The 129431-nt window shown below is 42.6% G+C and overlaps 1 protein-coding gene across 4 annotated transcripts; it reads left to right on the top strand.

The window, feature by feature from the left end:
• The first annotated feature begins 45692 nt into the window (after positions 1–45692).
• On the top strand, positions 45693–109933 carry Rai2 (retinoic acid induced 2). 4 transcript variants are annotated; one of them, XM_038316576.1, is made up of 3 exons: positions 46005–46327; positions 96212–96410; positions 107971–109933. In XM_038316576.1, the coding sequence occupies exon 3, from the start codon at positions 107995–107997 to the stop codon at positions 109582–109584; it is 1590 nt and encodes a 529-aa protein (XP_038172504.1). In that variant the 5' UTR covers positions 46005–46327; positions 96212–96410; positions 107971–107994; the 3' UTR covers positions 109585–109933. The 4 variants fall into 4 exon arrangements, with proteins under 4 accessions (XP_038172507.1, XP_038172504.1, XP_038172502.1 ...); XM_038316579.1 differs by lacking the exons at positions 46005–46327; positions 96212–96410 and adding an exon at positions 45693–45743; XM_038316574.1 differs by lacking the exon at positions 96212–96410.
• The last annotated feature ends 19498 nt before the right edge of the window (positions 109934–129431 follow it).

Raw genomic sequence — 129431 nt, forward strand, 5'->3', positions numbered from 1 at the left:
AAGTTCTACTCTGCCTTCAGGGCCTCAAAAGCCCCACTTCCATGTAGCCACTGGAGCCTGATTCTGTTGCTAAGGAAGGCTTTGGTGTGTGTGGTGGGGTGGTTGATTGTCATTCTTGTTCACGTCTGCCTTTGTTTCTTTTCCTTTTGCTATGATAAAGTATTTTAACAAAAGCTACCTAGGGGAGGAAATGGTTTTATTTTGATTCACAGTTCAAATTACAGTTCATCATAGTGGGGAAGTTAAGGCATCAGGGGATTGAAGCAGCTAATCAGTCACGTTGCATCCATAATCCAAAAGCAGAGAGGGATGAAGGCATAGCAAGTCTCAGCTCACTTTGCCATTTTATACAATCTGAGATCTTCTGCCCAAGGAATGGCCCTGCCCACTTCCACTACCACGATCAAGACAGTCCTCTCCACAGGTGTGCCCATATGCCTAACTCCCAGGCAATTCCAGATTCTGTTGAGCTGACAATTACCACCAACACATCCAAAAGCAAAGTCAGAAGCCCAGAGTGAAAAGAACCATAGGAACTTTCTAGTTCCCTTCTCATTTGACTAATTTGAAAAAATGCAGTCTCTGAGAATGCCCAGGGGTTGCCCCTAGTTCTCTGCATACCTGTGGACCTGGAAAACACTGGACAAGCTGTCTCTGTCTTCCTCATGCTGGAAATATGACCTTTGCAAGTCTGTTCTGTGCCAGGCACCATGCTAGAGGTTGGAGACTCATCAGTGACAAGCCTGTTAAACAGCATGTAGAATGGGTGGGAATCAAGGATTCACATTTGAACTCGCTAAAGTTTGAAGGCTGCATCCAGACACATCAAAGTTCAAATCTTGGGTCTCCTGTTTGGCAACTGTATGACAAGTCACTTAATCTTCTTAAGTTTTAGTTTTATTTCTTTTGTCATATGTATACGGTCATTTTCTTGTGGCTTGTTGTAAGACTTTGTGAGGCAAATGCTAATTCACGGTCCAAGGTACCAAAGGTGTGCTGTCTTAGTTAGGGTTTCTATTGATGTGAAAAGACATGATGAGCATGGTAACTCTTATAAAGAAAGCATTTCACTGGGGCTGGCTTAGAGTTCAGAGGTTTAGTCCATCATTCGCATGGCAGGAAGCATGGCAGTGTGCAGGCAGACATGGTGCTGGAGAGGTAGCGGAGAGTTCTACATCTGGATCTTCAGGCAGTAGGAAGAGAGTGAGATACTAGACCTGGCTTAAGCATCAAAGCCCATGCTCCCCCAGTAACACACTTCCTCCAACAATGGCACACCTACTCCAATAAGGCCACATCCCCTAGTAGTGCCACTCCCTATGGGTCTATGTGAGCCATTTTTGCCCAGACTACCAGAGGTAAACATAGAACTATTTGCCATGGCTATAGTTTTCCTGGTATCTTGAGCCACTCTTTAGAGTATAGTATGTATGGGATGAAGGCTCCTGTCCTACTTTAGCAGCCTGGGAGCAGTTGGCATCTCCTATAAACCGCCTCAACAGCTTAAAGTGGCCAAGCTTCATTTTGCTTGAGCCTGGAATCCATCATCTTCCTTGACACCTGCAATATTCCCGGAGACCCTGGTCATACTAATCTAATATACAGTGCATCTTGGGAGCCTCCAGCCATATGCTTGTCCCATAATAACAGGCGGCCAAGATGAGGGCAGTATGCTATTTTATCAACTGCCTTTAATGTAGCCCTAGGAGCCCAGCCCTGCCCAATCGGGAAAACCGTGGCCTATGTTGAGCATGAACATAATGAGCTCTCTAGGAAGATGAGCAACACCAATATTTACCTTTTTCCAACACTGTAGGCAAGGCTGCTTGAGGAAGTGTGTCCTGTCTCATACAGGCAAGGTGGCTTGCCTATATGTCATCTGTGGACTTGGGGTTATAAGCGAACATTTGGTCTTAGATTTCTAGTGTCTGCTGCTCGAGAAGTACTCTTCAGCTACTTTAAAAAGAGATTTTTTGGCCCTACCAGTAGCCCTGGAGGACTGGGCCACAATTCTCTCTGCAGGAGAGACTGCCTTAAGAACCAAGCATCCGTAGTTGAGTCAGGACTAGGAACTTGTTACTCAACTGACTAATTCCATGGATGTGTAACTTTTGGTCACAGAGATCTTGTGCTTGGTTTGGCCCAGTCAACAGCTGCCAAGCTTGAGGGGGAAGCTGCAGTCAGTAGACTCAGCTATCTAGTATGTTTGCCGGTTGAGCTGTAGCTACAGTCTCTAATGTAAACATAGTATAGTCAGAAATAAATCACTGAAACTGCACTGACTGGGGAGGCTAGTGGCATCCAAATTGTCAAATCTTATGATTAGGTGTCAGTCCTCAGCCTACTTGACCCATGAGCAGTTAGGGACACAGACTGGCCACTCTCCTTCTCTGGAGATTTATGAGATTCCATCCTCCCCTGACTTCTTACTGTCCATAATGGTTAATCTTGGTTGCAAATTTTATTGGGTCTGGGATCATCTATGAGGTATATCTCTGGGAGAATCTGTGAGGTATTTCTTGGAATGATTAATTGAATGGTGAAGATTTTTCAAACTGAATTGGTAGTGCCTCCTGCTGAAATTACAGAATATAAAAAGGTCTAAGAGAAAAGCAGGGTTAATTTTGCCTGCCTGTCCTTGCTCCTTACTAATAAAAACATCCATCTTGTTGCAAGCTTCGTTGCTGCTATCCTTAGTTGTACTGCCCGCCTGTACTACGTGACAGTACAGCACTACTCCTGTATTGCGGTGCCTGTACTACTCCCGTATTGTGGCGCCTGCACTACAGGACCATTCACGAGCTGGGCAAGGGCCTGGAGATTTAAATACACAAAGACACACAGACAGAGACGCGGGTCATCCTTGAATTCCCCAAGAATGCCCCCTTTATTGTGTTCAGGGGAAACTTATATAGGGATCCTTAAAAGATAGCCAAACCCACCAGAAACCACTCCCCTGCCATCAGGAACTCCTGATGGTCTTGTGCTCAGAGCAGCTGCAAGCTTAACACATTGTTTACAAGAAATTCAGGATCTGGGGGTTCACAGCTCCCAACACTTAGTTGACATCAGAATCCAGCTTCTTCAGCTTTCCAACATGGACTGAAGGCTACCACCTCTTCTTGAATAGTCTAGGTCTTTGGTACCAGATTAGGACTGCTGAGGCATGCAGCCACATATAATGTATTCTTGGTGTCTGTAGTCTACAAAGAGCTCTTGCTGATCAAGCTCCTATTGTATTAAGCCAACCTAATAAATCCCTTTTTATAATATGTGCTTATTCTAACAGTTATATTCCTCTAGGGCACAGTGAATAATACATTATCCTTGTTGGTAAGTTCCAGCTTCCCAATGTCAAAGTTTTGGTATCTTGCCAGACTTGATTTTCTTATCTATCTTTCTCTCTAACTACCTAGGTGATTTAGACCCTTGACCTTGAGAGAGTCTAGTTCAGAGCTTTCCTTCTACACTTGTATGCCACCTTCCTACTGGAAATCTTCCTTTGGTGGTTCAATACATATCTCACACTCTTCCTTGCCATGGCAATACACCCTTCTAGTATTTCAAGTAAAAAACCTTGGGGACACTATTGGCTCTCTCTCGTTCAGACTGTACATCCTGTCCATTAAAAAACTCAGTGTTTGCACTAAAAAGGTCCTTCATGACTAAACAATCTATCCCTCTGTTTCTCACTTAACTCATTCTCTACTACTATCATTACTTGCTCCATTTGACACGATTCTTCTTCTCACTGAGGTTCTCTGAACATTCCAGGAGTGATTTCTGTCCTAGAGTTTTACTTTGGCTTTTCCCTCCGCTTCAAACATGCCTGCCCAGATATTCAATATGCCTTCCTTCATCTCGTCTTTCAGGCCCTCTGCTCAGATATCACTGAATCGGAGAGGCTTTTACTGACGATTCCTTATTGTCTTCTGGCTTTATCTTGATGATATTTCCTTATAGCTCATCTCACCACTTAATATATAAGAATTTTATCTGTTTGTTTTTTATTTGTCCTTACAAGAATGCAAATTTCTTTGTCTTTGTAGTGTGCAGATCAGTTCTTCGTACCAAGTAATTCATCCACAAATACTTATCTGTTTGTAACTTAAATCTTTTAAATTTTTGAGAGAGGATCTTGCTATAAATATTAGGTTGACCTAGAACTCATTAATGTAGCCTAGACTATCCTCAAAATTGTGGAGAGAATCCTGCCGCAGCCTTTCAAGTACCAGGACTGCAGGGGCGTACCACCATGCCTGTCTCAAATTCTGATTGGCACCAGAACCGGGGTACATGTGCCCTCTCCCAGGCTGTAAGGAATTCTTGGAGGTTACATTCTCACTTTTACCTTAAGGAGGTAGTTATTCCTACCTAGACAGAAATTGTAAAGATTGCTGAATAGGTGCATCTTAAAATTTCTTTGTATTTGTCAGGAAATTGGTGTTCTGACTCTGCTAGACATTACCTAAACGTTTGCATCTAAATCTGTTGTATCTAAACAAACAATCTTTTACCCCCACCCCCAAATACCTTAATAAAGTCTGTCAATGACTCAAGGCTCTTTATGTTCTTTTAACAATCAATTCAGGTCACACCCAATGAGCTTACAGAATTCTAATTACCACAACATACGCAGGCTTGGAAATAAACTCAGCACGCTTTTGATAGACATACAACTCAACTTGTGGTAACAGGACTATTCTGGCGGCTTACTCCTAGCAGTTGTGGTACTCTGTTGTTTAGATTAAACAACTTTGGCTACTCAGGCGTGTCAAGTAAGTGGATGCAGGTAAAGCAAAGATCTTCATGTTTTGCTTGTTACTCTTACTGCTTACTGTAACTATGACAATTATTTTCTGTGTGATTCTCTTTTGACAAAGGCTACATCATGCTCTTGTGTCTTCCCTGACCCCATACTCATGGGAAATCCTGCCTTTTCTCTCTCATAAATCCTTGCTGATACATCTGTCTACTCCCCTTTGTAAGAAAAATTTGCACTTCCAGTCAACTTCTGAAATAATATAAATGAAAACAGAAAACACATTTGGAGCGAAGCAACTATATGGAATTTTAAATTTTATCATCCAGCCCAGACACTTTTGACAGTAAAGGGGACATTATTAAAACTTAGTATGGTACAAGTGAAAACCTCAGGCTGCCTGCACTGGCAAACTAGGATATCTGATAATCCAGATATATAAAAATGCTCATGCTAGAAAGTTTCTTCAAGGATCACAGAGAACTTGAGGGGGAGTGTCAACATGATAAATTGTGTTTGGTGTATGTCATAAGAAGGAATGCAGTAAGTTTAAGAACGTTGTTTTGGCTGTGGCGCAATAGAATTCCAGAAGGACAGACTGCCTGGGATTATCGCACGAGAATATAACATCATCCCTTCTGGTACAATGCTGTCTCCTATCTGGAAAACTAACATCTGGTTCTGGTTCCAAACCACTGAATTCTGGTATGTACTTGGGCTGTGCCAGCCAGCGGGTGATGGATACCACTTTGGTTATGCTTGAAAATGCCATAGCCTGCAATTATATTGTGCATTGTGAAAATCCAAGATTGATGGAGGTGTACCTGGAGCAATAGGTTGGGTCTTCCCAGGCCAGGTGCAGATTATGCAAGTGAGCAAACTTTCAGATGATTTTAACTTCAGCCACCTGTGCCATCTGACGGTGCCTCAGCCAAAACCTGCCTAACCAAGCCAGAGTTCAACTCCTGACCCATAGAACTAGGAGAAACAACAAACGGTGGTTATTGTTTAAAGTCACCGAGTTTGTGGGTGAATTTCTGTGCATTTCTGAATAACTAGAACAGGTACCGGGTACTATCTCAACCCAGTGCCCAACCATCAGTAGATTTTCTCAGCTGGAGGCTGAAAGCAAAGATAAATAGTGAAGATAACAAGTTGGAGGAGACCTGCAAATGCAGACAGCTGAAAGTACTGAACATGAAATGAGAGGCCAACACGCCCAATTTAAAGGTTTACAGAGGAATGGATCATTGGAGAATTATGCCTTGGTTTCCAACACTCTACTTGAATGTGCCTGTGTTCTTATCTCCCTCACCCCTCTTTCTCAGTAGCTCTGCTGCTTTCTCCTCATTTCTTAAAGACTCTAAACTCCCGAGTCATGAGGCTTAGACCTTGGCTACTTTTCTCCTATAATAATTGACTACATAATTTGTTTTCTCGAAACCACTGCACATCGACATTTGGAGAACTACTGGGACTCTCAGACTCAATATGCCCAAAGCAAACTCTCAACTTTCTATGAATGTGTTTCTTTTGCAGTCTTTTTCAACTCGGGAGATTTTTAAAAATACACCACCAAGATGGAGCAGAATAAACTTTAGAGTCATATCTGATGCTTCATTTTACTTCACATGTTGGATTTGTTAGCAGTTTCTTAAGGTTTGGCCTTCACCACACACTCAAATCATCATTTCCCACCGCTTCCTCACTACTCCAAGCCACCAACTGGCTCCCATCTTGTAGAGAAGAGTGTTGGAGAAACATATAGAAGATAACAATTCTTAAAATAAAATAAGGGGTTTTTTTTGTTTTTCCATTAAATTGAACTTTTAAATAACATTGTAGATTCGCATGCAGTTAAGAAATAATAATTAGATACCCTATGTGCCTTGGATGCGGTTTTTCTTGACAATAATAGGTAAAACTATAGTACAATATCACAAAATGTTCCGATTGAGATGGCTATGATACAGAAATTTCCATCAACAGGATCCTTCCTATTTCTCTTCATATGGATACCTATGTCCTTTCACCTAATCCAGTAACCACAGGCATCCCCACTCAGTTCTCTAAGTTGCAAAACTGTTGTTTCAAAAATGTCATATAAGTGAGATCATGAAACCTTTAAGCTTTGGGGATTAGCTTTATTTTTCTCTCATCTCACAATTCCATGGAGATTTGTTGAAACTTTTGTGTATGCCTCAGTATTTTATTGCTGAATACCAGCATACCCTGTATAGGTGTTCCCCTGGGGTTGTACATATGGGGTGTTTTCAATGCTAGGTCATTTTGAGTAAAGTGACTACACATACCATACCCAGTTTTTTTTTTGGGGGGGGAATAAGTTTCCATTCCTCTGGGATGAGTTCCCCGGGCACAATTTCTGAACTGTATGATAGTTGCATGCTTCATTTTAAAATATAATTGTCAAAATATTTTCCAGAGTAGCTATGCTATTTTCTACTCCCATCAGTAGTGTGTGGTTGCTGTGCATCCTTGCAATCATTTACTAGTTTATTTTTTTGTTCCATCACCATTTTCCCCTTTCTTTGGTTTAGTTATTCTTCTAAGTACAGTAGTATTTTATTGTGATTTGAATTTACAGTTTCAGAGTGGGTCATGGTGTTGAACATCCTTGCACGTGATGACTTCCCATATGAATACTGCCTTTGGCATAATACCTATTTGTGTTGTTTACTCGTTTTATAATTGGATTTATTGGGCTATAAATATAAATATTTATATAAATATAAATATAAAATATAGAATTGTCAAGTCCTTTCTGTAACAGAGTCGAACCTTTTGTTGGACATGCAATTTGCAAGGGTTTTCTCTCAGGCTCCAGCTTGCCTCATGTTTCTCTTATGGAATTCTCACAGAACTTTTAGACTCAAATACTTGAATGTTTGATTCCCAATTGGTGTACTGTTTGGAAAGAATTACAAGTGTGGTAATTTTGGAGGAGGTGGGTCACTGAAGGTGGGCTTTGAGGTTTTATTGAAGGTCCATGTGAGGCTCTCTCTCTGTCTCTCTCTGTCTCTGTCTCTCTCTCTCTCTCTCTCTCTCTCTCTCTCTCTCTCTCTCTCTCTCTCTCTCTCTCTCTCTCTCTCTCTCTCTCTCTCTCCTTCCAACTTGCAGGTCAAGATGCAGTGTTTAGCTGCTGCTCCACTGCCTGCCTGCCTGCTGCCATGCTCCCCACCACCCCGAAGCAGCTGGCTTCTTGATGAAGATGGAGTGACTTCTTGGAGAGTTAAAAACCAATGACAATTAGGTGACAGCAGCCTGGAGGGCTAGGGAGAGCTTCTGCAGAAATAGTATATGCTTTGAATCAGAGTCCAATATATGGTTCAGTTTGTCCCATAGCCAGAATCCATGGCCCCAGGAGACAAGGGGTGAAAAGGGGAATAGTTCCACTCATGATCACCCCTAGTGACTCACTACAGAAATTTCTGCTTCTTGTTCAGACACGTTAAGTTCTATTGCCCTAGACAATTTTGTTCCACATGAGAGAGCACTCCTACAACAAACATTCCATTGAATTGGGAACTAAGACTTCTCCTTTTCCCTGGCTGCTTTGGGCTTCTAATGTCCTTAAGGCTAAGAAAATAGTAACAAAGTTAGGAGAAGTGATTGATTCAGATTATCAAGGAGAAATTGAGTTGTTTCTCCATAATGGAGGTAAGAAAGATTGTTGGGAGTGCAAGAAATCCTTTGCAGTGGTTCTTAACCTTCCTATATGTTAATACAGTTCCTCCTGTGGTGGTGACCCCAACCATAAAATCATTTTCATTGCTACTTCATAACTGTAATTTTGCTACTGTTATGAATCATAATGTAAATATCTGTGTTTTCCTTTGGTCTTCAGTGACACCCGTGAAAGGGTCCTTTGGTTCTCAAAGGGATCACAATCCACAGGTTGAGAATCACTGCTTTAGGATATCTCTTGGCATTACCATGTCCAGTGATTAAAATCAATGGGAAACTACTACAGCCTCATCCAGGCAGGATGGCAAAGGGCACAGATCCTTCAGAAATGAAGGAATGGCTCATTCTTTCAGGAATAGAGCTGATATCTGTTGAGGTGCTTGTGGGGGTAGAGGAAATACAGAATGGATAGCAAAAGAAGTCAGTTATAAATGCCCCCTGAGGTCATGTAACCAGTTGCAGAAACAAGAATTACAATTGACTTGAGTGTTTCTGTCCTGTTTTGTTAAGAACAAGAGTGTGTGTGTGTGTGTGTGTGTGTGTGTGTGTGTGTGCTTTCTTTCCTCTCTGTCTTTATGATGTTATGTAACATCAATTGAGATGATATCAGTGTTTATCATGCATAAGTTAGGATACACTAAAATAATGTCCCTCAAAGGACACTGATACTTATTCTAAAATATATAATGCATTTGTAATTGTGCATAAGTTAGTTGCATTTGTGATTATACATGTTAGGTGTAAATATGACTTGGTTATTTTCATTTGGAAATTAAACATGATATAAAGAGGCATAATTGTGTGTCAGGGTGACAAGGGGTGAACTTGTGTTATCTAGTCTTGGTTGTCAACTTGACTACATTTAGAAGCCCAAGCAGCAGGGCACACCTATGAGGGATTTTTCTTTTTCTTTATTGGATAATATGAGGTCCTGGGAGACTCACTCTAAATTCAGATCATTTGAGGCCAGAAGATCAATCGTAAATATGAGCCATTCCTTCAGGTGACAGTCCACATAAAAGAACATGGAAGAAGGAACCTTGAGTGCTTCTGTCCTATTTCATTAAGAACATGTGTACGAGCATATGTGTGTGTGTGTGTGTGTGTGTGTGTCTGTGTGTGTTTTCTTTCCTCTATGTCTTTATGATGTAAACAGGTTTCTGCCTGCTTGTTCTCACTCTCACAGGCAAATTCATCTATCTTGAGCCATTCCTTCCTTTCCTGCTGTTAGACTGTACTTCTTCAGGATTCCAATGTGGAAGAAAAACTGGCAGCTCTCTAGGACCTCAGTGGACTCCAGCACCAGACTGAGACTGCTGAGACATCCAGTCTTGTGAACTGGGCCATTGTTGAACTATTCCGACCACAACCTGTAAATCGCTCTGATATCTATCTATCTATCTATCTATCTATCTATCTATCCATCCATCCATATTATATATTAGCTATTTTTTTACCTTCTGTTCCTAAGAGAATCCTATCTAATACGAGGCCCAATTCATTAGTTTTACTTCTATGGTGTTAAGTCTAAGAAGGATCTTACTTAACTAGATCCTATAGACTTTATACCATACTTATGTTTTTTCTTAAATGTGCTAGCTACACTTTTACATTCTGCATACCTTTGTTACTTATTTCGAGTCAATTTATGTGTAATAAGTGAAGTATAAGTTAAGGTTCTTTAATTTTTTCTTTCTTATCAATATCAAATTGCATGCATATCAGTTGTTGAAAAAGACTCTGTCTCTTTGATTGTTTTGGCATGTGTTGGGAACCAGCTGGGCACTTGAGTGTGACTTTCCAGGTTCTATGATGTATCTGTCTCTCTAACAAACCACAGTGCGAAAACAACAGTACCTATTCCTGCAAATATTCACCTTAAGGTTATTCCTTTGTGATAGTTAATCTTGATTGTCAATTTGACAGGATCTAGAATCACCTAGTAGACAAATCTCTGAACATGTCCTCGAGGGAGCTTCTAGACTAAGTTAATTATAGGAAGACTCACTCTAAATGGACATGACGTCATTCAATGGGCTGGAGGCCTGGGTGGGATGGAAAGGAGAAAACTCTCTGAGTGCTGGAGTTCATCATTCTCTGTTTCTTAGGTGGAAGCAATGTGACCAGCTGACTTACACTCCTGTTGCCATTATTTCCCCACCATAATGGGTTGTATTCCCCTGAGTTGTGAGCTAAGAGAATTCTTCCCTCATTAAGTTGCTTCTTGTCAAGTATTTGATCACAGCAATGAAGAAAGTAATTTATATATCTTACTACTTTCCCCAAGTATATTAGCAAGCATAGTTCCTTGGTAGCATAATCTTGTCTATATCTCCAAAGATGTCCTTGGTGAGATTTTGATAGGAATATTAAGAGACCTGCTTTTCCATTTGCAGATAATCTTTTCTGTGCTGAGTCATTCAATCCAGGGGCATGGCATTTTTATTTATGTATATCTTGTTCCTTGTTTGATTGTTATTTGGTATTTTTTTCAACATATTTAGTCTTCCATATTTAGTGGCTGTAAATGGTATTGTATTTTAAATTTTTATTTTCATTCTAGTGTATAGTAGTATAATTGAGTTTTGTGTATAGTAGTAGATTGAGTTTTGTTTATTTATAGTGTCTCCTTCTTGGATTTATGTATTTGCTTAAAGTGCTTTGAAAAATTTGGGGGATTGGCCACATCTATAATTATGTAATTTGCTGATAGGGACAGTGCATGGCACAGTAAGCTTGAGGAGCTCAGAGTAGCTGGTTGTCTCCCTTTACCGTATGGGTCCTGGTTCTCAAACTCAGGTTAGCAGGCTCAACAGCAAGTACCTTTACCTTCTGAGCCATCCTGATAGCCCTAGAGTCGTTTTAATTCTCTAAACACTTGGAAATATTCACGAATGAAATGATTTAGCTATGAAAAAACTTTTGGGACTATATATATATATATGTGTGTGTGTGTGTGTGTGTGTGTGTGTGTGTGTGTGTGTGTGTTTGCATATGTATCGATATTAATTTTAAAAGGGAGATAATAAATTTGAGAGAGAAAGGAAGAGACACAGGAGAAGTTGGAGGCAGAGAAGGAGGAGTGGAAATGCTATAAATACAGTTCCCTGGTATGAAATTCTCTAACAATAAGGGGAAAAAACAAAAAATAAATATAATTATAAATGCACTTTTGTGGTTATAGAATTATTTAAGTAATCCATTTTCATTGAATAAAGTCATTGCAGTTTGCTCCTTTTGAGGACATACTCTATATCATCTTATAGTTGTTGGATTTAAGCATGGAGAATTTTCATGGTGTTGCTTTGTTATCCCTTTGATGTCTGAGGGTGTAATGCCCAATATTGGCAATTTGTGTTTTTATTCTTTTCTATTTGTTAGTCTTGCCAGAAGTTCGTCAATTTTGTTGATTTTTTAGTAAAAAAAAAAAAACCTTTTTGTTTTGTTGATTTCTCTGTTGTCTTTCAGTTGTCAATTGCATGGATTGCCTGTGTCTATTATTTCCTGCCTTCTGCTTACTGTGGATTTCTTTTGCAATTCTTTATCTAAGTTCTTGAAGCGGGTAGTTATGTAACTGAATTGAGAGCTTTCTCCTTTCAGTGTAAGTGTTTAGTGTGATAAATTTCTCTCGCAGTGTTAGCTGAATCTCACACATTTTAATATATATTTTTTTCATTTAAATTTAATTCAATGTCTTCAATATTTCTCAATCATCATCGACATGTTTTACTTAGAAGTATGCTGTCTAGCTTCCAACTGCGAGAAGAGCCCCCCACTATCTTACAAATATTGGTTTCCAGTTTTAATCCATTAGTATTATACAACATATTACATATTATTTCAGTTCTTTTAAGTGAGTTGAACTTTGTTTGATGGTCAAAATGCTGTCTATTTTGGCATATGGCACATACAGAGAACACATACTCTTCTCTTGTTGAATAGTGTACCTTATAAATGTCCATTGGGTCTTGTTTGTTTGTTGTTGGTATTGAGTTTATTGAATTCTTATATATTACTGCTTATTTTTGTCTAGATGACATATTAAGAGAGAAACACTGTAGTTTCAAAACAGTTGTAGGTTTGTCCATTTTGTCTTTCAGATTCATATTATTCAATTATATCAGATGATGTATGCACATTTAAGATTCATTTGTCTTCTTGGTGGATGGACTCTTCTTCACTATGGGAAATATCTCTGGTAATTTTCTTCAAAGTGATTTCTACTTTATGAAATATCAACTTAGCCACTTTGGCTTTATTTTAGTAATAGCTACTGTTTTCACAATATATCATTACTAACAGCCTGCCTATAGCATCATATTTGAAGGTATGTTCTTGTAAATACTGCATAGTACTGTCATGCTTTTAATTCAGTAATACAGCCTGTTATTTGGTATTCTTCACCAGTGATTATGGGTATGTTAAGGAATGAATATAGTATTTGATAAATTTTTTTCTGTCTCTACTCTATTTGAAATACTCCTGCTCTATTTGAATACTTTTAGATATGAATTATAATTTATTTGTAGTGTTTTGGAGAATATATCCTCATATAGTTTTTTCACGATTTCTCTAGTTAGTACATTATAGATACATAATTTATCAATTTACTATATCTTTGATCAGTTCAGCTGTGCCAAGAACTTTTATTTCCCTTCATGTATTCCTAGTTTCCTGTTTATAAATATGATTACATCAAATATTTTCTCAGCACTCATTTAGAAACACAGCAGGCAGTGTATCTTTTGTTTAAAAACAATTCAGACAACTAAGGAGAAGTAAAATGAATTGACTTGCTCTTTACTCTGTCATTCTTTGTTCTTTCGTTGTTTCCTTTCTGTTAAAGAACTTCCTTTAGGGTGTGGGATGGAAAGGCATGGTAAAGGACAAAGGATGGGGAAGGCTAACTAATACTAAACACTGCTGCAAAGGCCGTAACAAAATCTATTATAGATGCTTCCTAAAACGGAGTTACCCTATGACAGGGGGAGGGGGGGCAGTGCCTCCCCCAGACTCCAAAAGCTATCAAATAAGAAACTAAATGTCAGGTATAGGTTACAACTTTTTTGAATTGTTGACCAGTGGGGTTCTATAGACACTTTCAAACATTATGGGCTGTTGCCATTGCTCTTGACACCTCTCCAGAACTTGATGGTAAGACAGTTTTGCTACAGACACCACACACTTGAGTCATAGAACATAAAGAAGTCAAGCTGAAAGATTAATTCCCATGGAATAGCTTTACCAGGTTGTGAACTCTGTGAGCTACAATAGCTCTGGTATGCTAACCGACACAAAAGTGGCCAGACTGTTATGGGAGTAACCAGTCACTTTCCGATTGGAGTTAAGGCCTGCTCCACAAGAGGGAGCACATGCCTAGTTCCATTAACTGGGTCAAAAACCCATGGCTGGCTAGGTTGTAGCTACAGAGGAGAGCCTAATATGATAATTCTGCAAAATGGGTATAGTATTAAACTGCCCCCAGGTTCTTATCATGATATATACATTAGTGCACTGCTTCACCTCATCAGAGAAGCTTCTTTTTGCAGTACATGGTGACTGATACAAAGACCCACAGCTGGTCCTGTGCAGTGCTTATCTCCAAATGGGACATCTATGCCACAGTCCCTGCCACCAAGGCTTAAGGATCATTGTAGAAGATAGCATGGAAAGATTGTAAGACTCAGAGGTCATAGACACCTACGAGGAAATAGTGTTTGCTGGAAATGAGTCCTCACACACACGGACTCACAGTAGCTGTGACTGTATGCACAAAACCTGCACAAGATGGAGTCAGTCAAAATCCCAGCATGGATGGGGTAGGGGCTCACCCCTAACTGAGAATCTATTGATGATTGTGGGCTGCTGTCGGAGAGAGAATGTATTTTCTTCGGGGATGTGGGCTCTGAAAGGCTACCCATTCTCCTGGAGGGGATGGTTCTGCAGCCATACACATATTGGCAGCATGAAGTGGACTCAGTGGGTTTAAGAAAGAGCAGTTGGAGGACTAGGGAAGGAACTGGAGAGGACAGAATAGAGGGTGGGCTTGATAAAAAATACATTATAAATGCATGTATAAAATTATCAAACAAGAAAGCATTTCCTGGGGACTGGAGAGATGGCTCAGTGGTTAAGAGCATTGCCTGCTCTTCCAAAGGTCCTGAGTTCAATTCCCGCCAACCACATGGTGGCTCACAACCATCTGTAATGAGGTCTGGTGCCCTCTTCTGGCCTGCAGACATACACACAGACAGAATATATAATAAATAAATAAATATTTTTTTAAAAAAAGAAAGCATTTCCTTTAGCCATTCTTTCAGATAGAGATGCACTTTTCAGCTCCACTGTTCTTCCCTCTCCTTCCAAGATTTTCATGACCCAGATGCTGGATCTCTTTTTTAAAATGTAATTCAAACCATTTTTCTAGTTTATATTTTTTTCTGTTTTCCACACTGCTTAATCTTTTACTGTTCTTTTTTTCAACTACATTGGCTATATCCTCTTTCTTCTCAATTTTTGTATTTATACTCACTTATTAAGTGCATTCTTTGGATATTGGATTTTTAGATCTATAATTTCCATTTGTTTCTTCTTTACATCTCCTCTTGCGTAGACTTTGTGCTTTATTAACTTGCTTCAATTATATTTGTCTTTGCCCAGTGAGGCATTTTTATTAAAGCTGTTTTTAATCCTAACAAACTCTCCCGTCTCAAGTGTTGATTTTATTTAAAGCTTCAGTTTCAGCTAGCTTCTTCTGATATTACTTTGGAAGGGAAGTAGGAGGGATGGTCACTGTCCCTACAAGGTAAGCATAGGAATCCTGCGTTCCTGCTAAAACTATGCTGACATCTGAGGGAGGTTCCAATTGTCCTTGGAGACTCCATTTTCCCGGATGGAAAGTTTTAATACCATTTGGTGGTGAGAAAGCTTCCTGTGACATCACGCAAATAGATAGAGAAAATGCCTTAATTATCATCAGGTGATAGTGGAAGATTATTGCCATCCAGGGATAATGTTTTGATTATTCTCGTCCACCTCTTCTGACACCACTCTGGAAAGCTGAGAGACCTCATTATGACTATGCACACTGTAAGTCTAGTCTCCTCACCTAGCCTTGTCTGGTGGCATTTTAGTTTTTGGGTTTTTTTCATTTGTGGGGGTTTTTTTGAGGGAGGCAGGGAGGCCATGTTTCTCTTTCTGTGCTGTTTAGCTGGAACAGAGTAGTTATTTTTGAAATGTTCTGTCTTGTTAGGCAGTACAGCATCCTGCCTACTACTTTGGTTACAGAGAACAGTTTTTCAACTATTTTTTGTCTGTTCTTGTTGATGTTCCCATATGACAAGCGATGAGATTGTAACTAAGGTACTTAGTATGTACAAGGCCCTAGGCTCAATCCTTGGTACAACAATGATAATAAATAATGTAAATATAAATATAAATAAATGTGTAAAACTGAAGATTTGAGGGAGACCAGGTAGATGATGATGATAATTTCTACAAATCCTAGTAGAGAAGATAAATACGATGTGCTTAAGAGAGCTATAAGATCTCCTGAGTAAATTGGGAGCATGGGGACCATGGGAGAGGGTTGAAAGGGAGGGGAGAGGAAGAGAGGGAAGCAGAGAAAAATGTATAGATGAATAAAATCAACAACAAAGATTATTCCACAAAAGAGAGAGAGAGAGCTATAAGAAAGTTAAATTCACATGGACACTGTGCAAAGGATTTGACAGGACAGAAAGAGCAAGAAAGTTAAAAATCAGAACCAAGAAATTTTTTAGTTTATAACACAGAAGGGAATACATGAATAAGGGCGTATGTATGGAAGATGGCACAAAGCATTGAGTGGCTTAGTGGTCATAGATGATTTGGGGTGCTCTATAAAGGCCTGATGACAATATACTCTCAGATCCATAGTGACCAGAAAATGACTTCTGCTATGATGGGAGATAGCAGTGGTAACAGCATCTGCATCTTTTGGGCTCCTTCATCCCAGAAACATATCAAACCCTAATATAAATAACTTCAAATAAGAAGAATTTAATTTACAAGTTATCTAGGGAGAACACTGGCCCACCCATTCACTGACTCTACCTGTTATTTTGTCTAATAAAATTTTCAGAAAAGCAAGAATAATTCGTTTTTCATTAAGGCATTGTGAGTATATATTTTTTGGAATATTTGAACACAGAGGTTGTCACCTTAAAATAAATTCTGACTATAATAATTGTGAATGCACCACGTTCCTGTTAGATGTCACGTGCTATTCTATTTGACAAGTTTCATCCTTACAGTGACTGTAAGGTCCGCACTAATTATTGTGTTATCTCCGTTTTGTGCATGATAAACCTGGGGGTGTGGCAAAGAAATCAGAAATATGTTCAAAATTTCCATTGAATTAAAAGCTGGCAATAGCCACCTTGTCTGTTGCCACATTCATTACAATCACAAAGCGCGATGCCTTCCAGTTCTTTCCCCAATAATTACCGCAAACCAGCTCTTGCATTATTTCAGTTGCCAGGGTAAAAAGGAGCGGGTGTTAGTCTCAGTGCTTTCAGCCCTGCCAATTCGCTTGATCCATTACCCTTATTTTTCCTGCCTTAAAAATTAGGACAGTCATAGCAAGCCACCAACCCTCTAGCCACAGAGAACAAAGGCAATAAGAGAGTATTGCAAAATATTTTGGAAAAAAAACCCTAAACACGTAGTAAATTACTATTCTACTCAGAGAGAGCTGAGTAGTGGCTAACAGAAAAGCAGGAAGTGGGGGAAACCACAGAAGAAAAGAGGGGCTGCCTAGTGAGGTGGAAGTGAGAAGAACAAAGGCAGAGGGGGACTTAGAAATGCCAGAGGTTCCTTTTGAATCTGATCTACCTCCTGGTTGGCTCAAGACTCCTTTAAGCATGGCCCATGGGTTTACCTTAGTGTCTCATAGATGGTCAAATGAATGCTTCTTTGGATCATTTCCCAAGTCTTCACGCTTGTCTCTCATCTTCCTCCTTCATCTGCTTTACCAAAGATTCCCAACATAAGTTTGTGTGTGTGTGTGTGTGTGTGTGTGTGTGTGTGTGTGTGTGTGTTTATGCACATTTATTTTGCTTTGTGAAGATATATACCTGGGCAGCTATCTCAGGAGCAGAATCTCTGGACAGTGCTCAATCGTCTGTGCGTGACAGTGTGTGCACGTGTGTGTGTGTGTGTGTGTGTGTGTGTGTGTTCACAGCAGAATTCTTCTGCCTAGTGTAGATTTCATGCCACATTGATTGCATTTATCTGCACAGAGGGGGAAAAGGAGAAGAAATTCAATGTGATCTTATTATAAACCATTTTTAAACATTGAAAATTCCCCCTTAATGATGCACTTCCAGGGTGGAGCAAATTTGGATCCTTTTGGAGTAAAAACTATAAACAGAAAATTCCTCACTCCTGCATTGAAGGCCACCACGGATCAACTTACTGCCTGAAAATCTGCAGATTCTCCCATCCCATTGGCACAGACTCCGAGCAGACTTGAGGATTTCCATGCTGTCACTTTTAGGAAAGGTTGAATAATGGCAGTTCAAAGCCCAGACTCCATGTATTTGCATACGCTGTCTTTTTTCTTGGGAGGAATGCTGGCCATATTTCTCACCAAAATATAACCCCTCAAGAGGCACTTTTTTTTGCATCTCCACTTGGAAAGAATAGAATATATATAATGCAATTAGAATTTTTATATACTTATTATTATTATTATTATTACTACTACTACTACTGCAAATTTTCACCTCCTCCCCTCCTCCCATTTCCCTCCCCTCCCCCTATTCCCCTCCCTATCCCTCTCCAGTCCAAAGAACAGTCAGGGTTCCCTACCCTGTGGGAAGTCCAAGGTCCTCCCCCCTCCATCCAGGCAGGTCTAGGAAGGTGAGCATCCAAACAGACTAGGTTCCCACAAAGCCAGTACATGCAGTAGAATCAAAACCCAGTGCCATTGTCCTTGGCTTCTCAGTCAGCCCTCCTTATCAGCCGTGTTCAGAGAGTCCGGTTTGATCACACGCTCCATCAGTCCCAGTCCAGCTGGCCTTGGTGAGTTCCCATTAGATCAGCCCCACCTTCACAGCGGGTGGGCACACCCCTCGCGGTCCTGACTTCCTTGCTCGTGTTCTCTCTCCTTAGGGGAGATGGGGAGAGAAAAGTGAGAAGGGGAGGATGGGGAGAGCTTGGGGAAATGGTACCGTTGGAATGGAGGAAGAGTGGATATGGGAGCAGGGAAGTATATATCTTAATTAAGGGAGCCATTTTAGGGTTGGCAAGAGACTGGACTCTAGAGGGGTTCCCAGGTGTCCAAGGAGATGTCCCCAGCTTGTTCCTTGAGCAGCTGAGGAGAGGGCGCCTGAACTGGCCCTATACTATAGCCACTCTGATGAATATCTTGTAAACCACCATAGAACCTTCATCTGGCGATGGATGGAGATAGAGACAGAGACCCATATTAGAGCACTAGACTGAGCTCCCAAGGTCCAAATGAGGAGCAGAAGGAGAGAGAACATGAGCAAGGAAGTTAGAATTTTAAGTAACTTAAGTAAATTCGCAATCTCTTTCACATCCTTTTTTGTACTCATGGCTTCTCTGCCCCTTGTACAACACTACAGTATATATTGCTGTGTACAGCACTGTACTGTCCTCTTCCAACGACATGACCATTGTTAGTTTGAAATCAGAACGGCTGTGATTACCTTCATGAGAACCACAGAAGACTGACCGAGCCTGCTAGCATTGCCTCATGAAAAGAAGAAGAAGGCACACAAGACTCCCGAGGGACATGCGGTTGCTTCCTCTCTTCCTTTTCCCAGGATATATAAGCAGTGAATAATTGCTGGGGGTGGAGGGAGACGTCTTTCATAGGGTAGTTGCCAGTAAGCTGCCAGTGCAGTAAATAACCCCTCATTCATATATCTTTTAAGTAACTCCTATTGCACTCAATGGTTCACCAAGCTAAACTTGGTGGAATCGTGTCTTTTGTCTGTCGTTGTGCTCTGTGTCTGAGATGTATAGAAAGAGACTCCCCAGAAAAAGTGATAGTTGCTGACAGATCAGATAGTCCTAAAATCAAGTTTCAATTATGTGTTCTCACTACTCAAAGGCACTCAATGACTCCCATTTGTCCGTAGGATAAATTTCAAAATAGGAGCAGGGTGAAGCAGTGTCTTCTGGACACAACAGGACCCCTGCCCTCAGGAACTCATACAGCTGTGGTTTCAGTCACAAATCCACAGATGATCAAGCAGCCCATATTCTATCATGGGAGGGGAGAGGCTCGTGAGCTCCTACCACTGATTGAAACACTATTGAAAATTAATGACTTCTGGGGGAGGGGAAGCCAGCTGTCTTTAAAGGCTGGGATCCTGTTTGGTTGACCACAGTCCAGTGAACGGCCCCATCCCCATGAATATATGAGCAATGCAAACTGGATTCTCTGCGTTGTTAAATGAAAGAGGAGGTGGGGAAATGGACTTGGAAGGAGTTGCAGGAAATAGTGAACTGAATATGCTCAGAATACATTTACAAAACTAAGAATTAATAAAAAAATAATATGTTAGAAATCTTGCTAGAAAGCTACAATAAGCCACACAGTATAATAGTATCATTAGGAGTTATAGAATGGTGGGATAGAATGGAATCTGGAAATAAACTCTTATGTTTGCAGTAAAAAACTTCTTTACATTATCTCTTATGGAGTCTCTTGTGGAATATTATTTCAAGATGCGTTAATTTTTTTTTATGCTGTGGAACATTTAATGATGCAAAGATGTGTTGCATTCTTTTATGTTGCATTTGTTTAACTCTGTGAAGCTGTGTGACTTTGTCTAAAACACCTGAATGGTCTAATAAAGAGCTGAATGGCCAATAGCTAGGCAGGAAAGGGATCGGCATGGCTGCCAGGCAGAGAGAATAGGAGGAGGAGAAAAAGGGAAGATGGAGGAGTGAGAAAAGGAGAAGGGACACTAGGGGCCAGCCACCCAGCTACACTGCAAGCCACGGATTAAGAAGGAAAGAAAGGAAGAAGGGAAAAGTCCAGAGGCGAAAGGTACATGGATGGCATAATATAGAAAAGCTGGCTAGCAACAAGCCAAGCTAAGGCCAGGCATTCATAAGTATGAATAAGTCTCCGTGTGTGATTTATTTGGGAGCTGGGAGACAGGCACCCCAAAGATCAAAGACAAAAAAACAAAAACTAACCAACCAAAAAAAAAATACCCTCCAGTCTCTTCAGTTTAGAATTTTTGTAAACGTGTCTTTCTCTTTCTCATGCCTTATTCCTCTTCCTTTCTCGTCTCAACTCTTGAAAGACCTCTCCCTTCTGCATATGGAAAACTCGTCAGTGAAGATTTTCCCTGGTTTCCAGACCAGCAGCATGAGCTTGACGTGGGAACTGGTGAGGAAGGCAGCTAGCTGCCTGCTCTTCACCCCAGACCTGCTGACTCAGCACCTCTGGTGCAAGGATTCCACAGTCTAACAGAATGTCCCTCCAGCTTTGACAGTCCTTCTGATCAGGAACTGCACCCCTCCTGAGTGCTTTCTGGATCACCGGAGCTGTCTAAGTTCTTGCGAGACTTCCGTGTTTGCCTTTTTCACTTGGTAAGCATCAGAAGCAGCCTTCTTTACTTCCTTTGTCTCCCTGCTGTTCCTGCTCCTCCCTGTCTTTCTGACTCCACCACGGAGACTCTGTTAGCAACTACTGATTGGCTGTACTTAGGTGGCTGAGCAGACTTCACACACTTGGATAGCATCTTCTTAGCTTTTACACCTGCAAGGAAGACACAACCTTCCAAAATGTATCCTTTAGTTCCCCGGGCTGAAACAGGGTATCAGGCTGATGGCTTATGGTCATAAATCTTGCAGCACTTCTTAAAATTTAATTTTTTGGAAATACTGTGAATAATTGTTAAATACCACTAACTCATTAATTACCAATAACTAAGGCAGATCTTAGAAAAATCTTGACTTAGCCAACTTTGTCAGTCTAGTAGCGTAAGGCAAAGGGTCACTAAATGGTGAATGAGAGAGAGAAATTTGATTAACCAGTAACCTCTTGTGGCTTTCCACTCACATCTGCCTCATTGGATTGAGAAGTCATCTTTTTCCACAAGAAGAACATTCAGCGCAATCTCAGAGAGACAGGACGTTATCTCTGAACTCGGTAAAACAAGGGTCACTCTCACAGCCCTGAAATGGTAATGTTTCAGTATAATCTTACTGTATTTTCTCTCCTCCATGAATTAAGACATGAACCCCAAATTCTGACATTTCCATTTCTAAGTTCCATTTATAAGTGCTGTGGTACCCAGAGAGAAGTTAAGACACAATAGGTAGCGAACGTCTACTGAAAGCAGGGGGAAAACGTTCTTTGTATAACCCCTCTGGGAATAAATAAGGCTTCTATGTTTTAACTCTGTGACTTTAGTCTAGCCTGAAATGTTTCAACAAGATGTTTTCCTGTTCATAAACTATTCTGAGAAGAGTTAACAGCAAAGCTTTTCTTGATCTAGCATCTATTTAAAAGATTTTGACCATGAAACACCAATACAAATATATTTGGTTTTACATTACATTGATTTTCTATCATCATATTACATATTATACATATAGTATGTACATAATGAGGCTTATATAAAATATATTTTGAAAGGGTCAGATGTAGATAAAATGAGTAATATCGATATATTCATACTTTAAAGGATTTTCCAATCACTATGTCTTTCTACTCTCATTCTCTCCTTCCCCATCCCTCTTTTCCTCTCTCCTTCCCTCCTTTCTTCATTCCCTTCCTTCCTTCCTAACAGACAGCTATGTAACCCAGGCTAACCTTGAACTCATGGTCTTGTCAATGCCCCCAAGTGGTGAAGTTGCAAGAATGCATCACCATGCCATTCTCTGCTATCGTTTTCTGATAGCTCAAGGGAGGCTATGTTGTCACAGGAAGGGGCGTTGCACTGGCAGGACACCAGCAAAGCCCAAAATCTGCCCGAGGTTCCTCTGTGAGAAACAGCTTTTATGTTTCTCTCCAGGAAAGCTTTCTTTACATGGTAAAACGATTAAAGTGTCAACTGTATGTACTAGAGACACCTGAAGTTCTGGGGACCAAACACCCCAGGAATGACTCTCATTCCGCAAAGAAATAACCCAATGCCTTGGAACCTCAAAGGGACAAACCAGTATTCTGTCTGCCTGTGAGTTCTCAGAAGAATAGAGCCCTGGTTGCAGCAGAGAGTAACCCACTAGTCAACATACTCTGTGGGCTTTTGGGGACTGTAGGTCACTTTCCTGCCCTCAGAGGATATTCTCTGGAATTGTCTCATGAATATGCTTGCATACAAATCTTTATTTTGAGGTTTGCTTGAGAAAGAGTAAGATACTCGTTAATAGCTTTTTAAAAATCATCCCTGGTTATGTCTATGTCCTACCTATCTAGTTAGAATGTCATTATTTGGTGGAACGTGGGTGAGGCTGATTTCCTACTAGGGCGCAATTGCCAGTGCTCTCATACTTTTTCTGGTTTGATAAACTTACATAAGCAGCGGTGCCTTGATCTATAGTTTCCTCATGAGGATCCTATTTCAAGTTACATATCTATCTTTAGAGGGTTATTAGTTATAGCCATGTAACACAATCTGAAATGCTCCCTCACCTGGAATGCAAAATGGTAAAACTTTGAAATAAACTGACAGGTGCCATCACATAAGGGCTCTATTGTCAAGTCTTCCTACTGTGATACTTTCCTTCCTTCCTTGGGACACCTCAAAAGCCACATAGGACACATGGAATGGACTCTGATAGCAACCTAGATATTAAATAGCAGTAAAATTGAATCTGTTTATCTAACATTTGCTCCCTGCATTGCAGTTGACTGTTCCATTCACTTCGGAGGTTTCATCTTTGCATTTTGGAGGCCATTGCTCTTCAGAATCCAAGGCCTTATTGAAAGAGTCAAAACCAACCAAAGGACTGGGGTTAATAACAGCAACAAATATTGGCTTACAAGGTATCGCTTACCCTGGGGGCTGGGAAGAGGTTATAGTAGACTGAGCAGAAGTTCCATGGCTTAATGTTCACAACCTTTTGAGTTTACTAGTTCAATGTCTGAAGGAAGAAAGAGTATTTGGGTACATGGAGTATGGAAGTATAGAAAGTTGGAGGAACTGGAAATATTCTTTCCTGTTTCCATGGCATGATTTTGATCTTTTGTAGAGAACAGTAAGGAGAAATGACATGGAAGGGGCCATTTTATGACACACATACTCTAGTGAGACTAACACCCAGTAGTTTTGCTTTGGAGCTCAGGTAACAGAAAATACCACACAGTGGAGAAGAGAGACATTCTCTGGCTGAATGCCCAAAGCAGAAAGTCTCTCTGGGATTGCATCATCGACTATTTAGAGAGCATAGCAACGGGGTGAGCTTGGTGGAGAAACTGGAATTCTCCCCACCAGTCGCGGTCACAGTAGGCAGAGGCTCTTATTGCTCCTTGTCTCAGCAGATGACAGTGACCAGGAGAAGCCATTGTAGGGGAGAAGAAAACCTTGCTCGTGGTGGATGTGTAGGGCCTGAAGTTGCCATACTCCTTCCTAAGACCTCTGTGAAATTCTACCAGGGACATTGAGAAACACTTGTCTGGGAAAGGGGGGGGGGGCTATTTCTGAAAGTCAGTAATGTTAAGGAAGCAATTAGTATCATGAAGCCACGAAGTTTAGATTAATTCGAACTCATTTGTATCCTCAAAGAGACATTTGGGTGAGAATAATTTGGGCTTATTTACTAAGAAATAAGCAAATGATCATTTATATCAAGTCATTTCTTCACCTTGACTAGGCAGTACAAAGCTGGCTCCACCAAAGGTGTAAGAACAATGGTTTTTCTAGCCTGCTCCCAACAGGGAAGTTTTGGGTGAAGGCAAAGATTTCGAAGCTTCACTTGATAGTGTGATTTAGAACAAGTGAGGAGGGGAACTAATAATCATAGTGTCCCTCCTCAGCAGGTCTGTGGGGACAAACGTCTTGCTCTCCTGAGTAACAGAATATATGTGCTGAGTATGCAGTCTCAGGGAGTACATTGTATCGCATGGCGAGCATCTGCATATCACTTGAGTATTTGGTGAACACAACCTTTAGATTCTTCCAAGCAAAGCCAGAGTTTATGCTAACAAGCACTCTCTTGAATGTGTAATTTATAAATCTGATTGTCCCCATGCAAATCCTTGCTATCTCACCTCCTTCGACAGTCATGATCGACTGGCTCAGCTGTGAAGGGAGGCCTCAGATTTTCAAGACGTCATAACTCTCCTTATGAATGCTATGGGACATTTGAGCAGAAGCTAAGGCCTCCTGAAATGAGCTAAACCCCAGGCTGATGCGGGAGCTGCTGAAAGGCAGGCCCCTTCTGGCAAATTGCTGTGCATTTGTTTCAGGTGGGTATTTAATATATTCAAGGAATTTTTGCGTGGGAGACATGGCAGGCTGACATGTTTGAAGTATTCATAGATTTTTCCCGAGGATCCCTTGTAAGATGGTTTCCTGTCTTTTAATGTAACAATTGCCAGTTGTCAATATACATAGACTTTTTGCGTTGCACAGCTAAGCACATCGTATTTCTGCATAGGATGCTGTCTATACTGAGGCACATTTCTGAGTAATTTCCATGAAGGATTTGTTTTGGAATGGGTGAGAGAGATGCACGTTCGCTCGCTCATTTCAAGTTTCTTTGAAAACTATTTCTTCTTTGAAAAGGAATCTAAGTCCACCATAAATATTTCCCAGGGTCAAATTTTAGAAATATAACGAAAGACTCAGACACTTTTAATCAGAAAGTAGTCAGTTTTTATTTGAAGTCCTGTATATACTATTGGGAACAAGGGTTTAGCTTACATGGACAACGGGCAAATAAAACTTAGAGAAATATAATTTATTAGAAATTGTCAGGAATAAATTCTACAAGTAGGATCCTTCAAGGGGGATATAGCTGTTGCTAACAAACTTACTCAAATTCCAATAATAACTGAACAGTTTTTCTCTAAGAGTAAGCACTTCACTTGGTAATTAGCATCTCAAGATGAAGTCTTGAACATTCATTAAGTACTCTCCAAGCAGCATGACTAAGAGGCAATTAATAACAGACATTTAATACTAGTCAGATTTAGTAAACATTTGTTTCTCTTGAAACTTGTTGGTCATTTGCCAGATAGGCAAAAGGTTTACTTCATGGGTATAGTATATCTTCTAGAAAATATGCTTGGCGTTTGAAAGTGGCGCACTGGGAAACAGTATGCTGTTTCCACGGTCTTGGAATGTCAGAATCCTGAATTCTATAACCATCGTCCAGCCAGCCCAAGCAATTGCAGGCAAGCAGCCTAATATTTCAGATCCTCTGGGCCCTAATCCCACCATAAAAGAAATATAATAACCCAACTCAGTTTCTTAATACTATTCCACCCTTAGCTGAAGAGCTGTTTCTTGCCTTTGTTTTGCTTGCTTTCAATGAGAGACACCTAATATATATCTGACACCTTGAGATCATTTTAGATGCTTTTCCTTTTTTGCGTTTGATACCCAAACTATTTTAATGCCAATCCTATGATGATCATCATTTTCTTGAATTGTTCTATAGTTTTAAAATAAGTAAGTAATAATTGTACAGTTTTTGTCTGGAAAAGATGACTTAGGCTCCTTGAAGTGTCTCTCTAAATCCTGGACAACATAAGCGGCAACTACAGGAGAACTCTGCAGAGGGAGCAAGGCGAGGCTGGAATCTCACGACCCTAGGGATGACACCGCAGCCCTTATCTTTTTTCAGCTCTCCTCGGTGGAGAAGGCAGCTGGGAGTTGGCCTTTGCAGATCCATAGCCTGGCAACACAAGACAGCTGTGCTGGTTAGTTCTGGTTGCCGTCTTGATTGACTTAGCAAACACCTAGGGCATTAGCAAAGCACCCCATTTCGTGTGTCTGTGAAGTTGTTTCCAGAGAAAATTTAAGTGCTGCCCTGACTACAGGCAGCACCATGGCAAGGGCTAGGGTCTTGGATTGAATTAAAAAGGAAAAGCCAGCTTGAACACTGGCATTTTCCTTTCTCTGCTTTCTGATGTGCCAAGATTCAAGCACTTCTCCCGCAATGAAGAGCACACCAATTGATTGCCCAGTGCCAAATGGCTAACCTTGAAAACACACATACAAGTATTATATGGACTGAACAGATTATATTAAAAATATATGTTTATACATATATGCATGAAATAGCACTTACTAAAAAAAGAGCCATGAATGTGAAGAAAATTTGGGAGGAGTATATGGGATGGTTTAAAGAGAGGAAAGAAAAGGGAGAAATGTTGTAATTGTATTATAACCTCAAAAAATACTTGTTTTAATAAAAGAGAGAAACATTGGAGCAGATTCCCATAGTGATGACTTTCCTACTGTGATGGATTGCATCCCTTAAACCATGCACCAAAATCAATTCTTCCTCCTTTAAGTTGTTTTTGCCAAGTATTTGGTCACAGCAATGACAGAGTAACTAGCACAACAAGCCTAAGTACCCTCATTCCTCTGCCAAATCAAACTGTCCCTCTGGCAACGTCAAGTGAGCCTGTAGTGCTGGCAAGGAGGAAGGATCAGGGAGCCCCTATAAACAAGCAGCTAATGCAAATCCAGGACGTTCTTCTTCTGCCAAGGGACACTGGGTTGCCCGTTATTACCAACACTGTGCTATACATTAAGAGCTGTCTAGCCCGGAAAGTCTTCTTCAGCCCTATGGGTCAAAAACTTCTTTTCTCCACCTTGAATCATCTGGTGGCCTTGCCTGGGGAGCCCCCCTTTTTCCCCAAGGCAGAGAATCACCAGGGGCTGTTGAGTGCCTCAACATAACAAAGCAAATGACCCACATTACCAAGCATTGCAAAATCTCTGAGTATTAATTGATTATTGAGGGTACAGTTCACCAAATTCTGTCAGGATTTGAATGCCAAACCTAAACATGGTGAATACCTCTTAAAATAAAACAAACAATGACCACTATTTACTAGCATACAACAAAAGTGTCCAGAAACAAAGATTTTTTTATAACATCAAGATACAGAGAAATCATGACTTAAAATTAAAAAAAAAAACCTTGAGGGTTATTACATTACTACGAAAGGAAAATCAGTTGCTGAAATTACCTGACAGAAACTATAAAACAGTCATGGTTTTAAAATAAAGCTTTAAATAACAAGTGAATCCGTTTGAAATCAATGAAAAGTAGAAAAAATTTTCATAAATGGTACAATTTATAAGAATAACGAAAAGACATTCTTCAACTGAAAAATGCAACACCCAAACTTTTAATTTTGTTGGTTCAACTTAAGTAACTATGTCAGCATGTAGAATCAATGAACTTGAAGACAAATTAATAAAACTGAGTCAGTCTAAAAAGGCAGAAATAGATTGTAGAAAACAATGAACAGCTTCTTAGTGACCTGTGAAACACTAATAAAGGATCTAATATTCACAACAGCGGAGCTCCAGAAGAATAGAACAGAGAAGCTGAAAGAATTATTATGACTCCACATTTATCACAAAGAAGTACATAGATAACAGAAACAAAGCAAGCCTCAAACATAATAAATTCAAACGAATCTAAATCAACATACATCATAATTAAGCTCTGAAAATAAAAGGAAAAGATGCTTCTTGAAAGCAGGAAGATTCTTCAGGAATTAAATGGAAATCAATATATTTGCATATGAAGGAAAAAGAGAATTTATTGTTCTCAGACCTACATTTTAGACTGACTAAGGGAATTCTTCAAGATGAAAGCAAATAATGAAAGAAGGGATTTTAGGGCGACGGAAAGAACTGCAATAGAAAAACTATGGGCAATGCAATAAAACAGCCTCATAAATTTTAGAAATTGTATTTAATAATTAAAACAAAAGTTGCAGTATCACCTGTTATCAAAGTCAATGTGATTTTAAAGTCTAAAGGGATGAAGATAAAAGTAGGTGTTTTCCTCTTTATTTGAAGCGGGAAAATTTTATTGACAAGAAATTCTAATACAATATATACCTCTGTTGTAATAGCTAAAATTTATTTGCTATTTAAGAAAGCAAACTAAAGAGATACACATAGAAACACTATAAACAATTCAAACTGTATTAATTAAAAGTTCAAGTAGCTCATGTAAGACAAGGGAAGGAAAACAGAAGATTGAGAATTTGAAGACACTAATTAACAATAAAATAGCAGAATTAGTTCCCAAATATCAGAATTTATGTTAAGTATGAATGGGGGAAACTCACCAATAAAAAGACCAAGATTGCTACAATGAATCAAAAAAAAAAAAAGACTCAACCATGTCAACCATGTTGTTCACAAAAATGTCACCACAAATCCAGTGACATAAGTGAAAAGCAAAAGATGGAAACAGAGAAGCCAAACAAACATGATAGAAGGAATAGCAATATTAAAATGGAATTCAAAGCCGGGCGGTGGTGGCACACGCCTTTAATCCCAGCACTCGGGAGGCAGAGGCAGGCGGATCTCTGTGAGTTCGAGACCAGCCTGGTCTACAAGAGCTAGTTCCAGGACAGGCTCTAGAAACTACAGAGAAACCCTGTCTCGAAAAACCAAAAAAAAAAAAAAAATGGAATTCAAAGAAAGGAAAATTGCTAGAGACAGAGAATGAAATTGCATAATGCTAATGGCAAATATCCCAGGAATAAGTGTGTATCCACAAAAGACCCACAAAATTAATGAAGCGTAAACTAAGCTAGATGAAAGGAGAAATACATAAATTTACAGTTAAGTAAGGGATACAATTACTAAACAGAACACCAGAAAGGATGTAAGAGCTGAAAACCAGAGCCAACCAGTGAGACACAAGCAATGCACCCCATCCAGCAACAGCAAATATTCCTATTTTAATCCTCCATGTAATAGTTACTTAAATAGATAATCTTCAATCATACAGTCAATCTTAATAAATTCGAAAAGCCTTAAACTGTTCGTGTCCTCTGCTAATATTGGCGTGAAACTATAAGTCAGTAATTTTTAAAAATTTTTCAAAAGAAAAAAAACAAGACTTCTCGATAATCTATGTGGCTAGGAGAATGTCCTAAAGGAAAACTGTTTTTTGGTTTTCTGAGACAGGGTTTCTCTGTTTAAACAGTCCTGGGTGTCCTGGAACTTGCTTTGTAGACCAGGCTGGCCTCGAACTCACAGAGATCCGCCTGCCTCTGCCTCCCTAGTGCTGAGATTAAAGGCGTGCGCCACCACTGCCTGGCAGAAAAAAAAAAAACTTTTAAAAAAACCATATAGAAATGAATAAAAAGGAAATGCAAAATAATAAAACATGTGGGATGCAACTGGACAGGGAACTTACAGGCACCAAGAACTTACATGAAAAAAAAGAGGAACTGTTTTAAATCATAATCTGAAAACTAGAAAAGAATAAAACACAAGCCCAAAACAAGCAGAAAGAAGTAAATGATGAAAGACAAATAATCAATAAAATTGAAAGTCAGAAGAAATAGTAAGAATTAGTGAAATAAAAAATAGCTCATCAAAAAATGGATAAGGCTTTAGTGAGAAGAAAAGAAAGAAATCATCCATATCAAGAATGGTTGGGACAATGTCATGACAGGCCTCATAGAAATTGGAAAGATAATAAGGGAATACTACAGAGAATTTATATTAATATAAATACAAATTTTACTATATTATGCTATATGAATTGTATTATATATCTATTATGTAAATTATATTAATATAAATGTGAACCACACACGCACACACACACTCACACGGTCAAGAGTAACTACAAAGAGGAAGAGTAGCCTTTTCAATAACTAGTGTTCAAGCACTTGGACTTCCACAGTTAAAACTAAAATAAATCTAAGTCAAATCTTATTATGCTCCATGAAGATCACATTAAGAAAGTGAAAAAACAAGAGGCCAAGAAAACACTTGTAAAACCAGCAAAGGATTAATGGGTTAAAAGCTAGTGTATATAAGGAATTTTCAAATTTCAGCAACTAAAAAACAATAATTTAATTAAAAATGGGAGCCGTGAATATAAATTTCACTGAGAAAGACACAGTCAAGTAAGCACGTGAACAGGTGTTCCACATCATTGACCATTAGGGAGATAAAATTAAAAACACAACTGACTTTCACTACACACCAATTAGAATGCCTAAAATTAAAACAAACAAAATCTCTGATACCAACAGCGGCAAGTATGAGGAGAAATGGGATCCCTTGTCCATTTCTAGAAGTAATATAAAATGCTCCGGTCACTCTATAAAGCAATTCATCACAGCAAGCATCCAATTACCTTATGACTCAGCAATTGAACTTTTCAGAGTTTATCCTGGAGAAATACACTCCAGATGTAATCAAACATGAATAGAGAAAGAAACTATGGCATGTGTAGATCTTTGGAATACTATCCAGCAAAAAAAAAAAGGAATTATTGATAAACATAGCAACATGACAAATGTCCAGTGAATTATGCCAAAAAAAGCAATCTCCCAAGGTTACACACGGTGTGATCCCATGTATATAACACCATTTGAAATGACAACACACAAACACACTTAGATGAAAAACTGAAGAAATCTGAGTCAGATTGGTGAATTGTATCAGTGCTAATATTCTGGTTGTGATACCACACTATAATTTTGCTAGATGTTACCATTGAATGAAACTGGGAAAAAGGTACAGAGACCTCACCATGTTGTTTCTTACAGCTGCATCTATACATATGTCAAAATAAAACATTTTGTTAAAAAAAAAGGAACAGAGCCACGAAACATAACTGATAGCCCCAAAATAGAATCTATTAAATACCAACTTAGTATTAGTTAAGAAAGAATTCCGTATAAGAATGTAGAGACATTTGGACAACTGCTTGTGCAAAATGATACAATTAAAATCCTGAAGATGTTTTGATTTGCACTTCCCTAATTGCTAAGGATAATGAACATTTTGTGAGATATTCTTAGCCAGTTTTTTTCTTCTATTGAGAACTCTATGTCCCTGGCACATTTTTTGAATGGGTCTTGTGGGTTTTGTTTCTTTGTGGAAGGTTTTATTTATTTATTTTTGGCTCTTTGGGTTTTTTTAGTTCTTTATATATTCTGGATATTAGTCCTCTTCCAGATGTATAAATGGCAAAGATTCTTTCCCATTCTGTGGGCTTCCTCTTTCTTTTCTATACAGAAACTATTTACTTTCATAAAGTCCTACTTCTCAATAGTTTGCCTTAAGTCTTGGGCAAATAGAGTCCTATTCAGGAAGTCTCTTCCTATACCTACATAATATATAACACATTCAGTCTTTCAGGTTTCAGTTTTGGTCTTTGATCCATTTGGAGTTATTTTTTTGTGCAAGGTGAGAGAAACAGGTCCAATTCATTCTGAATGTGAATATATAGTTTTCCCAACATCATTTCTTAAGGATTCCTTCTTTACTCCAGAATATATTTTTGGCATCTTTGTCTAATAATAAGTGGCTGAGATTATGGGTACTTACATTTGGGTCTTTGACTTTGTTCCTTTGGTCTATGAGACTGTTTCTTGGCCAGTACCATACTGTTTTATGACTATGACTCTGTAATGTATCTTAAGGTCTGGAATGGTAAATTCCCACCCCCAGAATTGTTCTTTTGGCTCCAGGATCGCTTTGGTTACTTTGGGTCTTTTTTGATTCTATATGAATTTTAGGAACTTTTTTCTATTTCTGTGAAGAACAAGATTAATATTGTTTGACTGGGATTACATTAGATCTATAAATAGTGTTTGTAAGATGGTAATTTTCTCAGTATTAATTTTACCAATCCATAAGCATGGGATGTCTAAAATCCCACCTTATAGAACATACCAAAATTGTCCAAACAAATAGAAATGAAATTATTTAAGGTATATTAGGTTTTATCCAAATAGCAGAAGGGATTACAAAGCAGATGATGAGTGTACTAAATTTTATAAAAATAGATTTAAAAATTTTTTGTCCATTTAAAATAACAACCCAAACTCACATGACAAAAAGAAAATGGGTAGTTTATTCACTGCTCACATGACATTTACTTGTGTTAAATAAAGGGTATGTACATGCTAATAAGATGCAAACACTATGATTTTTTTGAAGACTGAGACAAGGAAAATAAACTGGCAATTCCATTAAATATGCAAGTAGCAAGCTCATAAACAAAGAAAAGCCCTGCCTCTTTAGTAGTCAGAGAAAGATATATTGATGCACTCATGATGCATGTGCTCTCAAGACCCCGTGTTTCAAAGGGTAAGTAGAATCTTCGTCTGAAAATCAGCTTGACAACATGTAAAACGTTTCTGAGTCTGTCCTCAAAACATTACAGCAGTGTATTTTTTCTGATGACTACCTTTCTTTGGGCAACGTTTATATACACAGAAATTAAAATATTCTTTATAATGGCAGAATTTATAAGTACTTCCTTTCAGTAGAAGGGGAAAAATAAGTAATGCTATTAAATTCACTTAAAAAAATCAAATATGGCACCTCCCTCGCTGATCACAGCCCCAACAGCCAGTCAGCGGGTTAGCCACCTCCATCAGTTAGCCACCTCTGCCACCACACAGAGATGCCTTGGAGAGCCCCACAGGCACAACTCCCATCTGCACCTACTAGAGGGAGAAAGGGAGTGGCTGCTCTCCAAGCTGAACAGCCCCACTCTCTAGCAGACACTTCCTGCACCCCTCCTCCCCACATCCCAGCCCCAGCAGCTGGCCAGCAGGCAAGTCTTCTGTGGCCAGGCCACTCTATCACCATCCCCAGCTGCTACAGAGGCCCCTGGAAGCATAGCCCCCACCTGCACCTATTGAAGCAAGAGAAGGTATAAGAGGACCCCAGAGGCACCACTTCCACCTGCAGCTGTTGGAAGAAGAGCCCCAAAAGCCAGTCAGCAGGCAAGACTACTGTGGCCAGACCACTCCTTCACCAGCCTCAGCAGCAACAGATGCCACTCAGAGGCACAGGCCCCTACTGCAACAATTGGAGGAAAAGCAGCCCCCTGAAGCACCAACACCACCTGCATCAATTGGATGAAGAATCAATAACCGTACCTATGATTACCCCAAACCCAGATGGGTAAATGGCAGTGTAAGAATACATTCAACAACATAAAGGTCAATATGGCACCACCAGAACCTAGTGGTTCTATAACAATGAGACCTGAACATCCCAATGCAGATGACACACAAAAAAATCACCTTAAAAATAAAATAAATTTATGAAGATTGATGTGGGAGAGTCTTCTGTTTGTGTTGATTTCATTCATTAATGAAGAAACTGCCTTGGCCCATTTAATAGGCCACCCCTTAGGTGGGTGGAGTAGACAGAACAGGAAGAAAGAAGTGAGGTAGATGCCTAGGGCAATCGCCATGCCTCTCCTCAGTGGGACAGTCGCCATGAAGCCAGCCACCAGGTCAGACATGCTGAATCTTTCCCGGTAAGACACCACTTCGTGGTGTTACACAGATTATTCGATATGGGTTAGTTAAGATGTGAGTAAGAGGCTGGAACTAATGGGCCAGGTAGTGTTTAAAAGAATATAGTTTGTGTGTTGTTATTTTGGGGCATAAGCTAGCCAAGTGGCCGGGAGCCAGGTGGGATGAAAAGCAGGCCTGCCCGCAACTCCTTACTACAGAAGATAATAGAGGTCCTTAAAGAGGAAACGATAAATTCCCTTAAAGAAATAGAGGGAAAGACAAGCAAAACATTAGAAGAAATCAATAAATCCCTTAAAGAAAGTCAAGAAAAAAAAAAAGAGGTGAAGGAAACAGTTCAAGACTTGAAAATTGGAATACAGCCAATAAAAAAAAAAACACAAACCAAAGGAATTATGGAAATGGAAAATCTGGGTAAATGAATAATAACTACAGATGTAAGCATAACCAACAGAATACAAGAGCTAGAAGACAGAACCTCAGGTGTTGAAGATACTATAGAGGAAATAGATTCATCAGTCAAAGGAAATTTCAAATACAACAAATTCTTAACACAGAACATCCAGGAAATCTGGGACACCATGAAAAGACCAAACCTGAGAAAAATAGGGATAGAAGGAGGAGAAGAACTCCACCTCAAAGGCACAGAAAATATATTCAACAAAATCATAGAGGAACATTTTCCCAAGCTAAAGAAGAACATCCCTATGAAGGTACAAGATACTTTCAGAACACCAAACAGACTGGATCAAAAGAAGTCTCTTTGTACATAATAATCAAAACACTAGACATACAGAATAAAGAAAGAATGTTAAGAGCTGCCAAAGAAAAAGGCCAGGTAACATATGAAAGCAGACCTATCAGAATTACACCTGACCTCTCAATGGAGACTCTGAAGACCAGAAGGTCCTAGACAGACGTTTTGCAGACACTCGAAAGAACAATACTCAACTTCATAGGGAAAAACAAAAAACTCAAGGTAGCCAAAACAATCCATTACAATAATGGAACCACTGGAGGCATCACCATTCCTGACTTTAAGCTATACTAAAGGAAATTATTCTTCATGAGACAAATTTTTTTAAAAAAAAGAAAGAAAAGAGCTATAGTAATAAAAAAAAAAAGCTTGGTATAGGCATAAAAACAAACAGGTTGACCAATGAAATCGAATCGAAGACCATGACATTAATCCACACACCCATAAACACCCGATTTTCGACAAAGAAGCCAAAATTGTACAAAGGAAAAAAGAAAGCATCTTCAACAAATGGTGGAAGCATAACTGGATATCAACATGTAGAAGGATGCAATAGATCCATATCTATCCCCATGCACAAAACTCAAGTTCACGTGGGTCAAAGTCCTCAACATGAAACCAGTTATATTGAACCTGATAGAAGAGAAAGCAGGAAGTAGCCTTGAATGTATTGGCATAGGAGATCACTTCCTAAATATAACACCAGTAGCACAGACACTGAGAGCAACAATCAATAAATGGAACTTCTTGGAACTAAGAAGCTTCCAAAAGGCAAAGGATATAGTCAATAAGACAAAATGACAGCCTACAGAATGGGAAAATATCTTTATCAACCCCACATCTGACAGAGGACTGATCTCAAAAATATGTAAAGAACTCAAGAAACTAGACATCAAAATACCAAATAATCCAATTTTAAAAATGGGGTATAGATCTAAACAGAGAACTCTCAACAGAAGAATCTCAAATGGCCAAAAGACATTTATGGAATTGCTCAACATCCTTAGCCATCAGGGAAATGCAAATCAAAATGACTCTGAGATATCATCTTATATCTGTCAGAATGGCCAAAATCAAAAACACTTATGACAGCTAATGCTGGAGAGGATGGGGAGTAAGGGGAACACTCCTCCATTGCTGGTGGGAGTGCTAACTTGTACAGCCACTTTGGAAATCAGTATGGTGGTTTCTTAGAAAATTAGGACTCAATCTACCTCAAGACCCAGCAATACCACTCTTTGGCATATACTCAAAGGATGCACACTCATACAACAAGGACATTTGCTCAACTATGTTCATAACAGCATTGTTCATAATAGTCAGAACCTGGAAACAACCTAGATGCCTCAATCGAAGACTAGATAAAGAAAATGTGGTACATTTACACAATGGAGTATTACTCGGCCATAAAAAATGATATCTTGAAATATTGCAGGCAAATGGATGGAACTCGAAAAAAAATCATTCTGAGTGAGGTAACCCAGACCCAGAAAGACAACCACAGTATGTACTCACTCATAAGATGATATTAGATGTAAAGAAAAGGATAAGCAGACTACAATCTACAACCCCTGAGAAGCTAGGTAACAACGAAGACACTAAAAGGAACATACATGGATGCCCCTGGGAAGGGGAAATAGATAAGATTCTCCTGAGTAAACTGGGAGCATGGCGGGGTAGGGGAGGATGTGTAAAGGGGATAGGGAGGAGAACATGAGGGAATGGGATGGTTGAGTTGGGAGAGGGACAGAGGAGGAGAGCAAGGAAAGAGATATCCTGATAGAGGGAGCCATTATGGGGTTAGGGAGAAACCTGGTGCTAGGGAAATTCCCAGGAATCCACAAGGATGACCCCAGCTAAGACTCCAAGCAACAGCAGAAAGGGTGCCTGAACTGGCCTTCCCCTGTAATCAGATTGGTGACTACCCTAATTGTCACCATAGAATCTTCAGCTAGTAAATGATGGAAGCAGGTGCAAAGATCCACAGCTAAGCACTGGGCCAAGTCCAGTCCAAGAGAGGGAGGAGTCATTATATGCCCAAAGGGGTCAAGATCATGATGGGGACACCCACAGAGACAGCTGACCCAAGCTAGTGGGATCTCACTGACTCTGAACTGAGAGCTGGGGAATCTGCTTTGGACTGAACTAGGCTCTCTGCATATGGGTGACAGTTCTGTGGCTTGGGAAGTTTGTGAGGCTACTGGCAATTGGGAGCAGGATTTATCCCTAGTGAATGAGCCCATTCCATATGGTTTCCATATTCCTTGCTCAGCCTCGACTGGGGGAGGCTAGGTCCTGCCTCAAGTGATGTGACAGACTTTGTTGACTCCCCATGGGAGGCCTTAACCTTTCTGAGGAGTGGATGGGTATGGGTAGGGGGAAGGTGATGAGGTTGGTATGTATAATTAAAATACTTTAAAAAGAAAATCCAATATTACCATTGAAAATGTAATGATTAGGTAATATTAGAATGCATACATACTATTTGAATGTATTAAGAGACCTGAAGAGGACTAAAATCTGTAATGTTATTTCAGTTGAGAAGTTACTATAAACAGAAACACTTGAACAAAACATCCAGGTCATTGGAAGTACTTGTGATTGAAGCTAGGATAGCCTTTTACACTGACCTGTAATTTTTAAACAAGCATCACAACAAACAATCCAATTTAAAGAATACATTTTGCATACCCCCAGTACTGTTACATTAGTTGTGACTTTTTTTCTAAAGCTGTAATATATTTTTCCAAATGTTGTCTTTATTTCTTCATAAAAACAAGGATCTGTCTAATAGAAGGTGCATGTGCACACACGCATGTGTGTGTGAGAGAGAGAGGGAGAGGGAGGGATGGAGGGAGGGAGACAGAGAGGGAGAGAGAGAATGAACTCAGATGATGGCGGTCCAGTTTATCCAACATGGCCACCAAGTTCGAGGCCTGCATTTAGGGAAAGATGTCAGTGAATGAGAAGCAACTGTATACAATGTGTGTAGGCATGGAACATCAAAGACAGGTGGGGACACTTTATGGATCTGCACAGCTGAGATCAAACCTAAGAGTTCTGCAAATATTCAACCCCAAGAGCCTAGTTCTATGTATGGGGTCAATGTGGGAAGAGGTTACAGCAGTGATGAATGGCCGAAGGCTGTGGCTTTTTTTTTTCTGAGTAATGCCCACTGTACTTCCCTCAAGAACATGAGTAGCCTGTGTGAAAAAGGCCAGGTCTCTGGTAGTGCGGCTCATGAATCAAGTCGGGATAAACTAAAGGTGGAAGAGTATCAGGGACTTTTTTTTCTCAACGTTGAGCAATCTTGTGAGAGCAACTAGATGTCAATCTGTCATAAATGTGATAAATCACAATTAAAAACACCAACCAGGCTGGACAAGACATGTTTTACACTTGTTCTCTTTTCCTCTGCTAAGATTTCTCAGTTCATAGAGGCTGGATATAGCGCAATGGTCGATGCTTGGGATGCCTTAGGTCCCAGTCTAGTCCCCAGCACCACCCCTCCAAATGGTTTTATTTGTACAATTTTATAATTCAAAAAGATCTACAGGGTGAAGAAAATCAAAATGATGAAAGTCTCTTTTGTGTTAGACATTGTTTTCCTGTTTAAAAATGAATGAGAGGGCTGGAAGATTGCTCTTTTAGAAGACCCAGGTTCAGTTCCCAACATCTCTATTAGGGGGCTGGCAATGGTCAATGTCCATGGGTTCTAGCGCCCTCTTCTGGCCTCTCCAGTGCACTTGCGCACACACCCATACACATAACATAAAAATGAATATTTTTAAACATTGAGCAGAGGAACTTTGCAACTCTTTATATCGCTTAAAGTCACAGTCACGGAAACACCACTGGGTACATTGGAGAGATTTTTAATGAAGTAGGATAAACCTAACGGGCCCTGGACACACATAGAGTGATATGTATGTTGCAGCAGGGACCACCCAGGAAACCGATTGCCACAGTCTCTTCATGATGTACATGCTAGCAAGATCAGACAGGCCATATGTGGGGGTGGACTAAGCACTGCCAACAGCCAAGCAGGCTGAAGGCTGACAAAGCCCTCAGCATGCAACAGCACTCTTTTCAAAAGACTGAGGAGGAGGTGGAGTCTTGTCCTACCCATAGTGTTAGGCACTAGAGGGCTGTGCTTTGGGAGTGACTGTGCTTATCTGTGGGTCACAGTTTGTTACCTCATTTAACCATAATACTGTTGCATGAAGGCTCTCAGTAGGTGGTGTTTAATGATCCGTTTTGGATACTTTTATTGGATATTTCAATACTAATTACTAAGGGTACTTTCCCTAATTTTTTCTTTTCTTAGAGATAAATCTGGCTTACCTGTGAATGAATTTTTAATTATAAATCTTTTCTTTACAACTCTACTAAAGCTTTCCTCCCTCCTCTCTTCACAGTCCCTGTACCACCCCCCCCTTTGCTCCCCACCCCACTTCTCTGTTTCTCTCCAAAGAAGGGCAGGCCTCCCATGGGTATCAATCAAACATGGCATATCAAGTTGCAGTAAGACTAGGCACCTCCCCTCGTATTAAGACTGGGCAAAGCAACCCAGTAAGTAGGAGAAAAGGGGTCCCAAAAGCAGGCCAAAAAGTCAGATTTAGCACCTTCTCTCACTCTTACGAGTCCCACAAGAAGACTAAGCTACACAGCTGAAACATATTCAGAAGGCCTAGAATTTTTAAGAAAGATAAATTGAGCATCTGGAAAAAGAATAGGATTTGGCACATACAAACATATTTATGAGGGTGTGTTGCAGAGGTGTGCATGTGTCTGTGCATATTTATATATGTATATATTCATATGTGGGATATATGCATATGTGTGTGTGCGCACGTGTATGCGCAGTTCTCCTCTGAGCCTCCTTTCCTTCTCACGAGTTTGGTTTCTCTAGGGTCATTTCAGAGCTCCCTTGTCTTTGCTCCTTCATGTAACACACCCATGCCATAGTTAGCAAAGGTATTCCGTCAAACAAAGGAAGTTAACTTGTTAACTTCTTCCAAACAAATCTGGGTCCATTTTCTACTCAAATAAAATTTACAGCCTTATTAGCTCATGTATCTGACTCCAAATCTCTATCTCAGCTATGATTCTGGCTATAACTTTCTTTTGGCCATTTGTTGGTGACTTTATATGGAATCTACTATGTCTCACATTCTGTCTTCTCACTTGGCTTGTACAGAGCTCTGTGCTGATGTGGCTAATCTCACAGCCTCAAATGATAGCCATATAATTCTAAGACCTGGCTTTCTCTGTTTATACCTCATATTCACTTGGTTATAATACTTGCAGAAGGAAATGGATATCAAAGCTCCTTGGGAATAGGAGAGCAAACAAAGATAAATTTGAAGGAAGATAATAAATTTGACAGTCACATACCTAAGGCCTCACACATGAGAGAGTTAAAGTGGAGTCGATGGAAAATATAAACAGAGCATCCTCCCCTGGTGTTTAAAATTAAGCGAGAAAGACAAGACATGAGGGGGAAAATGGCTATTATGGGTATAAGGAATTAGCGACCTCAAGAGGGAAGAAGCTGCACAAAGTCACACAGAGCAGTGACAGCGGCAGAAAGAAATAAATTCTTCTAGCCCCCAGCACAGGAGTTTCTGCTTTGCCAGAGGTAAAACATGCATTGAAGGTTCTGATAGAGTGGAAACCACTATGCGTGCAGATGACCTGCCAAATTCAGCACAGTCGTGGATCATAACCATGTGCCTGTTTATTAATGTCTTTAAGGTCAGATTATGCCTGCCATTATTAATCTACTTCTCTACACCTTTGGTTAGATTTATCTAAAGAGGAGCCCTTACTTCTGAGATAGTACTAAATCAAAGCAATGACAATCCTAGTATGGTGTATAGTTCTTAGGATGCTTTCAGTCTGCCAGCAATAGAGATTTGGCCTAAAGAAACTTAACTGAAAAAGGCATGCACTCACTTACATAACATGATGTACAGGCCTCTAGCTCTAGAGTTGACTGTTCCAGTTTAGTAACAGCCGTGGACCTCAGTTTTCTATCTTGTGTGTGTGCATGTGTTGCTTTCAGCATCACCTCCTACTGGACCTACTTCTCAAGACCCAGGTTTGGCCCTGGCGTAATTATTAATACGAGCTCCTTTCCCAGTGAGTAGTGATATGCCCTGATGCTCAGGCAGATGATTGGTTGCATTGCATTTCGACCGTCAGTTGCAAATGGAGTTATACTAACGACAGTCGCATCTATTTGGGAGAAAGAGGGATAATGTCCTAGAGAGTAAGAACTTACCCATGAGTCCTCAGCAAATCTTTTCTTTTATCTATTTGACACATCTTAGAGCAGGAGGGATGCAGTTTTTCTTAGATCAAACAGATCCACCCTAAAGCTAGGATCAAATTCTAAAGCGCCTAAGTTTTACAGGAAAGGGGTGGGTATCTGACTATTGATTTTCTGCTAGACAAGAGAAATGGAGACTACAGAATGGAGCTTCCATAAGCAAAGCTCTCTACAATGAGCTTGATTTCAAATCATGATACTTTCTCAAAAATTTTCTGTGAAATGGAAGGAACCACTATGCGGATTGTGAGATCATACAGAGCTCACTTGGACCCCAAGATATTGCCACGCAGGACAAGAATGTTACATTATTATTCTTTGCATTCTAGCATATAGCCTAGCATTATAAAGTCATTGCTGTTTAGCATACTCTTATCAATCACTTAACAGAAGGACAAACGCACAAATCCTTTGTTCTAGACTTTGATAATTTTATTCAAAGTCCACAATTATAGATGAACACTGAAGCCCTCACCTGTACCCCATACAGACCACCTTAAGCACCTGTATCCCTTACAGACCACCTTAAGCACCTGTATCCCTTACAGACCACCTTAAGCACCTCCACCCCATACAGACCACCTTAAGCGCCTCTACCCCATACAGACCACCTTAAGCATCACCCTTCTTGCACCATTGCCATTCTATCAAATGTCAACACCTTTCCCTTTTGCCCATGGGCTCTGTCTACTCCTTGTGCAAAACTGTCATTTGCACTGAACTGTTTCTCTGAATGGTTTCTGTCTGCTTCCCTTAAACCTGGACTTGACTTTAACCCTTTGTGTTTCAGCTGACTCTTGCATTTTTCACTGCGCTGTGATTGTGCGGGTAAAAACCCACCGCACTCCTGCATCCAGTAAACATTAGTCACCTCCAAATCATCTGAAAATACGCCAATCTTGGGTACATCATTTGCCTTCAGTAAGTAAGTACAAATACTGTACTCCCACCCACCAACACTCTACCATCTGTAACTACTGGGCTTTCATTAACCCCTTGAGAACCTCGTGTGAACTCATATAGGTCATGTTAGTGTGCCACAGGGTAATGATCACTTACCAAATCAATTCACATGTATCTTCTCCCGAGCCAGCTCACTAGTTGCCACTGTCTCAGGGCCTAACAACTTTATAATCTTGGTCTCCAGCTTAGATTTTGAACTCTAGACCTGCCTATGCAGCTACCCAGTAAATCTGCATCTACTTACCCAGAACTTCCTGAGACAGACACTGGTTGGCATTCCAGCCAGGCACTGGGTGTTACTATTTCCATGAGCTTCTCATACATGCAGCTACCAGTATCTCCCTCTACTTGACAAGGACTCTCTCAGTCTGACAGAAAATCAGCACCCCTCACCTACCTTCTTCACCTCTTCACTGAGTGCCCAAGAGTTCACCCGTGGGTTTAGGCTCCAGTCTCCTAGGGTAGAAATTATACTCTGTCTTGTACTGACATCTCAGTTTGCCTTCTGTACTTCTCTACTAGGGTTCCGTTCGACTCCAAATCAACATTTTACCCTTCCAATTCTTGTCTCAGGATTGCAATTCATTAATCATCTCTAGCCCCAGATCTGTTTCCCAGGGACCTCTATCTTACTGAGTACACCCTACCCACCCTGACACGTGAATCAACCATTCCACTTTCTCCCCTTCCCCAGCCATTAGTTGCTTCTATATCCTGAGAAATACTTGGCTTCAGTTCCTACTGTTCATTGGTGCCTACACGACCTTGACTTGATCCCTCAATATCGCAAATATAGACAGTCTCACTTTGTCTCCCAGCTGTCAGTCTCTCCAACCCTGTCCATCATCCATTAATATGAAAGAACAAACATGTCAGTCCTTGATCTGCACCTTCCTTTATCAGTTCATGGCTTAGCACCCTTTAATGGTTTCCAATTATTATAATGAAAAACTCCTTTACAGGACAGACCAGGGACCTCCAGTGACACCTAGCTTCCTTTTTCCTTCTTCTCTGCCATTCTACGAAGCCATCATACCAGAATTATGAAATATTTACAGGGTCTAGAACCCACTTATATATTCAGGCATTGATACCCACTGTTCCCTCCATTTATAATGCCTTCCTCTTATTTCAGAGAACTCCGGTTCATTTCCCAGCATTCTGTAGCTGTTATCATGTGAGTTTAACCTTTCCTGGCTTCTGTGCCCACTCTTCTACTCTCCACTCTTCCTGGTAGATGGTCACTTAGCCTACTTCATCGCTTACTGTGCATCTTGTTCTATTACGGTGTGTTAAACTTTACTCATCAGTTTGCAAAGAAGGGTCAGCAACCATTTCTTAACCATCTCCCTAAATGACTTTTTTTTAACTCAGTGGCTGGGTAATGAGTATGTAAATATTGATTTATAGTCATTATTTACATTTTAGTTATACATGTCTATAAAATTAATTAATACTATAATTATATATTTTATATTTATTATTTAGAGTCACCAAATATTAAAATTACAGATCTCAAAAACTGGTTTGCATGCCCTTTCTTCCCTCCGCTTTATCAGCACTCCTTCCATTGCCCCGCTTCTTTCCCAAAGCACCCTCTAACCTCCAAAGCAGACCAGCCCTTCTTTTTTTTTCCTCTTCAAGGGGAAATGTAGAAAGATGTCACTGTACATTTCTTTGGGAATGGGAGTCATGATGCCTGTTTATTACACCTTGGTCTGAATCAATATAATCATTCTTGAAAGTATATATACCTCAAAGGGTTGCTATATGAATCACAACTGCCAGCGAAGATCAAACATTAACCCGGCATTGTGATGAAGCCAACAAAAGAAACAGCTAGTGATTGCCTTACAGGATATATATCAAGTCTCTACCTTATATACACATTCCCCCACATCACACGCACACAAAACGTTTATGGGTCTTTCATCCATGAACTTTCTCAATTATAATTGCCCAGCTGTGTCTTTAGTTGTATTCCAGCCAGGTGCTGGCAACTGAAACTTCACGTATCTGATCCAAGAGCTCTGAACAGAGGAAGTCGCCAGCTTTCTGAAATGACTGAAGACACGTCCATAAGTAAATATTTCCACAGGTACTGTGTTCTCTAGGCTAGCTTCAACTCCCAAATCCTGTCTGACCAAAGCTATGGATGTGCTGCTGATAGTCATTACTATCAACTCTCAACTTTTGATTATATATCTTTCTGTCCCTGTATCAACTGACTTCTAATTAAATAAACTCTTTTCAAAAAATGAGCAATATAGGATGAAGTCTGGGTACTAGCAGTGCGACTTCTACAGCATTTGGGGGTACATACAGAAGTAGTCTAAAATCAGTACAAAATGATACTTTATTTGCAGAAACTGAATACATGTTATTCAACTTTACACAAAGGCAATTGTAGTATAACTTTTTAATACCTTTTTATGGAGAAAGTCCACAAAGTGCCCACAGAGGTTCTATTTTGACCCAGGATGCCACCATATTGTGTTCTCATCATACCATTGTTAGAAGGAAGGTTTTCACATCCAAATGCAGGTTCCCATACTAGTTATAAGCAGGAGGGTAAAGTGGAAGCCCTCTAGGTAGGTATTTTGTATTCTTGTGGTCATCCCAAATTCTAGTAGAGAAATGCTAGGATTCCTAGCCACAGAGTTGAGACTTGAAGGGCAGTAAGATTCATACTGTTCTCTGATCTGCCTAAAGTAATTCCTGCTCTATTGCTCTCTCTCTCAAACACCATAATCTTGTTTTGATTACTAGAGAGACAAAATCCCCTACGCCTTTGAGGATTCATTAAACCAATGCAGTTGCCCCCTTTGCCTTCTTAAACATTTTTAAAGAATTTAAACTTCAATAAATTTTGATGATCAGTAATATTATTGATTCATACTTTTTATTTATGGGTCACCAACCACGTATTCATCATGCCTGTAACTCCAGCTTTTACATTGCCCAGTATCTGGCAAACACTAGGTCCAGAATCCATGTTAGATTAACATGCAACTCACATCTTAGTTGGAAATGATATTCTGTTGCTGGACTAATTTTGTCTTTGCTAACGTCCTGCCTTGAGAACACCATCTCTGACCTAGACCTAGCTGGCTGCTCCTTCCTCATGCCCATTTCCATCACCCAAACACTTTCCCTCTTAGGCTCTGATCTTCTTTCCTTTTCATCCTAAGGTCTAGAATGGCCCCCAGTTCTCCTGGAAGCAGCAGGGTCCCCGCTCCTCTGAGCCTTCCCAACACTCCCCCCACCCCCCCGCGCATGCACACACACACACACACACACACACACACACACATCTCGCCTCCAGGTCCCCAGCCTTCTGTCACCCTGCACCGCCCACAACCACGCCCTCCCCGTGGGCGAGATCACCTGTCCCTCCTCTGCCACCGCCCCCTTCGGTACCCTTTCGCCCCCCTCCTGCTCCCCTTCTTCTGCCACCTCCCCCAAGCCCTCCCCTTCCCCGCCTCCTCCCACCCCTTGGTGTATATAGTAAAGGCCAGGCGCTGCACGCAGACACCCACTCGCCCGGACACAGGCGCACACGCACAACCGGCAGAGTCAGAAGCGGCAGCAGCGACAGCAGCTCGGTGACAGCAGCGGAGGAGGCTCCCACCGCTGTGCACCCCCTTCAGGCGACCGGCGGCGAGGCCAGACCAAGAGAGTTCCCTCACCGGCGACCACCCCGTGGCTTCCTGGAGGCGGCGGCCCCGATCGCGAGGTAGCAGCCGCTGCGTTCCGGTGCGGGCCGGGGTCACCCCCGCCCTCGGACCTGCCACCGGGACGCAAGGGCACGCCAGGCTGAGCGCGCCTGGCGGGGCCCGGCGCCCTGGGAGGGGCCTGCCTGCTCCCGGGGGCAGGACGGCGCCCAGAGGCCGGGGCCAGCGGGGAGGGCCGGGCGGGGGCGGGGACGCCGGCCGAGGCCACCACTTGTGCGGCGCGCCCAGGCCCGGCTCCCGCTAGCCGGCGCCACGCACTGGCTGGCCCGGCCGGGGACAGTCGGGAAGGCGGCGCCGGTGGTGGGGCGGGGGCCTCCCGAAGTCGGTTTCGGGCCGCCAGCACTGGCACTGGGCACAGAGGGCTGCGCGCGGCGCACTCCGTGCCCGGGCACCGCACCGGGCTTGTCTCGGTATCTGCCATTCTGCCCTAGCCAGAAAAACCCGGCGCCTTCCAGGCCCTTCGAAAGATGAATTCTGTTGACGTATCTGGCGGCCCTGGCGAGCCGGGTGGAAAGTTGGGTTTTGCCAGATCGTGTTGGGATCCTCTTTGTGCCGCTCAGCGAGTCCCGCATCCCGCTGGAGCAGGGTGAGTGCGCATCGGCACCCCGGTGCCCCCCAATGCCCAGACCCGGGGTGGCCGCACCAGCTCCGGCTTTCTGCCATGTTAGGCACCAAGCAGCGTCCTCGCTGCCTTTTTTTTTTTTTTAATGTGTGCATTTCAGTGGCGCCTTTTGCTGCGAAGGGAGTTATTGCCTCTCTGCGTGTTAGCTTTTTTTTTTTTCTGGGGCTGGGGTTGTGCTCTGTGTGTTTGCTTGTTTGCTGTTTAAAGCCCGACTATTGTTCAGGATAAGCTCCGCCTGGGTGGGGAAACGGCATCCCACCACAGTTGTTGGCGAGGGGTCGAAATGTTGCCAAACAGCTGCTGCTTTGTGTTTCCCTATCCGAAGTCCGTGGAGTAGGTTTGGGGCACCACGGATGGGTGGAGAGACAGATAGGACATGAAGAAAGACAGTGGCTTTGGAAAGAGCGAATTGTCACTCACCCCGTGGCACTCAGTCAGCCTCCCCTCTGACTGCCAAACTTTTATGAATATTCCTCTTGTGGAAGAGAGAAGTCTAATGAATTTAGCTTATTTTTTAAAGGAGGCAACCCAGCTTTAACAATGGTTTGGGAACTTAATCAATGAAAAAGGGAAGGGAGGAGGAGAGGCGCTGCCACCATATCAGGGATGTAGCTGCTTCTTGCAGAGTCAGGTAGTGGAGAAGTGGGTGGGCTGGGCAGGGCGCAGCGTTTGGGGGCCGCGTTCCTACAACTATTAGTAGCTCTTTACCTGTATCCGCTGATACCACACACCCTTGTGCCCTCAACCTTCTGGGCTGCCCCCGGTCCTGGCAATGGGCTTGAGAGGCGGCTTGCGGCAGCGAGAGGACCAGCCTCCCTCATCTGGCGTTTTTAAGGATATGTAAATATTTTGCTGAGGATAAGTGACATCAACAGAATGATATTCCGCAGAGCCCGGGTGTGCAGCGATGATAAATAGATACAGCCAAACAAAGTTTTGATAACCGCGTATTCTCATGGCTTGCTCTGTTTCGTTTGGTCTTTGTTTTTGTTGGTTTAGCATTATCTCCCATCCTCTGGTGTGATCCCTTTATTTAGCCAATATTGGGAGGTTCTCTTTCGAACACAGAGAAAAGCAGCCAGCAGGGAGAAAACAGTTCTTATCCTCTTCTGCATCAGGCAAGATTTTCTTTGCTTTCCCAGGGTCTCTTTCCCACCGTTTTCTAGCTATCTTTCCTTGTCTCCTTTTTAACCATCGCAATTGTGTGCTGGTAGACCGAGAGACTTCAGCTAACTTTGAAAACCTTGTGGCAGAGTCTTTGTTTCAGTAGTAAACCAGGGGGACAGCAGAGAGGCTAGTAGGCAGGGAGCCCCTCCCCTGGGTGGTGCGATGCTTTTTCTTCATATTTTCTCCCAGAAGGACAACGTGGAGAGCTGTATCACTTGCATAAGCAAGGATGGACCCTAAGGCACAGAATCACAAGCCATAAGCCTGGTAGCATCAAAGTTCCTCTGGCTCTTAGGAGCTTAGGGAAGCTACTCCCTAATTCCAGACAGCCCCGCCCCACCCTACACACACAGATACACTCTTTTCTTTTCCCTTCTAAGCCTGACAGATGCCCACTGAGTGCAAGACCAACGTGACCCTGGCACTTTGAGCCATCAGATTGAAACTTGTGGGGCAGGGAGGCAAGGCTGTTTTGTTAACAACTCAGGCCTACCCAAGGGGGCTCCTTTATTATTCAAAGAATCCAGGACCACCTGCAGGGAGGTTTGGGCCAGGAAAGCTGCTCATCCCTGGAACAAATGAGAATGCTGTTTCTCAGGTGGTGCCAGTTGCTTGCTTGAGAGCAGGTTGATGGGCACTTAGGCAAGAAATATAAAACCAACTGCAGAATCTTTTATCCAGAGCAGAGCAGGAAAAAAAAAACCAAAATCAAAAAAACCAACTAACCAACCAACAAACAAAAGTCCATAGGTTTGGAAGTGTGTGAGCAGGTGTGGCCTGGAGAGTTTCAATGCCAGAAGCCAGAGGATTCTAGCTCCAATGGCCTAGGGACTGGGGAGAGTACTGGTCTCCCAAATCCCTTGAGCCAGAATGGAGCTATTCTGTATGTGCAGACAGCCACACACATGGCGTGCTCTGCAGCCACAGGAAGAAAATAGCAAGTGTCTGTTCTTTGACTCCTCCCCGTCCTTAGATTAGTGGGGAGGAGGGAAGAGGTGGGAAATAAATTGGAAAGGAAGCTAACATTTGTTCTTGCCCTGTCTGCCAGGGACCGAATATGTGGCAAACCTTCTCGGTGACCCTGTGACCCCAGTGAGGCATTATTTAACAAATAATTCTCAGAGAAATTGTCAGTCCTGATCTGATTCCAGACTTTGGTGATTATGATTTAAAACACAATATGTCTCTCTGTCCCTGCCCAGAGCCCTTTATTTATTTCTCCCAAAGGCCAGAGTCCTCAACCCATACCTCCTTCATAAAATATGGCACCTAATTAGTGTGTGTGTGTGTGTGTGTGTGTGTGTGTGTGTAGGGGGTGGGGGAGAACTTACCAGCGGATCTGTGCTGCACACATATGTTCCATGTAAATCTGAACTGGTTCCTGACTATTTCAGATGGTGCCCCTTTATTTAAGAACCCCCCAAACCTACTGTTACTAGATAAATGAAAGTTGAGCAACCAAATGATGAGGTCGATGGACTGAACAGTGATGGAGAGGGAGCCATAAATCATTGTCAATGGAGACGGAGCAGGAGAAATCCAGAGGTCTGTATGTTTGATGCAGACTCATAGCTTTTAGTGTCATGCCCCAGTTTGATCCCCATTCTCATGAGCCTAGATTTAATCCTCAGGACACCCATGTGAGGATGAGGCTAGAACTATTCATTGCATTATACAGATAAGGGAACTGAGATGACCAAGGTCCGTGGCAGAACCAAATGGTAGGTGAGGAAGTTTTGATTCTTTACTATCTCTGAAATTCTAAATAAATATGAGGAAGGGATTTCCTATGCAAGTCTCTGAACCTCCTTCCAGTCATAGGGCCTTTAGACCCTAGCAATTCCAGAGCCACCAAAGAGCCACCATTTGAATCCATAAACGAGGGGCTAGCCACCCCTCTGATGGGAATATGAGGAGAAACTCTGAGAATGAGGCTTTCTATGAGGGCAAAGATGGCTGATTGCACTTTCCCCATGCACAAAGGCCTGTGTGGGCTTCTGAATTAGGCTTGATTTGGGGATCAGGATGACATCCTTGCTGTAGAGTTGGAAGCTCTTTGTCTTTGGAGAATGCCTCTGATTGCCACTTCTCCCTCCCACCTGATCATCTGCCTGGGTGCCCATCATCTCATTCTCTCTACACTCATGGCCTCTCCTTTGTGGCTCACAATTTTGGATGAGCCTCTTGAGTCTGTAACTCCTCTGTCCTCTGATGGCAGCTGGGCGAAGGACATTTTGGCAGGCTCATTAGTACTCTGAGGTTTCACACATGACCCCCCCTCTTTTCCTTGCCAAGAACACACAAACACACACAAATGCACAGACGCAGGCACATGTAATTTGATCATGCTCCTGTATCTGATTCACCAAATTAGATTGTTAACCCCCAATTGTTATTGGATGATATGCTTGGCTTTGGTGGTTTTCTTTTGCAGCCCCTGCCTTGAACAAACCAGAATAGCTAAGGTAAAGGTAGTTTAACCAGCAGCTGCCTAGAGTAATGGTGGTGGTACTTGCTGGTTTCCTCACAGCGGTGGAGCAGCCTCTGCATCTGTTTTAGTCAGTTTGGGCTCCTGTAACCCAACTGGCTAAACTACCTGCCTTTGAGCAATGTAAATTTATCAGTTCCAGAGACTGGGAAATCCAGAATCAATTTGCTATCACACTCACTGACTGGTGAGGGCCTTTTAAAATTCATAGAAGTGACTTCTCATTGTGCTCTTCCATGACAGAAGGCACAAGTGAATTCTCTGAATGTTTCTCTCTGTTTCTGTCTCTGTCTGCCTTCCTCTCCTCCCTGGTACTAGGGATTTAAGTCAGGGCCTTGTGCATCTCAGGAAGGTGCTCTACCACAGATTTCCCTCTCCTGCCCTCTGGGCTCTCTTTTATAAAGGCAATAATTCCTTTTTGGGGGTTCTGCTCTCATGATCTAATCATTTCTTGGAGGCCCCCACTCCTTAATCCCATCCCCTTGGGGATTAAGATTTTAACATATGAATTTCTAGTGGAGGAACACATGCAAACCTTCAGGTCATGCATCTTTTCTGTGCATTTCTTAAATGCCTATTTTAATCTTCCTGGGCTCCCAGTACACTCTAGTCTTCATAGTTTCGATTTCTATTGTTATCATCAGCTTTATCAATTCTGTCACTCCCCTTTCCATGGCCTTTTAGCTTACAGCTCAGCACTAATAGGAATTCTTAATGGTCATGAAAACATTCTATATAAGTACTATAAAATACAAAAGCCATCGGCATACATGGCTATGGAGTGCTTGAAAGGCAGCTTGTCCAAAATAAGGTATGTTGGAAATGTAATATATGTATTGGAATTCTAAGAGCACAAAAGAGAAGGCAAAATAGCTCATTCATCATTTGAAATTATATTGCGATTATTTTGGATCCATTGGTTAAGTTATATAAAATTAGAATTAATATTGTTTGTTTATTTTCGTTTTTTAATGTGACTACTAGTATATTGTAGATTGCTACTTTATTTCCATCAGACACAGGCTTCCCGGGGCACACTACCCACCGATTCTGTAATGTCATAGCACCTGCAGATGTGCTGGGGGTGGGGCACTAAATCCCTCTGTCTCCATGACAGATGGGAGGCCTTGTGCTGACTCAGTAGGCACAGCGGCTGACATTAGACGAGCGTGCTTTTCAGTAACTAAGGTGCCATTGGGGGAGTTCCCCACCAGGCATGCCTGGGATCCTGCTCTGAGAAGTGTGGGCTGCAGGAACCTAAAGCCGAAATCAAGGCAGAGTGGGGGACTAAAGGTTAGGCTAACTTGAACAAGATGGCCTCTGTCTTTTGGCCTCACTTCTTCTGAACGCCCAGGCTATGCTCCTATCCTTTGAAGGAGTTATCGCCTGCCTACACTACTGATTTTTCTCACACCTGCCTAGTAACAACGGAAAGTACTGTCCATCTCAGGGATTTGTGCTTGGAGAATAATGTGCCCAGTGGAAACCCTCATGCTGAAAATGGGTTAGTCGGGAGCTGTGGCCATTCTTAAAGAAGAAAGGAAGATCCTCACTCAGTCATCTTTTGACAGCTTCATGCAAGCAACAACAAAGACACACAGTTTCTCTAAGAAACACGGGATTGTTTCAAAGAAACCCAATATCGCATACCCCAATAGTACCACAGATACGGCTACCTGAGGAAAGGAACCCCCAGGGATGGGAGAAAGATTTCAGCTGGCACCGTGAGATCACCTCAGCCATAGCCATACATTCCTGGGCTCTTCCCTGGGTGCTAGGCAAGGCATGAATAGATGGGAGAGGGATGGAATAATGAACTTGGGACCGTGGTGATTTATAGGTCAGGCGCCTGTGGCTCTGGCTCCTGAGGGCGCTGCCCCCACAGGGAACCCTTGGCTGACCTCCTCAGGCTCCTCGGAAGGAGCTGGTTTTGTTTCCCATGGCAGAAACAGACTGTTTACTGGAGCACAGGAAGAATCCGACATTCTGGCGAAAAATAATTCATTAACAGCCAGGGTATTACAATTTCCCTGGAATAGCTCCTGCAGCTGCACGAGAGCAACTGTTCTTTTGCAGCAACAGAGCAAGCCTTGCTGGCAGCCACGACTGGCTCTGTTGGGGTGTTTTTGTTGTTGATATTATTTTTGCCTTTGTATTTACGGCCACTTTTGCCTTATAATTCAGAGAAAGAAGCCGAGAGGTCTGCAACAGTCCAAACGATGTATGTATCAGCCCGCCTGTCTTTAGCGATTCAACCCCACAAATCTAAGCTGACTTGAATAGCATAGGCTTTTCCCCCTAATCATTCCCCACCCCCACCCCCAAGCTGGGGGCACTGCAGATCCACATAGAATGTTCGAGAACTGAAGGAATCCCAGGGAATCTCAGCACCTGCTCTTAAAATCCTTTGAAAGCAAATTGGCTTGAGGGGTCCCCTCCAGCTTCCCACCACCTCACCCCAGGCAGAACTTCCTATCTTGATTCTGTGGAATTCTGTTGTTACTATTAATTGGTACAGTGGGGCCAAAGTATGTTATTCATCATCCCAGTTTTGAGGACATTGGGATAGCCAGACAAGCATAACCAAGAGAATGAGCTGCTTGCTTTGGTCCCTAAAGAATGACTGCATCTATATGCATAAAATGAAATGATTCCAGAAGCTTATAATGATTCAGAAAAAAATAGCTTTTTAATTATTTATATTTATTTATGTTTAAACAATATTTTCTCATTTTACATACCTATCCCAGTTCCCACTCTCTCTTCTCCACCCACTCCCTCCACTTCCACATCCCACCACCACCTCAGAGAGGATAAGGCTTCCCATGGGGAGTCAGCAAAGCCTGACACATCACTTTGAGGCAGGACAGAGGCCTTGCCCCCTATATCTAGGCTGAGCAAGGTAGCCCTCCAAAAAGAATGGGATCCAAAAACCCAGTTCAAGCACTACGGATCAATCCTGGTCCCACTGCCAGTGGCCCCCCAGACTTAAAAATGTGTTTAGTGTTCTCTCTCTCTCTCTCTCTCTCTCTCTCTCTCTCTCTCTCTCGTGTGTGTGTGTGTGTGTGTGTGTGTGTGTGTTGGTGCCTCATGCTCAGAAGGGTGTTCCCAGCTAGCAAAAAAGGAAAGAACATCTTTTCCTTGTTTTAGTTGTTTTAAAAGAAACAAGCCTAATTGCAGTTTGAGTGAGACACATATATTGATTTTGGTTTTGTATGGAACATAACTAGACAATCATTTTATTTTATGAGATATTAATTTCCATCCATCTAGTCTGTTGAAATATGCACTTTAAATGCTCCATTGTCATGGCATGTCTTTACTGTTCCAATATACTGGCTGAGAATGTTTGTCATGTATGTAGAAAAACAGTACATATGTCCATATGTCCTTAGTCAACACATATATAAACTAACCTTACATGTTTGAAGACAGTATTTTTTTCCCTTTTGTTGACTGCCAAGATTATGTGTGTTAAAAGCTAAGTATCTTTGGCTTTATCTGGAGCGGTTTCTCCATATTGGCCCTACTGACATTTGGGGGCAGGCCAGTCTTTGTTGTGAGAGAAATGTTCTGTGTGCTGCTGGATGTACAGAAATCTTCCTGACATCTCTTCACCAGAGACCAGTAACATCACCCCTTCCTCTGTCCTGAACCCTGCCAAATGACCCATTTGTGACAAAATCACCACAGTTAAGAACCACTGGTCTAGAGCAAGATTTAATAAGTAATTTGTGGGTTTCAGAAAATTCAATTTGAAATAATCAAAGATACAATGTCCCTCCTTTGAATCTTCTATGTACAATTCATGGGGGCTGATTAGTTAGCAGTTGGGAGTAGGTCATGGTCCTGATTTAATTATGGATGGATCTATATTTCTAAGTACTGAGGTAGGTTTAAAAAAAAAACTTTTAAAGGCAAGCAATTGAATAAGTAGTAGGTAATTGGAGGACATATTGTGGGAACTCACAGCTTTTCTGCCTAAGAGAACAAGCTTATTCTCCCTAATTATTTTTCATACACACCCGATTCCAGGTATGACATCAAAGCCACAAGACATCTTCTTCAACTGCCACTCCCTCTGCTGTTATTTTTCCTGTAGCAGCTTAAGTCAGAGCCTTAGTGGACTTAGGAGCACTCGGTTTCACCAGACACATTTCAGACCGTGACATCCCTTTTGCCCACTACTACGATCTGTGTTTTCTGGTACTCTTGAGAACAAAAGCCAGTGGCAGAAAGGTGACGCATTTTCCACAATTACTGGACCTTCAAATTGAAGTGGGCCCCTAACATTCACATGTTTATTACCTTGCAGGAACACCTCTGTTTGGCAAACTCCTCTAGGAAAAGATGCCAGTAGAGGTCCTTTGGGTAGCAGGAAAACATGACAAATTATCCCTCAAGACAAGCCCCAGGCCACATTTTTTTTTTCTGGTGGTCTCTTGATATACTAGAAATTTCTGCATGCTGCAGAAAGGTATCATGGGGGGAATCTGCATCCTGCCTATTATGTAGAAAACAAAAGACAGAATGTGGATCCTTCCGTATACAAGGAAAATGTTCCCAGCCCATCCTGGCCATACCAGTCTCTCAGAGTGAGAAGACTGTACAGGTGTACTAGTAGAAGGACAGCTGGTCAGAAAGGAACTCAGTGGAGGGTGGTGTAGTTTGTAGCCACTCCAGTCAGACTGGTCTTTTCCGCAAAGTATCTCTGGTATTCAGAGTGTCACATAGAGAAAGCCTCCCTGGCTGGCTTAGCCAGTGTGCAGGATTGGAAAGGCAAGCATCTATTGGCTTGCCAAGGCAGTAGTCCACCTTCCTTGGTGAGTTCGAGCCTCAATTAAAGAGTGTCCTGAAAAAAATAAAAAATGAGTGTCCTGAGTTCTCCCTACTGTTGGAAAGGGGAAAGCAATAAACTGGCAGTGATCCACAATGTGCTGAACCCAGGCAGATAAATAATTGATTTGCAGCAGGAGACACTTGGTCGTTCTAAGCTGCCAGCACTTGCAGATCAGGATTTGGGTGATGGTTGCAGCACTGGGAGAGGAAACAAGATCATAAATCTGGGCTTTGGAGGCTAGTGGCGTGGTGCAGAGGCCACTGGGGCCACTGGTGTGTACAGACAGGTCTGCGTGGTATGTTGATCCTCAAAATAATGGCAATGGAAATGGCTGTGAAAAACATTTAGACCCTTGTCATAAAAATGCAAACAGTCTTCCTGCTATAGGAAAAGGCTAAATAAACTCTATTGCAGCTGTATTAAGTAGAAACAGATTTGAAAATAGTGTGTTTTTTTTCCTTTTTTTCTGAGACATTTATAGCAGGTTGGGCAAAGGCTGCCACTATCTTTTGTGACTCCGGAAGAGTGTTTTCCAGATGGTCCTTGATGTTTTTCTCTTTAGTAAGCTTAGCTGAACATGCCTCACTTGGGAAGATTCGTAGGAACCTGTGTTATTATTATTTTTTTTCAGATCACAGAAGCCATTGATTGGCTAACAAATCAATGGATGGGAATGGGCTGAACCTGCACTGATGAATTTCCTTTTGCGTTTTATAAATGAGACAAGCATCAAGGAAAGCTCAAAGAGTGGGTGCTCTTTTAACTATTTATAGCAGGGCTTGGAAGACCATACAGGGCTCGGTTGCCTATGAATTTGCATTTATTTTTTTCTAATGCAATGCTCTCCTCTTTGCTAAAACCCGGCAACACTACTGTTTCCTTCCCAACATCTCATCTAAGGAGCACATGGATATGTTTCAGATTGAGCAATTAGCTCTGGCTGCAGTTTCTCTTTATGAAAAACAAACCCCACTAACCTTTCACACTGAATAGGAAACTATTGAGTATGAAAATACCAGTGTGAGATCATTTGTCTTAAGATCTTTTGTGGCTTATAACTTGAATTTGTTTTTTTTTTATTATTTTGAAGAAGAGAACGAGGATTCATTTCTGCCCTTTGAGATGGGACACACCCACTCCAGAACCTCCGGCTCTTAGTAACTAAGTAGATGGACCTGAGGTCAGCAGAGCTGTCCATTTTTCTTAGGGTTAAAATCTCTTTATGATGGATCAAGCTAGCCAATGGCATTTGGGTTTTAGCATTATTATTTAACAAAATCGGAAGTTGTTTGATTTTTTTGTCATCTATTTTGGGGTGCATTTGTACCTGTGTGTATGAGTGTGAGGCTTGCTCACATGTGTTTGTGTGCGTGTGTATATTATTGAACTTGCATGTGTATGTGGAGACCAGAAAACAACCTCGGCTGTTGTTCCTTAGGTACCATCTACCTTGGCTTTTGAGACCTACTCTGTCATTGACTTGCGCTAACCAAGCAAGCAGGCTAGCTGGACAATGAGCCTTAGGAATCCCCCAGTCTTCACCTCTCCAGCACTGGGATCACAAGCGCATTCCACCACGCTCTGCTTTTTTAGTGTGTGGCTTCTGTGGCTCACCCTGAGGTCCTCGTGTACAGGCACTTTACTGACTGAGCTATCTCTTCGGCCTGTATACTGCATTTTAAAATTGATGTATTTTCTTTTTAGTTTTTCTGTATGTGTGTGGGTATGTGCACATGAGTGGACATGCCCATAGAAGCCAGAAGCATCAGATCCCCCTGGATCTGGTGAGCTCACCACTGTGGGTGTGGGGAACCAAATCCGGGTCCTCTGCAAGAGCAGTTCATTCTTTTAAATCCCTGGGCCATCTCTTTAGCCCCCATCCTCCTTATAACAATGTATTTCTTATCTACAATATTAATAAGTCTGGGGTTCTCCCCAGGAGATAGTAGATCAGTAAGAGTAGCTTTTGTGAAGCTTCCTGTACTGGGAAGGAAAAACAAAACAAAACATGAGCAAGGGTCTATTTCTCAACTCTCCTGTCCTCTGACCCCTAGAGAGCTGCTTCTTCCTAAAACCCATGTAAAAGATGGAGTTATTTCCTCAGCTGAATATGAGGGTGAAGTTGGCCCATCACACTCTGACATCTGAGCAGGCAGCATTCACCCTTATCTTTGGCTTCTGAATGCCAGCATCGCTGCCAGTTCCCATGGGCTTAAATATCCTTCACCTTCCCTTTAGCTCTGCCCACCATCCTATGAATACAAACTTCAAAAGCATGCCCCCTGGCCCAGCCTAGCCTCTGCTGTGCTCTGACTGATTTGTGCTTGCTCCCTTAACTGCTGTTCCATGGGCCTATGCCAGCTTCCTTTTGCTAAAGGGCTCCTCAGGTAGCGTCTTTCCAGCTGAAGAACATGTTCCTGGTGAGTTAAAATAAAACCTCATGCTTGAAGCTCTCTCTTCATTTTCCTAACCCCTTCTCCTTGTAGATTTCCTGACCAACCTGCAATCAGGTGCCCTGTTAGGCTGTCTCTGGGTTTGTACAGCTGTTCTGGGATGGGTTATATTTAGCTTATATGCAAGTCAGGGTGGTAAGAATTGACAAGAAGATCTCAAGATTTCTTGGGCACAGTTCTAGGTGGGGAAAAATCCCTGAAGTCTAATGTCATTACGTTGGCTGTTCCAGGCATTGTGGGGCTTAGTGACAAAGAGAGACAGAAAGGGTGACAGACACAGAAAGGTTGGTGGGGAGGGGGAGAGCAGTAGTCCCTGGCTTAGAGCAGCTGAGAGAAGCTTCCTTCCTGTTGTTGTGCTAGGGAGCTGACCCTTCTTCTAGTCCCACCTTTGTTTGGGTAGCAGCTGAATTTGGTGACTACCTTTGACAACTCTTCTAGAAAGTATTGGCTTTCTGTGGGCATCTTGCGGGGAGGGAGTGTTGTGGAAAGGCAGGCACAGGATAAAGGAAGAGACAAGGTCTCTAGGAATGGCCTGAGCACCCTGGTGAGTCAGGGCACACCCTGCCAGAGTGACCCATTTGCTGTCCCATCTGCTGCTGTCTGTGATCAAATGGGGACAGAATACTTAGCTAGGAAAGAAGATGAGTGAAGTCCCTAAGACAGATCAGGAAACTGGGTTTTCTCCCTTCCTCCTTTTCCTTCCCCTTAATGGCAGTCTGTGCACTGGGGAGGGGTGGGGTGGGGGCGGAAGCTCCAAGCCCTGAGGCTAAAAAGCCGGATGTGGCCTTGTTGACTCTTGAACAATATTTTGAGCAGTACTCGTTTGAACGATATTGAGGCTTCTCTTGTTTAAAATGACAGGTGGAGAGCAACAGTCAGTTTCTTCTAAAAGGAAGAAGAACTAAGGGGTTTTTTTTTCCCTTGGGAATATGGAAGCAACGTGAAATTAGCTTCTTTTTTCTAAGTAGATGCAACTCTATTTTTTTTCCAAGAGAATCTATGCTTGCTCGCTTTCCTCCCTATGTCTTGCCCTCTGTTTTCTTCTTTCTTTTTTGATTTTGGTTCTTGTGTTTTGAGAGCAGAAATCATGTGTCATTCCTGTGGCTTGGTTTCGTACCAACATTCATTCTCTTGAGTCAGGCAGCACTTCCTAAAGCCCATTTGAATCATAATCTCTGACAATCCAGCTTTTCCTGGCTATGGGCCAGCGTGCCCATAGCATCTAGATGCAGATAACAAATCCTTGAGGCCTCCTTTCCCTTGTCATGGGGTGTCTGTTCCTATTAATTGATGGTAAAATGTGAAATGCGCTTGCTTTTGAGGACTTTCGTTTACCTACTATCTAATTCTGTGTTACCTGCTCAGAAATAAGATCAGCCAGTGCAAACACACCTATAAATCCCAGAGCCTGACCCTCTCTAACTTTTGCCACCGTCACTCACGAAAGCAGAGCCCACCTTCCTTTAATGAACTCGCTCGGCTTTCAACCCTCATTGGATTTGGAGTATGAAGTACTTCACCTTCCATCCATCTGAGACATTTCTGTGCTGACTCCTAATGCACTGCGTGCCTCTTTCTTTTAATGGAAGACCATGCTCACTGCTCTACCCTCTCATCCACCCCTTTCCATTTTCAGAAACTGGAGGTGAAGGACTCCACATCCTCTAAATCCCAGGTGGATTGAAAGCCCCTGACCAGAGTTGCTTGTTAGAAACATATATTTTCCCTTTGTAGATAAGACAACCAAGTTGGCCAAAGGGTAAGTCCAGAGCCATGAAGAGAAGAGGTGGCCAGGCCCAGAAATGGCTCTTGTTAGTGTTGATCAAAATCTTGAACTTCATTCTGAGCAGTTTTAAGGAGGCTATTGGCACTGTGTAACTTATGCCTTTGATCTTTCTTGTGGTGGGGGAATGAACCAGGGTGAAAGCTAGGAAAGGTGTGTGTGTGTGTGTGTGTGTGTGTGTGTGTGTGTGTGTATAACAAATGGGCCCTATTTCTGTGATCCTAGAAAGGAGGCAAGAAATAATGGAAGCAAAATAATGACCCGGGGTAGTGGGGTGAGGGTTAAACCACAAACAAATTTAATAGGCTAACTCTGGGACTTGGGAATGGCTGGGAGCTAGAGTAAAGTCACAACATCCTGGTTTCTATCTGGTAGGCCCTTTGGTGGGCTAAGGATCCCATAAGGGCAATATTGGGTACCCGTGAAACACCTCTTTTCCTTTGTAGTCAGGAGTAATGGAAGCCTAGTCTTAGGTTATTGGTCATAAAATCTTCCAGTGATCCATGTTACTCTTTGAGCCTCTAATTCTGAATAAAATATGATAAAAACAAATGAATGGGTCAGCAGAGTCTTTTGAAACTACTCTGGGTCATAACCAAATTAGACAGACACAGACATAGCCAGAATACCTTTTACTGGTAGCCTTAAATGGACTTTACAAATACATACATTATTTTCAGTAGGTCAGCCTTTTTAAAAACTCAGGCATGTAAACGATCTTGCTGGTTCAGCCTTTGACCAAGCCCAGCTAGTAAGAGGGAGTTGGCTGGTGGCCTACCGCTAGCGTGACTGGCCATCTGTCCTATTTTCTTCCCCTGATTGAGAAAGGTTCCTAGGATATGAGATTTTCAGTTTCAAAATCCAGACAGTCCCAGCAAACCAGAACGAGTGGCTCATCCCCCACCCCTTTCCAAGGGAAGCATTGCAACATGGACAGCTGAACTGGGTGGGGCCCAAAGAATGGAGACAGTTCAGCCTGGGGATTTGGCATGGGGATGCCACCACAAAGCACAAAGGGAGTTTGGGAATAGGAAAGGCAGGAACATATCCCAAGCCCTTTCACATATCTTCTTGCTTCCAGATGAAGTGCTTCTCCTGGAATAGGAGCCTGAAAACTCCATTCTGCTGCCCCAGACACTAGAGTCCTTGTTATCCTGTCCTTTCTGAGGCCTTGTTTATACATTGCAGGTGAATGTCAAGTTGAGTGAACAAATCTTTTGGATCCTGTCAGAGTCTAGGACTTGGAGATCCTAGACTAAAGTGGACACAGGAATATTTTAAACTGGGCCCTGGGTGATATAAAAATGAGTTTTTTTTATGTAGTATCTTTCTATGCCTTTGAAAAGATTGGTTTTTGTAAGAGCACCAAAAGGCTGGCTCGTCACCAGCATTCACCCATTCAAATCCTTATTTCTAAGCTGACTGGAGCGGAGCTCTCCACTATTCACAACTCTTCTGAACAAATTACAGTTTTGAAGTGTTCAAAAGTCTCCCTTTCCCACCCTTACGGCGATAATTTCTCTTTCAGAATGAACAGAATGTGAGTAAACAGAAAACACGTTGTAGACGGTAGGCAAGGGAAACACTTGAAATAAAAAGCTAATGAAAGGGACTTTTCTTCCCTTTGAGGCTTGTTATAAGCCTTCAACGACATTCAGAATTCAGGAAAAAGTACTGGAAAAGGGACTTTGAACATTTACTACAAAGAAACAATTATTGTTTGAAAAGATAGATATATCTATCCAAATTTGAAGGTTACGCAATATGCTCATGTATTGGAGTATCGCAAGTATCTTGATATTTTGTGCCTGAGTACAATTTTTTTGAGGATGTCCCAGTGAAACATCAGAAAAAGAAAAGTAAAAAAGTAAAATTAGAAAATACATCAGAGGGGGGCAGCATACTCATCTTGGAATCCCAATCCATTCTTCTGGTGGCACCCGAAGCCTCCACAGTAAGGAATAACTGGGGCAGTCAGTTAGGAGCAGTTCAGTTCAGAGAAGGAAGGACAAAGAGAAAAGAAGAAAAGAAAAAGAAAGACCGCAGTGTCTCTGCCCACAATGCCTCTGGTAGCAAAGGCATGGCAAGAGCTCCAGTGAGACATGAGTCTTTGAAAAGACACAATCCTTTAGGGTACCACAATGTTCTAAAATGAGTCTGTGAGTGACAATGAGCCTTTTCGTTTATCTGTGCCCTTCCTTCTGAATCACTTTGTGTGGGACAGGCATTAGTCAGGGCAAAATTGCCTACAATATATTCTTCCCTGGGCATAAAGGATACAGTGAGTGAAACCTTAGATATTAGCAGCAGCAATTTACAAAGGTTTTTTAGTTCACATATAATTTAAAGAGGTCAAAAGTTTTAAGTAGTAGAGCAACACAGCTCACTTGGGTAATGTTTCCTTTTGAAAACCTCAGCCATATAGAAGGGGAAAGCTCTCAAAATGATCCATGCTGGATTTTTATTTTCAGATTTTGGTCTAAAATTCTGAGAGATACATGCAGAGAAATGCCCACATACCACTCAATGCACAGCTTGAAGAATTCCTACAATCAGCATCCCTCTATCACCCGTACCCCAGTGGAGACAAGGGCTGTGCCAGCCTCCAGTATTCCCGCATGCCCTCTTCATCACCCTTACCAACAGTAGCTATGGACCAACAGCTCGGACCTGCTATGTCACTGGCACACAAGTTCTTTTTTTTTATCCTTTTGTTGTGCTGTGTTGTATTTATGGCAGTGCCTCACACCATAGTCCTGGCTTTCCTGGAACTCACTATGTAGCCCAGGCCAGCACCAGACTTACCGCTCCTCTCTTCTTGCCCTGGTATCTGATGCTGGGCTTACAGGCCTGAGCTACTACACCCAGTTGAGATTTTTCAAATTGTAATTTGGGGCATGAATTCTAAAGGAAGGCAAAGTCCTTATAATTTCTTAAAAGACATGGAGAGGAAAGACATTTTGCAATGGTTTATTTTCTGGGGCTGCTCTGAATTAAAGCTAATAAGCTAGAAGTTTCCAAACTGGGCTCTCGCTGGCATACGATTTGGGGGTGACTAGTCTCTAATGCCTGGGATTATAGCCAGGTTGTAATCTGTTACAACCTGCTCTTCTCAGCACCTCTATCAAAGGCAGCCACCAAGCTTGCTTTAGCTGCCTTATCAAAGCCGCTGTCAGATCTTTCAAAGCCACATGGCTGGAAGCACTGAGCACAGGACAACAAAATGGCCGATGGTGGCCCAAATGTATTGGCCTTTTCAAAAGCAAGGCCAGGTCCAGCCGCTGAAATAGCGTATCTGATGTGGACATTTTTCTGCAACTTCCAAATGAGATTATGATTGATGAATTTCACATCCTCACAGGTCTCGTCATATTTCTCGATGTGCTTTCTGCTCCTTTTTTTTTTTTCTTACTGCAGGAGGCAAACAGCACGGAGGCAGGAATAAAGCAATGGAACATACATCGTAATGTGTCTGGAGCAGCATCAGAAAAGGACTTATTTGTTCTCCTGGGCTGTGGAGTGCTGAGTGATTGAATGCTTGCCAAGCTGTCAGTTTTATGAAACAAATTCCCTAACCTCCTTGGCCCAGAGCTTTGCTCAGTCTGAGATGGAAAAGAAATAACTTTTAATAGAAAACTCATTGCTAAAATCTAAGATAAGATTTCAGAGTTACTTCCCTCCTAAGAGTAAAATGAAATATTGAAGCAAGCATTTGATGGAAGAGAGGGGGACAAGCTATTAGGAAAACCCTATTTTTTTCAGTTCTTGGTTAACACACTGTTAATAAAAATATTTAGACTTTTGTGATGCATAATGCATTTTTATTCCTAGTGAGCTGGCCTGTTTGTATACACAGATGTTTCCTGTGCTCTTTCTATCATAGCTGCTATTTGTTCCGAAACAATATTTCGAGCAGGAAACAGAATCTTATGTTAAGAACTTAGGCAACTCACAGACTCTTTTGGTCTGAGTAAGAATATTTTCATTTCTAGGTATAATACTTAAGGAACTGGGGTGGGGAAACTCCTTTTATTCAAAAGTGTGGAAAACATTTTAATAAAAAGCAAATGCAAGGAATGCAGTGTATGGAGACACTAGACAGTTCTTCCCTTGCCGTCGAGATTAAACCTGACTGATCCAGGCTAGTTCATTGCTGAAGGGCTGCGTGGCCTTTCTGTCTCCTTTCTCACTTCGTCAAAGCCGCCGTGAGTAATGCCTGCCCTTTCATGCAACCCCTCAGTGTGTTCAGCTGGGTTCCGAGTCTTTCCACAGCATTGTCCTCGAACGGCTTCCATTCCAGCACGGCTCACCAGCTCAGCCTGCTCCTTTGCTACTCTACTGAGGCTGTGGGAGGAAATTAAAATAAAATGCACAGGCCGGTGGGCTAAGGAAGGAAAATGGGGATTTACACATCAGCACTTCAAAAACAATGAGGTGACCCTCTCTTAATTGAAAAATGACAGAATGCCCTAATGAAAAGTCAGGCTCAGGATTCAGTCCCTCATATCTCCTCCTGCAGTGACCCTTGTGAGTGAATTCTGAAATGATCAGGCAGCGTGTTCAAATAAGATATCATTAAGTATGATTACACAAGCGACGCATCACCCCATGTGGCTGACTTGCCAATGGCTGCCTTAATACCAGGAAAGGATAGGACGGAGCACAAGGAAGTCTCCTTTTCTGTTTCATTACAAATCTATTCTCTTTAATCTCTCGGTAATCTTTTATGATTATAAAATTAATATATACATTTTACAAATTAAATATAGAAAGATGACAGGAGAAGAATATCATAGTTCTGCCACCCAAAGATTGTCTCAATCAAATTTTTGCTTTGTGTCCTTGGAGACTTTTTCTCATATATATATATATATATATCCTTTCATATATATATAGCCTTTCATATATATATAGCCTTTCATATATATATATATCCTTTATATATATATATATCCTTCTCCAAGAGTTTGAAAAGTATATCCTACAGTGCAAAGTCTCCTTGCAATTACATTGATGAACTTCAAAGCTCGGCTAACACACATTTTCCTAATCATCAGTATGAAGAATGAAGCGGAATCTGATCTATTGCCTTTCCTGTGTGGCCAAAATATTGAGCAAATGTATTCCCCCTCTTCTATTGCCAACACCTCAATGTTGTTGACTGTCAAACCCCTCAGCACCTAGAACAGCGCCTGGCACCTGGCAGTTTTCTTAGGAAATACAGCTAATGGATAACGAGCTAATCCTCACATAACTCCCAGGATGCTCTCTCTCACTGTATCCTGAGGCCGACCTCTCCTCGGCACCCTTCACTACTGCTCCGTAGTAGTCAGACTGAGCTGTAGCTGTCCCTTGACCAACTGGGTCTGCTCCCTCCTGATTTCCATGTCAGAAAGTAGCCGAGGGAGGCAAGGCCCAGTCTTTGGCGCTGGACATATCCAATTCTCAGATTGGTACCTAAGGAAACAAGTGTTTTTCTCTGGGCCTCAATGATGTCTCTGTACAACAGGCAGTGGTGATGCCTGTCTGGCAGGAAGACTAACAAATATGCAAAAAGCTCGGTTTACAGGAGGGATCCAACATCTGAAGCTACTAGTATTTTGCCTACTTTCTAATGACAGAATAGAGTGCTGGAGGTCCTGGAGCATTGCCTTTTTCTTTATGTGCCCGCTCATTTCCTCTGACAGACATCTGAAGATGTCTGGTGACTGAATTTGTTTCTCCACATCAAATAAATCAGAGAAATAGCAAAGCACTCAGGGGCTTTACTAATAATAATGCTTCTTGACCTTCTGCTGGGGGTGCACATACTTCCTGCACAGCAAGGTATCAGCTGCGTTGTACCTGTGTGGTCTGTAGGTAGTTGTCTCACCAGTGAGTCAATGACCCTTCCACCATGGTGTCTTCAGTCCGGGACCCACAGTGCCCATTTCTAAAGAATTATTCAATACATACTGGCTCAATAGGTACATGAATGGATGAATGAATGAATGCATGCATGAATTAAACATATCACATTATACATATGTTTCTGTAGTATCAACTACCCATATGGACTTCATGGGATTTCCAAAATGAAAAGAAAACACAAAGCAACCAAATCTTGGAATTATATCTTGAGCACTTGACTCCATAATGCAAGCCTCTGACACACAGACATAGACTTATTGGTTCTGCCAAGTGCTGGCCTAAGGGCAAAATGACAATTCCTCTTTGTTTTGATTATTAACTCCATGGATCCACTGGCTAGCATATAAAGGCCCTTTGAGAAAGAGGTGGCAGTGCGTGTGTAGTAGTTTCTTGTCTGCACTTTTAGCTTGAGTTATATTCATGCTGGCATCTCTTTCACACAAAATCTGATGAGCTGGCATTGATTTTGACAGCATCTCAAATCTTGTGAAAGTCAGAATTGGGGGCTAGCATTATTTTTTAGTTTCATTGCAGATAGTGACAGGACAACCTTGATAATAAAGAGAATCCTTAAAATGTGTTTTCTTAGAGTTTTTCCAGAATAATATTTAAGAAACATAAAATAACAGTAATGGAAAGAACTGAACTTCTCAGAGCAAAGGCCTCCAAGTATTAACAGATTTTCTGAGAATGGCCACAAATAAAGACACCGTTGCTGAGATAGGTTTCCTTGCCTAATTCACAGTGGCACTGATTGCCGGTTAGGTGTTAAAGCATATTTTGTCCATCTCCCCTGACACTCAGTTAGACTACATTTCCCAACCTCCCATGCAGTTGCATGTGTAGCATGTGCCTGAATTCTGACCAAAGAATGGAAAGAGAATATGTGCACCTCTGTTCAATCATTAATGCTTCCTAGGTTTTCTTCCAAACTCTTTCCTAATCTTCTAGATGTCAAAAATGGAAAAAATTCTCATGGACATCTTGGAAGCTACTTTCAAAGATGCTAGTGCCTTCTCTGCCTAGGGACTGTCATTTCATGATGTAACTGCCTAATGAGCAGGGCCCACCCTGGACCATTACTAAGCGTGAAATTAACTTCCATTAATGAGCCATTGCAAGTTGGGATCCATTTGTGAGATGGCTTGCCCTATCTTAACTAAGTCTTTATTGGGTTTTGTTTTAAAATGGCTGTCAATTTTTTTTAAAGACAAAGGCTTTATTAGGAATTGTACATATACATGTATCAAGAATTGTTATGGCAGTAATAATCATTTCACAACTTCTGCAAAGATGCCCTCCTTCTTTTTATAGCTGTAGATACAATTCCAAGTTGGAAAGCCCTGAGTATTGCCTACCACGGCTGGCACAAAGAAGTGGAGCTGAAGACTCTTTGATGAGACATTCTAACAATGGACAGGAAAGCAGTTTGTCACATTCCCATGGCACACAGCTAGTAAATAGTGGTGGCTACTGTTGAATCTTCTGCCTGGCTTCAGAATAAAGTTGCCCCTGAGAACCAATAATCAAAAACATTTATAAATGAGTGGGGAGCCTGTGGGGGAGCCCTTCTTTCTTCCTCGTTTCTTTCATCAATCTCTCCTTACTTTCTTTCCTTCCGTGGCATGGGGGTATCATGTAGCCCAGGCTGTTCTTGAACTCACTATATAACCAAGGCTGACTTTGAATTCCTAATCTTCCTGCCTCCACCTCCCAAATTTGATGGTATTGTAGGTGTATGATGTCATGCCCAGCTCTTGTCCTTTATTCTTTTGAAGTAGAGTCTCACTAAGTTTTCCAGGTAAGCCTGGAACTCAATGTTCATTCTGCCTTAGCCAGCTAAGTACTGCAGCTAGAGACTTCTACTGGCAATAGCCTGTAGAATAGAGAGAGGGAGAGGAGGAGACTGCCCAGGTTAGCTGTCACTGCAAAATTCCTGTTGAAGCTGAAACTGAGAGTTGCAGGACAGTCACTCCTCAGAAGAAGACATAAGCCTGATGTGTCAGGATAAATTTTATGGTTAGTAGGTGGCTCCAGGCAGATGTTTATGCACCCAGCTGTGTGTGCTCTGAGACATCCCTGCCCATGAGAGTTACTCCAGGAACTGGAATGATGGTAATGGTGATGGCAGTAGTCATGGTTGCAGGGAGAAGAAGATGATTACCCAGACATTGCTGTGACAGCTGAGTGGACCCTGGGAGGAGCATGGATCGCCTCTGCTGTGCTAAGTGTGTGTGTGTGTGTGTGTGTGTGTGTGATGTGCAAGGCTGTATTAGGAATGTTCTGTGTTGTGTGTATGTAGTTTATGCAGTGCCATATGTGCCCATTGGAGGTGCACTGCAGTGGTAGAATGGAGACTGAGTGTATGTGACATTTCGGTGAGTGTGGAACATGGGGTAGGCTGTCTGTGGAAGGAGTGATGTGTGAATGTGTTATGGCTTTAAAGGAAAATAGAGTAAATCTATACTCCTTTTGTACCTACCAAATACTTGTTCACTTTAAAGATTTTTCTTCTGCTTTTACTATTGCCTATGGCAAAAATAAAATGCTAAGTTCACCCAAGAGAACCCTTTCAGCTAGGCTTTCCCTCAGAAAGCCAAGATCTAGTAAAGGGCTTAATTTTCCATTGGTCACAGAGAGGAGTCAGAGTATCTTCCAGAATAGCCTGATTTTACCTGCTAATTTTTTTAGCTTACTATTCCACTGTATTTTCTTACTGAGATGTATAAATATAATACGGCAGAGTTTGGTGATAATCTAACCCAGGCCCTTGCACATTCTAGACAAATCCTCTATCACTCGGGAAGAACTGCTGGCTTGTAAGTGCATGTGTTCTCACCCATCTAACCACCTCCAGATCAAAACAGAGTCTAGTTCCAGACATCCCCACGTTTTCCTGATTCCTACTCTAACCAAGATCTTCCAAAATTAAACATTATTCTGATTTCTGTCTCCCTGAATTCATTTGGTTTCTTCTATATTTTCCCATAAATGGAATCACGAAGTACGCAACCTTATGTAGCTGGCTGTTTTCATTTAGATAATGCATGTGAGATTCATCCGTATTGCTGCTAGTGTTCATAGTTTCTTCCTCTTTATTGCTGCGTACTGTTTGATTGTATGGGTGTAGCACAGTTTGTTTATCTAGTCTCCTGCTGATGGACATCTGGGTGGTTTCCAGTTTGGGGCAATTGGAAATAAAACTGCTATGAATATTCTCCAACATGTCTTTTGGTGGCCATCTGCAGAGCTGTCTTAATGTTGCCTGTGATAGCATTTGACAAAGATAGAGCTTGCAAAAAGTAACCCCTTGCCAAAACTCAGACAGCAACAACAACAAAACCCCTGAATACCCCAGCAGGGTTAAAAAAGGAAACAGTTGATTGTCTGAGGCCCGTCTTGAAACTGACTGCTGCTCTCCCTTGGGAGACAAGGACATTGCACAGGAAAAGATGACAGCCTCTTTGGGAACAGAGCTCTGCTGCAAAACAGACATCATATCTAAGGGCTTCAGTATTTATGGAAGCACTACATATGGTGATTAATTACTCCCTGGGTGTGCATTGGGGTCTTTGAAAGAGCCACTGGTTGCTTCAGATTCATTGAATTGTGATTTGGGTGCTGAAGTCAAGATTTGCTTATTGGATGCTGGGTGCTCTTGCAGCTCTGCTCCAAGACTTCAGGACTGGTCCAAAGGAACGTTTGATCCATGCAGAGGACAAGCAAGATCCCTGGTAGCTTATGACCCAGGAGCATCCCTCATCCAGCCTTGCAATGGAATCATAAACCCCAACTTCCTACTCCTTGGAGAAGAGAAAACTCGGATTAATTTCCAGTGGCCTAGAGCATCATTGCCTATAGCAGTTTGCTACTCATTCACACATCCTGGCTAGGCCACCTTCCTTTTCCTGGCTTGGGTCCCCACTCTTCCATAGGTACTTCTCGACAGTCTTACGTGAACTACATACACTTGGATCTTAGTGTCAGCATTGACTTTGGGGAATCCCTCCCAAGTGCAACTATGCACCATCTTCAAGGAGAAATGTTCTCTAGTATGACACATATATTAATATGGTTTGAGAATTTTGAAAATTCCATAGTATCCTTTGCATCACCAGCTCTGGGGCTTAAGACACCACCAGGTATCTTTGCTGTGGAGAAGTTTGTGATTAGTGGCCAGCCCAGGGGAGGCCAATAATAAATAGCATTTAATTTTCAAGATGCAATGAAGGCAGGCAGGTTTGGTCCCATTGCTCCTTGTCACTGTCACTACCAATACTGTGCACAGAGAGTATGTGACCACAGAAAAGTGTAAGGAAATGGAATCACTTAAGACATGGGGATTAGAAAGGGTTAGGAGGAGTGGGGATCGGGCATGGCCATTGCTACTTGAGAGGGTTTAAAACCTAACAAAATGACTTATAAATCACAGATTGAAAGGGAAAGGACAAAAATTATATCTCTTCCATGACAAGTATTTCCTTAGAAAAAGAAAGTGAACACAACCAAATAAGCACTTCTAATTTGAAGGCAGAAATCTTTGTCCCTCCCCAACCCTTCCCTCCTTTCAGTTCTTTCTTGCCTTCCTCTCTTCTTTCCTGCCTCCCTACCTTCTGTCCTCTTGTTTGTTTTTTGAGATGGGTTCTAATATAACCCAGAATGGCTTGTGACTCACGTTGTGCTGTGTAGCCAGGGCTGCCCTCAAATTCCTAATATTTCCTTTCTCTGCTCACCAAGTTCTGGGATTACAGGCATGTACCACCATACCCAGGTAAATGGCAAAATACTCTAGAATGATTGTTTTTGCTTTCATTTTTCCAAAATGTAGCTATAATGTAGATACAGACATTTTGAGGAGAAAGATCATACTACACAAAGAAGTTTTTCTGGTTTCTTTTACATCTTTCCTTGGAGTATGATTTTTTTTCACATAATTTAAGAAACGGAGCAAAGGAGGAAGGGAGGACTCGGGGAAAAGGGATATAATCAGCCACAACATCTCAATGATTAGAGTCTGAGTTCACGGCTCTGCAAGGATAAACACACGGACCTATCTCAGTGTGGGACTGGGGCAGGGGAGGCCTACAGCATCTGGAGACTGCAAGATGTCAAACTGCAGATTTGGAGTTTGTTTTATACACACTCAGGGCACAGCTGGATCAAGAAGGCTATGGCAGATGGATCGGAGGGCAAAGATAAACTCAGGCTGTATAGAATGTTCATGGGTGGCAGCAAGAATATGCGCTTGTGATTTTTTGAAGGGCTCTCATTTGCCTGGCGTTCCTCTTCACCTGGGGCAAATTTGGAAGCACACAGGCTGTTTAAGTTATAGTCTATTACCCTTTCCCCAGCCGCTGTACCTGCCTGGTCTGATCCAGCACAATACCACACACAAGTTCTAATTGTTTTTGCTGTTTCACTGGCTGCAGAATTAGAAGCATCCGCTGTCTGGTAAAAGTGGGTCACGGGAGTTCCTGACTCTGCTATGCTGCTAATAGATTCCTGAATGGCAGTGCAGGGGTGCCTGAAGGTGACATTTGAGCAGAAGAACAATGGCAATTGCTCACTGGTGATTCTGTTCATGAGTCATCCTTTTCCCCAACATTAACACGTGTGAGGGAGGACTCACAGATTATAGGTGCTGGGGAAAATGAACGAGGCACTGAGATGCTCATCTGCAAGCAAGTAAGTGCTTTTATTGGGCTTTATCTCTTTCGCTTCCTCTTCCTGGGCCAGTATACCATTCTGCCACTTACTTTTCTTATCGCCACTCTCTTCCCTAAGCTTCCGCCACAGCAACTTTTTTTCCAGGCCTGCTGCCCAGTGAATTGGCAGGGCACATTAGATAATCTCCTTTCACAGCCCATCCCCCTCTCCACCTCCAGGCCACCATGTAGAGTTTGCTATTCCCATGTTGCACTGTGCAGTGCATCTCTTGCTTGGTCTTCTTGGGAACCTCTCCCTTGCTCTTCCTTATATCTTATTCTCTTCCCTTACTAGTCTATATTATTACTCTATATTATTATATAGCGCTATTGTCTTCACACACTGCATAGGAAGTGCAAGCACACTGGTTTATAAGGAAATAAATGAACCTTTAGGTTTCCCCCAGGACAAAAAGGAAATGGAGTCAAGTGATAAAGACCTAGACATTGTCAAGTTCACCATATGGGCATTGTTCTTGCCAGTAATTATTTATATAGAGCTGTGAGTAGCTCTCTTACTGGCTGTCTTCTCTTCTTTGTAAAGGTGCAGTTTTGCTTAAAACACTTCTTTCTTTTAGCTTCACAAAATGGTGATCATAATCACGTCTGAGCCAAGCCTATTGCTTATGTGCGTTCATGTTTCATTTGAAACCCGTCTACAGCGATTCCTACAAAGTCTCCTATTCACCCAGAGTTACCCTACCTTTGGGTGCCCTAGGATCCTAGAAGAAGAAAATAGAATAAATCAACATAAATGATGTAATAAAATCTTCTTAAATAGCAACCAGGTAGTAAATTAACATATGCGTGACCTTTGAAATGAACATGCACAAGGAAGTCGAATCCAGCAAGTAGCTGGCTGAGTGCCTGCCCTTTACTAATAGGCTGAGAAATAGAGCTGCTAGAAAGATATTTAAAATCCGACTTTTATAAATACACACACACACACACACACACACACACACTGTTTCCTTTATTTCACAAACTCTAATTTCATTGGGATTGACAACATTGTCTTCATTAAGCATGCATTTAATAAATGAGATTAAACAACTATCCTGCTCAATTTAATCTAATTCAATTTGACAGAAAAGCAGGTATATAGAGTAATATAGTTCCAGAGGAGGTAAGAATGCTTTTCTTGGGGTCGAATGACATAACTTCCTGGATTGGAGTGACAACAAGTATCTCTTTTGTTGCTTCTGTATTTGTTTCATCTTATTTATTGAAGTATAAAGTCAGTAAAATGAACTAGCCAAGTACACAGGTTAATACATTTTTGCATATGTATGTATGTATGTATGTATATATATATATATATATATATATATATATATATATGTATCCTCCAAATCAAAATATACAACATTCCTGTCTGCCAAAATACAAAAGTTCACTTCTTAATCAATACAGCTCCACTGCCCCATCCTCAAGGTAGCCACTTGATTGACTTCTAATAGAAAAGATCAATTTTGGCTGGGCTTGAATTTCATGTAAACTGCAAATAATATCTTCTTCTTTGGTTTATTTCACTCGGGATAATGTATTCCAGACTTATCCACAGCGCTGAGTATATCATGAATTCATTTACAGTCATTGCTTCCTGTTATGTGGCATGGTACTTACCAGTGGGGCGCTTGATTGTTTCTGGCTGTGGTTGGCTCTTGCCTCCACGTTTCGTTCTTTTTTCTTTTTTTTTTTTTTAATCAATTTGTTCCTTGATGAGTTCATACATGCATACAATACATTCCGGTCATGTGGTTCCCTCCACCCTTTTCCATCCGCTTTACATTTTCTAGACAGTCTAAAGACAGACACTTAGAAATGAGCAAGCACGATAGGACTGCACATCAACTTGCTCCATGGTAGCGGGGAAACTCCACTCACCATGCATCAACGCGTGCTCTAGGCCTGGAGTGGTGGAACTCTTTTGGTTTCTTTTCCCTAAGATTCCAGTTCAGCTCCAGGATACATTGTCACATATCTAGCAGAAGTGTTGGGGCGCCTCACTTCAGTGTGTCATTTCCTTTGACCCTGATGTGGGGAAAGATAGGTGAGCTTAAGGAAGGGATGGCAGTTGAGACCTAGAGAGGGTCTTCAGGCATCTAGAAAGGAAGGAAGAGGAGCAGTTTCTCATCTGGAATGCTCAGGTATCTGGCACTGTGCCTGCCTTTGAGCAGACCCAAGGACACCAGCTTTGTTTGGGTTATCTTTACTGACCGTTCTGACACTTCCCGTTTTCTGAATCCTGGAAATAAATTCTTCTTGCATTTTCATAAGAAGACAAATTGTCCACGTGGTAGAGCTAGGGTAGGCAGTGGGCATTTGGCAGAAGTGGGCACAAAGGGGTGCCGCTTTCTTCTATCAGATGAGGACAGCAGCTGAAAGCACACACAAGTCAGTTCTATGAGCTCCCAGGAGGGGAAGGCCAGGTAGGCAAGTTGGATCTGGTATTATGATACTGTAAGAAGGTGAACTGTTTAACTGTGCCCTTTTGCCTGGTCAAATACTGGTTCAAATACTGACCAGCCCCAGAGCCTTCTATGGGCAGCCCCTCATTCTTTTTTTTTTTTTTTTTTTTTTTTTTTTTTTTTTTTTTTTTGATTTTTCGAGACAGGGTTTCCCTGTAGTTTCTAGAGCCTGTCCTGGACCTAGCTCTTGTAGACCAGGCTGGTCTCGAACTCACAGAGATCCGCCTGCCTCTGCCTCCCGAGTGCTGGGATTAAAGGCGTGTGCCACCACCGCCCGGCTGGAAGCCCCTCATTCTAAGGCAAAGCAAGATGGCTGATCACCTTAGGAAGAGGAAACCATTTTCATGCGCTTATTTATGCATTCAATAGACAGATTCTACTGTGCTTCTACTACAGGCCATGCACTTTGCAGGTTCTAGAGGCTAGAGTGGTACCTGGCAAGGGCACAATGATTCCTGTCTCCCTTCTAGAATATTTTCTCTGGAGAGAAAAGGGTGGGACCAAAGAAGTCATTGTAATATACCATAATACTTTTCTAAATAGGGATAATAAGGCAAGGAAGGCTTTAATTGAAAAAAAATAAAAAAAAAATGGGCTGTGGACATAGTAATCAACAACCAGTTCTTTGTCTCCTAGGCATAGCCTCAGAATTCTAGAGCTGAGAGCAAAGCAACTCACAGTAAACTCAGGTGTTCTCATAGTGACTGTGGAAAACGAGAGTGGGAAGAGAAGGAAGTGCACAGATGTAGGCCTGTGGATATAATCCCTTTGTGCTGCTTAGGTTCCAAGCAGGCAGCAGTGTTTCTTTTCCTGCCTTGAGAGTCCCAGTTGGGTGGTGCAAAACAGTGAGTGTGTAGTGAACAGGAGTCTTTGGCATTGTCCATGACCGTAAATTCAGATTGACAAGCATGCCCTGGCAAACCTTCCCCATCTTTTCAGGTCATAGAGATAAAGTGGATAGGAACAAGGATGATATACTGGAGATAATAATTCAGTATGTTTGTAAACAGGGCTCCAGGGTTGAAGAGCTAGTGCCAGATTTTCTACGTTGTGTTACAACAGAACAACATGTACTTCTAGATATCGTAAACTAATGGAGATGTACTCTTGCTTAAGAGGCCCAGTTATTGCTGGTTAAAAAGAAACATTTTAATGCACTTGAAAAATATGGCAGCTGTTATAAAGGCTACAAGGCCAAGCTAATACTAGCAGATACACACACACACACACACACACACACACACACACACACACAGGGTAGGGGGAGGGGGAGAGGGATGGGAGAGGGAGGAAGAGAGGGAAAAAGATATGAAGATAGAAGAGAAGGAGAAGGAGAAGGAAGGAGACAGGAAGAACTAGACAGACAGACACAGACAGATCAGAGACAGAGAATAACTTTTGAATAGTTTACTTTTCATTCAGTAATTATGCAACAAAAAGATAAACCCCTTGCCTGGATGATGGGAAGAGCCAGATCTTTAGGACATCACCAGAGACACAGCCAAGCAGGGCAAGTCCTGAACCTCAGCTCCTCTTTCTAGTCTTCTTCAGCCCAGAGGGACTACTAATGATGTTTTCCTGAAATGATGTGTCCTTCTATTGAGGTCTGTTGAAAACATAAGGATAGGGATGGGTGGTTTTGTTTTTTGTTATTTTGTTTTTTTTTTCCTGACTAGGGAGTTTCTGTTGTTTTGATTACATATTAGAAATGGTGCAGATATATTGAGCCAATTTCTTCTCTCTCTACCATGACCACCATGCGAGGAAAACAAGAGCGATCCTACCAACCCCCTTTTTCCCTTTGGCTGGGTGTTGTCTGGGAAAGCAGTGTCCCAGGCGCCTTCTCTGAATGCTGACCTTTCCCAATTTCCAGCTCTCATGCAATTCTTCCCAGCCTATCTGTGACAGGTGGAGGAAGAAGCTCACTAGCCTCCCCTGGATGACCTCCCAGCTTGCCTCCGCCAAGAAGCAATAATGGAGGCTTATCCATGAGGAACGAAGTGCCTCTTCCCTTTACAGTTTCATGATGCCTTTCTTTGTAGCGTGTTCAGCACGGCTTGGCCTGATTTATGATTTTTTTTTTTTGGCCATCTGGTTTATTTCTCTTGTTGTTTTGTATTGTTTTAAATCTGCTCGAGGCCATCTTTGACTGAGTCTTTTTTTTAATACAAATTACAAAAGCGAATCCTGAGAGTGTCATCTGAAGGTTAGGGATGAAAGGGAAGTTTAAATAGGACTCTGATCGTCCCTGTGAAGTCCAGTAGCTAAAAATAACGCTCCTTTGACTTCGTTGATTATGCAATAGAGCACAGTCTCACATGCGAGTGCCGTGGAATGTAGCAGTTGTTGGGAGAATTCCTGCCTGGGCTTTCTTCAAGGGAGTTCTAGTAGTTCTGCGAATCACTGAGTTCCCTCAGTTAATGACTGAGCACCCACTGGGTGTAAGGAATGCTGCTAGCTGCTTTGTGATGCTGGTACGTTTTTGGCAGGCCTAGATGCTGCTTTCACTAGGTCTGGGTGCAGTTTTTATCCCATGTCACTGTATCTAACAGCAAAATGAGGCAAGAATGAAGCAGGGCAGACGTCCTTCCTTCTCGAGGAAGAAAGAGTAGAATCATTTGAAGGAGAAGGGACTCCTTGGGTACTGGGTGTTGTCTGTGTTCTGGGAAGTCATGAAATATCAGTGATCTGGATAACTATGTTTAAACCATATTCTTATTAAAACCAGCAGGCCTGGCTTTACCAGACAAAGAAATTCTGAAACAGTTTTGGAAATACATTTACAAGAGTGGAATTCATAAATGGAACTGTACAGCCATCGGTTGCACTGGTTAGATACAAGCCGGGATGAGCAGAAGGGAATTTTACAAGTATGGATTCAAGGGTCTAAAAATGAACTTGCCTAATTGGTAGTAATGATGTAGAGCATCTTCCTGGAAGGCAAACAAATCTCTTATCTAAAAATATTTCTCTTGGATGTAACAGCAAATGGAGCGTCAAACAATGCTTACAAAACATCTCTGCTAAAGACATTGAAAGGGAGTTAAGGACCGTAGGTTAGTAGCTAGTACTTGATGGGCTGCTCCCCACAATTTGGAAACCTTGTCAAGAGATTCCTAAATTCATCTAACCTAAGAATCACCTTTAGAGAGTTTTGGACCTGCATATCCCTGAACCCAGTCTGTATGGGCTAAGTCTACTTTTGCACTGCTGTGATGGCAATGCCAGTCCTGTCTAGGTTTTTGCTTGTTTTGTCAACTTATCACAAGGTAAACTCATCTTGGAAGAGAGAAAATGAAGGTTGGTCTATAGGCAAGACTGTAAGGTATTTTCTTGATTAGTAATTGATGTGGAAGGGCCCAGCCCACTGTGGACAGAACCACTCCTGGGCAGCTGGTCCTGGTGAGATAAGAAAGCAGGCTGAGCGAGTCCTGGAGAGCAGGACAGGAAGCAGCACTTTCCCGTAGCCTCTGCTTTGGTTCCTGCCTCCAAACTCCTACCTTGAGTTCCTGCCCTGGTTTCTGTTCTGATGGACTGTAAGCAGTGTGGCAGAATAAAACTGTCTTTGTAACAATAGAACCCTAACTCTGACAGTGCCTGACAGATATAACTTAAAGGAGCAAAGAGTTGTTTGGGTTCATGGTTTCAGCCCTTCATGGAAGAGAAGACATGGTGGAATTTGTGGCAGTGGGAACATGTGGCAGACTCCCTGCACCACTGTAGAGCACAAAGCATAGATGTCATTGAAACAAGGAGCAGGGCTATAACTTTAAAATGCTCTGCTAGTGTCCTGCTAGCTAAGGGTTCTTCCCACCACTGAAAGGAGCCACAGTTTCCTGACACAGTGTCATCAGCGGGTGAACAAACATTCAAAACACAATGCCACGGAATACATTTCAGAGTCAAATTATTAACACCATTAGACTGATTGGGTCAGACTTTTGAGTGTCAGATGGAGAATCTGCATGTCCAGAGAGCACTCTAGGGTACTTTAGGTTAGAGAAGTACTGCCCTGGTCCATTTATCTGTGGAAGATCCTATCTGCGTCAACCTAGGCAGTTTTGTCTGCAAGACAGAAGAGAATAAAATAACAAATTTTAGGATATAAGGTTGACTAGATTGTCCATGTGTTCATTAGCTCAAGACCAATTTTAAATCCCAATCAACTTTATAATTCCTTCAAAGGACTGCAAATAGAGTCACACACAATAATTCTCGGAATTATCTGTGCTCATTATTATTGTACTGAGTTCTTAAGACATGCACCTCCTCCTGGGTTGGGGAGCCAGAGGCATATATAAGTTTTTGGATCCCTTAGTTTTCAAGATGATTGGAAAGGTGAATCGTGATAAGTGAATAAAAAGTGGAACTTTAGTGGGCAAACAAAAATTCAGCAACACTCCACTGTAATCCATATGCATTGTGAGGATATTTTGTAGCCTCCCACTGACCTTCCCAGCATCTTTTTATCCATTATAAACTTTATTTTATTTGTATAATGCCCATCTTACATATGACCCAGACGATAAATAGTACAATATTTTCTTACGTTATTTTTGGGGTTTTTTTTTGTGTGTTTTTTGCCAATCACTTTCTTTCTTTCTTTTTATTGATTTTATTGAGCTCTACATTTTTCTCTGCTCCCCTCCCTACCTCTCCCCTCCCTTTCAACCCTCTCCCATGGTCCCCATGCTCCCAATTTACTCGGGAGATCACGTCTTTTTCTACTTCCCATGTGGATTAGATCCATGTATGTCTCTCTTAGTGTCCTCATTGTTTTCTAGGTTCTCTGGGATTGTGATTTATAGGCTGGTTTTCTTTGTTTTATGTTTAAAAACCACTTATGAGTGAGTACATATGATAATTGTCTTTCTGTGCCTGGGTTACCTCGCTCAATATGATGTTTTCTAGCTCCGTCCCCTTGCCTTCAAATTTCAAGATGTCGTTATTTTTCTCTGCTCTGTAGTACTCCATGTGTAAATTACCATATTTTCCGTATCCATTATTCTGTTAAGGGACATTTAGGTTGCTTCCAAGTTCTGGCTATGACAACCAAAGCTGCTATGAACATAGTTGAGCACATGTCCTTGTGTCACTATTGAGCATCCTTTGGATATATGCCTAAAAGTGGTATTACTGGGTCTTAAGGAAGGTTGTTTCCTAATTTTCTGAGAAATCACCACACTGACATCCAAAGGGGCTGTACCAGCTTGCACTCCCACCAGCAATGCAGGAGTGGTCCCTTTTCCCCCACAACCTCTCCAGTATAGGTTAACATCAGTGTTTTTTATTTTGGCCACTCTTACAGGTGTAAGATGGAATCTCAGAGTTGTTTTGATTTGCATTTCTCTGATGACTAAGGATGTTGAGCATTTCCTTAAGTGTCTTTCAGCCTTTTTAGATTCCTCTGTTGAGAGTTCTCTGTTTAGGTCTGTACTCCATTTTTTATTGGATTATTTGTTCTTCTGATGACCAATTTCTTGAGTTCTTTGTATATTTTGGAGATCAGACCTCTGTCTGACCCAGAATCTTTATTTAGGCATCTGGAACCCCATTTCAAATAGAAGGAATTAGAATGATGATCACAGTCACAGATCAGAAATGGAGCCAGCAGTCAGGTCTAGGCCTTCAGGGTTCATCATGCCACTCAGTCCCCTCCACCCTAGGTCTGACCCTGAGGATCACAATCTGTTTTTTCCTTCTTCCTCTCCCCTCCTCCATCCCTTCCCTTTTCCCTCATAAAAAATATTCTAAATCATGACTCTTGCTGTGGGTTCCAGCTTGGAGATCTGCTCTGGCTCTTGCTGGCCTCATCCAGGTCCACTCTTCTCTCCAAAGACCTTGGACTTCACACAGGGCAGGGTACCCTGCCCTCTCTTAAGGAGGGAAGGGGAGGGAGAAGGGGGAGTGGGGGAGCGGGAGGGAAATGGGAGGAGGGGAGGAAGTGTAAATGTTTGAATGGAAAAATTAAAAAAGACCTTGGTAAGCACTCCATGTACAGTTCCTCTCAGCTTTGGCATGCTTTAGATACAACAAAGGTGGGGCCATTTGTTTCAGAATTATATGTAAGTTCCCTTTATTTCTTGAGTGGAATTAGGCAAAGGAGCTTTAGGAATCCCAAATTCCAATCTGACAGCATTAAGAAGCTGCCAAAGGGCATGGATATTGGCAGCTTCTGCTATGCGCCATTCTGGGCCAGTGTTGTTCTCACCCTCTGGGCAGGAGTGAATAGCTGTAGCTTCAGGAAATAGAAGAAAGGAAGACAGGCAGCAAGAAACTAGAAGAGGCAGCTCTTCTCCAGAGGTTTTCTAGAGGAGCAACAAGTTCCAGGCTGGAACTTCGCAGAGGCTCATGGATGACTTTACCACCCTTTTCAATCCTTTTCTGAAAGGTGGTCTCTGCATCAAGGCCAGGATGACTCCTATTTGCACTATTAACAGTTGAAATTGGGCAAATCTTTGCTGTCGGCATGGTAGGGTTAGGGAATCCACCCATAAGAGCGTCTTTGGCCTCCCTACCCACCAGTTGTCAGTAGAGCTCCTCTTCCCCCAGCTATGTTTCTGAAAAATAGCACCTTGGTGTTGCATCAGATGGTGTTGTATAGGGCCTAGTACCACTGACTTAGAATTATAGTAGATATAGGAAGGGAGGAAGAGATGTGCTGTGGTTGCAGGGACACTAGGTTGGGAATGCTGGCAGGACCCCAAAGCTCTCAGCTCCTTTTCTTCGCTTAACCAGCAGAGATGCCACCAGAAAGAAGCATGTAAAAGTGTATGGAACTTTACTAGCCAGTTTCTCCATTTATGTTTTTCCATGCTGTCGTTTTTTTTCCTCACCAATCCTGGGTACACAGTTTTGTGGCTCTAAACACTCCAAGTTGCCTAGGCCAGTGGTTATGATAACAGATTTTGGAGCTAAGGCTGCAGTAGGTTTAGGTTCCAATTCTGCCGTTAGAGAGCAAGTTTCTTATTTCCATGACTCGGTGCTTTCACCTGTCATGTTGTGGTAACAATGGTATTCTCTTTGTAGGGTTGTTGTTTGTGCGGTTTGACTATTTATAGGCATTTAGTAGCGTTGTTGGTACATAATAAGCATTTAGTTTACATGTTTTGCAAATAAAGCATAAAGATTCTGGACGGAAAAGATCTGATAAACACAGTCATTCAACTCTTGTTTATTGGGTGTTGAACAAGGCTCCACCCTTACCTTGTAGTTGCTCTGAATTGGGTCACAATCCTACAGTAATTTAAATAAGGCTCTGAGCCATTGTTTTGCATCCTGAAGCGGATTACAGAGTTTACTCTCTTCCTCTTTGGACGAGGAGCTGCTCTGAGAGCAATGCCCATGGAGGGGCTGTGCTCTCCCATACAGTGTCAACATCAAATGCTCCACATCCCAGTGGACATGTCACATGGCTGTAGGGCCACATGCAGTGCTTCTTACTCATCAAAAGACGAGTGCTAATTTACTCTGCATGGCTTCAACATCCCACGCAACAATGACTCAACTCTGTTGCTCTTCAGTTATATATAATATATATTGAACCCATTAGTCACTATTTCATGCCACTTGCGTGAAAAATTTGAGACATATTTTAAGTACATTCTTCAGAAATATTATTCTCTCTCTCTCTCACTTCCTACATCCCTCCTTCCTCCAAACACATATCCGCTGAATACCATCTATGCACCAGCTGCTATTCTGGATGTTGGGTACACAGTAATGAACATGGTAATGGGGCTTTCATTCCAGATAAGATAGTAAAGACAGACTATAAACAGAAGTCAAAGGAAAGAGACTAGTTTACCAATGGGATAGGCCCCAGAGAAAAGCCATGCAGAGACTGATGTGAGACAGAGTAACTGGGATGGAAATAGTTAAAGACCCTTCCCAAGTCAGGGAGCTGTTTTGACTTCAGATGAAAAGTCCTGAGGAAGATGCAGCAGCATAGGGAGGGCTTTGCAAGCTGAATATATAATCTGTGGACAAGCCCAAATGTAGGAAACAGCCTGTGTCTTTGAAGGAAAGACGTATTCTGAGCAAGGACGAAAGTCACTGGCAATGAGGCTGGAAAGAGTTCAAGTGGGTTCAAATCAGGCAAGGCTCTGTAGGGCTGCACGTTCCTCATTAACTACAATGAGATGCCATCCGAGAGCTTTATGCAGATATAAAGATACAATGTAATTTATGGGGTTTTTTTTAACATTTTTAAAGAATTATTTTTTATTTGTATGTATGTTTGTGTGTGTAAATTTATGGTGTGTGTGTGTGTGTGTGTGTGTGTGTGTGTGTATCCAAAGAGGACAGCAAGCATCAGATCTGCCGCAGCTAGAGTTACAGGCGGTTGTGAACCACATGACATGGGTGCTGGGAACCAAACTCGGGTCTTCTACAAGCTTGCAGCAAGGGCTCTTAAGTGCCGAGTCATCTCTTCAAGCCCCTGATTTATGTTTTAGAAGAAAGGAGTAAGTATGTGGAACACTGCTTGGCTAAGATAAGGGACAAGAGATTGTCTCAGTATATCTGGCCACAGGGAGGTCAACTTGACCTTAGCAAGAACAATTGCAAAGTAGAAGTGGAGAGCAGCTCCACTTTGCCTTTTGGTTTCAGAACACAATAGCGCTATCAAGCACCAAGCATTTGCATTTAATGAGGTTGATAAGTCAATACTATTTAAAACTAATTTAGTCAGCTTATAAGGAATGAATTTCTTTTCTTCCCCCCACCCCCAGGAAAAAGACATTATAACGGTCACAATGATAGTGGGGATGCCGTCTTTGGTATCAAAGATGACGTGACTATTTGCCATTTGGTGGCTTGTCAGTGTGTCAGTCACATCTACACACACACACTCACAAACACACGCACACACATCCCCCCTCCACATGAACACCCCACATACACACTAGTCCTCCATACCAGCCAGCCATGGCCCATGTTCATTACAGAATGGCTGCCCAGTGCTAAAATCTGCCTTTGACTTGGGGTAACTATCATGCCCCTTATAAATGGGCTATGCAAAATACAGAAGGGTTCCTCAGTCTCCTCGGAGATGTGGTCTGATGGTTATCCTCTGTGTGGCCTTTTATTTCCAATGTCTACCTAGCCTCATAACCTTGTGTGAACTTTTAAGTCCAAGAATGGTAGGAAATCCCTCAGCATAAATCCTTAAAGGGGTATTTGAAGGTATATAGAAACTCATTTTTGGTGGAGAAAAACATGTTTAGCACAGCTTAAATATTAGCCATGCTTTTTATGCGGTCTTCCGCAGCATTTTGGAACCCAGACATTTTTCCTGACTGATCATTCCCTTTGAGTTTTTCCTTCCACTGCTTTGATTTCATAACACAAGAATAATATTTTTCTGGATTAAACTTCTTGTAAGTAGTCTTACCCACGGGATGTTTTAAAAATTAAAGATGATTCTGTTTTCTCATAAGCATCGAGAAGTCCATGCACAAACATCTAACAGGTTCTGTTGAGCTAGCTAGCTCTTTTAAAGGCATGACTTCAAATTTTCTTCTTTATTATACCTCCTAAGTCAAAGTCCCATCAATTTTGTGCTGCCACACCGTGAAGAGGCGCCTCCATCAACCTGCATGCTGGATAGAGGTCTGGACCTGAGAGTTTCGCACTAATGCATTGTGCCTTCAAGGTGCACATTAAATACCCATCTTCATCATGTGACCAAATCCTCAAAAGGTCACCACTTTCCTCCCTCCAAACTGGCAAAATTGAGTCCTATTGACCATCCACAGGCACCTTCTTTCTGCAGTTAACACACCTTGGGAAATGGATCGCTGTCTTGAGGAAAATCAGGCATGAGGTCCTCCTTCCCTGGCCTGTTGGGATGTCTAAGTGCTTAACTGGCAGGGCCTTCTTATAAGCTTTCCTTCTATCTCTCGTCTTGGGCCATTGAACTCTGGGTCTATGCTATAGTTTTTTTAAATTATTTTAGGTCTGGCTATGACAAACAATGCTGCTATGAACATTGTTATGCAAATATCCTTGTGGTATGAGTGTGTGTCCTTTGAGTATATGCCCAAGACTGGGATAGGTTGATTCCCAGTTTGCTGAGAAACCACCATACTGGTTTCCAAAGTGGCTGTACAAGTTTGTATTCTCACCAGCGGTGGAGCTGTGCTCCCTTTACTCCACATCTCCCACACAAGCTGTCCTCCGTGTTTTTGATCTTAGCCATTCTGACAGGTGTGAGATGGTATCTCAGAATCATTTTGATTTGCATTTACCTGATAACTAAGGATGTTGAGCAATTCCTTAAATATCTGGCCATTTGAGATTCTTCTGTTGAGAGTTCTCTGTTTAGATCTGTTCCCCATTTTTTAGTTGGATTATTTAGTATTTTGATGTTTAGTTTCTTGAGTTCTTTACATATTTTGGAGAGCAGTCTTCTGTCTGATGTGGGGTTGGTGAAGCTCTTTTCCCATTCTGCCATTTTGTCTTATTTACAGTGTCTTTTGCCTTACAGAAGCTTCTCAGTTTCAGGAGGTCCCATTTATTAACTGTTCTCAGTGTCTGTGCTACTGGTGTTATATTCAGGAAGTGATCTCCTGTGCCAATATGTTCAAGGCTACTACTTCGCACTTTCTCTTCTATCAGGTTCCACATAACAGCATTTATGTTGAGGTCTTTAATCCACTCAGACTTTGTGTATGGGGATAGACATGGATGTTTGCATTCTTCTACGTGCTGACATCCATTTATACCAGCACCGTTTGTTGAAGGGGATTTCTTTTTTTTTTTTCTTTGTACAATTTTGGCTTCTTTATCAAAGATCAGGTGTTCATGAGTGTGTGGATTAATGTCAGGGTCTTTCAATTGATCCCATTGGTCCATGTGTCTGTTTTTGTGCCAATATTAAGCTGTTTTTTATTACTATAGTTCTGTAGTAGAGTTTGAACTCAGGGATAGTGATGCCTCCAAAAGCTCCCTTATTGGACAGGATTGTTTTAGCTATTCTGTTTTTGTTGTTGTTGTTGTTGTTTTTCCATATGAAGTTGAGTGTTGATCTTTCAAGGTCTGTGAAGAACAACTCTAGACTGACAGCTGTGGAGCCTCCACGGGGTCTAACTAGGAACCCTGCTTATGGGAACAGTGTGTAGCTGAGGGGCCCTTGGTAGGACCAGGATCTGTCCCTGGTGCATAGTTAGCTTGTTAGAGCCCATTCCCTATGGTGGGAGGCCATGCTCAGCCTCAATGCAGAGGGGAGGGGTCTGGTCCTGCCTCAACTTAATGGGCCAGGCTTTGATGACTCTCCATGGGAGACCTTACCCTTTGGGAGGAGTGGGGAGTGGGATGAGGAGGAGGCATGGGGGGGAGTGGTAGGAGGACAGATGAGAGGAAAAACTGGGGTTAGCATGTAAAATGAAATTTAAAAATAAATATATAAAAATAAAAAATACTTTTATTTTGTCTTTGACATTTCATACAAATCTATCATGCATTCTAACCAGACCATTGCATTACCCTCTTCAGTTCCTCTCCTAATCTTCCCAGATCTCTTCTTCTCCTCTGCAAGTTCTCTCCTATTTTCATTACACCGAGTTCTTAGCTGAAAGCCTGTAAATCCCAAACCGTAACGCCCTAAAGGGAGCAAAGCAACTATGGACTTTGCATCAAGTGCCCTTCTCTTGTCTGCTGATGGAAGTGAGATTGTAAGACCATGGTCATCCTTGAGTGCCGACTTTCTATCCCTAGAGCCAGTGGATCTCTCTTTAACCAGAACGTCAGGTGCTCAGGAGGAGAGCCATCTATGGACTGCATTTTCTTGGGATGATTCCAACAAGCAGATTTTCTGGGTCAATAGATATGAATGCTTTCAAATTGCCCTCCAGAAAGTTCTTAACCACCTTACTTCCTTATCAACATGCATATGTTACACTGTGTTCTTCATTCGTTTACTCATTTGTCAATTCATTCACCTATTGATTCAGCACGCAGACTGTGTACCAGGCAATGGCTACCCAGAACCAAATGCACTAATCACTTCCTACCTAGGCTGGCCTTGGGTTTTCTTTTGGCCTCTCTTAAGAGCTCTTGGGACTGGGTCTGGGTTGCTCAGAGACTGGCCAGCCAGGATAAGCTCTCCACTTATGAGGTGGAGATTGTGGCATGGGCAGACCATAGAGAAAGAGTCCTCAGCCCTGTCTGCTTCTGGGGGTCACATGTGGACCTTTCTACAGCCTGATTTCTCGGTTCAGTTGTGGAAGATTCAGATTTCACTGATCTGGGCTGTGACTTGGGCATCCTGATCCTTCAAAGCTCCCTTATCCAGTCTCTTGTGTGATTACCATTTCTCTCTCCAGACTCCCTTCCTAGGGACTCTGGCTTCCTGAACACTCTCCACTGGGTCTCCACCTACTACCTTGGTTCTTGACCTGTCACTTTAGATTTGATTTGATGTTAATTGTTCCCTCATACACATCTTGCTCATGATGGAGCATAAGAAACCAGCCTATGCCAGGCTTATGTTTGAATAAATAACCATTGTCATGGAAAATTGTTGTTGAACAAAAAAAAAATCACTCCCTCTTCATCATATTTATTGCTTATTTATAGTTTCAAATATGTCTCATTTTATTTAGCCTTCCACAAAAAAGGTCCTTTGACATCCTATCTTTTATTATAATAATACCCAATCCTATTGTGTGGTTACCATGTGCCAGGAACTAATAATAGTAAGTGGTTTGAATCTATTGCTTCATTCCCATTAACAAGCCTGGGGCATCCACATAGAACTATCAGTCCTTGTACCTGTGAGGAAACTGAGATATACAGAGGTCGTAAGACTTGCTCATACTTACATGGCCAGCCTGGATACCTCTTTCTTCTTTAATGACATACAGTCATTATACAAGCCAGAAGGTTTTCTCTCTGTCGTGTGGTGTCTTTACATTGGGTTTCCTTATTTAATTAGAACTACAGGGAATGAGTGAGTATGCACCCAGGAGCTGTGGGGGTGCCCTCCAACCCCCCCTCAGCTAACACCATGACAGGGTGCTCAAGACAGAGTTTGGGAAGAAAATCATTGTGCTGCTTAGAAGACAATCAGTTTTACATCTCTTATGTTGCACCCACTGAACTGGGGTGTCTCAGTCTTGTGGAGAAACAGCTTACCTAAGTAAAACCAGATGGTTATTAACTACCAAGGGATGCCAGGCTCTTATGCCATTCACAGTGTCGTACCTGCATACTTTTAGAATAGTCTGAGGGGGAAAAAAAGAGAGGCAAAGTAAAGCGTGGGCATGATTCAGAAACAGCTTGGATTTGTCTGTCTTTGAAAATGCGAAGGGCTTCTCCTCTGCTACTTCTCCTGGGAGAAATCAGTGGCTCTCGGAAGTCAGTAATTGTGATCTTGAGTCACAATTTCTTCAGTTGAATCAGAGCCCGGTATGGGAATGCAAGATGGACCCAGCCATGGACAAAATCAGCAAGGGGAGAGTCCGAATCTGCCTCTTGGAAGGAATTAGCCAGCCTGAGAAGAAAATAGATTTGAGAAATGCATTTGGCCTCAAGGTTCAACGGGGAATGCAGGTCAGATTTAGCCAAATGTCTTTAGTCACGGTTCTCTCCCCTGTTTTTATCTCCCACACAGCTCAGAGTTTCAAAAGAGAGGGCAAAGGTGAACCTTTACACCCGTGCCCTTGATAGTTCCATTCACATCAGTAGAAATAAGAATTCTTTTCAGTTTCTAAGCTGAAGGTGTGTTATTAAAATATATGCAAAATCATTCATTATTCTACTTGTATATTACTCAACTATTTTCAGCTTATTAAGATGGATTTCTACTTCTGTCTTTGTGATCATAGTGTTCAACTCAAATTCCAAAAATGTCACTAACATACCTTCATTTTCTTTTCTCCCAAGAATAAGTATCACCTATGATAAGAAAAGAAGCTGGAAATATTCACATGGATTTTGACATAGCCCTAAGGAGTTAGTCATTAAAGAATTTCTGAATTCTAATTAGCCTTCAAATAATCTTTTCCGTGGTAAAACGCTTCTGCTTGGAAGAACACCATTTCAATATGCTGTTTGTCACCTCATTACCTGAAGGCTGCTTGGAGGCATTTTGTGGAATTCAAATCATTTGAGAGCACAAAGGGACTGTATGAAGTCTCAGAAGATATGCAGAACTTTGATTCCAAACTCTAACCCTGTTGCTAACTAGCTACATGGCTCGAGACAAGCCACCTCCCCTGGACCTTCTGTTTCCTTGTCTGTGAAATGTATTGTTCTAATTTTTGTAAAATGGAAATCAGAAGACTGTACGTGACAACCTCTCCCTTTCTTTCCTACTATGTAAATTGCTGGTTTCTTTACACATGTGTGTGCATGCATGTGCATACACGTACAACACACAAACATATTCATGTATGCATATTCATGCTCATGACCTTGTATATCCCTCTCTTTAACTTCTTGGAGTTGGAAATGATATCATACCATGGTGTCCCTTTTCCTTTTAGGTCTTTGTTCATAGAGGTCTTCGCCGATCAGTTATAAAAAAACAAAAATGAACAATACCATGAAACTTGTATTATAATTGTATACATGAGGCCCCCAAATTAAAAATGAATCTTAATCTGGATGAATGATGCTACTAATGACAACTAGAAAGTTCCTTAGAAACCAGACATGATTCGAAGTTGAACATTCAATAGGAATTGGGAAATTCCTACTTCACTAGTAGGTATCATTTTCCTCCCATTCTGTAGGCAAGGGAAACTGTAGTCCAGAAGAGCTAAGTCATTTTCCTAAAGCCACACAGTTTTCCCCAGGTAGAAGCAAGGTTTGTGTGCAGGTTCAATTTACAAGCTCACAACTGTGCTAATAGATCACAAAGCTTCTTTTATGTTTTCTATTTGAGGGTTAAACATGGTGGATGCAAGTGGCTGTGCCTAGCCTTTTAATAGGGATATTGACTATCTTCTCCACCATGTAAATTAAAAGGGAAGACTTTGCTTTAAGGAACCTCTGCCTGTCTGCCTTTCTCCTGCATATCTTGAGAACCGTGCAGGAGGATCAGTGCCATTGCTTTGATGTCCCTAACACAGGACCTTTAGGTGGAACAGCATCCATTGTCAAACTGACAATGTATTTTGTCCCTAGCTGACTTGCTGGTGACCTCTTCTCTTCCTCCCTCCCTCTTCCACCCACCCCGTCCAGATTCAATATTGGTATTTCCTGGAAAGCAGTTTTGGCTCAGAACCTGCTATCTAGTCCACAATCTGAGGCCAGCTTTGCTTGTGGCCTCTGTTATTTTACTTCCTAGAATGCTTATATTTGGGGCCTGGTGTTGCTGCTTCTTTTGTCCTGTGGCAAAAGGCCCCTGGCAGGTGTCATGGGAGGTGCCCTTTCCCCCCTTGCCACTGGAAGCCTCTGCTCTGTATTGGGTTTGTGTTGAGCCAATCCCACAGTGTGTGTACAGAGAACCACAGGGACTTCTTTCTTTCTGGAATACTTCTGTAATAACTGAACTGCCTTTCTCCTTAAAACGGGTGATACACAACATGAAATCCAACGATTCCTAAGTGGTCAAATGGTCTGTGCTGACAATTGACAAGCACCTGTGCCAATTGAAAACATCAGAGAGATAATAAAAAAACCATGTCCACCCCCATAAGAAAGCATATTAGGCTTATTTCCAATCCATTCCCCCTCTTCTTTCTTTCCAGAAACAACCACTTTCTGATTTCTAATGCCACTGTATATTTTGAATTGTTTTTCCCATTCGTGTCGGTGAAGCCCTGCAATATGCGTGCTTTTGTATGTGGCTTCTGCTCAACACCATCTTTTGAGCTGCAGCTGTAGCACTTCAGGTAGCAGCGGTTCATTGCTTTAAATTGCCGAGTGGTACTCCATTGTACAAGCATGGCATAGCCTAATTATCCATTCATCTGTTGACAAACATGCAGGCTGTTCCCAGCGTGAGGAACCTGTGAGCAGAATTGCTATCAATGTCTGTTATAAGTAGTTGTGTGATTGTGTATTTGGACTTGCAGGAAAAGGACACACATGAGCAGAATCACCAGGATAGAGGAGGCTAGCATTGAACTTCATTGGAAGCTGCCAGGCCTGCACCAGGTCTTCGTATTTTCAGTGATAAGATCACTCAGGTGTGTGTGTGTGTGTGTGTGTGTGTGTGTGTGTGTGTGAGAGAGAGAGAGAGAGAGAGAGAGAGAGAGAGAGAGAGAGAGAGAAGGAGGGAGGGAGGGAGGGAGGGAGGGAGAGGGAGAGGGAGAGGGAGAGGGGGGGAGGGAGGGACGAAGGGAAGGGAGGGGAGGGGGAGAGAGAGAGGGGTCAGTGTGTGTATTTATTCATGTGTACGGGTGCACATGCACACCCACCACAAATGTGTGCAGATCACAGGACAGGCATGCGAATCAGGGGACAGGCTATTGGTGTTAATTATCACCACTCTGCCTTCTCCTGAGACATGGCCTCTTTAAAGCTACACTAGCCAGGTTAGCTGACCTATGAACTTCTGGAGATGCTTGTATCTCTGCCTCCCCTCTCCCCATAAGGGCCTGCTGGGGTTACTGTTACTCATGAACCCACTTCCCCGGGGCACTTGGTGTTTTGTTGTTGATGTTTGTTTGTTTGTTTTAAGAATTTTCGAAAATGTCTGTTGCTGCCTGCTTAGACACTGAAGGTCCTGTGGGAGGGAAACAGAGTGTTAAATTTTTATAGACATGAGTTTTTGTTCATAATCTCTATCCCTAAAGTAGTCTCTCAGCACTAAGAGGTATCTTGGGGCTGCCGCAGGGCCAGCTGAAGACCAAAGTGTGGGGGAGGGGGCGGGGCGGTGGCAAGATAGGGAAGAGGAAGGAGGCAGAGAAAAGTCAGGACCGAGAAGGCATGCACAGGAAGCACAGAGGCACACCACAGTAGCCACAGTACAAGTCTCAAGGGAAAATGGTAACACACACACACACACACACACACACACACTAAGAATTTGACACATAAGTAGCTAGCAGGAGCAGTCCAGTTCATAGAGTCATTCAGGGAGAACCATCAGGATGTCATTTTCTATTATTATCATTAATCATTACTATTACTAGTACTTATAATTATTTATAATAATTAGTATTAACTATTATTCTCATTATTATTATTTTGAGATAAGGTCTCACGTAGTACAGGCTGACCTTGTACTTGCCATGGAGCTAGTGACCTTGAAATCCTAATCCTCCTTTGCTGGGATTAAGATATCCATCACCATGGCCTGTTTTTGCAGTGCTGGGGACTGAACCCAGGGCTTTGTGCATAGTAAGCAAACACTCTACCAAGTGAACTGCATAAATCTCAAATATTGATGTGGATAAAAAGATGACTGGAACAAGAGACTTGGCTCTAGAGCAGTTCCCAGGTGTCCAAGGAGATGTCCCCAGCTAGGTCCTTGGGCAGCAGAGGAAAGGGTGCCTGAACTGGCCTTGTCCTATAGACACAGTGATGATTATCTTGCATATCACCATAGAACCTTGATCTGGCGCTGGATGGAGATAGAGACAGAGCCCCACATTGGAGCACTGGACTGAGCTCCCAAGGTCCAGATGAGGAGCAGAAGGAGGGAGAACATGAGCAAGGAAGTCAGGACCGCGAGGGGTGCGTCCACCCACTGAGACGGTGGGACTGATCTAATGGGAGCTCACCAAGGCCAGCTGGACTGGGACTGAATGAGCATGTGATCAAACCGGACTCTCTGAACGTGGCTGACAATGAGGGATAACTGAGAAGCCAAGGACAATGGCACTGGGTTTTGATTCTACTGCATGTACTGGCTTTGTGGGAACCTAGTCTGTTTGGATCCTCACCTTCCTAGACCTGGATGGACGGGGGAAGGCCTTGGACTTCCCACAGGGAAGGGCACCCTGACTTCTCTTAGGACTGGAGAGGGAGAGGGAGAGTGGGAGGGAAATGGGAGAAGGGGAGGAGGTGGAAATTTTTAATAAATAAATAAATTTTTAAAAAAGGGATGATTGGAATTTCAAAGGCTGTAGTCGGAGGCTGCTAGTTCATTTTTCAACTGCCATAACTCAAAATAATCACACAGAAGCTATATTGTTTGTAATACTGTTTGGTCAATAACTTAAGCATATTTTTAGCTAGCTCTTATATCCTAAACTAACCCATCTCCATTAATCTGTATATCGCCAAGTGGCTGTGGCTTACTGGGTAAAGTTCTTTCTGGTGTCAGGCAAGAATACATGGCTTCCCCCTGACTCCGGTTTCTTCCTCCCAGCATTCAGTTCTGTCTTCCCCACCTAGCTCTATTCTACCCTATACAGGCCAAAGCAGCTTCTTTATTCATTAATCAATAAACACAACACATATACAGAAGGACCTCCCACACCAAATGGCAGCCTTATGATGGCAGCTACTGTGTCCTCAACGTGAGTGCTGTGGCTGACAAAGCTAAGGGCTTCACTGAGTCAAAGACAGGACATGGCCTTCTGAAAAGACAGACATCTCAGCTTCTATGTCAAGTTCCTAGAGATTCAGGGAGCTTATAGCTACTGAGAAATTTACTCACCCTGGTCTGGGGATCAGAAGGGCAAGAATGAGTCAAGGATCCCATCAATAAAGTAGGAATGGCCCCTGCATACTTCTTGAGATGCTATTTAAAGCTGCAGAAGTCATTTGGATATACCCTTTGCCCATGTAAGCCCGACTTGAGTAGCAAATGTTCTGATCAGTTTGGTCATTCCAATGTGACAAGAACTTCTTGTGTCCTTAGATGAACCAGTATTTTTGGAAAGAAACTCAAAAAGAATGTAATAATGTTAAAAAAAAAAAAACCAAGGTGAAAGTTTACTATTGATGACAATCCCCTGGGCAATGGTTGGGGAAAGACTTTTGAATGACAATCTTTGCCTAGAAAAATCAATATGTTGGACAACAAAGGGAAAGGGCTCTTAGAACACGGAGCTATAGATGGTGAGCTCTCTCAAAGTAGAACCTACCAAGATCTTACTATAAATGGTCTCAGGTGGGGAAAAAGGCAGCAGATCCAAGTTTCCCTGTGCTGCAGATGAGCAAACCAATGAAAGGTCCAAGGAGCAAAGGAAGTGCTGTCCTTGAAGTTTCCTCTGATAAAAAGTCAGGTGATCTGGCTCTCCAAGGACGTCTGTTTGCCTGTGTTATAACAGGGTCCCCCTGTTTGTCTTCTGCCACCCTCCACTGACTGGCATAAACCTGGCCACCTGAGGAGCTTCACGGCTCAGGAAACAAAACTGCTGACTGCCCTGCCTCTCTCTGCCTCTCTCTGCCTCTCTCTCCCTGCCTCTCCCTGCCTCTCCCTGCCTCTCCCTGTTCACTGGAGGCAAACCCCTTTGTCTCTGTAAAGGCTGATGAAACACACGGTCAGTGCTGATGAAATACGTGTTCGGTGGCTCATTTATGCAGTAACTACTCAAGGACTAGTAAAGAACCCATGCTAATACATCAGCTCCAATCAGGAAGGAGCAGCCAAAGGTGCTTGGTAGTGTGACAGCAAGGAAGTTAGTATGACGGAAGTCTGGGGTCTGGCTTGAGGCATTTGGGCTACTTTTGTAGCTCTGTCTTTTAGCCAGTGGGTTTGGGGGGCTCTGAGTATAGAGAAAGCAACTCAGTAGATTTTCTCAGATGGTGAAGACAGCCTGTTTGCCCCCTACTTAGTTTTGTGAACACTTGAGAGTGGGTCCCCGGAAGTACTGTATAGAACTGGCAACTGTTACATTGAGTTGTAGCAACAAATTGAAAACATACTAAAGCTTAAACATAATGAATTGGTTTCTCAGTCACGCAAAGTCCCCAGTGGTTGTTTCTGATGGATACCCTACCTCTAAGCCAAGAGAGTGGTATAGGCCCTTGCATCTTGTGTTCAACTGTCTTCATTAGGTGGCTTCCCAAAGGCCCTTATGAAAAGGATTGGAGCATCACATTTGAAAAGAAGGTTTATATGAGCCAGGTATTGAAGTGGGTCCCACTACTTTTATTCCCAGTTGATTGGCCAGCATTCAGACATGATCACCACTAAGTGCAAGGTAGACTGGAAACTATAGTCCAGGAATAAGGGGAGGTAAGTGGGATCAACAGCAAGTCAGTCAACCCTAGATGAAATGTTCTTGGACGGGCTGGCGATGAGCTTCTGCTTGGGAAGCAGGCTAGTTCTGAGGCATAGTCAGCTTTCCATTACTGTCACAAATATCTGAGACAATCATCTTATTAAAAAGATGGTTTATTTTGCCACTCAACTTTGGAAGCTTCAAGCGACAACATGGCTGATTGTTCCTGTTACTTTATTGCCTATGGCAAAGTAGCACATTGGGGCATGGAGTGCACAGGGAGGCAAAATGTATCCATTTCAAAGTCAGTCAGTGAAGAAGAGAGGAAGAAGAGGTCCAGACATTCCATTATTCACTTCAGGAACATATTTCCAGTTGTCTAAAGAGCTTCTGTAAAGCCTCACCTTTTAAAGTTTTCCCGGGGTCAAAGATTAAGCTTTTAGCACTTGGACCTCTGAGGTACGTGTATCCAAACTATGTTACATAGGAGACAAGAATTGAGCTCTAGAAAGCTAAGGGACAGCTGATTCAGGCAACACTAGTGACTAGTGACAGTGATGGGAGAGAAGGGAACTAAGGCACAGGTTGGCAAGGAAACGAGAGCTAGGTCCGTCCAAGGTTCAGAATTAGGCCAAGCAATTATGAGTTCTAAAGCGGGAGCCATTACCTATTCTCCCCACCCCCATGCATGCTCCCAAGAATCTCTGCTCCGCTTCCCTCCCACCTTCCTTCCCTGCAGTGAGTGTTGTTCATGTTCTGGAAAGCTTTGTTCCTCTCTCCCATCAAAACAACCATTTCCTGGGGATTCACAGGGCTGGAAGGAGGTAGGAAACAATAATTCAACAAATCAAATCCCACCAAGGTGGTACCAATCTGCCGGGTTGCTGAGAAACAGATGAGAAAATGAATGGAGAGTACCTTGCAGGGTGCCTGGCACATGCTAAGTCAGAGCTCAGTAAACAGTTTATCATTATCTTCCCGTGGATGTGTGAACAAGAGGCTGTAAAGAATCAGGTATTAAGGAGCTAGCAAAGTCCTGGGAACTAAATTGCTTCCTCCTGTCCTTCCCACCTAAATGTCTTATTATTGAACTGAGGCCTTGTACTCATTGAAAACTGCACTGGTTGAATTGGCGATCCTTTAGGGCACGAGGTTCATTGCTTAGGGTGACTCTGAAAATCCCTGGAAGAGCTGGACATCTGTCTAATATTCCGAGCATCTTTGTCTCTTTTCCAGGCAATTACTAGTCTTGGGCTCCAGCTGCCCAGCTAGCTGGACCATGGTGGACACACCTGTCCTCTTATGCCTTTCCTCCAGTCTTGTACTTGTTGTAGAAAACCCTCCTCCACTCTCCTATTTCTTCTGCTGAAATGCTGACCAAGTGGCAAGATTCAGTGCATATTACCTGTGCCATAAAGGTTACATGATAGGAAAACACTGTGAATGGAACAGATGAGAAAGAAGAGGAGTGGACATAGTTCTTGATTTAAGCATCACCCTTGTGTAGAAGGAGCAGCGGGCTGCGTCCCTCCACCCAGATCCCGCACAGCTAGCTTTACACCTGAAATAACAACACACAAATTGTATTCATTTAAACACTGCTTGGCCCATTAGCTCTAGCCTCTTATTGGCTAGCTCTCACATCTTGATTAACCCATATTTAATAATCTGTGTAGCACCACAAGGTGGTGGCTTACCGGGAAAGATTCAGCATGTCTGACCTGGTGACTGGCTTCATGGCAACTGACTCACTTCCCTTCTTCCCAGCATTCTGTTCTGTCTTCCCTGCCTACCTATGTTCTGACCTATCAGGCCAAGCAGTTTTCTTTATTAATTAACCAATAAAATCAACACAAAACAGAAGACCCACCTACATCACCCTTGTTTCATTCCTACTTGATCACACACATAGTGTGTGTGTGTGTGTATGTGCGCGCGCACGTGCGTGCATGCACGTGTATGTGTGTGCATGTGTGTGTGTGTGTGTGTGTGTGTGTGTGTGTGTGTGTGTAAGTAATCACATGCATTCAGAAGGAACTCTTTGCCTAAGTAGGAACTAATGCCTATATTGTCCATTGCCAGCAAGCTAATGTTCTAGAGCTGATCTTTTACCTCCCCACCCAAACTCTGTGTTGTTTATGCTACGTTAGCTTAAACCATGATACTTGCTTTAAGATAAATACAATGAATATTTAGTGACTTGAAACAACTCAGTATCCATAAGATCCTGCTAAGTGTATTGTTCTTAAGAGAGTTGCCCCCAGGCAGAGGGATGCTTCTGAGAAAACAGAATTCCAGAAAGAAATCACACTGTTTAAAAGATAAGTAAGCCCTCCCGCACCCCATTCACACATTGTCTGCATACTTTTCAGAGCAAAGTTGCCATCGTTATCGTCATCATTAGCATCAGGCAGTGCACACTAGGAGGTGAAGTGGTGTTTATTTAATTTTGGTCCCTGAGTTGGAACACAGGATTACTAGAGGAGAGACTTCCCCTGTTATTTATTCCAGGGACATCTTGCAAATAATATTAAAAGGACTTTTTGGAGGGCTCCAGATACATTTCACCAAAGGAACATATCAACTAAACTGACCATCTCTTCAAAAATTTGCTTTTGATAGCTAGTCCTCTCTGGTCTCCTTGGGAGCCTTGCTTTTTACAAAATCTTGAGTCACATTTTTCATAAGCTGATTCATTTGAGGCCTGGGCATTGTTATTAAAGCATTATGTCTTCTTCACATGAGGCAGAAAAGGATCCACCTGTTGGGGAAACACATGACCCTGCATAGTGGCCTAAATTAGTGATGTCATGATCACATAATAATCACTGACATTTTTAGGGTATGGTTGGCATAGGAGATAATGTTGGTATCCTGTCATGTCCCCTCACATTTACCTCTTACTAGAGGCTGCTTACTTCAAACACCTGTGACTCTCCCTAAAGCTTTATTTTTTTAGGTTTGGTCTCTGGAGTGCGCTAGGCCTGGCCAGCATGCTGGTTAGTTCGAAGTGTCAAAGAATGAACACATCTTCCACTAGCCCTTGACCAGTGATGGCTGGAATCCTAGCCTCTCCGTTGACATAGCTCTGGAGAACATGCTCTTCACACTATTTCTTGCCGTTCCCTAGTCGAACTGAGCTCCAGTTGTTTAAGTTGGTAAGTTGCTTAATAATTTTGCTTTTTCCCCCCTTTCCAGGCTCTCTGCTTCATTTCTTCTCTGGTCTTTTCTGACACTCCCCCAAATACACTATTTCCCAACAATTCTTTGTCTTAATTAAGGTCTTTCTAGGTGGGAAACCCCCGATAACTTGCCAGCTGGGCTCACTCAAAGCCAGCTACTCTCCCTGCAATCTCCCTCACCATGCTCATTGCCTGGGGCAATGGCCATTGAGTTTCCATTGTGGCAGTAGCCTTATATGTTCTATAGGAGATACAGTCCTGTACTTCTTTCATGGTAAGGCAGGAACCAGAATAGTGGGAGGCAGTCAGTCCAGTAACCCGGTCCCGTGAAGAAAAGACAGTCTGGATGTTGCCAAAATCTCTATACTCGAAAGCACAAAATGACCAATTTCCTTTTGGATGAGAAATAAATGTTTGCTTATTGAGTCTCTAAAGATATGACTGACTATGTCACGTTCATATCTTTCCTTAACTTTGAGTGCCTAAAGGTGGAGGCCATGCTACACTTGGGTACCATTTTAACATGGCCAGCTAACTTGATCATTTCTTGTAAGGTCTTGTCTCTATGGAAAGATATCAAGATAGACGGAAGGTTCTTCCTGATTAGTGTCTCGGAGTTTCTCAATTAGAATCCCATTTCTTTTTCCATGGCTTTATCATTCCCGGCTTACATTTATTATATCTGTCAGGGAAACATAATGCTTGAGCTTTATCAGTCATATACCTAATCAAGACAGTCAAATACTACACTGAAAATTAGTTTATCAGCTTCTTTCTAGAAAATCAAATTTTGGTGGGGGGAAAACTCAATTCTCACTGCCCAAGGTGAAGCAGGAAGCGCCAGATGTAAGGATAAATGCAAGTCAAGATGAGAAACAGTAAGAAGTCACGCATATGTAGATTTTCCTAGGACTGGGAGCACAGAAAGTCCGGAGTGAGTGTGTTTGGTCATTTTAAAAGCAGAAAGAAGTCTTGCCAAAATGAGGACCATCTCCCTTATGCTCTTGTGGTACTTGTTCTTGTGGAGTGTACCCCAAAACTCCAGTCTCCCTTATGTCTCCTCCCAGCACACCAGGAAACAGCTAAGCTGCTGCAGCCTTTGCACCTTAACACTGCCCCCTTGTGGCCCACTGAAGAACGTTCATTCTGTGTTTCATTCCTTCACAACTCCCCTAGAGCTGTACTAACACTTAGACTGAGCAAGCTCGTTCTCGCTTAGGCATACATATTTTGGAACATTCTCTCCTTTTACTCTGGCCTAGTTATCACAGAGTCCCTCTTTGCTTCCTGTCTCCCTCTTATCCCTTCCTTTATCTTCCTGCTCTCCAGGAATCCTTTGTTTTTGTGAGTGGGAAGATGACCCTATTACCATTGGTAAGTGGGGAGAGAAAGCTACTTAAGCCCTTGTGCAAAGAAGGAAAACTGAAGGATTCTAAGTGACACTATGCGTAGCTAAATGGCAAGAACTTCAGAATCCTTGAACGTGCTCATGAATCCACATATACAAGATATAAAGTTTTACTCTTGTTCTTTCTCCTCTAGTCTTTCTGCCGATTTTTTTTTTATATTTCTTACATCTTTTCCTACCATCTTGGATTTCTGATACTGGGAATGTTTGATATTCTAGTACAATTGGAGTTGAGTGAGCTAGGGGATTTGCCTGAAAACTTCACTGTCTGGTACCATGCTCATTTAGGACCTTCTCAGTTTCTAGTAGCTGACTTTCAAGTGGATCTTTGACGCAACGGGGTTACAAATGAGCAAACCTGTTCAGATGCCAGTGAACCTTTGATGATGCTACTCGAGATGCTTGGGGAAAATGTGCACAGTGGGTCCAATGAGGAAGAAAGACAATGACGCCATGACAAGGTGACAACCAAGACAATGGCCGCTGCAATGATGATAGCAGTAACAATGAGGAGGACAACTAAGAAAGCAGTGGCAACTGCAGTGACAACCGTGGTGAAGATAAAGATGATGGCACTAGCAAGTGACGGTGGAGCCAAGGAGGACAGCGTGCTGACGGTCTTGATGAGCATCCCATGGGCCAGGCACTGGAGCGTGTACTTTACTTAAGAGAGCTCTCTTCATATTACAACCATCCCGCAGGAGAGGTCTTTATTTTTCAGTCTTACAGAGAGGGAAACTGAGGCTTGGAACTAACTTCCCCAAGGCTTTCCAACCGGCAGTTAGTAAAAGTTGAAGTTTGTGCCTGGGCCTCAGTTCAAAGATTTTCTTCCTTATCATTCTCGGGAGGACACAGTGCCCAGAATGAACTGGCACCATTTCTCCACCAGGGGTTGATGAGGGGCTCGCAGGCCTTAAGAAAAAGGAAAACACTGAACGCAAGTCCTCTGTACTCTAGAATTCTACAACTCCTTCCTTCTAGTGACCCCTCAGAGGGTCTATTTCTGGCATAGTGGTTTCTGGAAAATGTCCTTCTAATGACATAGGATTATAAACAATCTTTTTTCCCAGAACAAAAATTTAACCTTTGTATCTCAATCTAATTAGAAGTATTTTCTCTCTCAGAAGGCAGGTTTTTCCCCCTCTTCATTCCAAATTTAAGAGGTTTCTTTGTTGATAGAAAAAAAATTCCCTCACACCCTAGCTCTTCAAGATAATAGACCAGGCCTGAGACCTTAAACGTGACTTGTGCTTTTGTGCAAACTGCCCTTCTAGCTCAGGCACCTGAGAATGTTTGGAGGCCGCGTGTCTGGTGGGAAGTTGTAGAGGCTCAGCTGAAGGCAGGGATTTAGCAGTCGGTAGTTGGCACAGGTCACTGTCGGTTTAAGTAAGCCCTGCCACCTCAACAGGTCCTCGTGATTGTATCCTGTGATGCTGGGGCATTCTTCTTCCCTTCTATGGAGACTCATCAAAATGTGAGGAGAACATGTCTTTCCTCCTAATGTCAGGGTCAGCCCTCTATAGAAAATAAACACTGCCCTCTACCTAGAGCCAAGTCCTTGTCCTCACATCACCCCCACACAGCTGTCTAGGAACTGGTATTCCCTTGTAGAAATGTATTCCTTCATCTCCATAGGAAATATGAGCCTGGAAAGGACAATGGAGAAAGCAGACAACCTTGGGAAAGTGTGGATTTGGTTTCTGTCTTGAGAACTAAGCCAATAAAAAAGGTGATGTCTCATTAGAGAAAATGGAATAGGAAATGCAGGTCTAGATCACAATAGGTCCCCAGATAATTTTTGAAAGGATGGATAAATGAATGAACACAAATCTGGATTCCTACTCTGCCTTATACTAGGACCTGCAATGATCTCCAGGGCCATTGTTAATCCTTAGGAGGCAGGCTATCGACTGTTAGGACAGTAGATGAGAAAATAAATGGAGAGCTTTATATATTTACCAGAAAGAGAAAGGAAGTAGAATGACCCACCCAGCCAGGCTCCCAGATTTCTCTTCAACTCTTCTAGAGGCCAACAAAGACATGGAGTATCAGGCCTGAGAACTGGGGCTTCTCTCTTTTCAATTCTGCTTGGCTCACATGTTCCTCAGTGTCCTTTAACATCTGAAACAAAGACAAGGGGTTCAGATAATGTGCTTTGGTGGAAGAAACACAGTTTTGAGACCCAGTGTTCACTGTGCTGTGTGAACTTGAACAAGCCACTTGACCTCTGGGTGTCAGCTTCCTGCTCTGTAAAACAGGAAGGATGGAGTGGGCTAGTGACCAGTCTAAACTTATTTAGACAGAAGAGCCCTAGAAATCTAACTGAGCTCTGCCTGGGAGATTTCTCTCTCTTGCTGAGTGGCAGCATTTCCTTCTTATGCTCCCATCAGGGAAAACTGTACACATGTACACGCAGACACATAAACACCGTGTGTGTTCTTATGTTTTTGTATTAACATTGCTACAGGAATACAATGAGGATGAAAAGTATGAGATGGTAAACTGAACATATATAACTTTTATAGTACCCCGGGGCATGCATTTCTCTTTTTTCTCCAGGACAATCTTCAAGCTGTTGATGTCAGTGGCCAGTTAATGACACTGTGTCTGTGCTCACCATAGTTTGTAAACCAGTTGAGGAGCATATCTAATAACTGTATTCACTTTCTGACGAAACTTTCCACAGTCAATGCCTATCTTTACTAAGGTTGGTCTCGGCTGAAATCTGTATGACCGCCATAGCTTTAATGACATAAGTAGTGGTTTCAGGAACTCATTTCCAAAGTTAATTTGGATCATCACATTCCTTTTGGGGGAATGTATAAGTCTCTGCATGTAAAATGGAGCCAAATGTAAGGTGTGTGACTACTTCGTGTTATTTTTCATATTGTAACCAATTTAGGAATGCATTCAAGTAATAATTATGTTCAGAGCTTTGTGTGATGTTTAAAGCAGGTCCACCCTGTGGGGAGAGGAAACCCATATTTGAACCCAGTTGGAGTTGCTTCCTAGATAGTGCACCCTGGGTCCTGAGTGGTGAAATCATATGTGTATACAGTATTAATGGACAAAAATACTCTGGTTGGTGATTTTTTTTAAATACAGAATTGGTTAATTTACTGAGGGTATTGTGTAAGTCCTAGTCAAAAGTGGAAATAGAATAAGAATGGGGACTAAATGGAAGGGAGCAGGATTTTCTCAGAGGGCCCTAGCAAAGCACCCTTGCAAGAGGGAGAAACTTCTCACCTCTTCATGAGAGTAGGGTTCATAGGGAGACAATGTGAGGGCCAGAGGGAGGTTGAGAGGGTTTGGGGTGATAATGGTTTCTGTGTTTTCTGTGACTTAAGAAGGAAGATCAGTCACTATGAAAGCCAGATCACTAGCTCTCCTGGGCTGTGCTAGCTGTAGGTTGAGGACCAACCCTGATTGCACATTAGAATCACCTGGTGAACCTTATGTACTCCAGGGCCCAAGCTGCATCCCATAATAGTGGAATCAGTCTTGGGGGTAGGATCCAGGCATTGTATATTTTAATTGATCCCAGGAAATTCTAGTGCACAGCTCAGTTTGAGAACCAGTAATAGGCAAGTGCTTTCAGACCTTAATATGCGTACACATCACTCAAGGGTCTTGTTGACATGAAGATCCTGATTCAGTGGATCTGGGTTTTGGCTTACAATTCTGCATTTCAAACAAGCTTGTGAGTGATGCTGTTGTAGCTGCTCCAAGGACTTCAATTTCAATAAGGATGTAGACAGTCCTGCAGACCAGACATAATTGATAACTGGTACTCACTCCATATAAACTAGGGCTATTGGTGTTTTACCACTGGAGAAAATAGCTCTTAGGAAACTTCCAGGATGCACAGCCACGTGCCATGTAACAATGCTTTGATCAAGGATGGACTGCAGTACAATGGTTATTCCACAAGATTGTATCACCAAGTAATATCTTAATCATATCCTATTGTATAGACACAGCCTGTTGAGTTTACAATTGACAAATTTGACCGACACTATGGAATCTCAGCATATATCAAAGTCATTAAGTGACATGTGGCAATCATTTAAAAATAATTGCTACAGGAAAGAAACTTATATTGATTAGAAAATGTCTAGATGAGTTTTATTTTGTTGGAACAGGATAATAAGTCACATTTGCACCCTGTTTATGATAAGGAGCATCACTGGGAACAGACTACTCAACAGGGACAGATGCCCAAAGACCGGACTTTTAAACCTTGCTCGAGCCTCTTAGCCCAGAATATGTCCAAACTAGCCCAGGTCATTAAAGTTGTTTTCCCTGAAGTGAAGTCTACTTTTTGAATGACCTCAGTCCAGTCATCCCAAGGGCTTCACAGGGCCTTCAAGCAACAAGTGATCTTGGCTTAAGTTGTATGAAATAAATCCCTCCCCACTTGTCCTCAGCACTGAAGTAGCCACTCTTGAAGTCTTTGCTTAGAGCTGCTGGATTCCTCAGACCAGGCACCCTGTGCAATCTTTTGGCTAGCTTCTATGGTGAAGATGCTTTCAATTCATTAAATACAGTCAAACCTTTATCTAGATGGTGGTCTGGGCCTCTAAAAGGGTTCCTAGTATACCCTGTAAATGCTTGGCCCAGAAATCAGGCTTTCCCTGAGTCAGGGATTTTGCCACTGGAATTTATAGCACATGCTGAGATTCTTTTAGTTTGAATTGGCACTGGGTCTTCAGGGGTGCTTTCAGTGGTATGAGTTAGCATGTGACTGAGGACATTAGGGGTAAAGATAATAGGTTATTTGCAAGCTGCTGTGTGTGTGTGTGTGTGTGTGTGTGTGTGTGTGTGTGTGTGTGTGTGTGTGACTCACTTAGTCTTAAATATCCACAAAAGGAAATAGGTGAATTTTAACATCTGGAGAATGTCTAAATTATCTGAGTGGTGATAATCAAGTAGCTTGCTTTTTAGATGAAGCCTCCTTATAAAAGAAAGTATCACATAAAAGTATGTCAGCTTAAAGTAGATTTCCTGTGCAGTGTTGTGGAAGAGATAGCAAAGAAGCAGGATAGCTTGTACGGATGGCTACCCAGCAGGGTGTGGGTGTGGTTCTGCTCACTGACTTACCTACCACCTGGGAGATGTACCTGAGATCACCTCCATCATATATCTGGTTCCTTATAAAGAAAATAGTCATTCTGATTATTTTTTCTGGTTACAGCAGACAAACACAGAATGATCCCACATTCTTTGTCCACAAAATACTTTCACATATATTTTGTCTCATGGGAGTCCCTCACAGTGGAGGTGGTGGCCACCATTATGCTATCCCATGACACCAAGGGCCCACCCTGTACTCTTCCTCAAAGTTCATATACCTCTGTAGTAACTGGTCTTGCTGCTCTAGGTCCTAGTTTTCTCACCTGTCAGAAATGTCTGGAATAGGTTAGAGAAATGCTTATAAAATTCAACACCCTAGTTCACCAGGGTTCTACAAATGGCAGCCCCGTGGTCAGAAGACAAAGGGTGACAATACCAAGCCCAGAAATGCTTGAATATTCATTCCCGTACCAATTCATCCAGAAAACATTTTCTAAGTGCCTACTTAGTTCACTAGACACAGTGTCAGCTCCAAAGAGGAAGGCAGTCTCCTGCTCGTAAAGAAACAAGGAACTACACAAATTCATTGTGAGGGCAGAGTCGGGACTAGACAAGGTTAAGTCCGAGCCCTGTGGGATCTCCGTGAGAATGAAGGAAGAGTCTTTCGAGCTGGGTCCCAACATCTAACCCATAAGCAGAAGTTAGCTGGGTAAAGACAAAGGTCAGAGAGGGCTCCAGGATGAGGAGGCAGAACATGTCTGTGGCATAATTTGATATTTATAATACAGCAAATCTGTGACTTTACAAGCCTCTAGGTCCAGCTATGTTCTCAGACCTTCCTTTCGCACCATTCTTCCACCATGCTCTAACACACAGTGATAATGAACATAGGAAAAATGGTCGGTGAGTTTTTTTAAACCTATTTGAAAATGAAGTTTTAGAAAACCCAAACACAAGGAGACATTCCCTGCCCCTTTTGCTTGAGCTTAAGTTAGTGGTTGCTATGATGCTCTTCGATTTGAAAAAGCCCAAGCGCATCCTCTTCCCAGACTAATCAGCAGCTTGGCTGAGTGGGGCCTTTGCCTCCTTCGAAGTCATTAACTACCTTCCGGGTTCATCCTCAGGGAGATAGACTTGCCCTTTAAACCCTCAATTCGTGAGTTGCTATTTTTCTTCTCAGGGCGTACATAGCCAGGACTTCTAATACCAGCTTCTGCAGCAGCAATGGCAGAGGCATCACCCTCTAGCACCAACCCTTGTCCACTGCTGACAGTGTCCGGAGCTGTGGGAGGGTATTGCTTGGCGGGTTGAACAAGAAGAGCTGGGACAAGTAGAAGAGAGAAAGAACCTTTCTGGAGTGTGGCAAGCTAGATGATGGACCTGAGAACAGTGTTATACCTGGTAGAGAAGAAGCAGCAGAAACAGCCCGTCTTGGCATGCCAGTGACCCTCCGGAGAAACGGATGGAGTTATTCCCAGGCAATCTTTGGCTGAGAACTCTTATGGCAAGGAAGGCGGAAGTGAGACTGTCCAGTGGCTTCCTTTCTTTTTGACTCCCGAAAGACTTCAAATTTATTTCCTCCACCTGCACTCTGGCGTGGCCTGCATGCTCTTTAGCTTGTCATGTCTGTTTCCAGAAACAAGGAGACCCCCAGAAAAGAAGGACCTGCAAGTCTTCCTGTCACTTCTGTGACCTGAAGACAGGTGGGTACCAGCTAGTAGGCCGAGAGATGTCCTGCCGTTGGTCCTCTCGTAGAATTGCCATAGTCATTTCAGGCTGTACTCCCCAGTAACAGAAACGCCAGTGGGGACGAGCTAGAGCAGAGCCCCAGGGAGAACCTAGACTGCTGACAGGTTCATGAGTTTGTTGGGAAACACGTGGCCTCTACTTTGACTAGGTCTTATTCTCGGGTCATCTTTGCTGCAGTCCTCCTCAGGCGATTGTTCTTGCTAGAGACCAAAGTATGGAGAGGATGCCTGAGAGTGGCCTGGAATTCTAGTTCCGCTCTCAGAGTATACTTAAGCTAGTTATCTGACTTCACTGTGGAATGAATTTCCCTGTTGACCAAATGGGCATGATTCTAGTCTTCTGAAAACGTCATCTCACGGACTGAGCAGTCAGTCATGCACTGGAATTTCTCAGCAGAGGGTGGAACCAGGCAAATGTGCAACTACTCCATATCTTGCTGTCTGTGGGAGGCAGCCAACCGTGCAAAGGTCCCTTCTTTGTGGCCTTATCGGGACAATGCCGGGAAAGGCAGCAGGCATGTTGGGGTAGAGACCTCTGGGAAGTCCCCTACCCTGGCAAGTTCCCATCCTCCCACCCTGATCAGAAGAGCTCTGCAGGAGGTGGCAGGCCTACATCAGGGCCAGGCAGAAGGAGCTAAGGGAATTTCCCAGGAAACAGTGAGGGGCTAGCACTTGAGGTGAAGGTATGTGCAAGTGACGGGTGGAGAGGCATTCAGAGAATTGCCTTCTTTTCCTCGGGAGTGGGTGAGGGGAAGTTGAAAGAAGGAAGGACTAGGGAGGGAGACCATCACTTCTGGAAATCTAAATAGACACAGTCCTCATGAGGAAGTACAAAAAACTCAAAGATGGCACAGAGTATGTCTTGGTTTCTGCTGTTACCTCTTAGTCATCGGTCTTGGGCGGGTGTCTGGAGGTGGCTTCTCTGACAGTTGCTGCCCTTGTACTTAACAGTTCCACCTAAGCTTCTCCTCGTCTTTTTCTCATTCTTTCATGGGAGTTCCAGCCAGTGTGAGGGACCAGTTGGACTTTTGTGGAGGAAATCTTAGATTCCTACAGCCTCCACAGGATTGTGTGCCTCGGGAACAAACCTTTAGCCAGCTGCTACTGCTGCCTCCTCTGGTGTGTTGTTTCCCCCATTCATGTTACAGATCTTGTCTGATGGAAAACGTACAGCTTCTCTAGATTATAAACTCCATAAAAATAGAAGCCTCATCTCTTACTCACAGCTTAAACGCTAGTCCTCAGAATGCAGTAAGCATACACAAAATAAATGGGTTATATAAGTAAATGAATGTATGCATGTGAGAATGATTGTCGTTTTGAAAATATGACGTTTTCTGGGCTGAATTAAGGTTCTCTCTTCTCAAGAAGAACTAAGCCCTTTGGCTAGGGTAAGTGCCCTCAGCCTTTCTAGAAGCAGGCTGCCTCCCAACTGTCCTAAGGAGATTTCTTGCCAAGGTACTGGGTCAACTTGTAGTTTCCAGAGGGCAGATTGCCCACAGGGACACGGGCTTTACGGTCCTCCCTTGGAATTACTGCAATGTTTCTTGCCAAAAGCATGACACACCACTTATACGCTACAGAGCTGTTTGTACTTTCTCCACCCCCTCCTTCCTCAAAGCAACTCCTTATTCTGTGCATTTGACATGTTTTGATGGCTTGAAAATGTCTTGGAATTGTTCATTTGTTAAGACTGCATTCCTATAGTAAGACTGCATTTAAAGCACCATGATGTGGCTTACCTCTCTCTCTTGTTTGAGAGATTGTGATGACAGTTTGAGGTGAGAGGATAAGGGCATGATGACCACAGGACTAAAGTTGGGTTGTGGGGTTCTTCTATGTGTTGCTTTTATTGGTTAATGAATAAAGAAACTGGCTTGGCCTATAGCAAGGTAGAAGGAAGGTGGAGTCAGAGAGAAGCCATGTAGTTCCTCCAGACACAGATGCCCAGACTTTTCCCAGTAAGCCACAGCCTCATGGAGATACACAGATTAAGAAAAAAATGGGTTAAATTAAGATGTAAGAGTTAGCCAATAAGAAGTTATAGCTAATGGGCCAAGTGGTGATTTAATTAGTACAGTTTCTGTGTGGTTATTTCTTGGCTAAGCAGCTGGGAACTAACTAGTGGACTTCTTACAATAGAAGTCTACATAGGTAAGACAGGTGAGATCAAGAATCTGTTTTGCCTCAGGCTTTTCCAGTGAAATTGAGGATTATTGAATTATTATTAAGCCCAGCCACACTCCAGAGCTGCACAGATCCCTGAGTTAGACATGGTGCCTGCCTTCTCCATGGTAACAAGGCTAAATATGGACGCGTTTCCATGGAGAGCCATACTGCAGCTGCAGCCCTGCTTCCTCCAGGAAGCATCCTCTCTGGGCTTCTTTGGCCCCCTAGGAAGTGGCTGTCAGTGTTCAGGAAGCATGTAGGGCATCAAGACCATGGCTTTGACCTTGGAGAATTTTTGTTTCCAACAGATCTTTCATTTCTCCTAGACCTAGACCCATCAGTTCTCTTTCTTGGTAATTAGTTGCTGGGAGAGGGCAGGGGTCAGAAAGATGACACGTGAGCCTAATGGGCTCGATGACCATTCATGAAAACCATTCCATCTTCCCTTTGCTCTGAGGAGCGGGGTTTCCTAGGATCAAAGCAAAGGGAATGTGATTGGCTAGCGGGAGACAGTAAGACAACTATAATGAGCCTTGGGTAAACACACTGCTCTCTCAATCTCCAAACCTATTGGAAGAATTTTGGCCACAGAGTTCTTGAAATGCTTTCTGAAATTTTCCATAATTTCAAAACATTCTCATAATTACATCTACAAAGAGTTTTTTTTAAATGTGCCATTCTATAGTCAAAGACTATTCAAATGAGACAAGGTTTTGTTTTTCTTTAAGGGAAAGTAAGTCTGCTGCCTTTTCAACTTTGAACTAGCTCAGATCTCTACATTTAACTGTCTGACAGAGCAATGTGGAATGAAACTTTGTTTTTGTTGAAAGATCAAAATATAAGCTGAGTATTAGGCTTAAAAATATTCTGTTTAACATCACTTGGCTATTTAGAGATTACATCATGTGTGTTTATAACTTAATCGCCTGTTAAATTGGGTCTTTATAAGCACAGCTGATCATATGGGTGTGTTCGTGTATATTAGGAAATATCTATAATGAGTATGTATACATAGCGAGCTGGGTTGTGCTGCCCAGTTAACTAAGCGATGGAAACTATTTTGAGACTGGAGAGATCTTGCGAGGCAGTTATAAATAGTCTCTTAAGAAAGATTCTTATTGTGTGTTCTGTGTTGCAGGCCACGTGGCACCAGAGCCAAGTGATGGACGACCTGCAGTCCCAGAACCTCTCTATGGACATGGCTGACTCCCCTCCCACTCTGGCCAACAACAGACTGGAGAATGGCATGGCCCAGCTGATAACTACCGAGGCTTGGAACATCAACTCCACTGACCTGGTCAAGAAGGCCCTGGTGACCGTGCCAACCCCATCCATTCTGAACCCCCCCGCTGAGTCTCAGAGTGGCATGGCTCTGAAGGTAGCGGCCACTGTGCTGCAGCCCCTGTGCCTCGGGGAAAGCCCCGTGGTGATGCCCATTCACATGCAGGTGGAGGGAAGCTCTGCGCAGGAGCTCAACCCCAACGGCAATGCCACCTACGTGATGACGACACAAGGCCCCGTACAGCTGCCAGTGGTGTTAGAGCAGCATGTTTTCCAGCACCTCAACTCCCCCCTGGTACTGCCACAGGAGGCCCCATGCTCTTCCAATGCTATCCACAACAACCTCTTCCAGGGGGCCGAGAACTCCGAAGCCCAGCCTCAGCTCCTGGACCTGCGGATCCCAAGCCAGCCGCAGGAACCCACATTGCCATTTGAAGCTGTGCTCCAGAATTTATTCCCCACCCAAGGCTCTCTGGGCCCTCCACCTTGCCAGCCTCCTCCTGGCTATGCTCCAGTGCCTCCGCAGCCCTTTAACTCTCCCTTGTCCCCCCTGGTCCCACCAGCTACTCTCTTGGTGCCCTATCCTGTGATTGTCCCCTTGCCAGTACCAGTGCCCATCCCCATCCCTGTCCCAGTGCCTCAGAGTTCTGACTCTAAGTTCAGCCCCAGTTTTCCCAAGCCACCATCTTCCTTCAGCCTGCACTCCTTTAAAGGCACCCAGACCACGCTGGAAAAGGATGAACTGAAGACCCTAGACATACTCCAGCCAAAAGAGTATTTCCAGCTCAGCCGTCACACAGTCATCAAGATGGGGAGTGAGAACGAGGCCCTGGATCTCTCCATGAAGTCAGTACCCTGGCTCAAGGCTAGCGAAGCTAGCCCCCCAGTCTTCCAAGAGGATGCAGCCCTAGACCTGTCCCTGGCAGCCCACCGAAAGACCCAGGCTCCCCCAGAGACACTGTATGACAGCAGCGTGTCGGCAGACAGGCAGGGTCACACTGTGCTGGAGAAACTTCCCAGCAGTATGGACATGACCTTTGCCCCTGCCAAGTCTCGTGAGGCCTCGGCCATGATGGATAACCACATCAACGGCAGCAATGGCACTGAAACGGTCAGCCAGTCCAGCCACCCTGGCAGTGAGGTGAAGGCTGAAAATAACCTTGAGATTGTAAGTGAGCCCCAGACAGCCAAGGTCATTGTCTCAGTTGAAGACACTGTGCCGACCATCTTCTGTGGCAAGATTAAAGGCCTCTCAGGGGTATCCACCAAAAACTTCTCCTTCAAAAGAGAAGACTCTGTGCTTCAGGGTTATGACATCAACAGCCAAGGAGAAGATTCCCTGGGAAATGCTGAGCCCCTTAGGAAACCCAACAAAAACCGGAGCATAAAGTTAAAGAAAGTGAACTCCCAGGAAATACACATGCTCCCAATTAAAAAACAACGGCTAGCCACCTTTTTTCCAAGAAAGTAAATAAGGGCTTTAAAACATTTTTATGATTAGGACATGGGGAAAGGTGCATTGGTTTTTTAAAAAGTCATGTAAAACAAATTATCTTTGTTAATTATTTTGGGGTGTAGGTGGGAGGCAGAAAGGCAAATTAGCTAGAATCATTTTCTTTTTTAATTTTTGACTTTTCACAAATGAGTAAATAAGAGCAACCTATTTTTCAAGCAGATTGCACATTTTTTTGCAGCTTTAATGGAATATTGGGTGAATCAGAGGGGTAAAAGCTATTTTCATTGCCACAAAGTGCTTTGATGATGTAATACCTAATAAAGGGTAGGATGAATATTTCACAATAAACGTTTGTTTGCACTAATTGGTTGCAGTATTCTGTCATTTGTAAAATTTACATTTCTCAACTGGCATGACTGGCCTAAACCCTGGCTTGTAAAGAGTCTCTAATTTATTACTGTTTAGAGACCTAAGCTCTTCAGACATGTTGGGAAATATTGCCTTGTGCCCCAGAGAAGGAGGATTCAGTGTGTGTATGGTCTCTAGCAAGTCACTTTTCCCTCTACGCCCTTTTCGTGGACTAGGGAAGGTAAAGAGAGGAGAGTTTCAAGTACTCAAGGCCCCTTTCATTTCTCGTCATTCTTCAGTGTGTTTCCTTCTTGGACTTCCCACATCTTAAAAACAAAGGACTGTAAAAGAAAACAAAAGCGCCTTTGGTTGGCACTGAAGCCCATGCCTGTAGTTCCGCCCCTCTGGTGGCTGAGGCTAGAGGGTTGTAAGCTGAAGGCTAGCCTGGGCTTCATAGCAGGTCCCTTTCTGCCCCCGAAAGAAGTACCTCCTCTTCTCTTCTAGGACCTCAGAGTTAAGCTGGAAATGGCTGCCCTTCGGCAGAGCAATAAGAGCATTGTCCTTAATGATTTACGAGTCCTGTGAGTCAAGTGTTGCCAGTCACTAAGAATCAGATGAAAGTCAACGCCATATGAATTTAGACCACAAAAAAGAGAAAGTCTTTGTTGGATTAGCTCAGTCGTTCTCAAGGGAGGATGATTGTGTACCCACCTTCCCACCGCCCTGCGACCACCACTACCAGGCGATGACTAGTTGAACATCTTATGATGCAAGATAGCTCCACCCCCAACAAAGAGTCACCTGAGCCACAGTGACAACCACACTAAGGGCTGCTGCGAAGCCCTGGCTAAGCCACTACTTGATGGCTGGAAGCAATGCCCTTGGAAGGAGAGAGCAGTGTATTGCTCTTCCATGACAACATAAAGCCACCCACACAAACGAGGAGCTATGAGCAAGTGTGTAAAATAGACCTGCTAGGTGGCACATCGTACTTGGGTCTGAAACGGTGCTGGCGAGAGACTGATTAGAGCAGGCCTGCTTTAAAACTGAAAGCTCTTTCTGTCGCTTTTTTTTTTTTTTTTGCAATTAGTATGTATCCAGCTGTTACTGTGAATATGAACAGGAGGAAAAGCAGTTGTAAGACTGTCCTTTTATTGCCAGTCCCCCTGTGAATAGAGTTACAGTTTTAACTGGTCCTGAATCATAGAACCAGTGTGGATTTGGATTTTTCTCTTTCCTGCACTTTTTTCTGTGCTGTTCACACTTCTTTTTTGCAAAGTGCAACCAAATAGCTGGTCAGGTGCCTGGGTGGTCTCATTCTACATCAGCCAGACACCATCTTTTTAGACTTTACATGGTATAGGCTTTTCTCATTTTTTTTCTTCCAGTGTGAATTTCTGGCCATGTCTCCTAAGTACAGTATGCATTATAGTTTCAAATCAAACAGACGTGTGCTTAGGGACTAGTGTTGCCCATTTGCTCGCTATTGTTTTTCCCTAAGCTTTGGGTAGTTTCTGTTGTCATAGAGGATGGCATAGACTTCTTCTCCCAACCAGCAGGGCACATGTCTTCACAACAGATTTGAACTGGTTGTCTAGATTTGGGGAACAAAACTTACAATTTGCTGTTAGAAGCAAGTCCTTAAAGCAATAGACATACAAGTAGTAAAGAAGGCATTTGTAGACTACAATTACCTTAAGAACCTCAAACCACAAATTTCTCTTGGTCGTAAGGGGAATTCCCTTCTGTCTTCAGATGGAAGCTATGCTTTGGGGAGGAAGAGCAACTCCATCTCTAGATTTTAAGACATTGGGAGCCCTGGTTCGAACCCGGAAATAGGCCTTTTTTCAGCTGAGCCACCCCTGGTGTATTATCCTTACTATTCATTTTGCCGGGTAAGTGGGGCAAATGTGTATTGTGGGTGCTGGTGGGAGCATTGGGAGACTTGACCATTGGGATCGATGCACAGAATATTTATTGTGCTGTGCTGCAGAGGCAGGGATTCTCTGCCTGTTTTTCTTCCCAGCCTTTGATGAAAGGCATTTTGTTACCTGCTGGCCAGGGAGGCAGGAAAAGGGACTGGGCCCATATTTGTGCCCAGGCTAAGTCCAGTTGATTGAATTCAACATCCTTTCTCAAGTCAGAAGTTAGCAAATTTTCACACCAGCCTTTGGTGCTATTAGTCTGGAACTTGGCTTTCCTATCTGAGGACTGTGATTCTCACGGGGTTCACCAAGTGGGGCACCAGCCAACTCTCCAGCCACATCGTTTTTCTGCTCAGCTCAGCCCTATAGTCAGTGTTGTGCACACCCATGACTACTGTATCCAGGTAACCGACTTTCAGATCTCAGCCATGAAAGGTTTCCATCAGCTTTCCCCACTGACTTCATTTTCCAGCTCTTCTCAGAAATATGTTGAGGCAGCTATCAGAAAGATCTGCCTTTTTGTGGTTTGAAAAAAAAGATTAGTCCTTGGGAATGTTGATATTTGCTAATACTTGTTAAGATGGCTTCAGCTGGCATCAGTTCAGCCCTGATTTTTTTTTAAAAAAAGGAAGATCCACAAAGGTCCATATTTGTGAGAAATCCTCCTGTAGGGGAAAACTTTATTGATCTAAAGGAGAGGAAGGATTAAGATTTAAAGAGGTTAGTTACACTTACTATCTCACCAAAGGAAGCCCTTGGCAATAAACAGAAAATTCTAAAATGTGGTCCAAAAGTTTTTTTTTTAAACTTAAAGGTGCAACTATCACAGTTTAAGCATGAAAATAAAAGACTTCAATCCTGAAAACTCCAAATCAAAGAGAGAGGGGGGGAGAGAGGGGGAAGAGAGAGGGAGAAGCAGAAAGGGAAAGAGAAGGAGTAAAGGAGGGAAGGAAGGAGAGGAGAGGGGATGGAGAGAGAGAGAGAGAGAGAGAGAGAGAGAGAGAGAGAGAGACTGTTGCTAAGAGAATATGTCAATATCCTCGTTATCTTCAGAAGCAGCATAATTAATAAAACAGCAGGAAATGATTTAGATTCCATTTTACAAATGAGGAAATATAGAGGCTCAGCAGAGTTTTCTGCTTTCAGTTTTTAAGCATCAACAACTCAAAAATATGTACTTTGGGTTTATTCTTAAATATTGGGTCTTAAACCCAATGAACCCACAGGAATTTGGACTCTTTGGGGGCAAAACCCAGTATGAATTAGTGATGATTCTGAATTACAGATTCTTTTTCAATCATTCTAGAAACCATTCCAGCTAACTGGAATGCTCAGAGCACTTGGCACAATTGCTGAGGGGAGACTTCAGGCTGAAGGGTGGAGATGCCAAGCCTCTAAAAGCCACACTTACAAGCTGCTAAGCTGAAAACTTTAGCAGCAGGGGAAAAGTGTTAGAGGTCATTCTGGCAGACTTTGCTCCTCATTAAATGAAAAAAGGCAGTTTTCCACAACTCTCGCTTCCACCAGGTCAAAGAACTGACCTCCCGCACCAGTGAGACAAAGCAGGGTGTATCGGAAGTTCTTAGGGTACCATCCCAATAAATCCATTATTTAGTTAATCAACATATCGGTGGATTTGATACTGGGTAGAGCATGTGAATGCTTGAAAGAATTAATTCTCAGACATTTCAAATAATCCACCTGCCATTGTTATAGACCTAGGATTTCTAAGCCAAGGGAGATAGTAGTTATGTGCTGCTAATATTGTGAGTAATTCCAATTTAAGGGAGATGAACTGCTGAGGATTACTACATTAACTCGACATTCTTGTAGGCTATTTCTCACTCCATTCTATTCTATACATCCAGGCAGACAAAACGAGGCTCCCTCTACTGACCAAGACAGTGAAGGTCACTCGGAAACAGTCCCTCCTCTGCTAAACACTTCCCAAAGCTAAGATTTACTAGGCCAGGCAATTAAGAACGTTGCCTAGCCTTACCACGTTAGTAACATCATGGGGTTTTCTTTATGCTCACTTCAAATACAGCCTTTGCTTTTTCTCTCGGGCACATTTCAGGGGACATGAAAAGCACGCCAATGGGCAGGCTGAAGTTCTGAGTCTTAGTTCAAGGTTTCTCAACCTCAACACTGTAATCCGCCAAGGCTTGGCTCTCTGTTGTTGAAGAGGCAGGAGGATATTGGGCAGTGTGCTCTACCTCTCCCCACAAGATGACCAAAAAACTCTCCAGACATTGCCAAGTAACCCTCTGTCTAGAACCTCCACTTTTCTTTTTTTTCAAACATTTTCTTTTTTTTGCTTTATAAATAATACCATTCAAAATTTCCCCTCCTCCCCTCTTCCCATTTCCATCCCCCTCCCTCCATTCCCCCTTCTCCTCCCTCTCCAGTTCAAAAAAGTCAGGGTTCCCTGCCCTGTGGGAAGTCCAAGGTCCTCCCCCCTCCATCCAGGTCTAGGAAGGTGAGCATCCAAACAGATTAGGCTCCCACAAAGCCAGTCCATGCAGTAGAATCAATGATAATGGCACTGGGATTTGATTCCGCTGTTCTTTCTAGAGACAAACGGACACGTGGCGTGTAGTGACTGCTCGGAACACCCTTACTGAGGGAATGTATTCCACCGGCCAGGGAGACGGAGACGGCGCTGTATTCTCTCGTGTTCTGCTCTTATTTCTGGTTTCCTACCATGAGTAGGAATAGGAAATAGGAAACGATTACTTGGTACAACTGTCCCCCTACCAAAGGGTTGTCGTCACTCACCCATGACGTTAGGAATGAAGTTTCTCCCCAGCTATGAAGGCACAGCAGGGCTACTCCATTTGACAGAAAGAGCAGACATTGGCAACCCTCATGGGAACTCTTAGTGGTTCACTCACCCCTTGAGGCACCCATTTTTCAAAACTCACCCTGCTTTTTCATCAGTCTTATTCCCAATAACGGTGTAACCCAGGAACTCACAAACATTGCCCAGAAGTTGTTTATTTCAAATTCCCCATCTTTTACCTAAGTCCTTTTTGCTGCAGTCGAGACCAGTGGTTTGTCATTAATGGAAACAAAAGCCCAAACTCCCCTCCTCCCTTTTTCTGTAGATCTTTAAGCTCCAGATAGTTTTGTAGCCTCTTTCTCTTAGATACAAGAGTCCTGTTTGTCCTCCCCTTCCCGTAGAGCTCCCAGCTTATAATACCATCCAGACTGCCATTACCCAGTTTCTCCAGTTACCATATAGAGTTCAGAACTCCGGCTAGCTGGGGAAGCATTCTGAAGTTAATTGCAGTGATAGTTGTAAAGACTCTGTGAAAATAATTCTAAAATCTTTGAATTGTACACTTTTAAATAGGTAAAATGTATGGTATGAGAATGATATCTCCATAAAATTATCATTTAAAAAAATCAACGAAAGAACACCAGACAGAAGTCGGGAACTGATTATGGATTTCAGGAAAGCCTCCTGGAACTGCGTAGCTACGCTCAGGCATAGGTCAGCTACAAACAGGTTGACATAACCTCACTTTCCAGGGAGTCCCACAGTCTTTAGTTAGCTCTTTTGGTACTTCTCTTCGGCCTCCACATGCGTGGACTTTGCTTTGCACGTCTTCCCCAATCCCTCATTTCTTGGAATCTGGAATCATCTTTGCCTAGGTGCTTTCTTTGCCCTGAACAGACCTCACAGGTTTTCAGCGTGGGTCCTACTATGTGTCTCTCAGGATTTCAATTGCATTTCGCCACAGGTTTCCTTATGGAAACAAAGCATCATGAGGAAGAACACTGTATTAGGGCAATTGTGAGGCAGCAGCCGGTCTGCTCTGGAGGCTCACCTGCCTGCTCTTTGTCCTGGATAGCCCGCACATATGGCAGGGCAAAGTCATCTCCTGATGGTGGCATTGTGCTTGCCCTGACACTGAAGTTTTATGCCACCTTCTCAGCAGCATCTCCATCGGGGCTCACGGACATGACTTTCTACTTATGTGTCTTATATTTTACACAGTGATAAAAGCACCAATTTTAGTATGTAGGTCTTATAAACTTATGGGCTCAGAATTAGGAAAAAGCGGGCCCCTGATCATCATTTTTTCCCCCTGAATGTAGTCTGGGACCGAGGAGAACAATCAGAAGTGAAGTACTGTCTCCACAAAACAAGGACTGTCTGTCCCATTACAAGATGTTAGCAGCTGTCAGTCTAGTAGGTAGTCAAAACAGCAATGCAGGGCATTGAAATGCCCTACATGCACTCGGGAATTCAGTGCTCAGGTTGCCAGGGCCAGCATACAAGGTTAACAATTTCTTGTGAACAAGCGATGTTTTGAAACACATCTTTATGATTTCAAGTACTGATGGAAACCGGCTAACAAGGTCTTGCCTGGCACAAGTCCTTGGGGAGTTGTATTAACACAGAGATACCATTATTTGGAGAGAGGGTATCAACTATTCTTGAATGAATGGGTACTCCTGAGGCACTTGACAGTGGGTGAGAAGAGTCTGTCTCCTTTGTGTGGCTGGGAAATGCTACTTGCTAAGCAGTGGGAGAGCTAGATAATGGAAGGCTAATTCTTTAAGCTCCCAAACCTTTTATAGCAACTGTTTTCAATGGGAATCTTTTCAAAAATGCATTAACTGTCTTGGCATAGGGAACCTTTTTTTTTTTGACTCAGCCATTGTTAAGGACATTGAAGACCCGGCCTGGGCTGAGAGGACATGATGCCCTCCAGGCTGCACAGAGAAGTGGGGGGCGGGGTTGTTGGCTACAGGTGGTACTGGCTCTCTGACCCAAGGACCCACTCCTCACTAGTACTTCGATTCGCTTACTTCTTTCTTTCTTTGTGTCTCTCTGTGTGTGTTCTTTTTAAAATCGCTTTGCCTCTTTCCCTCTCTCAGCTTCCTTGACAGCCATCACTAACCAGCTGGCTCTTATCCAGAAACTGACCCACAGCATGAAATGGCCTTTGTTCCCTTGTGAGTACCTCCTCTTCGCTCTGCAGCTGGGAGGTCTGAGAGGCTGAGGACCCCTTCCCCGAGGCTTCTCTGAGGTGGGCGTGGCAAATGACAGTAGGTCCCATTTTACTGAACCAGCGTCTGTCCCTTAGGTAATAAGCTTCCTGAGAGTAGGCCCACATAGTAAGACTGAGCTCTGTCTCCTCAACTTTTGCTCCACAGCACACAGTAGCTGGTTACGCCTCAATAATTGCTGACCACAGCCCCTTCTCTGCTTTCAAAGGTGTCACTTAGCTGTATTGGCCCTGCCCCAGGCTCGGTCTGCCCTTTCTAATTTAAGCCTGTTCTGAATCCAGGTGAAAGGTGTCTGTACAAGCGCCAGCCGGAAGGAATGCTGCAGTGTACACCATCACTCAGAGCTCAGCCATTTGGTTTCCTTGTCAAGAACACGGAAGTTAAAAATCAGACAAATTCCAAATTATTGATGTTCCAATTAGTGGCTATACTTAAGAAAGTCTCCTTCTCATCCTCTCTCTCCTCTCTTGTCTTCCCTCTCCATTCTCTCTCTCCATTTCCTTCTTTCCTTTCCCTCTCCTTTCTTCTCATTCTTGCCCTATTCATATTGAGCATGTCACCCCTACCAAACACTGCTTCTACTTACTTTTAAAAATGACAATAATTTGCCAGGCCGTGGTCTCACACACCTGCAATCCCAGCACTCGGGAGGCAGAGGCAGGTGGATTCTGTGAGTTTGAGGTCAGGCTGGTCTACAGAGCGAGTTCCAGGACAGGCTCCAAAGCTGCAGAGAAAACCCTGTCTCGAAAAACCAACTAAACAAAACAAAAGACAATAATTGCCTAGGGACCCATGATTTTCTCTCAGGCAGGCTGTACCTTTCTGACTATGTCTCCCATCTTATTCCTTTGCTCTCCTCAGATGTGATGCTGATGGTGTAGCTTTTCCTCCATTTCCTTCTTCTCGTTCTTCTGTAGACCCTGCCCTAGAGCCATAGTCCTTCTCAGGCCACATCTTCCCTCCAGGTGACCTCACACACCCGCACAGCTACCTTCAATGTCTTTCCTGTGTTTGCTCACTTCTAGCTTTTCTCCCACTCACCTTCCAACCTTCCTCCACAGGGTAGGACTTCGCACTCTTCATACCCAAGGCTAACCCCAGCCGACACTTCTTCCCTTCTCTTCCCAAACCCAAGACTCACATACTGGTTTTCTTCAGCCACCTTCTTCCTGTTGCCCAAGAGGAAACGTGGATCTGTTTGCCATGATTTCTCTTTCATCTGCACTACTCAGCCTCCTGGTTTCTTTACCCAGACTCTTCAATTTTTCTCAACTCTGTAATTTCTTCCCTCCATACTGTTCTTGACCCAGCCCATACCATCCCTTGCCAAGACCGCTAAATTGACCTCAGAGCTGAATGAGGCCAATGCCTTGACTCTTCCTGCCTCTTTCCTCTATACTGGCACCAGACTCACTCATGTAATTGGTAATTCTTACCATGCGGTTGCGGTTGACTCTCTATCCGTACTCTGTGGCTTCACGTGTGAGCAGGCATTCCGAGGTCAGGCCCCAGCGCAGTTTTGTGTTCGTAACTCTCTGCTTCCCTCATGTGTAAACTTCAGAAATACAGAAGGGTTAGGTGCTTCCAGCACGTGTCCCATACTCATGGGCACCCTCCTCCCAGCACCCCTTCCCACCTTCTTAATCTGGCCACTCCCTTGGGGTGCAGCTCAAAATAATTCCTCTTTTACAAAGCTTCCAGGAGTGCTCTGGCAGTGGAAGATAAAAGTCCCCTCTCATATTGTGACATGCACAATGATATCACCTTTCCCAACTCATTCAATTTAAAGTATGGTGCTCTCTAGGGTCAAAATGAATTGTATCTTACATGTCTAGTAGAGTATGGAGATTTAGGGGACCCTTGCTAAATGTGCTGAACTGGATCCATGAAGAAAATACAAATGTGTCCCTCATAGCCAAATAATACAGTACATAGAACTCCATCCATACAAAAGAAATACAACAGAGCACTTTCTAAACAAAAGACACTCGCCAGAAAGGACTCCTGCATCTTCATGGACTTCTAGGGAAAGGCTCTCTTGCAGTCCAGGCTGCCCCTGAGCACAGTGTTGTAGCCACAAGAGGTTCCTTAAGCTTTTGATCCTGCTACCTCATTTCTCGTGTGTACCACAACATCCAGACTACTTCTGCATTCTTAAACAGGAATATACATAGAAAAGAAAGCAAGCAGTTGTAAAAATTTTATCTCTGGAATACAAAGAAAATGTTCAAATATTTGCCTTCCCAGAGTTTGTGGATTTTTAAAAGAAATTACATGCATGGACTCCTGAACAAATGTGTGCAATATAAAATATGTGCAAAAATCAGAACTTTGAAGGTACAAACCCAGTATGAATAGGTTCAATATTTCCTTTCTGTACTCCAGCTCATTATCTGATGCATCCCATGAGGTAATAGCAAAATGGGAATATTCTAAATCTTTCAACCAGATGAACGAAAATGTAAATCCTCACATAGAGGCCGGCGTTCTTTTGTTTGGAAATACGGGCAGTACTGAAGCACATTCCTGCCCATTCCACCCAACAAAGAGATGGCTGAGAGACCCTGAGTGGAAATTCCTAGTGTTACAGTCACGGAATCTGGATTTAAGCATAATTAAAACCTTGGCTTCTTTCTAATTGGGTGACTCTGTGCCAGTCATTTAATGTCCCTGCCTCCATTTCTTCATCTATACAACAGAAATACTAAAGTGACCTTATGACTGTGGGTTCGTTTATCTGGGATACCAGAAAAGGAGGGCTCGAAATATAAGTACATGATGTATGCTCAGCAAATTTGCTCATACATTATACTTTGTTTATAGATAGTAATAGTGGGCAAGGCCAAGAAAGGTCAGTCAAATCTATGCTTTTCAGAAGGATTTCATTTCAGCTAGTAGACTCTTCGATTCCTTTTGGCTCCACAGAGGTGACTTCCTAGCGTGGTCCTTTGAAGACTCCCTTCAGACTACTAATAGTTAATCCCATGTAGATGTGATTTTATTGCCTTTCCTGTTAGCCTGAGGAAGTGGTTGATCACTTGAACATCAGAGAAAATTGACTAATTGGGGAAAGGGGCAAAGAAAGATTTTCTGGAAGAAAGAAGCTCAGAGCCAAAATTGGTCATGCAAGGTATCAAAGTGGCTCGTGTTCTGAAAGCTCATTGTCATCTTCCTCACCATAACTGGTGAGGTAACTGTGAGGAGCAGACTATAAGGAGGCGGTGTGTTCAGGCCACAGTCCTTTGTCTGTAGTGGGTAGGATGGTGCTTTGTGACCCGATTGATTACCTCAGGGCCTATTTCAGTGCTGTCCCATTCCTAAGGCCAGCGCTCTAGAGATCTTGGGATGCTCCGCACTCTCAGAAGCCTGTTGTCTAGCAAGTTAAGGTCCTGGAGCCTCCTGGAAAGCAGACTACAGAGAACTCACTTTCATCAAACCGTTCTTGGAAGAATCTGGTATCTTAACACATTAAAAACTTCAAGGCCAGCCTGGCCTACAGGAGCTAGTTTCAAGACAGGCTCCAAAGATACCCAGAAACCCTGCCTCGAAGAAAACCAAAAATAAATAAAAATAAATAAATAATAAAAATAAAACCAGACATATACAATTTGCTTTACAGGCCAGAGAGATATTTCTTTTTTCTTCTTTCTTTTTTTTTTCTTCTTTTATTTTAATGAGGGAGCTTTCTCAAATGAAGTCTTAACACAACTCTAACCTATGGGTACATGGGAACACATGCTTTGTAAAAGGGAGGGGGTGACTGTATTTGAAATAACTGCAAAAAAGGTTTGTGGGGTGAGTCTTGTTTAAGAGCTGCCAACTTCTCCACCATGGAAAGAGGAGGCCCCTTTGCGGCAAATGTATTCTCCAAAAGTCCTAAAACTCCTCAGCCCCTCAGCCAGGGAGAAACCTTTCTCTTTCAGCTTCATCTTTGCTGGCAGACAGTGCCCCATGCTGGTAGAATTCAGCAACAGCCACGGAAACTGCAATTTAGTCATTCAGACACAGATTACCAGACCAGTGAGTGACTAAGCCCCTGAAGGAAGCTTATCTGTGTTTTCGGACAACCCATCCAGATAGTGAGTCCCAGTGTTCAGCTAGAAAACCCTTCCTTCATCCAGTATTAAAGTAAAGCCAGGCTAACTACGCCCTGGAGGCAGGCTTGCTGGTTTATGACAGCAAAGTCCTCCCCCCCCCACCAGTCCCAGCTTGAAATAAGAACTGGGGACACCTCACACTGTGGTGGGCAGTACTGAAGAAAGGGCCTCCAGGTTTCTCAGGCCAGGAAAGCAGGGCTGGGAAAGGGTGTAGGGATCTTGGAATCTGCGGATGAAGGGAGGGGCAGGAGGAACTGGATTCGCTAAAGGCAGCCCTTGAAAGCAGCACCAGCCTAGCCCAGACTGGTATTATTGACCTTGCGTGGGGAGGCAGGCTAGGGGCGCCTCAAGTCACAATTGGGAGCGGTTATGGTATGAAGGCTGTTTTCTCACACTGGCGTCACTGGAGTCACTGGGACAGCTGTGAAAACCACTGGGGTCAGTTGGACAGCTGTGAAAACCCGCTATGCCAGCCTTGGGCCCTAGGATTCCTGCGGCCCTGGGCCCCAGTGCTGTAAATCTCCAAGGATGATCCTAGACAACCAGGCCAAGGGCTATCTGTCTGTCGCTTTCTGCTGTAAGTGGCACCTGTACATCAAACGCTGCATGCCCACAGCAGCCAGGCAAGTCCCCATCCACCCGATTCCTTGCTGCTGAGGCAGAAGGGGATACAATGATTTTGAAATGTGCCAGCAGCCTCCTTGGCCATACTTTGCAGCAGGGTTGTGGGTCCACAGAGCCCTACTCCCGCCAACCACAGGCACAGGACTGCCACTGCTTCTGTTCCCTGCTCGAAAATATCACAGCAGACCTGAGCGTGACGTGACGGCATTTTATTCTAGTTCCCTAGGCAGGAGGTGGGGGGATCTTGAGGAGTTTGGAACCAAAGTGAGCCACACAGAGGGACCCTGGCACAAAGCACAAAACCATCCAACAACACCCCAGGGGATCCATCGTGCTAGGCAGTAAGAGACACCACCTGCAGTGTAAGCCATTGCCTGAATGGAACCTGTGAAACCCGCAGCTCAATTAACAGCCCTGTGCACATGCCCAAACCCAACTCAGCATCGTTGGCTCTGTTTGGCTGCCTCACTGGTTTTGAGAGTGCTTCTGGTTTAGTAGTTTAGGATTTGGGGTTTTAGTTTTGTTTTTGTCGTTGAGACTTTTGTTTTGCTCTGCTTTAGTTTTTTTTTTTTGTTGTTGTTGTTGTTTCCTTGGTGGGGTTTGGAGGGTTTTGTGGGTTTTGTGGGTGGGATGGGTCAAAAGGCCGATAGAGACCTAGTGAATACTGGACAGTGTAACCACAGGGAACAACTTGGACAAGCTCACATTTTCTTCGTCAAAGCAGGGACAGGCCTAGACGAGGCCAGGGTACACCATGAAGCGGTGTTCTAGACTTTATTTGAATCACATTGCTTCACCCACTGGGGGTGGGGGTGTGGAGGTACTGAAGGAGAAATGGGGTTGGGATGAGTCTAAGCTCACACCTCCGCATTGTTTGCTTTACCTGTAAACAGGTGGCCTCTGGTGGAGGACAATTTGCATGGAAGTTGCAGTCTGTCCCAGGTAAATCTAGCACTGAACACCCTATATAGAGAGTGCCACATGTGACCTCAGGGGGTAGGATCAGAAGAGATCTGAGGGGTCACGTTGACTGTCACCTCTTCCTATAGTTATCAGACAACATTGGTGGCTCCCAGGCACATACCTCCTAGACCAGCTTCTCGCCTGCTTTGTTTCTGGAGGGGAAGCATATAGCACCTGACTTCAGGAGCCTGGGATGGGAGATGGCAGTCTTTGCCATCCCCACCCTTTCAAATCCCAAAAATGTAAGCCTCGGGATGCTCTGGCCTCTTGCCTGGCCCAGAAAGTTCTGATCCCTAACCAGGGATTCTGCCCTCCCAAGTCCAGAGAGCAAGCAGTATAGGCTTCTAATGCCTTTGTGGATCCTTAACCTAGATATCGCCACCCTGAGAAATGAGATGCAAATGAGAAAGGGTAGGCATTAAAAAGCTCTGCCCGAAGCCTACAGGAAGTCCACTGAAGAAAAAAAGCTAAGCACATCAGAACTCAGGCAATCTTTGATTTATTCTCTCATGGTAAAGAGGAAGGGAGCTGGATTCCCTTGTATGTTTACTGCAACCTGTACTAACCTCAGAGGACAACCATCAACCCCTGGGGGAAAAAACGGAAGAAAGAAAAGAAGGGAAACAGCATGAACTCTTTGGAAGTGATTTCCAAGGAAAATAGAAGGAAAGAGTGTGTATCTCAGGAGTTCCACCATTTTCTGAGAGCTTCCAGCTCACATTTTCTGAGAGCTTCCAGCCTGCCTCAGTAACTATTTTATTGTTTTTAAAGAGACACCATGACCAAGGCAACTGTTAGACAAGCAAGCTTTTAAATGGGGGCTTGCTTACAGTTGTAGAGGGTTACTCCATTGTTATTATGGCAGGAAGCAGACAGACATGGTGTTAGAGCAGTAACAGAGAGATTTACATTCTGATTCATAGGTGTGAGAGAGACAGACAGACAGACAGACACACACACACACACACACACAGAGAGAGAGAGAGAGAGAGAGAGAGAGAGAGAGAGAGAGAGAGAGAGAGAGAGAGAGAGAGAGAGAGAGAGAGAAACTGGATCCTGTATGGGCTTTTGAAACCTCAAAGTCCACTCCTAGTGATACATCTTCTTCAACACCTCCTAATCCCTTAGAAACATTTCATCAACTGGGGATTAAGTTTGCAAATATAATGCATCTATGGGGGGCCATTTTCATCCAAACCACCACATTCCACTCCCTGGCCTCCATAGGCTTGTAACCATATCATATGCAACATGCATTTAGTCCCACTTCAAAAGTCCCCATAATCTTGCACAATCTCAACACTATTTAAAATTCTAAATTCCATAGTCTTTTCTGAGACTCAAGGCAATCTCTTAACTGTAACCCCCTTATAAAATCAAAAGCAGAAAGCAGATCATATACCTCCAACATACAATGACACAGAATATACATTCCCATTCCAAAAGGAGAAAGGACCATAGTGAGGAATTACTGTGCCAAAGCAAGACCAAGACCCAGCAAGGCAATTTTCAAACTATGTATAAACATGTCTGATGTCAAAGTGCTCTCCACATCTCTAACTCCTTTCAGCTTTGTTGACTGTAACATACTTCTCTCTCTTAAGCTGTTGCCATTCCCTGTTAGTGGCTCTCCTGGAAATGTAGCCCACAACTGTGGAATATCTGGCATCTTGGGGTCTCTAACACAATCCAGGTTTCACCTTCACAGCTTGGCCTTTTTGTGCCCCCTTGCAGGTACTGGCTGCCCTGCTAAATACCTTGCTTCAGTGGCTTTCCTTAACGGTGGAGGAAGATTTCACAACCCTTTTCCTGTATCCTTCTTGACTCTAAATTCAGAACTAAGTTCTTTCACTTTCTGGGGCTGGAGCCTGGGCCCCTCCTTGATTTGCATTTACTAGATCAATAGCTGCATACCATGTACCAGGAGGTGTGTTAATCTGCTCAAATAAGGACACCACATCTGGCACAGCAGCTGCAGTCAAAGTGACTACTTAAGTTTTCAATAGTCAACTGTCATTCTCCACAATTCATCTTTCTTCTTCACTGGTCAGATAAGAGAGATAAAAAGCAATGTGGTGGGAACCACCATCCCTGCATCTTTCAAATACTTGATGGTGGCAATAATTTCTGCAGTTCCTCCTAGAATGTGATATTGTTTTTGATTCACTATTTTCCCTGGCTAAGTCAACTCTAAAAGCATTCATTTAGCCTTTCTGACCATAGTAGCCCTCACTCCACAGGTCAGGGAATCAGTGTGAGAATTCTGCCAACTTCTAAATCTATCTATCCCAATTTACATTCTGGGACTGGGCAAAGTTTCAGAGGGGAAGAATATTAGTATGTGGCTGGTGTAACAGGTTCTTCTGTTCATGTGATGCTTCCATTGGTTAATGAATAAAGAAACTGCCTTGGCCCAGCTGATAGGGGCAAAACTTAGTAGGCGGCGAAAACAGAACTGAATTCTGGGAGGAAGGGCAGAGGGGAGAAGCCATGGATCCTTTACCTCAGACGGACGCCGGTTAGAATCTTGCCAGTAAGCCACTGCCATGTGGTGATACACAGATTAATGGAAATGAGTTAAACTAATACATAAGAGTTAGCCAATAAGAAGTTAGAGCTAATGGCCTACCAGTGTTTAAATTAATACAGTTTTGTGTGGTTATTTCGGGTATAAGCTAACCAGATGGCTGGGACAAACAAAGGGCCCCCTCCTCATGTAGCATGTGGCTTTAGAGATCTTTCTTGTGATGTTCTGTCAAGAATGTGCCTGGTTTTTGCCCTTGTACTAAAAAATTGCTGGAGGGAATTTTGAAGAGATTTCGATTGGTGGTATCAGCAAGGATTTTAAGAAAGCCTGGTATTTGGCTATTACAAAGGAATCTTATGAAGATCTACAATGAAAGAGCACCTAGATGTGTGTGTGTGTGTGTGTGTGTGTGTGTGTGAAGTGGGATTATTAGAATATTTTATAGGCTGTGGTTCAGTTTAACAATGGCTATCTCCCAATGGAAAATCAAGAATCTAGTAGTTGTTCAGTCCATGAAGGTGGGTGTCTCAGCTGGACTTTAATATATGTGAATCCCAAAGTAAGTTCTAATATCAGGGATGTGAGAGTGAGAGCAAGCAGGAAAAGAGCAAAAGCTTTCTTCCTTTTCCTTTATAGAGGTTGCCAAGAGAAAGTGTGGCTCAGATTAAAGGTTGGTCTTCTGACTGCAAGTGATAATGGATTTAAGGTGGGTCTTCCTTCTTCAAATGATCCAATTAACTAAAAATCCCTCGCTGATGTGCCTAGAGGCTTAGGTTTTTAATTAATTTCAGATGTAGCCAAGTTGACAAGCAAGAATAGCCATCACACAGCCCGTATGCCAACCACTACCAGAATGATCTCTATTATTCTTCAACTGATTCCCATGGTGTTTGCAGCCTCATTCAATAATAACTAGAGAACTTTCCTGGTCTAGGCTTTGTCAGACTCTCTAAGATTATAGTTCCCAGTACCCTATATTTCAATTACTCTCAACAATTTGTAGTCTCCCAAATCCTTCTGGATTTCACATCCTGACATTGATCTGGAATACTGGCAGTCTGTGCCAAATTTTATTTATTGCCCTAATGTGCTTGAAGCTGAACCAAGGTAGACTGAGGGAATCTTAAGAAGGTATGAGATCCTGCTGAGAAATTTTATATGTTCTATCTCACCGATAAAGGGCCTTTCAAGAACTTAAGTTCCTGGGCTACAAAGCTCATATAGGTGGCATAGGTAAATTAGTCTTACAAGAACATTTTGTTTGGCCTGTACTTTTATATGTTTAAGATATATTTTTTAAATTGAAGAGTTTGATATTTAAATGTACAGTTCTACTTTCTTTCCAAAAACTGGAAGATCTGTAACATAAGCCTAAAAATCTTACATGCCACAATTGAAAGAATGATTATCCTCTTTAAGCACAAAGGATGTGCAACTAGGCACAGCGCCCTCTAGACACCTGTGCCCACCTATGTCCTTCACCTAGCTATCCTCAGACCACCAGCACAGCACAGCTCAAAATCCCATCTTCCAGGCTTCGGGTGATCAATGGTAGAACACATGTTAGCATGTACAAGGATCTGGGTTCAATACATAGCATCAAACAAACAAACCCAAACCAGAAACAAAAGCAAAAGTAAACAAAAAAGTCATGTCTGTAATCACATTAAACTGAAAAAGATGGCATGCCTTTTAGCAGAAACCTGGTATGTATATCACCAAATCTTTCCATTCTTTTCTTCTTTTTTGGCAGTGAGTCTTCCCAACACTTGATCGAAGTATGTAGCTAGTTTACAAAGGGCTCAGGACTGATGTAACAAAAAGTCTCTGACCTATGTTCTGACTTTTCACTCCCCTTGATGTGGTGATATTGGGAGCTATGGAAATTCTAGGGCATAAAAATGAAGTAGTAGACAAACAGCAGATTTTGCCTGAAAGAAGAAGCAAAGCCGTGGAGAGGGCAGGGTTTGTTACTTCAGCATAGCATGGATTAGCCTAACTAATATTAATGTATTGGTCAATAGGTCATCTTAATCAGAAAGTTTCACTTGCTATTACATAATATTAAAACAATATTTATTGCAGCATCATATATGAATGATTATATATAAATATATTAATTACATGTGAGTAACAATTATATGATTACATATGAATATATGAATTTAACAGATAATACCAATATTTGGTAATATCTAGAGTGGAACTCCCCACCTGAAATTGTGCCTCTTACCAGTGTTCCTGTGGAGGGATACTAATATATCACTAACCACCGCAAAGACCTCAGAACAATCTTATACCAGGGCACTCTCTTCTGACTATAGTCATCTCTTCTGTATTTGCGCTTCTAAAAGAAGCATTGCTGATTACACAAGTGTGTATGCTGACTTCTGAAGTGTGCTGATACATCAGTTCATAAAGCTAGGCACAACATTAACAACTAGGAGTGCTCACTCGGCAAACACTTCTAACACTCATATACAGATCATATATAATATCATACAAAAATATCTAATATTTTCATGCTAAAAGTAGCGATTTCATGAGCAGAAAAAGCCAACAGGAAAAATGAAGAGGAGAAAACACATGTACATGTCACTGCTCCCCCAATTCTATTCTTCCTTGGAATTGACCTCATTCAGTTATAGGCAAACCTTGAAAGCCAGGTGAAAATGCAGCAGAGGTACTCCCTAGGAGAGAGGATTGGAAATTATCTGCCAGATCACATTATGCTTATCTAGTACTTCAGGAACCAAAAGGAAAGTTTGTATAATTTTTTTTCAAGAAAGTACATTCACACCTTCCAAATCTCACTGAAATTTTAGGTAAAGATGTCCAAAGTTTAGGTTTGAGAGTTCAAAACATAACCTGATTGTCAAGAATTTCTCTTCCCATATAAACAACATATAGCTGTCCACCAGGTTTTGTGGTTATTATCAGTGAGAGGAGTAATCAGGGTAAACTATTTTGGAAGTAATGTTTAGAGAAAAGAAAGTAATCATACAATAAACGAGGCAGAAAAAACCAAAACCCATTGTTTTAGTTATACATTACTATGTAGAAATAAGAATTTAAACATAAGGAACCTACTCCAACCCAGCCAGGTGATTCTAACTCAGGAACTCTTGCCATTTTGCAGTGGATAATAGAGTAGAAATCCATTTCCAAGTATAATTCAGGTGTTGTAGGCTGACCAAGAACCTCACGTGTAGCTAGTCTTTCAAGGAATGCATTATGACATGGCAGCTTCCTTCTCCCAGAGACAGCAATTTGAGAGAATGTCCAAGACAGCTCTAAAGCTTTTGAAGCTTAATGCTAGAATTTCCATCTCCTCACTTTTGGCCCTTAAAGGAGGCCAATGAGTTCAGCTCACACTCAATGGAGGGAATTAGAAAGAGTGGATACCAGGAAAAAGAGAGTATTATACATACCTTTAAAATGGGAGGGGGGAAGTTGTTGTGTTTGTAAGTGATAGGAAGAGCTGAGTTCAGAACATGGAAAGGTCTATTGTCATCTGTTGGCTGGCATAGACTGCCTGGTCTGTCATATAACAGGAAATGGAGAACCAGGAAAGAGTTATCTTAGAGTACCAAGTGCAATGGTTAGGCCATGCATTCATACGACATAAAATAGTTTTAGGTTTATAATGTGTATTATCTTGGGGAAGACTGTAAAACAACGTGGACAAATGGCTGCTTCCTAGAGAACAAAGCATCAGAACCGAACAACTGAAAGTGCTCACAAGGAAGGCCTTGGCATTTCTGAAGTTTATCCGGCTGCAAGAATCAGTAAGAACCAACCAGAAGAGATGGAAGCCAGGAAGCATCCATGATAGGTGGGTTGCCTGTGCCCTGGCAACTTCAGTATTGTAGAGTGGTAGCGGTCCATAATACTTTTGGGAGAGGAGGAGCTAGCTGTATGAATGGTTGAGGGTGCCATTAATCAATAGAACAGGTACTGGCAAGAAGATGGGTTTTTAAAATAAAAACAAAAAAGAACTGAATGAAGATGTCCAAGAGACACCTGAAGGCATAGGCATGTGTGTGTGTGTGTATACATACATATACATACACACACACACACATATATATATATATATATATATAGTGGGTAAATAAGCCTGAGGAGTCTGAGGCTGGAAAGGTAGTGGTGGTGACTATCAACTTGTTGTTTGTATATCAGATGAGCATCATAAGCTTCCAAATGTTGTCTTAAACTGTGACTTATTTTAACTGTGTGCTCTGTGATCAGAGTGGTTTTTCTAAAAAGTGCTCAATTCTCAATTTTGTGGAAGTTCAATGGATTCATGGGAAAGAATCCCCTTTTTTTAAAATTAAGCCATGGTCTCTTCTTGCA

This window comes from Arvicola amphibius, chromosome X, assembly GCF_903992535.2.
Source record: "Arvicola amphibius chromosome X, mArvAmp1.2, whole genome shotgun sequence".
In the NCBI taxonomy this organism is placed as follows: domain Eukaryota; kingdom Metazoa; phylum Chordata; class Mammalia; order Rodentia; family Cricetidae; genus Arvicola; species Arvicola amphibius.

Bases quoted from the DNA above. Each gene is read 5' to 3' on its own strand.
- Rai2 (XM_038316579.1), top strand. From the start codon at position 107,995: ATGGACGACCTGCAGTCCCAGAACCTCTCTATGGACATGGCTGACTCC.